General features: G+C 39.4%; 7 protein-coding genes across 14 annotated transcripts; 1 reads left to right on the plus strand and 6 right to left on the minus strand.

Annotated features, from left to right (window-relative positions):
• Positions 1 to 16,256: 16,256 nt before the first annotated feature.
• LOC122834697 (beta-1,4 N-acetylgalactosaminyltransferase 1-like) lies at positions 16,257 to 23,396 on the minus strand. Its single transcript, XM_044123374.1, has 10 exons — positions 23,182 to 23,396; positions 22,916 to 23,092; positions 20,908 to 21,014; positions 19,715 to 19,752; positions 19,450 to 19,630; positions 19,048 to 19,140; positions 18,769 to 18,956; positions 18,551 to 18,691; positions 18,239 to 18,461; positions 16,257 to 17,950 (listed from the first exon to the last, which is right to left on the minus strand). Exons 1-10 carry the CDS (start codon positions 23,394 to 23,396, stop codon positions 17,733 to 17,735), a joined length of 1,581 nt encoding a protein of 526 aa, XP_043979309.1. The 3' UTR covers positions 16,257 to 17,732.
• An 18,886-nt stretch (positions 23,397 to 42,282) lies between these two features.
• Positions 42,283 to 54,094, minus strand: eefsec (eukaryotic elongation factor, selenocysteine-tRNA-specific). Of its 2 annotated transcripts, XM_044123381.1 has the most exons (8): positions 53,772 to 53,902; positions 53,146 to 53,275; positions 52,848 to 53,055; positions 52,627 to 52,723; positions 51,180 to 51,344; positions 49,662 to 50,285; positions 45,040 to 45,196; positions 42,283 to 42,797 (listed from the first exon to the last, which is right to left on the minus strand). In XM_044123381.1, the coding sequence occupies exons 2-8, from the start codon at positions 53,177 to 53,179 to the stop codon at positions 42,619 to 42,621; spliced, it is 1,464 nt and encodes a 487-aa protein (XP_043979316.1). In that variant the 5' UTR covers positions 53,180 to 53,275; positions 53,772 to 53,902; the 3' UTR covers positions 42,283 to 42,618. The 2 variants fall into 2 exon arrangements, with proteins under 2 accessions (XP_043979316.1, XP_043979315.1); XM_044123380.1 differs by lacking the exon at positions 53,146 to 53,275 and having other exon boundaries at positions 53,772 to 54,094.
• A 528-nt stretch (positions 54,095 to 54,622) lies between these two features.
• On the plus strand, positions 54,623 to 61,023 carry ruvbl1 (RuvB-like AAA ATPase 1). The gene is made up of 11 exons (XM_044123383.1): positions 54,623 to 54,922; positions 55,828 to 55,914; positions 56,037 to 56,169; positions 56,921 to 57,072; positions 57,360 to 57,449; positions 58,952 to 59,101; positions 59,176 to 59,239; positions 59,312 to 59,510; positions 59,605 to 59,707; positions 59,782 to 59,873; positions 60,834 to 61,023. The coding sequence occupies exons 1-11, from the start codon at positions 54,782 to 54,784 to the stop codon at positions 60,991 to 60,993; spliced, it is 1,371 nt and encodes a 456-aa protein (XP_043979318.1). The 5' UTR covers positions 54,623 to 54,781; the 3' UTR covers positions 60,994 to 61,023.
• Positions 61,024 to 61,525: 502 nt separating this feature from the next.
• Positions 61,526 to 63,643, minus strand: mustn1a (musculoskeletal, embryonic nuclear protein 1a). 2 transcript variants are annotated; one of them, XM_044123386.1, is made up of 3 exons: positions 62,333 to 63,643; positions 62,124 to 62,250; positions 61,526 to 61,805 (listed from the first exon to the last, which is right to left on the minus strand). In XM_044123386.1, the coding sequence occupies exons 1-3, from the start codon at positions 62,339 to 62,341 to the stop codon at positions 61,708 to 61,710; spliced, it is 234 nt and encodes a 77-aa protein (XP_043979321.1). In that variant the 5' UTR covers positions 62,342 to 63,643; the 3' UTR covers positions 61,526 to 61,707. The 2 variants fall into 2 exon arrangements, with proteins under 2 accessions (XP_043979321.1, XP_043979320.1); XM_044123385.1 differs by lacking the exon at positions 61,526 to 61,805 and adding an exon at positions 61,812 to 62,049.
• A 142-nt stretch (positions 63,644 to 63,785) lies between these two features.
• On the minus strand, positions 63,786 to 68,369 carry rft1 (RFT1 homolog). The gene is made up of 10 exons (XM_044123382.1): positions 68,124 to 68,369; positions 67,964 to 68,049; positions 67,756 to 67,878; positions 66,438 to 66,729; positions 66,088 to 66,222; positions 65,740 to 66,000; positions 65,522 to 65,666; positions 65,333 to 65,438; positions 64,998 to 65,247; positions 63,786 to 64,662 (listed from the first exon to the last, which is right to left on the minus strand). The coding sequence occupies exons 1-10, from the start codon at positions 68,184 to 68,186 to the stop codon at positions 64,498 to 64,500; spliced, it is 1,626 nt and encodes a 541-aa protein (XP_043979317.1). The 5' UTR covers positions 68,187 to 68,369; the 3' UTR covers positions 63,786 to 64,497.
• A 674-nt stretch (positions 68,370 to 69,043) lies between these two features.
• prkcda (protein kinase C, delta a) lies at positions 69,044 to 87,977 on the minus strand. Of its 5 annotated transcripts, none has more exons than XM_044123376.1 (18): positions 87,872 to 87,977; positions 83,812 to 83,941; positions 83,480 to 83,679; positions 83,333 to 83,399; positions 82,124 to 82,280; positions 81,685 to 81,716; positions 81,474 to 81,559; positions 80,026 to 80,155; positions 79,843 to 79,943; positions 78,906 to 78,999; positions 78,633 to 78,763; positions 78,336 to 78,509; positions 78,159 to 78,250; positions 73,602 to 73,664; positions 71,424 to 71,562; positions 71,124 to 71,312; positions 70,272 to 70,400; positions 69,044 to 70,141 (listed from the first exon to the last, which is right to left on the minus strand). In XM_044123376.1, the coding sequence occupies exons 2-18, from the start codon at positions 83,918 to 83,920 to the stop codon at positions 69,983 to 69,985; spliced, it is 2,052 nt and encodes a 683-aa protein (XP_043979311.1). In that variant the 5' UTR covers positions 83,921 to 83,941; positions 87,872 to 87,977; the 3' UTR covers positions 69,044 to 69,982. The 5 variants fall into 5 exon arrangements, with proteins under 5 accessions (XP_043979311.1, XP_043979314.1, XP_043979310.1 ...); XM_044123379.1 differs by lacking the exon at positions 87,872 to 87,977 and adding an exon at positions 87,594 to 87,819; XM_044123375.1 differs by lacking the exon at positions 87,872 to 87,977 and adding an exon at positions 87,455 to 87,493.
• A 7,757-nt stretch (positions 87,978 to 95,734) lies between these two features.
• On the minus strand, positions 95,735 to 120,769 carry LOC122834705 (FYVE, RhoGEF and PH domain-containing protein 5-like). Of its 2 annotated transcripts, none has more exons than XM_044123388.1 (21): positions 120,421 to 120,769; positions 116,497 to 118,885; positions 110,272 to 110,413; positions 109,577 to 109,635; positions 109,442 to 109,472; positions 109,177 to 109,328; positions 108,101 to 108,257; positions 106,766 to 106,856; positions 106,579 to 106,629; positions 106,073 to 106,131; positions 104,929 to 105,000; positions 104,609 to 104,677; positions 102,795 to 102,878; positions 102,559 to 102,638; positions 102,383 to 102,470; positions 101,555 to 101,692; positions 101,260 to 101,362; positions 99,770 to 99,906; positions 99,589 to 99,687; positions 98,771 to 98,925; positions 95,735 to 98,415 (listed from the first exon to the last, which is right to left on the minus strand). In XM_044123388.1, exons 1-21 carry the CDS (start codon positions 120,428 to 120,430, stop codon positions 98,379 to 98,381), a joined length of 4,203 nt encoding a protein of 1,400 aa, XP_043979323.1. In that variant the 5' UTR covers positions 120,431 to 120,769; the 3' UTR covers positions 95,735 to 98,378. The 2 variants fall into 2 exon arrangements, with proteins under 2 accessions (XP_043979323.1, XP_043979322.1); XM_044123387.1 differs by having other exon boundaries at positions 99,562 to 99,687.
• Between the last annotated feature and the right edge of the window lie 12,142 nt (positions 120,770 to 132,911).

Genomic DNA, 132,911 nt, shown 5'->3' on the forward strand with positions numbered 1-132,911 from the left:
GAAGTAATTTCTGTATGCAAATATTTACACATTAAGTTCTGTCCCACTGGAGCTAATATATAGGTTTTTGCACCATTTTTCTGCTTCCCCATCTCATGTATCCTTACAATTAAATTTCCTTTAGTTTAATTTCCTCTTTTTCTTCAGTATGTTTTACTATTTCTTTGCAGGAACCTCCACTTCAGCAAACAATCCAAGGCACCTGAGTCGAAGGTTAACCTTTGGTGTAACAGTAAACACTAAAAGAGAGAGAGAAGAGGGTGTATGAATCACATCTTTATACAGGCTATAGACAGAGGTGTAAACGGAGGAGGGACCTCGGTGGCTTTGTCCGGGCAACCTGATACAATGAGGAGAGCAGGAAGAAAAAGGCTTCACTTAAAAAGACATTCATACCATCTAGTTTGTGCTGAGACTGTTAAATTGTTGTGGTTAGGTGACAGGAGGTGGGACTGAGGACACAGATACAGATACAGGCCTACAGGAGGCGATGGACAGGCTGGGCTCCAGGACGTCCACTGATGTCAGCCTCAACCTAACCATGATGTGGAAACAAGAAATCCAGAAGGGACAGCTTAAGGCAATAACTATCTACTTCTCATTTAGTCTTTTTTTTACATGCACTGCAAACCATACTGTCAAATAAATAAAGTTCTGGTTCCATTGGCATATTTTCTCCCAAATAGCAAGTTTGAATAGAAAAATGTCTTGTTTTAACTTTACTTTACTTTAACTTTACTTTTTTATATTTGCAAGAATTATTTACTTAAAACAAGCTCCTATATGTTGTTGAAAAGTTACTTGTATGTTATTTTTGCACTGCAAGCTAGACAAAAATACTTTGATTTTGTATTTGCAGCGCTATAGGCTCTACGGTACCATCAATAGTTTTATTAAATTCAAACTTTCAGAGGAAAAAAAGTTTCTACAATAGTTATTGTTATACAAGCACTGACACCATTTTGGACTTTGAGGCCAGAGCTGGTGAGGAATCGCCATTGTTTCTTCAAGGTTGATAAAAGGTAAAAAAAAAAAAAAAGAAGAAGAAGTTGACCTAACTAAATTGTATGGTTAGGTCATACAATTTACGACACTCATTCACGGTAAAGCCCAAAATTGTTAGGCAACCTGTGGGAATCCAATGTTGTTCACAGTTGGTTAGAGTCTGACTGAGCTTGAGATGTTGGCAAAGAGCAAAACCTGAGATGCTCCAAAAGACTTGCAGCTGTAATTGCAACAAAAGGTGGTTCTGGAACAAAAGGTGGTTCTGAATGCATAGCCTTACCACAGCTTTTATTTCCTGATACAGAAAAAGATGTTACAAACCAGAAACATGAATCGATTTACTCTTGCTTCACAATCGTTCACTAATTTGTGTCGGTCTATATAAAATCCCAGTTTATGGTTTTAAAATGTCAAAATGTGGTAAAGTTCAAGAGGTTTGAACTCTTTTGCAATTAACAGCATGTCTTTTTTGTCTTCAAAGAGATGTTACTGGAAGGCAGGTTAGCAAGATACATGACACGCATCAAATTGTCACCAAACTTCAACTCTAAATTGAATGTTTTCAAAAGATTTACAGGAGAACATGTAAAATGCAGCCGAGTCCAACCTTCGGGCTTTAATAAATGTGTGCCCCCATTATTCTCACTGACATTAATTACAGATTTAAGGCCCATTTGCAGAGACTCATTGCTCAGTTATTTGTACCCTCCACTTGAGTTTAATAATCTGTGCTTTCAAGTTGGCCCCCTCTTTAACAGAGCACTTCACCTCATCTCAGTTAACCGGCACGCGATCTGGAACAAATCCTCACCACACACACTCAACACTTAACACTTGACCTCTAACTCAGCCACACACCACGAGTCGCAGGAGGTTTGACGAGGATATAAATAGTGCGAGACGAAAAAGAGAGCCAGAGATTTAAGAGCAAGGCACCCAGGTGGCGTATATTTCTCTGCACTTATTTCTTTCAACATTCAATCAGAGCTCTGTCGCTATTATTACACTCTGATAATGACAGCGGAGATTAGATCACACCTTTGTATTCTTCATTTACATCTGCCAACTTTTTTTTCAGACAGAGTGAGTCAGATCAGGCTTTGCATGAGCATATTAGGAAGAGAGACGACGAGATATGATTTCTCTCTCTTGCTCTGTCTTTGTTAAGCTTCATCCCGACTCCGTTCACTGAGCTGCGACCTTTTTGGTCTCTGCTATGTGACAGAGTGGGAACAAGTTGTCAATACAAGTGCACCAAAAGAGATGGAGAAAAGCAATTACAATTTCCCTTTAATCCCAGCTAGCTCCTAAAGTTATAGATTTAGACCCGATCTTTGCTCACCTTCCCTCCACCGTGTGCACTGTGCTAATCAGGATAGAGTGAACAGGGATCAGGTTTCTCTTTCACTGATCAGGATAACAAGTCTAATTAATCCAGCATCTCTATTCAAACCGACGACGAAAGAGATGAATCTGTGAAAGGAGCCAGTTTCTTTAAAAAGGGGGACAAAGTGTGGACACAGAGCTATTCACCCAGCAAGAGACGGAGAAGGCGAGTCGACACGGAGGGTGTGGGTGCATCGGAGGGCAGGTCTGGATTAGTTTCTACCTATTCCCCACCTTGAGCGAAGGAATTAAACTGGTGGGGGAGGATTGGGAAGAGGTGGGGGGCTGATAGTTTTAACAGTCTGAAAGGAGTCCAGATAAGGAGCAGAGAGAGGCTGGGCACTGGGGGAATGGAGATGGGAGGGAGAAGTTAATTACCTGAGCAGAGGGCACAGAGAGAGAGGTGACTGGAATGAGGGAGGAGAGATATCTCACATGGCTACCCTCCAAAGTCTCTGATGCATACTGAAACAGATTTACAGGCAGGGGGGAGTCTGGGTTGTTCAAGGGTCCTCATGGTCCCTCCATGACCACAGACAACACTGGAATATTAAACAGAAATCAAAGCGAGGCACTCATTGCAACATGGAGCTCCAGACCTGCAAGATTAAGCATGAGGACGAGTTTTAAGACAGCGAAAGCATCCTTCATTCACACTATTAGTTTATTTCCTATACACACAGCTCTAGGTAGGCTGAAAAAGCAATGACTTATAGTTAAGTAGAAGGTAGACCTCATGTAGCTCCAATTGCAGATATAAGTCCAGATATTAGGCTACGTGTCTTACAGAATTGAGTACATGCACATTTTGCAAGATAGCCTTTGTTCAGTCAGGTCAGATGACTGAAAATTCCCACTGCATAATGCTGCCACAACCATATTTTACAATGAGGAGGGTGAATGCTTACATTCTTAGCTTTCCACAGAACAGTGAGGTACAAAGTTCAGTTTCACTTCAGTCTCTTCTGACCAGAGTACCAGATACAACATCTTTGCCGTGTTTCCAAGATTTATTGCAGCAAACATTACAGGGGACTTATCGTGTAGAAAACTTCCATTTGGGTTTCTACTGCTTCTAAAAACAAAAACAACACAAAAAAACCCATCAATTTTTTAGCAATTTGTGTTTAGGAAATGAATTGTTTCAAAAACCTTCAGAATGTAACGCCACAACTCAGCAGGCACTGCAACCCCAAGCAAAGCCCAGTCCATCACCTGGCAACCCAAGTCGACCTCCGACGCATTTGCTCAGCAGGTTTTACCACTGTTGGAACTGTACAATGGCTGCTGGAAAAGAATGTTGAGGTGAGAGGGCCAGTGGCAGCTTATTTAAAGTGACAAGACGCCCTAAAAAGCTCATTCTGAAAGGATCTCAAAATAAAATAGGGCTTCACAAAACACATTGTGTTGAAGGAACCAAAACGCTATTTCTTACATCTTTCTTTCATCAACAGTTTTCTTCCAGCCTCTGTCTACAGTTCAGAGTTGTGGAGTTCACAACTAATAGTTCTTGTTACACATTCTCCCACCTGAGCTGTGGCTCTCTGCAGCTCCTCAAGAGTTACCATGAACCCTTTTGCTGCTGCTGCTCTGACTAATGGTCTCTTTTCCAGTTCTTTCAGTTTAGGTGGAAAGCCATGTCTTGGTACTTTAACATTGGTGACATACTTGTTCCTTCCTCAGAAGATGAATTGCACATTCCTTTTTTGGGACTATTTTTTTTTTTATTAATTATATGATTTCTGAGCCAACTGGTTGGATTGGGGAATTGGAATAAAAGGAGCTAAATACACATAAAATACCCCAAAGTTTGTTGTCTTAACATGACAAAAAGTGAAAAACTTTAAGGGGTATACATACTTTTGCAAACCACTGTAAAGCAAATATTCACCAGGAGCATCAGGCTTAATACAAACATCTTAAAGGGTGAAAGATCTCTAGTTTCACAAGCCACAAAGAGGAATGCAGGGAGCCGGAGAGTTAAAGGATATGAGAGGAAGAAGGAAAAGCAAAGTCCCATTAATAGGGTGAACTTCAGAGCCAAATTACAGAGGCGCCGCAGAGATAGCAATCAGAGCATGGCTGTGCACCCTGGGTCTGTTAACGTAGCACTCAGTGCATTTACATCACTATCATTACTGTCCTTATCAACATCATTCAAGGCCACATGAAGCCCAAATAAAAGCAGTAAGTAATGGGTTGCATTAGCTCATGTTCTAAAAGGTGAGAAGTCGAGTCCGAAGTCACATCACTGAAAAAGGCAATCCAAAAAAGTCAGCATTTTTGCAGCAACCAACTTTGAAAGAAGGAAGTGGTAGAGCTGGGGCCGTCTGTGATTGGTCCCCGTAGACCGGCCCCGCGGCTCATTCGCTGGCTGGACGGTAATTTTGTTAAGGGCACGGGTTGCTTCCTGTGCTGGCTAAACATATTTGTGCAAATGAGGTTTGGGATGCCTAAGGGGGAGAGGGGCCGGGAAGGAGCAGTGGGGCCCGAGTAATGGAGCCACTCTAACAGAGGACCGTGGGGGGAGACAGAAATATTGGGGTGGAGTTACAAAGGGAGGACAGGGACGTGGATTGAGAAAACAAGGCCGAGGTAATGGGGGTTAAACGAAGTGGAGATAGAGGGAGGAGCATGGCCGCATACAGCCTCAATTCGCTTTGATTAACGGGCCCTGCTTTGAGTCACTGCTCTAATATTTCCAGACGTCAAACAAAGTTGACCCAATGAGCTGAGAGCTGTGTTCGTTCTGACCTCCCGGGTCACTGCTAGCCTAATGTCTCTCACAAAGCAGAACAAAAACAAACAGCTGGCCTAAATGGCTGAAAATGCTCAGACTCAAAGAGGTGTTATATGTTACTCTAACCCCAAAAGTAACCTTTGTTCCACACTTGATCTCATTCTTAAAAAGGAAAAAGCTGCAGTCCTTTCCACACTTTTTCCAAATGAGACAAAGAAGACTTATAGGTGTTTTCACACCTGATAGTCTGATATAGACTCTGTTTGATTGGGGGCCAGAGTTGCAACATTTTTTACGTTTTCAGCTGCTGCAATTTCCTTTCACCCTGCACTGTGTCAAACAAACCAAAACATTTGAAAAACTTGTTGCCCCCACACGCCCCTACCCCTCGCCAGTGGTGGCGTTACACCAAGAACCACTGAAGGAAAAGACCCAAAAACCTCTGAAAACAACATGAAAGCAACTTCCTCATTCGCAAAATGTAAACAAAAATTGAGAGGCATCAGATTTTAGTGTTTGTAGGATTTCTTTTTTTCTCTTTGGTAAAAACTTAAAACATTTCTCCTGATAGAACTGAACTATCAGACGTTTGTTCAGGTTGTATTTTCCCAGAGTGTCCTGTATTACAGTTCACTTCCTGTTGTTGGAGTGGTCTCCGACCCGCTTGCATCCAGATTTGCATTCTAAAAATTAACTTTTTTGGTCCGCTTCAGAGTTCGTTTCCGCATTCACTCCTTTCCAAACAAACCGGACTTTCTAGGCAAATGAACTAAAGTTCGGTTAAAGCGGACTGTGAATCCACCCTAATTTTGTGAAAAGCTGGGAACAAGAGCCACTGTTTAATGTTTGCTAATAAATCCTGATGAGATCTCCCTCAGTCAGGTCTGGATGGCAGGGGCAACTCTACCCACATGGTCCGGTCCTGATCCAATTACAGCCAAACAGTGACAGTTACCAGCCCAGCAGTCAGGTACCCTCCACTCCGCCGTCCCCTGAGGCCGGCACGCCCCTCTCTCCATTCCATTTGGGCTCCACTGAGCCCTTTGCTGGACCTTAATTGGATTGGTCAACAGTTAAACACATTACAGCAAAGCAGTTAGGCACTTGATATTTCCAAGTTGTTGGCAGTAATTTGCTCCTATTAGCAGCTTTTGCAGAGAACAAGAGTCGGTGGGCAAACAATCGACTGAGTAGGGTTTCAGCCTGCAGACAGTATGTGTTTGTGTGCATGTTTTTGTGTATAAAAGGGTGTTTGTTTCAGAGGGAGATTCAATTTGAGGAGTCAAATCTAATCAGAGGACACAGAAGTCTTACGGGAGCGTATGTGTTGAAGTGGGTGTCGAAGGGGCTCCCGGAGGCTCTGAATGATCACCGTAATGGAAACTGAGGGCTCACAGTATCATAAGTCACTGAGTACCTAAATTAGCAAAATCATAACACAAATGTGGTCAAAGGATGCATTAAGGCATTGATAAGGATTGGTGTCTTTGTCATGTACGGTAAAAACTCAATATTTCACCAAATATTTTGTTGTAGTTCCTAGTGTAAATCTTAGTATACCTGAAATAAGACAAAACTAATTTTCAAGTAACAGTTGAGAAAGATATGGGAGCTTTTTTTTATGTCAATAATTCCTTAATATTGATACAGAAAAGTATTATTTCCATTGGCAGATTATTTCACTTATAACTAGTGGAGCTAGTACTTGTTTTTATCAAAGTGAGGAATTGTTTGTGTGACAGACCGGCGACCTGTCCAGGGTGAACCCCGCCTCTCACCCGAAGCGTTCGCTGGAGATGGGCACCAACACCCCTGCTGACCCCACTAGGGACAACGGTGTTAGAAAATGGATGGGTGGATGGGGGAATTGTTTGCCTCTCATGCATAAAAGCAACACTAATCATGTTCATTACTGTAAATAAAAGATAAAAAGTTTATTTGCTTTAAATGGCACTCAAGGCCTCCCCACACATTGCTGCCCTGGGTAACAGCCCAAGTGGTCTAAGAGGTGCTAATTCAGTGCACGTTTTAACTGAGCCCCAGCTTTTCAGGATTATGAGAGATGAAATTAAAAGATGAAATAAAATGAAAAATTAGTTCTTGCTCTTGTCATATTTTTCATTTTAGCTTAGTTTCTTCTTTTTTTCCTGTTCACATTGAGAGTTGGGGCGCACTGAAGCGTGAAACAAAGGATCCAGGTGGACAGACTTCAGGACAGATACACTGCAGATGAGGAGAGACGACTGAAGTTTGGGGGTTTCAGGGATTGTGTCTGGGTATCTGTCTGTGAGGAGGACCTTGCCACCTGTTGTAGCCGACATTCCTTCACATTCCTGAGTTCCTGCGGACAAAGCGTGGTGAGAGGGCCAGGAACTGACCTTGGCTCTGTCTGTCAACAGTTGATCTCACAGATAGAGACCACAAGGGTCCAGACATAATTCAAGAATACATAAGAAAATCACTCTACATGGGCATATGTTGTTCTTCCAGAAGAAGTTGAAAACTTATTCCCTTACAGACAGCAGGATGGAAAAAAGATGACACATGTATGTCTTGGATAAATAAGAAACATTTCACTCCAAACAGCGAAAATGTGAAAGGTGCATTAAATTCATTAGTTCTGTTTCCACCACAGATGTGCGCAAAACTTTGTCAGTATTCTGCAAATCGCAACTTCGCAATTGCAGTGTTTCTATTAAACAAGAAACAAAATTTAAATCATACATGAATAAGTTTATTCATGCAATAAGTGATTCAAAAACATACATCCAGTTGATGCAGTTGTTGATCATGTGACTTGTATGATGCAAAAAAAGTGTTTCCATTGAGGCTTTGTTAAATACACCAAATTTTATAATGCCAATGAAAAAAACTCACCTTGAAAACAAAACTTTTTAATCAAAAAACAAATGTTTTTTCGAGACTATAATGTTTTATTAAGCAACTTTATTTTCAAAATGTCAAATTGTGTAATTGTATGGTCAATGAAAACGCAGTTATTGACTCTAATGGTATTCTACTTCCTCTGAGTTCAGTCCCAGCAAACTCAAATTGTTTCTGCTGTAGCCTGTATACCCAGGATTGCACAATGAATTAAAGCAGTTTGGCATCTTTACTTACTGACACTAGGGCCATAACTTCATTTAACAGATAGATTTTGCAGCTTTGAATTAATAAAAGAAGATTAGCGAAGTTCACAATTAAAAAGGAGGAGGTCTTGGTGTATCGTCTCAAACTCAGAAGAATCACCCAGGTGACCAGCATTTGCTTACTGCTGGAAAATCCATTCTTGGTCATCTTTACTTTTGTTTTTGTTGATTATTTTGATTTGCGTTGATTTGTTTTATTCAACAAATGAAATATATTTTGTCTGTCTTCTGCACTCTTAAATTCTTAACGTCACTAAGTTAATTAATTGTGACAGAAGAATCTCCTTTCTCCTAGAATGCAACAACGTTGTAAAATTACATTACTGCATACAGATTAGTCGATCAGTGTGTCGCAAGCCTAAACCCAAATACTGCAGCTTGACCCGAAGTGTTTTCTGATTAAAGAAAATCTTTTAGCCTAAGTCATGCTGAAGGTTTTTTAATTATGGTGCTGTGTGTCCACCTCTGTTTCATACGACACTGAGCACTGAGCCACGGAGCATTGCAGCTGTTAAAAGAGTGGAGGGACAGCAGGAAGAGGTGGGGCAGAAAGCCTGGAGGACGCAGCAGCCATGAATGGAGCTTATTCTCCCTGAGAGGACTTCAAACGGCATCACATCACTCAGCCGGGCGGAGCACCCACCGGTGGCTGAGCCACTGTCAGCCCAGAGGTTTCAGATGCTCTGAGCACGCGCTCTCACACAACGCACTGACTGACGAACCGGCCGGTCTGGGCCAACAGAACAGCAGTCACACACAAACGCACATACAGCCAGTTTTGGTCTAAAACGTACTCTGAAGTGAAAGGCCACACAAAATCCTTTGTACACCCCATTTCAAGTGAGTTGCTCTCAACAATAACTTCCACGTCTGAAAAAAATAAAACTACCGTAACAGGAACTTGCTGAAGTTTAGGGCTGGGTGTATTGATCTAAATATCTATTCTTTTGATATTAAGGTGAGAATTGGTATTTAATCTAACAGTGTGATAAAATCCATACTTTTGTTTACAGTTTCCCTTCCATATGTCCTCCAATTACTCCAATGTCCTCACAAAAAGCCAAATATAAAGAGCTTACATTTCAGTTTCAAGAGCAAGATTTTATATCTTTGTTATGTTTGCGCTCAAAACATCTTCAGGTTTTTCAAATATAATTTATTTAATTTCCCCTTAATAGTTCTATGATTATCTAATCAGTCAGCTGAAAAACGTAAGACATAAACCTCAAACTTGACATAATAATGTGACTGATTAACTACCGACAGAAATTATTTATTCTATTTAGGCTAAATGCAGATTACAGTTAGAGAACGAAGCCAGAACAGATGGTTTTTGATGGATCTAGCAAGCAAGCACCCAATGGAGGGATGTAAAAGCTCTTTGCTGGAAACCCAGTCTGCTTGGCTAATGACTGCTTGTGACATAAAGTGTTATTCCAAAACACTTTTCACAATTTTTAGCCTCATATCATATCTTAAAGTTATTGCCTCTTCAAAGATGTACCTGGAGCATTGATTTGACTCTTACTTATGTTTGAGAAACCCTTTCATTTTCTTTCACAGCCATTTGGAGGTGTATAAACACTTGCTCCCACAAAGTGCTCCCTATTTTCACAAAGCACCTCCTATGAGCTGCAGTCTCCAGCTGAGCTTCCGACTCACTCACATTTTCAAGGTTTTAGACCCCACTCAGTTCCTCCAGACTAGTAGCAACAGCAGTTACCAAACACCTGCATTTTCTGAGCTCATCATACAAGCTACTTCTCAGTTCAACGCGCCTAAGAACGGTTGTTAGCTTAATAGAAGAACATAGCTGTAATGATGTGCTGAAGGCAGAGTGTCAGAAATAGTAGGAGCTTCTTAGAGAGACAGAGGCCCAGTTTTAAGGTGTCAAACAAAAGTGCAAAGTCAAATTTCTTTTAAGTCATGTTTGAGATTTTCAGCATTTTTATAATGCTGCAAATAACAAAGTTACTTGATTGTCCTTTAAATGGCACTATGTGCCTGGAAAATACACAATACCAACCCTTTAAGATTCTGGGTGTACTTAGATGTTGTATCTTTTGCTCCAGTTCTGACCTGCATTTTTACCCCAATGTGCACAGGGATGCATCATTATATTCCTCCCAATAACATGCAACTGTTGTGCCAATTTCACTTTTCTCCACATAATCAGTAAATGAGGTTTTCCCTATACTTACACAAATGTACCTATCCAAATATTATGAAGACACCATCTGTCAAGTTCTCAGTTTCTTCAAGTCTGTTACTAGTTACTTTCCCTGCAGTGATATGTTGCTTGGTGCTAAAAGATCACTTTCACAAAAAGCTATAAACTCATGGTGGATGGAAGGAAAAATAAAACACTGATGTAGATCAGACTGACAGGAAGTTTGTGTTGGTGACAAAATGGAAAGGATATCTGGCCTTATTAAAACTTGCAAGGTGTTGTACATTGTACTGCCAGTGCCCTGACTTTCCCTGGAAAGAGTTTTCATCTGCTGATCTCTCTTAAAGTACAACAGGTATCTGTTTCCTTCTTTTCTCTATGGAAAACAATGCTGCAACTTCCCCAGCCTCCAGGTTCTTAACCAACAATGGATAATGCATCAAACAAATTATCCAGCATTATACCAGTAACAGTTATTTGCCTCAGCAGACAGGCACGGCTTTGTGCATTGTGAGAGCATGATGTTGATCCGTCTCATCAGCAGTCAGTCAGGCAGCTGAGGCTGAGATGGCAAAATGGCGCCTCTCCTTGGGCCTGTCCTTATGTTTGTGCTCCAATTATACACGTCTTCTCATCTGCCATGCAAGCCCTCTGACCTCTGACTGAGGGTCAACATTTAGTAGTCCCTCTGAGCCCCCCGCCAAATTACACAATAGGTCTCCATTCACAAGGCAACAGTGGGCAGAAAGAAGAACAACAAGAAAAGAAATGCTCCCCCAGACATCAAACTCCATATCTCCCCATCATTTCCCCTCATCTGCACGCTGTGCAGGCTCTGCCCACATCCTCCTTTGGCGACGAGACCCTCTGTCTGCCGCCCTCTCTCTAAAACAAACCCACTCAGCCCACATCCCCCAGCTATGCAAGACCAGGTTGTTTGCTGTGAGTGAACCTATGCCAGAGAACACAGCTTTCTGCACAAAACCAGTCCATACATCTTTGCAGCAGAGCAAACACCTCTGTCTGAATTCCAGCTGATTCTAAAGCATCCGAGTGTCACCTGCCGCCTGATGCCACCATTACTGTCAGAGGAGGGAAGGGGGCTCCGTGACGAGGGGTGAGGGAGCACAGCCTCCCTCCAGGGTTACGGAGGCAAGACTAAGGTAGTTAAGGATGGCAGCAGAGGGTGGTGGTGGGTGTATATTGGACTGGTGTTAATGTGTGGGCGGGCGGGCAGAAAGGATTTAAATGGATATTGATGCCCCAGGGGTAACCTGGCAACAGGCTGGAGCTGCTGTCAGATTAAGATCTGAAAGAGAGAGATAACCACTTTACTGCCCCCTGGACTGAGCAGAGCTGGAGGGCTGCAGGGTGTGTGCGTGCGTGGGTGCGTGGGTGTGTGTGTGTGTGTGTGTGTGTGTGTGTGTGTGTTTAACCTGCAGAGTTAAACACACAGACAGGAGGCAGCTGCAGAGCTGCTTCTAAAGATGTGCTTAAAATGCCACACAGCAAAGAAAATCCATCCATAATTGACTGCAACGCTTCAATTTTGCACGATGTAATGCAGGAAGGCGATGCATTTACAGAACAGGAACACATGGAAATATTTAATGCATAACAAGCGACAAAAGATAAATGGTGTTTTTATTTTTCTCCAACATGCCTGATTTGATGACAACATAACAATTACACGCCTAAACAAACTCACTGTAGAAATTTGCAGCAGTGAAAACAGAGACAGAAGAAATTATTGAAAACGTCTTTTTTGCCTTCATTTCCAGAATGACGGATTTTAGGTGGAAAGATCAAAAGTCTTTTCAGCGTTTCATTGACAAGGTTTATTCCTCACCTCAGAGACTATCGTCCTCAAAGGAGATTTTGTGACGACAACAAAAGCAAGCAGTAGTGTCTCTATGTAGTGTGACAGCAGAAGTCACACATAAAATAACTCTTAAAGACATTTTTGAATTTTATTAAATACCTCTTTTTCTGATAGTTTTAAGCCTACTTCATGTTTTATTATGCTTTTAACTGGAACCCAAAAAATATGCTTGATGAGAGCTAATTTAGGACATAAGAAGGGAGAGGTATATAATTTTTCACATTGTTTTTGGAGATATTCAGATTATCTTTGATATTAAATCAATTTTGGTGATCTAAATCATTCAAGTGTGGCAATAATGGAAAGACAGAAGAAATACGTAAAGAAGCAAATAATTATCTATCAAAATAATAATCTTTGTATTTTTCAGTTTTTAGGTGTAATGTTTTGCTTATTAATTTATTTGAACATGGTTTACATTAAACTTGTGTGAAGGGGTTTTCTGTCCAATTCTTTTACATTAAGAGTCTCGAGGTGCAGTTCACATGTAGCAATTTACTCTGGAAGGAAGCACTTAATCTTTAGGGAAACCTTTTAAGTGTAAATAAGCAAAATACAAATCGGTAGGATCTAATACTGATAGAGGAGAGTTAAAACCAAAATTGAAGATGACAAAGTAATCAGACAGAAGATTGATGAATGCAAAAACCTTGTTGAAAACTAATTTGTATGGATGTTCTCTCCACTGATAAGCTTCCAAAGTCAATCATTCTTTTCAAAGACGGTAATCAATAAATTATCTTTCTGATCTACAGCACAAATGCCATTCAATTACTGAAAGTCCCACACTATGAAAAGTGTAAGCTAACACAAATCCACACTAATACAGAGCAGAACACACTCCAAGAGCCGAAGATGGGCTGAAAGGGACACGCGAGCCCATTCGGGGCCTCCAGGACTCCGGATTGAGAGGGATTTGTGGGACGGCACGCGACCGCGTCATGGCCAGTGCCTGTGTCTCCCGTCAGCTGTGTTTGTGCAGGGCCCTGATGGAGGAAGGGGAGGCCGGGGAGGAGCCGGGTCTTTACACAAGGACATTTTCTACATAAAAGAGTTCAGGGAAAAAGAAGGGCCATGTAAATCCACTTGACAGGGAAGAGGGATGGGCTGAGGGGAAAGGAGGAGGCCTGGATGAGAGTTGAAACAATGACTTTTTCTTTTGTGCAGGTGTTTTTGTGTGTGCACGTGCGCGAAGAAGAAAGACGGGAGCCGAGGCAGCATAAATAACATGGAATAACTTAATGACATTAACCAAATATGGTGTGTAAAGATCTGCTTTCTCCTTTTGTTTAACTTCTGCACAATTTGCATTTGCCAGCTAGTGACTACAAGGAGTGAGACAGTGGATCTGATTAAATTCATAAGTTTGACTTTTGTTTACCAAGACTGCATGACGCGTGTTCACACTTGCTTTTCATTTGGCTAACAATAAATTTTAAAAATAAATGAGACCACAGATGGAAACAAAATACTTTTATTGCAAAATTGAAGTTATTATCTTTGGACCCAAAGAGGAAATATCTAGAGTCAATGCACAGCTTTAGTTTTTTCCAGCTACAAATTAGCTGTAGAACTTGAAAGAGTTCAGGTTTGAGTCCATCACTACACCAGAGTCACGTAAAGACAGTTACAAAGCCGGCCTTTTATCACCTGGAGAATTTCAGAATTAAAAGACTAATGATCTCAAGAAATGCATCCATGCGTTTATCTTTAAACGCATGGATGCGTCTAATTGATTACTTCAACAGTGTCTTCACAGATCTGCCTAAAAAAGTCAATCAATCAATCAATCAGTCCTCCAGCTGCAGCTGATCCAAATCGCTGCTGCTCACATTCTCACTAAAACTAGGAAGGTAGAGACATCAGACCAGTTCTAGGGTCCTTATACTGGCTCCATGTAGCTCAGAGAATAGATTTTAAAATATTGCTCTAATTGTATTCTTTTTCTCTTTTTTTTTTTGATAAAGTGAAACCTTGATCAACATATTTGATGTGTAGTGATCATTTTGATCATTTGACAAAATGTTTATTCCTTGTTTCATAATTGATCACTGTATGAGATTTTTGTCACTTTGACCTGCCTCGTTGCTCAAATGTCTGACTTGACTGTTTTGGGAAGGAACTGATGATTCTTTGAGACCTTTTAGAGACACCAAGTGTTGATGTAGGGACTGTTGACTCTACAAATACAAAGAAATAAGCATGAGAACCAATAATCAAACCTGTTCATTTTACTGCAAATATCAAAGAAAAATAATTTTAAAAATAAATAGGAGCTAAAATAGATGTAGATTGCATTTCTGACCCCTAAACTCCAATTCTCTGTGTTTGCGATACCCAGATCTCATTTCATTTTCAAGACTTTAGGCCCTAACTCTGCACTCTCATATCTCCCTCTGGCCGATTTAGGGAATTATTCAAATGAAGGAGAAACTTTGCTCGATAAAGACCCTCAGACGTTCTTTTGAGGGCCTTTGAAGGTTGCAGATGGAGGAGGGATTCCTCTAGAGTGGCTCTCTCATTAACAATGATAATTAAGATCTGCGTGTGTTTGATATACTGTACAGCATTAAAGGCTTGTTACTGCGGGAGAGAGTTAGGGGCAGTAAAAAATTTTCCAATGTGGAAAACCCCAGGAGCCTTTTAGATGATTTGCCATTCAGTTCCTTTCAGCCTGGCACGACTGAAAGCTCTTCTGTTCTCCACAAAGACAACGCAGGATTGTAATATTAAAAACTGCTGCCTCAAAAAAAATTAAAAAAATAAATAAATAAAACAAGTTCAGCAGGAACAGAAACGTCATCGAATGTAAATACTTAATATCACTTGTGGGGGTTAGCAGAGCAATACTTTTATTTTTTAAATAGTTTGAGAACACTTGAAAAATTATTATATACATCTCATTAGCTTAAAATTGCCTCAAATAAATCATGACTTTACTTTGGATCCCAATGAGTCAAAACTTCAAGTCTGGATGTGCATCAGGATGTAATGTTGGGTATTACTGGTGTGCTGGTCCTGAACTCTGCTATCAACTTCTTATCAGGTCACATATGCTCCATTGCTGTAAAGTATTATGACCTTGCAATTACAGTCAGGGCTCGGAGATAAAAACCAATCAGAGCTGGGAGAGCTGATTAAGGCCAATCAGAGACGTAAAAAGTGATAAGAAAGCAGAGCTTCTGGTGCAGATGATGACTCCGGGAGTTAGAGCCATGCAAATTATAAAAACACATAAACACTCAGAGATCCAGGCACATAATTACAGCAGAGCAAAACAAGAAACTCTTATATTCAACACCTCAAAGATCTTGAACGTTACCTGAAGTTCCTCATGAACTCCAACTAAAATATTTTACACATCTTTGCCTGTAAATGTAGCATTGTGAAGTTGGAGTATAAAGGCACACTGATGGCGTTTTGTTGAGAGACAAGAAACATCTAAACAAAGTCTAAGCACTGGCTGCCACATTTTCCAGCGCCAAAAGCTTCACATCATGAACAAATTGGAAACCAATCTATTGAGATGATTAAAGAGGTAAATAATTCATACTTTAGTGAGACTTTAAAAACCAGTTCTGCTGCTTCTGCTTACACATTTTTATACTTCACATTAATTTTCACACATGGCTGCTTTTGTCTACAGCTTTTAGGAACAACCAGTGGCTTTTCCCTCAGAAATGACTTCCTTTCTGCTCAGAGAGCCTGTTTGTCGTCTTCGATGTTCGTAGCATCCACTCCCCGAGGCTCTTTGCTCATTTACACTGTTTTAGTGCAAAACATGTCAGACCAGCACTCATTAACTCACACTGCTTCTGTAGGATTCTGAAAGGCTGTAAACCCAAAATGCTTTTTTAAAAATGACTATTTTACCAACATAAAAGAACATTACAGTGACACATTAATTGAATGTCCACTAATTAATTTAGCAAGATTCTTTATTTAGTAACGCTTTGCAGAGGCCAGTAACAGGTTAATCCTGCAGCAGCAAACAGGTGCCAACAGTAAATCAACAAAATATATGGTAAAATCAACTGTAGCACATCTATCCCTACTTCTGAAACTGAGAGCACTAAAAGGAGACTTTGAGAGACGGAGGAAGGAATTGGAACCCCAGTACCGGCCTGATGATGAAGGAAGAGTCGCAGCAGCATGTACCTCACAGAACTGGCTGATGAAGGCAGGCGTCCCTGCAGGTCTGATGAGCCTTTACCTCCCTGTGAATACTGGGATCTCCCAGGGCCTGCATGATGGAAGAGGTCCAATTTAGAACTGCAGATTTTGGAGGTCCTTGAGGTGATTTTCTCACACGCAACTTTTTAAAGGCCTTTTTAGTCTGTTTAGCTGTAAGACAGTTGACTGGTTGGAAGGAAAACCAGAGTCGCTCTGCTTAAATGGACATTAAAGGTTCTTGAACTGGGAACAATTAAAGATCACGCTCCTACCATCATCATCAGTGGTTTCAGTTTCTCCTTTGGTCAGACCTTTTGTTTGTCGATCAGCACACTCCTTTCTTTGGTTTCTCTTTGGCCTGGGTTCGTGCCTCTCGTGCTCTGGTTGATCATTCTTGCTCTCCCTTCAGTTTCTCTTTTTCATAACCTTTCCCCTAAACTCTGCCTGACACTTCACACCATTAAGAGTCAACATCCTTCATTAAACTCTGATCATCTTTAACTGAGTTTACATGCTTTTTCAGATTACAAACACATTAAACATGATTATTGCTGATAATTGTTAACAATAGATCAATTTTACCCCCAACAACAGTTTTTATCAAGAGAATCCATCCATCCATTTTCTGTACACCCTTGTCCCTTAGAGGGCTCAGGCGGGGTGCTGGTGCCTATCTGAATTTTTGAGTATATTAAGGGCCTTCAAAAAGCCACGTAAAGTGGCAGAAAAAAATAAAAAGAAAAAATCCTTCCATCGCAACACTTTAGGTGATCGGGCCTAAAAAGACGACTGTCCAGGGGTGTCAAACTCCAGTCCTCAAGGGCCAGTGTCCTGCAGCTTTTAGATGTGCCTCTGCTGCACCACACCTGAATAGAATAATTAGATCATTAAGACTCTGGAGAACTGATCTACACAAGGAGGAGGTAATGAAGCCATTTCATTCCAGTGTTTTGTACCTGTGGCACGTCTAAAAACTGCAGAACAGTGGTCCATAAGGACTGGAGTTTGACACCTGCGGTCTAGGTGCAACCAGATTTCTGTCGTCATTCCAGAATAAATCTCCCTTCAACCCTCTCTTGAGGTTTTTACAGAACTGCCTCAAAGGCAGATGACAGCAGAACAAACCAAGCTGCCACAAGTTTTATCTGCCAGTGCAGGGTGGAGAAAAACATCTTTGGAGATTCAGGAAGAATCTGCCCTTCAGAGAGACCAGGGCAGATGTGAATGCTAATTACGAGTCTGGCACTGCAAACGGTTTTTGAAGTACATCAGGCCGTATTTTATATTTTGGGAGTCAGAGAAGGTACTAGGGTTGCGAAATTTGTTGTACATATCCTCGTTGTAGGACTGATCAGCCGGTGATCGATGGACTTTGGGTTGGTGATCGATGGTGACGTCATCACAGGAGCCAACATAGAGAGATCCAAGGCCATCGATGAAAAATTCTAAAAAATATATATATACATACACATAAGAAAAGAGAACTCAGAATATCAAAAAAATTATCACTTTGACATGTCTTTTCAAGCCAAAATGATGTGAAATTAAGTCAAATATATGTGATATTATTGAAAAAATAAAGTAGTTCACTTTAATTTCTACAAAAGTAAAGTGAACCCCACATTTAGTCAGCATGTCTTCGGATGTCAATTAAATGATTCAGAAATGCAAAAAAGCCATATGCTTCGCTGTTTCAGTAATAAATTTGATCTCAGTGTTTTTACTGTACTCACCAATGTGAGCTACCCTGTTGAGACGGGGGTCAAAGCCGACCTGTCGGAGTTTATCCGTGTGAGCCAAGAAGAAATTAGTGACTCCATCTGTCACAACACAGTGAGGGAATCCCTCAAGTACATGATGAAATCCTTTTCTGATGTGTAAGCAGTCTCCGTTGTCCTCTCCTGGCTCGATGGAGATGGTTTGTCTGAAGGTACCACCATCTACTGCACCCCCAACCTACAAGAATGGAAAACATGGAGTCAAATCTCTGCGATAAAACTTTGTAGACTCATTTTGAGCAACAATTTATCTTCCAGGCCACCAACCAGATCCAGAGTGGTCCTCTCTAAAACGTCTATGAGCTTCTCCAGCTTGGTATTGGCTGTGAAGAAGAAGTCATCGTCCACCCAAAGCACATATTTGGTTGTGACTTGGGAAACAGCCAGGTTTCGTCCAGCAAACCAACCCTACGACAGAAGAGGTTTGAGCTCTACAGACTCAGAGAGAATGAGCTGCAGCAGCAGAGAAAGACTAGCTTGCTTACCTTCCCAAAAGGCATGATGTACTGCTCGATGTAAGGCCCAGAAATGGTTTTTGGGTTCTCGCTGTCATCAGCAATTACTATCGTGACTGTGGGGTAGTATTTTCTGATGCTGTCAATTAGCTTTTGAAGCTTTTCATAACGCAGGAAGGTCTTTGTCGCTACGGTAACAAGCGCACTGACGTTGTACTCTGCAGAGGGCAGACAGATTTTATGCTAAACACTCTTCCTGCAGAAATCACTGGTTTGGTTGTGACAAATAAAAAGATCCTGCTACTGTACCTTCCTGAGGTCCAGTGTCATAAAGTTTTGGAGTCACTCCATGACGGATCTTGATGCTGAAGGCAGCTTGATGACCTTCTGTCTCAAACTCCACTAAGGGACACAAAAAAAAGTGATTTGTTTCCTCTCTCTTTTGGAAAATAATGACCCCTCTAAATGCAAAGCTAATTAAAAACTTCACATCCACTCACTATGAACAGGTACATATTATTTTGTGCTTTTAGAGATGCATTTGAACAGTATGAAATATTTAAAAAATATCAAGGATCAAACCATCATAAACCATCATAGGATAGTTTCATTGTGCGCAAACTGAAAGAGGATTTGAAAAATGGGGAAAACTGTAATTAATTTGCTAATATTTTTTATCAATAACCCCTTCTAAATCTGAAGAGGTCTTACCTGTGTCAGCAGTGTTGGGATGAAACATTGTGTTTGTGTAGGTGACAAACTGCAGCTGTCGGTTCAAGTTCAGCAGCAAACTGCTGGACAGACTCATATGCATCCCTCCATCACCTTTTATTTTCACTCCCTCCACTTCTGCTGCTACGTTTAGTGTTCCTAGCGTGGCAGTAATGTTTATCTGCAGCAGGATGGAAAAGGAAATGGAAAAAGTTACAGAAATCCACAAATCTGGACAGCAAATATAAAACAGGAGGATACTCACTGTGTAATGGTCTCTGGGAAGGTCGTGTAAGGCCAAGCCTGAAGCAATAAGTTAGTTGTTTTAATTTGACTTGCAGGAGTTTTCAGTTTTTCAAAACAGCGACAGATGCTGCTTTGGGAAATGTCTTAGCCAGTTGTAAAGATTACTTCACTCACAAACAATGCAGAAAAAACGTTTTAATTCAAGAATCCTGTTTGAGAGAAAAGAAGTGCCATGGTCCCTTCAGTTTCTACCTGTAATTGTTTTAGTTCTTCTTTAATGAACAAACATACCGACCATACCAAGTTTGTTTCTGTGATTTGGTTTTGAACTCTACCTCACCAAATGTGACAAAGGGGAGGCAGGATAGAGACCTGACCTTACCTAACACAGATAGTTAGGCAGTCCTGATTGAAGCCTCATGCAGCACCGCTGTTATCAACTGAGACAGTACAGACATGATGGCATCCAGTTTTACACTTTCCTGTCAACTTAGTTTTCTCACAAAACATACCAGGAAAAACAACATAATAGCATGTGACAATATTTAAAGGGCACATGAAATTTATGGTTTTTTAATGCGACACTAATAATAACGTTGTAGCAAATGAGTGAAAAGTAGTGATGGGCCAGACAACACAGAAACCTCGGCACATGCAGCGAGCAAACAAGACGAGACCCCGTGTCGGTACGCATATCACTTTAAGGAAAACCATGTGACCGATAATAGTTCCTGTGTCTTTTGGATGCACCAAATTCTATTTATTTCTATTTATTTTTTTTTAGGTTTTATTGCCTCTAGTGGCCTTTATTTGATGGTGAATTGACAGGAAAGCAGGTAATGAGAGAAGACATGCGGCAAAGGTCGCCAGGCCGGGAATCGAACCTGTGATGGCCGCGTCGAGGACTAAGGCCTCCATAGGTGGGTTGTGCTTAATCGTCTCTATGCACCAAGACCAGATCATTTGCCTCTTTCTCTGCATAATGTATGACTTGTGATATTGGCTCTTATGTGTCGAGAGGCTTCTCTTGTTGCAGATTACCAGTCGCACTGGTTTAGAGTTTGGGAGCTCCCTTCTGAAATCTTTGGAAACTGGACTGAGAATACTTTAAAACACTAAATGAAAGTCAAACTTCTTGAACCCAAATATTTAAAACAAGACAAATGACTCAAGACTTTTACACATGAGTAAAGGTGTCGGGTAAAGTAATACCTGGAATGATGATTGTTTTCAGGGGCCGTACTTCCACCCCCTGTGTTGGATACTGCAGGGGATTGTTGGCCTTGGTGATCATGAGCGTGTCTGCAGCAGTCCTGGATCTGTTGAGGAAGGTTTTTGATCAGAACAATATAAAATCCAATCAGCTAATCTTGAAAAATGCATTCCAAGCAGATTATGCTTTAAATATGGACATGGACAGAGACATGGATGTCTGTTACTCACTGATGTTCAGCCTTGAATTTTGAATATATCAATGCAAATAAAGCAATCTTAACTGCAGCTTGAATAGCTGGTTTCTCAACAATAATTCTCCTATTCTGCTGCTCAGTGACTTTGTTTGGTAGTGGCTAATAGCACCTATAAGCAATGATCAGCTAAAGACACCTATCAATTTAGGATTTAATCTGAGGATGAGAAAACCTTGACAATAAATACACTTTTATAAATGGAGACATGCAGTACCATTATCACTTCGTTGGCACTGCTATTCTCACTTGTGTTTTTATTCCAGGTGAGGTAACAGTTCATGTCAGCAACTCTTTTTGTCCGATTTGAATTCGAGGTGTCTGCATCTACCTGCAGAGTTTGAATGTTGTCCATCATTATGCTTTGTGTTTAATCACAGGCTGTGACAATTATGTAATTAAATTTTGTGTAGATGCTGCCTGTAGATAGGCAGTATTTTATGTCTACAGAGTTTTCTATCAGCTACATTACACATATTTAATTATGTACACAAGTACTCAAGCTGCAACTAACGGTGTTGTAGTCAAGACCACCTGACCCGAGACTAAGACAAGACCAAGACCAGATTTACCGGTCGATCCACGTTCCCACCGTCATCTATGGTCATGAGCTTTGGGTCATGACCGAAAGAACAAGATCGCGGATACAAGCAGCCGAAATGGGTTTTCTCCATAGGGTGGCTGGGCTCTCCCTTAGAGATAGGGTGAGAAGCTCAGTCATCCGAGAGGGACTCAGAATGGAGCCGCTGCTCCTTCATGTCGAGAGGAGCCAGTTGAGATGGCTCGGGCATCTGGTCAGGATGCTTCCTGGACGCCTCCCTGATGAGGTGTTCTGGACAGTATGCTGTAAGTTTAGTGATATTTCCACAGTTGTGGTCTTGACTGGTCTTGAAATAAAATCCTGAGTCCTCAGCGCCCGAGACCGAGACCAAATGTGGTCGAGTCCGAGATGAGACCGAAACCATCAAAAAATGGTCTTGAGACCAAAACCGCTCTCGAATACTACAACACTGCCTACTAATCCCCAAATGGCTGACTCACCAGCAGCCCGTCTCCGTCTTTTAAAGCATTTTTTCTACACAGACAGACCTTTCGGACGATTCTGTCAAAATTGGACAGCGTACTAAGAGAAGATGAGACATCATCTATAAGTGTTTAACAACCAGGGCTTTCCACCTTGACATTCTCACCCATCTTAACGTTAACTCCTTCCTCGTGGCCTTAAGGAGATGTAGTAACCATCAGTCTATGTGCAACTCAGCTAGAAACATTAGATACTAGCCCTAACCCTATGACAGGAAATATCACGCCCCCTCAGTTCTGGAGTGCAATTGTGCCATTTAACTGGATTGATACATGGTTCAGCATGTTTTCAGTCCCCTCCAATACTTTTCTGTTCCAAACGTATTGGAGCAGAAAGTCAAATTCCTTTGTTTTTGTTGTACACTGAAGACATTTGGATTAATATCAAAAGATGAGGATGAGAAAAGTTCAGAACATCAGCTTTTATTTCCTGGTTTTTACATGTAGATGTGTCGAACAACCCCAGACATGCCACCGTTTGAACCCACCCATTTTTACAATGAGCAAAGCTATTGGACCATGTGACTGCAAGTGCTTCTTGTTGACCAGGTATTCCCTTTAATGTTGATTGTTCAAACATTGAATAGCTCTGCTTGACTAGTGAACCTTTTGGCCTGTCTTTAGACCTATACAGTAAATATTTCAGAATTGATTACAACTTTCTTATTTACCTCTGTTGAAAAGCTTTGTACTCCTTAGCTCGTCTCATTTTCATTTTCCCCAGCTCAGAGGTGTTGGAGGCAGTGTGCAGGGACTGAACTGACAACTTTGGGAACAGCAGCTGGTCAAAGTGTAGGTTTTCTACTGGTCTCTCAGCCTCACAAACGCACCCATTACGTTCCAGCAAGCTAAGCGGACAACCAAAGACACAAGTAATTAGACTATAATTCACAGATGAGCTAAAACGGATTCATAATCTGAGGAATACAAGCCTTACTCTGATACACTTTTCCTGACTTGAAAGTGGATGTTGCTCAGCCGCAGTTCCTGTTCTGGGAGCCTCTCCTCCAGGTGCCTTTCCTTTGTCGCCCCGAGCTGTTGGCACAGGTCCACCGTGTTGTAGGCCCGAGTGGAATATGAGTGAAGCAGAACCAGTACCAGTACCACAGACACAAGGATGGCGAGCAGCACTGTCTTTCTCTGGTACCACATACTGAAACCTGTCGTGCCAGGTATAGTAGACAAGAGACCCTTCAGTTTTTTAACTTCTGCAAGGGCGTCAAGTACACATCCAATGAGGCATTGCATGTCACTGCAAAAACCTCGATCGACTTGAAAAACTTGAAAACTTCCTTCTGACTGCAAGGAAGTGCAGTCAGATATTCTGCCACATTTGCTTACAGCAGATGAGGCGTGGCTTCAAAGAGAACGTCCATCTTGGTATCTACCTGTGTTGGGATTACCATCAAAATATTGAATAATATATAATAAATATCAGCTTTTCTTTTGAAATATATTCAAAACCTTAAAAATGATTCACACGTGTAAAGATCATAAAACTAAGAGTTCAAGTTTAAGCTTACACACTTTGAGGTTAAACATCAACAGTATCATATTACAAATAGGCTAAAAGACAACTTAAACTGCTGCTCAGTCAACAGGAAAGCAAACATATTACAGCATTCTGAATGACCACAAGGCCACAGCACTGTAATGATGCTGTGCGTTTTTACAGCAAATTGCTAATGAGTACCTGGATTTTGTTTGACAGTCTGCATATGAAGTGGGAGAGGTTGCATTATGTGCAAACTCTCCCACTTGCACATGTGAATTATGTGCAAGTTTCACGCAATTCACATGAAACTTGCACCATTTTTATATTTTTCATGATCACTGACTCCACTGTAAACTAAGTTGAAATAAACTTAAATAAAAAAGCTTATTAAAGCTTAAAGACTATTAAAGCTGCAATATATAACTTTTATAAAAATATGTTTTTAACATATTTATTGAAACTGCCACCATATTAGAGACAGATAACTTGTAACAAAAAAATCCTAGTCCTGTGCCTTCTCACAGTGTTGACTAGAAACAACCAATAAGAGCCAGAAGACTCTTAACGCTGCCAATCATGTAAATGGTTGTGCCACTCACCCATGACCCTCTCTGCAACGATACAGCTTCTCACCGTCAGTAGAGGATGTCATGAATGCCAAGGCTAGTTAGTATTGTCACCGATTACGACGTTTTTCTGTCATTGTAAGTTATTTCTGTGCAGCTAATTCCTGCCCAATGGAGTTGAGGTTGATTGACAGCACCAAGACATTTCTTCTGATTCTGGTTGGTTTTGACCAGGAGCGGTGCATTTATTCAGACGGCAGTAGTAGTACAGGGAGGTGATAGAAGAGCTCCATCTTTTCACAGATTATCAGTTTCATGCTATACTGTCCCAACATGGAGACAGTTTTAACAGATGTAGAAAAACATTTTTTTATTACAGTTACATACTTCATCTTTAAGGAGAAAAAATTCTCTAACAAGTGAATGATAATGTGTAAATCCACTAAAGTTTGCAAATCATATATCCTGTGATTTTCAGGCCCAGTGGAAATGAATGTGGTTGTAAAACTCAATAACTCTTCCTCACAAAAGCATTGAATCTTGGCAAGAGAAATACAAAAATGCACACCACAGCTCATTTAGCACAATTGTGAAGGAAAATATATTTTTAAAACAACTGACACTTACTCTGTACCCCTTCAATATCTTTTCAGGATCTTGATTAAGATACAAAGCCAGTCCATGGAGGCTGCAAGATATTAAGTTGCGATGGAATCATTCTGCAAAACACAGCAAAAAAAATATGCTGCATAAACAATTCATGGAAAAATTCCAGTAACATTGGTATGCCAGTAGAAACCTGGTGAATGACAACCATAATGTTTTGAATTTTGTGTCCTTCATCTCCTCTCTTACGGAGCATTCTGGCCAACTTGTCAGGTTAATGATTCAACTATACCATAAACTTTGAGGTAAACAGGACTGTGGTAATGCATGCGATCTCAGCATTTACCCTTGGTGCATGTTTCAACAAGACAAAGAGAAAGTACAAAATAAAGTTAAAACAGCTTAAAAGTCTCATATTGCTGTAAATAGAAACATTTAACAGCATTAAATGTAGCACAAATGTGCTACATTTAATGTAGCACAGGTATTAAATTCAGAATACCTGGTAATGCTATGAGCAAACTCAAACTTATTTTAGTATAGAAAATTAAATTGGTGTCATGAGGTGCGGGTGTGAGGTGGTGAGGCAGACGGTTGAGACCCAGTTCCAGAGTGAATGATGATGTTTTTTTTAATGAAAAAGTAATCCAAAATGTCCCAAACCAAGGCAGCACTGCTGAGTGGAATCCAGGGCTCACACAGGTAGCAACAAGGTACACGAATGGACTGAGAAGGAAGACTGTGGAAACATCAGACCAGGACTCAACAAGGACCAAAGGACACAGGTGGAGTTAAATACACAGAGGGTAATCAAGGAAAGGAGACACACCTAAAAATTTTTTTTTTTTTCTTAGATCAATGGCAGATTTATATCATTATTTGTTTATTTTGCCTTTTTATATCCATCCATCCATTTTCTGGTCACCCTTGTCCCGTAGAGGGTGGGTTGCTGGTGCCTATCTCCAGCTGCGTTCCAGGCAAGTCATGTTTTTGGACTGTGGGAGGAAGCCAGAGAACCCAGAGAGAACCCACGCATGCACAGTGAGAACATGCAAAGTCCATGCAGAAAGACCCCCGACCAGGAATCGAACCCAGGATCTTCTTGCTGCAAGGCAACAGCTCTACCAACTGCGCCACTGTGCAGCCCCTTTTTATATGGATCTTGTTTAAATGCAAACGATTTTTTCGATGATTATGTTTGGGGGGACAATTAGATTTTCCAAGATTGTGGGTGAGGAGGTCTGAAACAGAAAACAGGTGAGAGATTCTCTCTTATGCTCCACACCCATTATGAGGTAATTAAATGCCAGGTGTCCTCAATCCTGGTGCAGGCTTCATCCTGCCACATTATTCTTAGTACTTGGCTAGCCTTTTAATCAATTAATTTTTTGTTCTTAATTAATTTAACAGCTACTTTTTATTGTAAGTGAAGTTAGTGCTCTCACTATATAAATCTGAAGATTAAACTGTGTTGCTCTAAACTACTGTGTTCTAACTGCGATTGCTATGTAAAATATTGGAATCATATTTTACTAATCTGCCTTTGGTCGCCCATTTTGTTTATTTTTCAGTTTTCTATTTGGACATTTTTACTGAAAGCTAGAAGCCTTGTACATAAGAAGTCAATACATCTGAAGCATCAAAGGAACACATATTGAAGAATATGATAAGGATCCAGATTTATTTTAAAGTCTCTTGACTTTGGATTAATTATATACCAGAGCCTAATCCTAGAGACTTGTGATATTTGTGACTTGTAATACTTGTTTAAATTGCAAAAATAGGTCCATAGCCAAAATAAAGTTACTGAAATAACTTTTAGAAATTTTTTTGAATAAATGTACGTTTACAGATTTAAATTGAAAACAATCAGTGAGTTGAATACAAACGTAACAACTTTTAAACTAATGCGGTCAAAGATGAAAGATGCTGTTTTAATATAGATCCATAAAAAAAACAATTTTAGAAAAATTCAGATATTAAACGAAGTAACTAAGAACGTTTCCATTTAGTTTTGTTTTTCCATTTAATCCCAATCAAACTCCATACACCGTCAGACTTCAGGACCTGCTGTGTTTCCACAGAAAAATGTCACTGTGGAAACTATTTGATGATTAAATATCCCTGAACCTGCCACCTCCTCCTCATTCCTCTTTATTCTTCCTCATTAAAGCACAAAGCGCTGTCAAACCTCTCCTCTGTTTAGTTGACCTTGTATGTCTGATATTAACAAATAATCACACATGTAACATAAAGACAAACTATACAAAGTTTATTTTGTTTGCATTTTTTCCAACACTGACCTGATTTTCTATTCAAGTCTGTGAACTGAATGTGTGATGAGGTGAAGCTGGGTGAAGGGGAAGAACACTTGAGAGACTTTCAAAACTCCTTTCGACGGAAAATGAAATCCCGGCCAGAAACAGGATCACAGGCTGCAATTACATCAGCCTGCTGCACTGATGGAGGCGATAACGTGCACTTTGGGCTGCGTTTAAAGCTGGCACTCTGAACCTCAGCTCACCCTGTCTTCTTCCACCGGAGCCCGAAGCACTTGAGGAGGAGATCTGGACTCCTTTCAAAGGGGGTGGCCTTCAGGTCAGCTAAGAGTCAAGTGCAGGAAGAAGTTGGGAAGTGCACGACATAATCAAAAGTTCTGATCTAACATTAAATCTGCTTCAGTTTTGTTTTTTTTTCTCCATAAGTATTCATTTGTAACCCAAACATTTATTTATTTTTTTTGCATGCAGAATGTGCAGCCAAAAACGTGACTGTTGTTAAAAGAAAACATTACATTTTGGGTTATGTTGGTGTTTGGTAAAAAGAAAGGTTTTCAATAGTTTAAAAAAAAAAAGTGAGCATTTCTTGGAAAATAAACTCAAGACTGCAGAGTGTTAGTTCTGCGCCAATCAAAACATCTGCAAATCATCTGCTCAGAGCTGCAAGATGGGCTTTAATAACTAGGAATTTGTGCATTTATTTAATAAATAAATATATTTCATTTATCAGAGGTGTTATGGAACAAAGACCAGGGTGTGTATCCTCACAATATTTGTCATTTTTTGAGGCATCTTTGATGAATCTTAATCAGTTTTTTTTTTTTGTTACTACAACAATTTCTCAAGAAACCTTCTTCAGTTAATCAAGTGCTTTAAGTAATTTTAACCCATCTGTGTTATTTATGTCAGTTTCTGTTGCCATAAATATTGTACATGTGAATCGTGTTGGACGAGACTTATTTGTTGATTGAGGGAGTAACATGAAATGTTGGCTGTGAATTTCTGAACAGAACCTCACGAAAGTTCACCATCCCCACAGTCCGAGAGAGATTTAGTTCAAAGATTATTCTTTAGTTCGATGGCCTAGTCAAAGTCCATTGTGATTTGAAGTCTCACAAATACTCTCAGTCCAATGTTACCAAAAGGTAGCATTGGTAAAATGCCATAAATTTTACATTTTTAATCATTAAAATCTGAGAATTTATGTATTATTTTTCTTCTGCTGTGCAATTTTACTCTGCTTTGTGATGGTTTCTCCCATGTAAAGTCAGCAACATATTCATATTTGTGGTTGTAATGTGACAAAATGTACAAAAGGAAGGTATGAATACATTTGAAAAGGTTTAGCAAATGATGTTAAAATATGCCAAATTCCAAATAAAAAATAATAAATTAGAATTTAAAAAAATAAAATACACGTAGAGGGAAAAAAAGTGGGGTTTTGTGTTTGACAGCGTTCATGCTTGAAGACGAGCACCAAACTGCTTAATGGCAAAAGTCTGATTTGCTGGAGGGTTGCTTGGATCAGACATGGAGTAATTATTTCCATGTTAACAGTTCACATGTGTGCTGTACTCCGGTTGAACCCTTTAAAAACAACATTACAGAAACCCCACTTAACAGTGGCTGATCCTGCATGCAGCAAAATCATTGATGCAAATTTTGTTCTGCTTTAGATTGAATTGTTTAAACCTCCTGGTGCAGGATTTCATTATTTTGTTTCCACGGTCACCAGTTTGGGAGTTCACCAACCAGAGTTCATGAAACTGAAACTTCCTGACACTTTTAGGCGTTAGCGATCCCAGCTTTTCAGTTTTTATATCAAAACTATTTCAAATCAACAAGACAACCTGTATGAGCAGCACAGCTTCTCTTGAATAAAAGTAAAAAAAAAAAAACACTTTAAACACTGAAGATCAATGTCACAACAAATTGTGGTCTGAATTCATCTCCTTTCCCTCCATTTCTGTCTCTTAATACGTAAATAAATAAAGGGGCATAGAGAGCCCTGAGAATGTGGAAGGAAAGTGACGGCGTCAAAGTGGGGAAAATAAAAAGAAGACAAGCAAGTAGACTTGGACAGACAGCGGGAGAAATGAAACATCTTTGATTATTTCCCAGCTCAGAGAAGCTGAATCCCTCTGCGACGGACAGAGCCGCCCGGGGAGCCCATCACTCCGTCCTCCCAGACACGAGAGGGAGGCCTCGGTCCAACACATGAGCCACAGAATATGACCTGGCAAGTTCAGCAGGAAAACGGGGGAGGAGGAGAGAGTTAGTGTTAATTGATTGAATTACACTCGGTCAAAAGCACCATGTGTGGGGCAGAAAGTGCAAAAGACTGACGGGCTGTGGTTAGTAACAGTGACATATACAAATCAAGGGTTTTATTTATTGTATTTAACATTAAAGTTCTGTCATTAAAGTGCTCATTTCGGAGTTAACACAAAAATGTATCTGAGCAACAAAGAACTAAAAAGGACACGTAAGGTTAATTGCATTTGTTTTTGTTTGGCGCCAGCCTGACGACTGCAGAGGAAAATAAAGTTACGCCTTTTGGCAACAGGATTGTTAGCAAATACATCTCCATTTGTTTCACTGGGATCATTTCTCCCTCACGTTCTCCTATCTCATGCCTCACTTTTACAGAGAGAATAATAATAGCTCAAAGCAGCAAAAATAATTAGGCTTCCAAATTTATTCATTTAATTTAAAAATTGCCACATAAGCGCACTGTTAGCAAGTTTATTTTCCCCCCGATGCTAATTCTAGCTGTGAGTGTTTACTGTCGTATCTCCTAGAGTCGAATCAGTGCCGGTAACAGTAAATTTGACTGCCAATCATTAATATCCCTGTAGGTGTCATTACTTGCACATCAGCAATGATTGAAGAACAACGATGTGAATCCTATGGATCTGAAAGTAAATTCATCTTCTTTGGTTCTAAGATAATCAAAGTCAATACAATAAACAGTTTCTGAAACAGGATCTTGGAAAGTGTTTTTATGGGTAGTTTGATCAGACTGATCTATAAGTCAGTAATGTTGGTTCATAATGGAAATATGCAGTAAAACCAGATATTCACGGACCGCGTATAAAAAAAAAGACAAACTTTTGTTTTGATTTGTTTGACATTAAATCAGACCACACTTTTCCGGTTTTTGACCAGTTATGGTGACAAAGCAAAACACGGTTTACAAAATACATTTGACATGTACCCATTTTTCACCCGGTGACATTAAAGACACTCCTAGTTTGTCTGAACTAACCTGAAGGTCCATTCGCAGAACAAGAAAGCTGAAATGGGAACACAAAAATATAAAGCAAAATACCTCTGGCAGATACTAAAATAAGTGACACTAAAACGTAAACAAATTTAGGTTATTGCTTGATACAGTTTATTAATGACTTCTCAGTGAGGAATGTAGTTTTTTTTTTTCTTTGTTTGTTTTAATCATTCACCTCTGTGTTGTCCAGAAAACAGGACCAACATATGAAACTCTAATCTGACATTGTTATTAAGAAGATCTTTACAGATCACTTGAGGTCACGCTGCAACGTCACTAGCCCGACGGGTTTTGTGCAGACAAGCGCCAACAGATAACACCCCAACGTACATTTGCTTATATTTGCATCAGTAGAGGCAGAGCCCAGTTTTCATACTGGAACTTCCAGATGACATGAAGCTCCCATTGTTAACGAACACCTGGGGTCATCTGCAAAACCCATGTTCCAGTAAAATGTTAACTTCCCTGCAGCTTTCTCCACTAGATAGGAATCACAATGGAAAGTAAAGGTTTTAAATACTCAAATCTTTCAGGGACCAAGGCAAAGATCTAATTTGAACATCCAGAGTAAAATCGAATGTGGAGCAAAACTCGAACAAAAAATGAGGAGACAGTGCACCAGCATTCTTTAAAACTGGGCCATCCAAACATTTTTTTTTTGTCCTGCAATAATCATCTACAAATCTCAAACATCAGAGGGATATTGGGGTTTGAATGTAATTACTCTATGGCGCCTTGGTTCAGGCTGTCACCGCTAAGGTCATATGAATGAGCCTCCATATTTGTCTCTAATCGAGCCACTAATCTGAAAGATCTAAGAGCCTGAATCAATCCCCTATTCTGCCTCTATTGATCTCATCTCCTCGGCTACCAGTTTCACTCCAGCTTTTTCTTCTCCCTGCCATGCTCTTTGCAGTAATGGATACTGAAGATGTCAGGCAGATTTAACATTTGTTGCTTATTTAAGACGGCTTCTGACCCACATATAATACCCCCTCACCCAATCTCAGAAGGCTCCCCTGAAAAGAGGAAGTTGAGCAGCTCAGAAAGCGCCGTTTTAGGGGCTGTCATTCTTGGTGTTGCAGCAGCAGCCATGAAATCATCAATCCTGGCTAATGGGAGCCTTATCTCTGCAGCAGGCCCTCATAATGCCTGCTCACAGATTCTTTCTCCAGGTGGGAGTTATGTCATTAAAACTCGACATAGCTCATTAGAATAACAACAACTACCACATGGTTGGAGCTAAGAACAAAATATTGAAAGGTTTTCAGTCTGGAGGCGTAGACAGATGCATCAAAGTGATTGAAAACCTGATTGTAAACTTTTACATGTGTATACTTATATAGTGCAAGCAATTATGTGGATGGCTATCTACACACGTACAGACATTTACAACGTAATTTACAAGGAGAGATTTTTTCCAAACAGTCAACTTACCTCACTTTTTAAGCACATACAAAAGACATGACCATCTCACGTTAGAGTTAAGTGAGAATAAAATAAGCCTGCCATAAGACATGTCTAGATAGGCATGTCTAGACATGTCTAATAGCATCTTAAGTTTGCTATAAAATATAAGTTTTCTCTTCCAATCAGGCGTCTTTGTTTCCCTTCTAAGAGGAAACATAATAAGAACAACAAACTCAGGTAAATGTTGTATAAATTGTATAAATTATACTTATTTTTAGCTACCTGCGTACATTTCCTAGAAACGTCTACCAAAACAAACATTCATAACAAAGACGTAGTGTGAATAACCTGCCGTTTTTGCTCTAGGGGTAATAACAAATTCACAAGGGTTGCATTGTTAAAAAAAAAAAAAAAAAAAAAAAAGTCCTTAAAATACTTTTACTAAAATTAATGCTGCCATCAGGGAGAAAAAAATGAAGAGGAAGAGTTATTCAGAAGCTTGCTTTAAAACAAAAAAAGAAAGTAAACAGACCCACTGTGTCCATATTTGTGTGTGGTTTTTAGTTTATTAGAAATGTGAAGAGGGGGAGGGAAAACATAGCTCAACAAAAAAAAAAAAAAAAAATGAATGAGTAACTCGGGATGCTTCTATAAGTCAAAACTACATCCAGATGAGTGAGCCAGTCAGCTAACCCTTTCCATATGATGAGTTCACAAATGGTTAAAATCAACCCTCCAATTTCCTAAAAATGCTCAAAATTGACACAGAAAAAGCCTTTTATTTAGCTGCTGTCATTACAGAACTTAATAGTAAAATTAAAGAATATGATGGTAAAATAGAAAATGAATATATCATTTATTGAGTGCGTAGTAACACTGTATCCATACACTCTGAGGTGAATGTAAATAAAACAGTGTCTTATAGAAAGGAAGCACAATCATATCTCTGTATGTTGTGGACCATTACCAATGATGTATATTTTTGAATAATTACTTTTAACTTTGAATCAGGAAATTGTGCATATCAAAGACATGTCCTGGCTGTTTCTGTATTATTGTGCTGCAGAGGAGAATATAGTTCAAGAAAGTGCAGAACAGGAGAACTTTGAAGCTTGCAACGAAAGTGTTTAATGCACTAACCCAGGGTTTAATCATCATATTCCAGAGCAATCAAACGATCTGCTTAAAACCAGCCTGCACATGCATGCTTTGGGTCCAAACAAAGTTGTGCAAAGTAGAGACAGAAAACCAAAGCGGAATAGACGAGATCAGTGATTTCAGTGCTGCAACTCTGGAGCTCACCCTAACAATGTCACATAGGGATCTGGTTACTCTTTTTAGCTGTCTGGGCAGATCGGAAGCAAATACGACACCCAACCCCCTCCAGATATTGCTGATGAAATAAAACAACCATGCTAACTGGCGCAGCAGTCCCATTTATGAAATTTAGCAAATGGGCTGGGCTTCCTTCAGGGCCGTCTGACCTGTCCCTCAGATCATTCCCTAACGGCCTGTCTGACTTCTGCACACAAGGAAAAGAAGACAAAGAAAAATAAATAAATCCTCATTTATAATGGCTCATTTCCATGGGAAACTACTCTTAAGCCTTAGGCCCTGACATCAGGGTAGGCAGCTTCTCAAACCCCCATCCTCCATTAAATTTCACCATCCACACAGTCTGAGCCAAAGAATGCCAGGTTAGCTGCTTAAAAATGAGACGCTTTCATCTGAAGTAACCAAACTACAATACACTTCATGTTCCATAGTGAGTTACATAAAGTCTAAATACTCTTACTTAATGGTTATTTGCTGTGTTTTACATGAATGTTTGATTAATAATAAGACAAAATAGACAAAAGTGATGTAATTATGAAAATAAGTTCTTGGGTAATTGTCAAAGCCCATTTATCTATATAGGACCCTCCATCAATGTTCTTAGGATTTTAAATTGGAATTGTATGATTTCACCTAACCCTGCTTTAAAGCTGTAACATCTTAAACAGTTGTTTTTTTTATTTTTATTCTAAAATGCACAGCTGTGAAGTCAGATGAAAAAAAGATGTTTTTCATTGTCAGAGCATCTCCTGTTTGCTGTCACCCATGAATGCTCTATGCTCCTCTGTTGTCTCCAAACTGCTGTGGGTAACTATTAAATGCTGTTATGTACACACACCTGATGATTAATATGCAATCCTGAGGCAATAATGTGGCAGACAAGCATATACAATGAAGCAGATGGCGATAGAAAAGTCTGATGTAAGTCTTTTCAGTCCCATAATAATCACAGATTTGGTAAAATGATAAAATGATGGAACAAAAAAAGGTTCAAATAAAAAGGAGGCTCTCAGAAAAGTCTGTGATTTTAGATGTTTAGATACACTTCCATAACGGATGTAAAGAGGCGTCTGCCAGGTAAATAATGCTGATGTACATAAATGCATCCAACCGTGAACGCAATTAAAAACTCAGCAATTCAAGTACCTTAAAAAAGATACATAAAATTTACGTATTTTTGTTTTTTTATTACTTAAATAAGAAGTGAATCATATTGTTTCCCAAAATGCTTAGGCATGCATGTGTGTATGAGTGAGAATGATGCATGCTTTGCGTCAATCAAGTAGGTTTCTAATTAAGAGTTGCTGTGTAAGGTTAGAGATAGTTGCCAGGGAGGGAAATCACTATCAGCTTCCCATTTTCATATGAATGGGCTCATTTAATTAAACTGAACAGCTAATGAGAGCATATATATCAAAATAATGGAATGTTTCACCAGCTATGTAGGAAATGAACAAAAAGCCCCACAAGGAAATAACACATAGGAGAGGGTGGGGGGAGCAGAGGAGAGACACTGACAGAAAGAAAGTGGGGGAGAAAAAACAGTTCTGAGTTAGAAACAGATAGCTCCGACAGAAGTTGAAAGAATCTGTAGATCGAGTCAGCCGTGATTGAGTCAGGCTTTGTTGCACAAAAGGAACGAGGAGGAAGACTTGCATTATGTCTGGTATGTGAACGTGAAAGATGGAAGAAGAATCAGGGTGAACAAAACTCCCTTCCATTGTTCCAGTGTGCATGCCTGCTCACTTCAGCGCTTGTCGAGTGAGGACGCATACTTGTCTGTCTGCTAGGATTTCTTCATTTGGAGGTTAATTAACGCTTGAAGTAAAAGCTGCAGGACTGCAAATCAAACACAGTAAACAATCTTCCAACAACCTCAGGGGATTATTAGAAAAATAAATGAAAGCTGCAGCAAATAATTAAAATATTTGAAATGTGAACTTTGTGGGGAAGCGCTTTTTCTTCTTCTTTTTTTTCCCCCTTCTGCTGGTCTTTGATATGCCAAAACAGATCAAGGACAGCTGAAATAAACTTGGAGCACATGTATGAGGGTGTCATCGCAGGAAAACCTGCAGGATGTAGAAACATTACGGTTTTAGGAAACACAATGTTTTTAGCAAGCTTAGTACTGGATTTTATACCAAATAATCTTAGAAAAGAATAACTTAATTTATAACATCCTGAAGGAAAATATTAGGCTCTTAACTTTGAGCAGAAAAGATCCCTTGATTGTTGCCAAAGAGAAAATCACCCTTACATTTTGCACATGTTGTGGTGTAACAACCACAAACTTCAGAATATTTTGGGGGATTTCATGTATTAGATCAGCACAAAATGCCCCAAAATTGTGAAGTGGAAGGATAAATGTCTTCCCTTTTTAAAAAAAAAAAAAAAAAAAAAAGTAAAAATCTGTGTAGTGTGAAGTTTGCTTTCAGGCCCTTTTACTCTGACATCTCCAGATCAACAGTGTCAAAATTTTCTGCAAACAAAATCAGCAAATTGAAAGCACTTGTTGTGACTAACAAATATTTTATGCACTGCCTAATTCATAAAATCTTAGTAAAATACATTGTAGGCATATCACTGTATTGATACTTTTGACAGGCACAGTATAAAAATAGAGACAATGTGTGTCCATATAATGTTAAGTAGTTTTAGGACATGTCAACAACCCCAAATAAACTACTACACAGACAACAATGGGGAGAAAAACATAGAAGAGGATTCCTCTATGAAGTACGCAACACCAGTAATGACAGAATACGTTTCCTACATTAAGCTGATTTTATTTATTTCAAGGATGTCTCCATCCTTTTTTCTTCATTGTTTTCTGTCTCTCCATCTCTATTTGTTCCCTCAGAGGACTTGTCCTTGTCCCAGCCCCAGAGCTCTTATCTGATTGGCAGCAGGCCACTGTTTTCGTAAACACAGATTGCAGAGGGTGAGCATAGATACATAAACAGCGGCAACACATGTCTGCTGTGTCAGATCCTCTATAAATCTCCATCACTCACTCTGCTCCTTCAAGATACCCGAGCGACACAGCTTGAATGACGGTGCTGGGTTTTCTGAACTGAAGTCATCTTTGGGTAAACCTATCTGCTAATAAATAGACATTCAAAATCATAAAACAATCTGGGGCATCGAGTTGCTATATTTTTACTGCAGGGTTGTGTTTTAATAGCATCACATCGACTAAACAAAAAGCAAATAAGTGAAGAAACGGTATTTGACCTCAACCTACTGGTGGCAGTAGGTCATGAATAACGTCACAGTAAAATGTGACGTTATTCATGACTGGTTACACACTGACTCCTCTGGAAGAAGCTTGAAATGTCGTATTTCTGGTTCTGTTATGGCTAATTTGGTGACTAACGTTCAAAAAACATCTTCCTCTGGAGTTCAGCTGTCCAGATGGGCATCCTGAAGACATTTAAAGAGACCACAAAGCAACCACAAAGATCCAAGTTGACTAGTTAATGTGTTACCAGAGTGTAAGTTGCGTTGCATGTGACTCCACAGAGCTCACATGACTCCCACCAGCAGCAGCTTCACTGTGAGACCCTGCAGTTTTAAATCCTCATTTATGCAGTCCGAAGAGCACTCAAAAGTAACAGAACCCTGGAAAGGGAAGAGCTGCAGGCCTTTCCTTCAAATGCATTGCTGTTTGCTCTTAATGTTGTTATTGGAAGGAGTCTTGTGCCTGCACAGCATCTCAAATGAACATCCTATCCTTTTACAATAGCAAAACTTCATGCTCTGCTGAGGACATCAGTGCTTGGTATTTTTAGGATTAAAGAAAACCGACTTGGAACTCCACGTTTTCTGAATATGTACTTAAATATAGGAATAACTACATGAAATAGTAAAGATTTTGTAAGCAAAAATTTGTGGAAGTAGGGAAAATATTCTGGGATGTTTTTATTCATACCCAAGTTATTCTCCAATAAAGAAGTTTATTGTATTTTGTTTAATTTTGCTTAATTTTATTGTGTTGATTGCATCTCCGTGACTCTAGAATTTTAATGATTTGTCATGCGACTTGTAAAATAAAAAGAATCGTCTTGAGAAACACGAAACAGGCAAATTTCATGTTTAGGAGAAAAATAAACAAAGGTTTTCATTTTCATGCACTCCAAAAATCTGGCCTTTGTGGAAAAGAAAAAAGAAGGAAACCGTAAGTTAAGAGCCACAAGACGTCCTAGTTAAAGTTTGCAACAAGCAGGGGTTACACAAAACATGGGAGAGAAGGTTCCCTGTCAACATGAGATCAAAATGTTGCTTTTTTTTTTTGTCTACATGCAAAATACTACATATCATCCTGAACACAGCATCCCCACCATGAAACATGGTGTACTCTTTTCTTCAGCCAGGACAAATAAGTAATGAGTAATGATCGACTGTTATTCTTCAGCCATCAGCGAAGCCCCCCCACTCTTTACTTACCTATCAGTAAGTAAAGAGGAAGAAGGATGGCAATGCCACTGAAAACAGACTGTTGTTTGTGTTGTGTGTGCACCATGGTATGGAAACAGTACATCAATACATTTCTGTATTGAGGTGCCAGCACTAATTTGCATGTTTTTTTTTTCTCTCTCTCTCTCTGTGTAAATGAGACAGGAAAAGATATGCAAACAACCAGGCGATGATGGGAGAACAATGGACGTCTTAAAAGCTATTTTTTCATTATGGTGTAGAAGAGCTTGCATGTTAAATCTGTTTTGTCGGCAGATCGGCTAATGGGCCTCTTCGATATGCTGAGAAAATAATAGGAAATTTGCGTTTATGGGTGCATGTTTGCAAAAAAAAAAAAAACTTTATCAGTGTAGTAGAAAAATGTGCAGCAAAAATCTGAGAAGCTGCTTTGAAAGCCAAATCAAAAATCTCTAGAAACAGGTCAATTCAACTTATAAACTGCTTCATGTTTTTGGTTTTCCTGTGCTAACATGAATCAAATATTTGAATTCCCTCAGCAGCTTTCATTAAGCTCTGCAGATGCCTGCAATGAGCCAGTCATTTGATTCAGGTGTGTTGAAGAAAAGACTTACCACTACATTTTTAGGATGGGAGCTCTCAATGACTGGACCTGGGCACCCCTGAAATAGGGAATCCTACCTGACACAAAATAAGACAGTTTGATTTAAAGTCAAACACTGTGAGAGAAAAAAGTTATCTCTCGTCTTAAGCAGTGCATGTAAATATCTGGTTTCAGTAGGTCTAAAATTATGAGAAATTAGAAAGGATGATGACCACACTCCACTAAAAATCCCCAAAATGAATTTACAAGCTCCCATCTGAACTAAATTATGACTCTAAATTTTATTATCAAAAGAATTAGAATCACTTCAACACTAATTTTATTAAATCTACACTACTCAGCAGAACCATTTTGTGGGGGATTTTATGAAACATTCACTTTTGTTTGAATCTAAAAAAAAAATGTACGAGCCCAATAAAACGATTCTGTATTATTCAGATGTATTTATGAGCAATAAAGACCTTACTTTGCAGCAGTGGGTGTTGCATGGAGGCTCAGTCATGAGTGTGATTTATGACGCCACACGGACAGAACAAAACACCTTGACAGACATTTGCAGCTGATGGGAGGCTTGGAGATAAGCTGCACCGGAAATGGAAAAAGCCGCCTGAATGGGCTGCAGGGGTATTAATTAAACAATGTCCATTTTAATCATAGCTAATTATATTTGCCTGAAAGTGTTGAGAGCATTCAGGGGGGCTTTGGGTGATTCTATCAGTGTCTTTGCTCATTAGTGCGATCCAGCTTGTCAGATGGGCAAAGCTTGGTTTATGTCATCAAAAATCTGCTGTAAATGTTGGATTTGTCTTTAAAATAAAAAAGAAAGAAAGAAGGAGAAAATGAAAGAAAGAAAGAAGGATTTGAGCTGGATTGTATAGAAAAAAAAAAGGTGCTGCTCAAATAAAATAACTTCAGAGGAAATAATTTTGTCAAAATACGACATATCTAAGCTAATAGAGAGCAATAGCAGTCTAACCGCATCCCAACTGGTTAATTTAGTAATTAATGTTGCCTCCATTTATCACTGAAATAGCTGCTAATTAGTCTTTTCCAGCTCCCCTGCCTCAAACTGTTCTTCCTCTGCAGTCTACCCTGCCAATAACCCAGCCGCCTCTACTCTCTGTTTCTTTATAAATGTCTGTTATCTGTGCTCATCAGAGACCGGTTTCCATTTATAAACATTCAGGAGCTCAGACGGTGACCCTTGACTCCTGGCTGACCTGGACGTCAACAGCAGAAAGGACGGGGTTACTGAGGGGGGAAGCATCTCGGCTGTGTCTTATCTCTGGAAAGAGGAGGACAGAGTCTAATAGGAAACCATGGAGGAGAGTAGGGAGTCTAGAGTCATTCATAAAGGTTAACATGTGATGATTATCATGTAAAATGTGGATGCAGACTCAGTCTCACTTTCAGTCTCCAGTGACCACAGCAAGATAACAAAGGTGGCATCATTTGTTTGTGCAGGAGTAACATACAATCATGTGAAGAAGTTAGGACTCTGTTCAGCTTTCTCATAAATGACCAATCTCAATTTCTTTCTCTGAAAAGACCACTGGACTAAACTCCATTGAAAACCTCCTGGTCATTCCAACAAATAGTGATTTCTGAACTCTTCCTGAGTTCAAGCATTAGTGTTGTTATTTATAAATGAATATGAACTTTTTCTTGTATTATCTGAGGTCTGAAAGCACTACATCTTTTTAATTATTTTGACCATTTCTCATTTTATAAATGAATAAATAAATACATTTTTGCCTGTAATTTCGGAGACATGTTGTCAGTAGTTCATAGAATAAAAGAACAATGTTCATGTTTCGCAAACATTTACCAACAAAAAGTAAAATTAGAGAAACTGATCATTTTAAGTGGTCTATAAAGTTTTTCCAGAGCTGTGTATTCACACATAAGTCACTGATATTAGTCTGAACAAAAACATATTCATATCAATGTCTCCTAACAAACTTCAGAGGAACACCAAACTTTTCCTATATATTCAACTAAAACTGGATATTTCAAATACAAATCAAAAATACATTATTGATTTTGAAGAGAAATTAAATAATTAACAAATAATAAAAATAAGAGCTTATATATATATTTCTTTTTAATAAAGGTTGAGGTCCATGAAAGCCTGCTTTCATCTTTCCAAAACCAGTTTGAAGAAAGTGGAGGTAGTCCTTCTTCAATGCACCAGTATGACTGGCAGTGAAACAGACCCTCAGCATGATGCTCCCTCTACCAAGCTTGAAAAATAGCACTTTATTCACAAGTTTGAAAGCCTCATCTTGATTCCTAACCATAATCTGACATTGACCATCCTGACTGTTTCACCAGAACATATTTGGCCGGTGGTGAATAAATGTTTGTAGACTGAAAGCCGAGCCCACCTGAACAGTTTTAATCGTATTGAAGGTAATTAATACTGTGAACGGCAGAGGGAGAAAAGATGTTTCCTATTAAACCAGAATGAATTGAGAACGAAAGAAGAGCTACAAGAAGAAAGAGAATGTGAAAAGACAAGGAGTAAAGAGCTACTTATTCTTCTTTCCTCCTGCGTCTGGTTTGCTAGAAGAGGAATGAGTGGAGATAAGCCTGAAAGGACTGTCACTCAGAGGAACAATTCTCCCAGTGTCCTCCTCTTCCTCCTGGGACTCCTCCCTCCTCCTTCCCTCAGATTCCTGCCGCGATAGAGCTGCTGCTCACAGGGACAGTTTGCTGACATCATAGCAGAGCCGTCCAACCCGCGAATTCACAAGTGTGAACAAAAATACTCAGAAAATGAGTAAAATCTACCCACACACACACTGAAGCATTTAATACGGAGGGAAACTTGTTTGCTTGGATAGTTCTGCAAATGCATCTCAGCAAACACGGAGAATTTTCGAGATGAAGTCAAATAACATTAACTGACTGATGTGCTGCCAGAAGATTGCTATTATAAAAGCAATAGGTGTTGAGAAAATGTTTAAACAAAGTTGGAAATGCTTCGCTAGAGCTTCAGCGAGATTCACTTCACTTCAGGATCCACATGGAAACCCAGACTTTCTCCCTCTGCGTCTCATTCTGTAGAAAGTCAGAGGGGTCCTATAGGCTAATATCAGAGTTAAGTACCAACCAGTTACATTTGCTCAGTTACAATTACTTCCTTATTACAATAACTATTTTGAAAAAGAAAAGCTTTTGGCAGTATTTTTACTATGCTGTGCTTTGTACTTGAGTAATTTTACTGTGCAGTACTGCTCCTCTTATTTGAATAAAATTTCTGGAAACTTTACTTGCTGTGAGTAACTTCACTGAATAAAAAGAAGCTTATTTGTAGCAGTTTTTTTGTTAAAGTTTAATGTTTTGTATTGAAATAAATTGATTTGGAAAAATGTTTCTTTTGCCTGCTTCTATTATTTATATGAATTATTTTCACTTTGGTTATATTTCACTATGTCAGATTATGTAATGTTCAAATATATATGTATATATATTTTCCATCAATTACTCAGTACTTGAGTAGCTTTTTTGCAAAATATTTTTGTAAAAAAGTATTTTTTATCAGAGTAATTTCTTGAACAGGTACTTTTTAACATTTACATAAATAAAAATATGTTGGAGTAGCACTACTTTTACTTGAGTTCAGGTTCCGGTTACTCTACCAACCTCTGGAGACAAATACAAAGTTTATCTGGATTTAATGTCAGATAGGAAAGTAAAAAAAAAAAAAAAAAGTTTTTTACAAGGTGACTGTAAATTATTTGGAATCATTGAAAAGTCAGAGGTCACACCGTTATTGTTTTAGAAATTTTACTTTTATTTTAATTTTTTTTTTTTACTTCCTTAACAGAAAAAAAACCCTGACTAGTCTTCTGACATTCAAATGAATAAAGAGGAAATTAAAAAAAAAGAAAGAAACTGAGACAAAGACAAGTCAGAGATCAAGCAGGAGTCAGTGAATAACGAAGCTGGAACATTGCATTATCGCTGCTGATGAGACGCACGGTGGCACAGGAAGTAAACACAAAGACCAACCTGAGCTCTGCAGTTCTGCTAGTGATTATTTTAATCGATCAAGACAGAGGAATTGCAAAATTATCATTTTTTTATAAGTAAAATTTAGTAAACATCAGCAGATTTGGATCATTAAATGAAAGTCGTGTATCATGAAAAGAAAGAGCAGCTTTCCCCTCTCGTGGTGGAGCAAACAGGATTAGAGAGAGAGATAAAACAATCACTGTTTCACATGTGCTCAACATTCCTCAATCATCGCATTTCTGCAGACTGTCTCCATCTTCCAGAAAAAAGAAAAAGGCTCCCAAACCTCTGAAGCTGCTCTCATGGCCTGTTTCTAAGAATCAGAGGAGCGTGCAGGGGTCAGGACTGAGCCATCTTCTTATGGGGATCAAACACGTATCTCTTGAAATGCAGGTGAATGCCGACAGGCTGGGACTCTCTTTTGGGCTCCTCTTCGGCTGCCGGCTCGCCTTTGCTGCCGCTTTTCCCCTTCTTCTTGGAGGAGGACAACAGCTGCTTGGTCTCCGGGCGAAGACCCTCTGAGAAATACATCAGCAGGCAGGTCAAGAGGAGACGAGGTTAATATAAATCTAAACAGATAAACCACCTTTATTTTCATGTTTTACTTTCTCCTGTGCAAAAACCTTCCTCAATTTAACCTGATGCATGATGTGGATCTTTTCCTTGTTGCAGTATGCAGCAGGTATTTTGCACAGCCTCCCTTACTGTCAAACTCATGCAAAAGCAAACCTCCTCCTCCCTATATCTGCCCTCATGTTTGCTTTCCTGAATGTTTTAGGCCTGGAACCGACTGCGGCTTTGCTTCCTCTTCTCCACACAGCAGGTAAGACGTTCTGGGTTCACTGCTTTCCATGCAGGCTGTCTGACCGCGTGTACATCGGCGCCAGCATTCTTCTTGTTATCATCATGCCAAGGTGAGGGCTGTTATGGTTGCAGCGCAGCCAGAACGCTCCAGCTGTTATCTATGATCAGCCGAATATCTCGGCTTTGCGCTGGAAAACACGCTCACGCACCTCCAGCGACAAATCCTTTAAGGTAAACGGGCCGAGTTTATGGTAAGCTTTTCAAGTCAGCTGCATGCATTTACGTTTTCACACACAGTAAATGTGGTGAATCGGTAACTGATTTTTGTTTCCCTTTATCGTCTATATCCTCACACACCAGTCACCAGATTGAGAGCAGCGTGATTTAACCATGTGTACCAGACAGAAAATCCTCCCAAATCCAAAACCTGAGATATTCAAAAACTGGTTTATATTTGCATAAAAATCAAAGCGCCACCTTAAGAAGTCACTCAAGTGAAGTTCAGGTAAAATATGGTCCCAATCAAAGGGACTTTTGACCCCTTTGATTGGGGTCAAAGGTCAAAGGAGACATAGCAATCTATGAAAAAAAATGTTCAGTCCAATAATGTGACTGTAATCTCACACTACACTATTCATTATTGTTTTTTACAAGGGTTGAGAATAAGTAAGCATCTCACAATAACTAATCAATTAAAAGGGAGCTTGATGATTTCTTTTCTAATAATGAATATTTTTTAAAGTGCAGTTTAATTTATGGTTTGGGTTGAGCATTTTTATTTCCATTTTATACATTGTTTTTTATTTGACATTTAAAATATCTTTACGAAATTAAAGTTTACTCGTCTTTGAGCGGCAAACTTGCCTTATTAAGCATTATCAATATACCACCTGAAAATGGTCTCAAAACAACAACATTATCGTTTATTGTAATAATTACTGGGGTAATTTATCATTCAGCTAAATTTGTTACTTAGCTGGTTTATTATGAAGTACAAAAAAAGAATTTGGATCCTTTTTTGTTGAAGGCACACCTGGTTCAGTGCTGCTGTATTTAGATGTGACTCCTTACTGGATGGGATAGAGAAGTTTCTACCAGAATCTTTGAGTACTCCTTGTTTTCTCACCACAGAAAATATAGTAATTCAGTAATAAGCTGCATTTCTTTCCTGATCCAAGAAGCCACTGCTTTTATTTGGTCCACAGAAGATACGCCCAGAAATGCTCCCAGTTTTGGAATTGATTTGGTAACGTTCACACTACCAAACTCCAATCCACTTCTAGATTAAGAAAATGAAACCATTACTTTGCAGGTTTTGAAGTAAGGTTGGTGTGAGGAGCTGAAGTCAGCCACAGGAAGCATTTCTGAGCCAGATTCAAGTAGACACATTTAAAATCAGTTCCTTACTCGTCTGAAAAACTACGCGTTACAAATTCAACAGAAAGCGAAGGCGACTGGCAGGAAGCACAGCCCTGCACAGATACGTCTTAACCCAAACTGACAGCCTCATGGAGACGCCGCTGAATGTCCACATTATGCTCCCGCCTGAGCATACTGTGCGCGTCGGTAAATCTGAGACGTTTGAGGATGCAGGAACAAGGCAGCGAGGAGGATGTCGGCCTGGTTCTGTTTCTAAAATGTTTTTGTTTTCTCTTCCCTCCCGGTGCGGAGTCGTTCGTGGGTTTTGAGCAACAGAAGGTAAAATAAACACTGATCAGACTTCCCCCGGAACACAGGCGATCCCCAGAGGAATGCTGGGAATGTGGCTCGGGATGTCGGGCTTGCCGCTCTTACCACATCCTGAAGACCGTCCGCTGAGCCCCAAAACACTGAAAGTGGACTGGATGTGGGCGTCGGCAACAAGGGAGGCTCAGGTGACAACAAACTAAGCGTCACTCTTTGAAACGCCAATCAGTGACACCAAATTTGCAAGCAGATGTCGGACAGGATCCTCACCTTGAATACGGATCTTGAACTTCCCGCTCTGTCCAAACCCGCCCTCGATAACGCCACTCTCCCCTGTCGACAGAGTAACCTTTAACCCCACAAAGAGCTGGAGGTTGGTCTCCTTTTTGAACAGACTGCGGCCGATCACAGAGTAATCATCAGTCACCTGAGACAGGAAAACAAATGAGCTCATATCAGGAAAAACATCTCAACGAAAGTAAGGAGATTAATAAAGTGTAGGACCAAAATGTTTTTAAAAACAAATAATAAATGTAGATTACAGCCGTTTTTCATTACATTTGAAATTGAGTGCTTTTTTTTGTGTGTGTTTATATAATTTTTCAAAAATATAAACATCCCATAGATGAAAATTTATCAATTCTCTTTTTGTGAATGCTTCATGTTTTTCTTTGTTTTAAAACCTAAAAATAGAAAGAAATTGTTTTTTTTGTTTTGTTTTTTTAAACTGACCACAGATTTCCTGTACAAGACATTTTCTACATTTACAAATTATTTTCACAAAAGGTTATGCAACATCTTTGGTTCTAAAGTTCAGTTGAACTGAGGGCAAAAGTGGCTTTTTGGTTCGTAACGGCGTTCGGATCCCTGTGTTAGACCAACACAAAGCAGTGGATCAATGTGAAGTGAAACTGAGTTCATCAATTTTCTTTTACACATTTTCAATTGCATTTCCATCTGTACTTTGACTATGCCATTTGACTGCATGCATGTGCTTGGATCTAATCTGTTCCACAGTAGCAGCGGCTAGGTGCCTCTTTCTTCATTCTTGCTTCAAAAACATAAAAAAAAAAACATTCCCATAACTTAATGTTCCCTTAACATCATCTCCTTGTCGGGATGATGTGTTCAAGGCAGTGTTCACTTTTTGTCACAAATATTGTTTTGTTTTTAGACCACAAGCTTTAACTTTGGTTTCCTCTGACCATGTCTGCTGTGTCTCCCAAGTGGCTTGTAGAAAACTTCAAACAGAACCTCTCATGGTCTTCTTCTAGCCACGTCCATAAACGCCACATTTGTTGAGAGCGCACCCAGTAATGAGTGGCTCATTCATTCGTACCTGAGCAGTGGATATTTACAGCTTCTTCAGAGTTAACATGAACCTCTTGGCTTTTTCTCCTTAACTGGACAGTCATGACTTTGTTGGTTTCCTGCAAATGATGAATTGAGCAGAGCTCTACGAGATGTTCAAAGTGGGATATTGTTTTATAACTTAACCCTACTTTAGACTTCTCCAGAACTTTATCCCTGACCCGCCTGCCGTGCTCCTTAGTCCTTATGATGCCTTTTGTTAATTAAAGTTCACCAACAAACCTCTGAGGCCTTCAGATGACAGCTGGATGCATGCCTAGATTAAATTACACACAGACGTCTGAAGGCAAACTGGACGCACTGGATATTATTTGGGGTATCCAAATATAGGGGGTTTAATACAAAAATATGCTTCATATTTCAGATTTTTCATTTGTTAAAACCTTCATTTTTTTAATTTTGCACAACTCTGTGTTGATCAGCTAAAATCTCAATAAAATACGCTGATGTTTTCGGTTATTAAGTGACGAAATGCGGCAAAAGTCCAGAATTGCAGCTGCTTTTAGAAAGTACTGTTCAACATGTAACAAATGTTGCGTAAATTTTGCTTCAAATAAGTAAAAACATGTTCCTATAACATGGATGCTTGAGGAAGAAGAGCCATCAGGCCATACTCTTCGAGGCTCACCTGCCGGGCTATCTTTGACTTTCTTCAACACGGTTAAGCATATTTTATGGCATATTTGTATTTCTTCTTATCGCCCATCCCTAAGTGGATCTAACCCCGCCACTAATCTGATAACTGCGGGGCACCGCTCTGTCTCTGCACCACCAACGCTTCCTCGCTCTTCTGCCTGACCATGATTCATTCCTGAACATTTGACCCTCAAGCATGACGGATCTGCAGATACAAAGAAAAACGGCGTACAGTTGCCGCACATGTCTGATGGACCATCTGATTCGTGACATCTCAACAATGACAGTAATGTGCTCTTTTTAAGAAAGGGAATTCTTTGGTCCTGAGGCACAGCTGGGTCATTCTGCGAGACGGCGCGAGCGACGAACGCGACATCACATGACCGCCGTCTGACCCCTCGCGCTGTTCTGCTCCTGAGTGTACGAGCGGAGCTGTCAACAGCCCGAGGTGCTCAACACAGGAAACAAGTTCACACACTTGAACCTTGCACTCCTGGTGACCCTGCTCGAGGGCCCGCCAGGAGAAACTGAACTGTAACACAGAGCGTGACGAAAGTCATCACCAGCGGCATGAGCTGCAGGAACACCGTTCAGGTTTAGGGACATAATCTAACAGCAAACACGCAGGAATGATAACAACGGCATGCAGACGGGGGGAGAAAGATGCTCAGACAAATGCGGAACGTGTGGATGTTCCTGCGCCGCTCAGGTGAGACCAAACAGCGCCAGCCTCCGATAGCTAGACAGCACCAGAGCGACTGGCGTCAGCCGGCCACCCACGCATGCTTCTGTCGCAGCACACGCTAAGGCATGCGTACCACCCATGCCTCAAACGCGGCTCACCGCGGCCACGTATGTATGATTGTTTGAGTGTACGTGTCCGTTTGTGAATATACAATAGGGGCCTGTGTCTGGGAGGCACGCTGCAGCGGCACCAGCAACAAGAAACATCAGAAGAACTAGAGCAAGAAGAAGGAGTTCAAGGTGATGGCGAGGGAGGGCGGCAACGAGCGCTGAAACGATTAATCGTGATTAATCGATTATTAAAAGAGTCATCAGCCAATTTGGTAATTGATTAAATGTTAATTTTAGTATAGAAACTCAAATTAAAAGGCCATTTGTTGAAAGAACAACATAATCAGAGCAGCAATTAGGCTGAAACTAGACAGAAATGTCAAAAAAAAAAACATAAAACAAAAAAAAACACTTTTTGTCTGTAAATATGTTTTACCAAGAACTCCAAGTGTCATAGTTTATCTTCAACAGGATCAAATTCTGTAAAAAATAAAATAAAATCCGCTATTTAGCATCTTTTGCTATACAATTATTACTGAGTTAATTAAAAAAAATAATCAACAGATTAACGCAACACATCTTTTGCTACAAATGATCAAGTGTACGCTGAAGGAAATTTGAATTATCTCATGTTAGGCAACAAAATGTTTTTTTCCTTTTTATAAAATGAATAATTTGTTCATTTGCATCTTTCAATGTATTTTCTATTTTAAAAAAAAGCTTAAGTGGTTAAATGAAAATACTTCAAAAATATGGCAATTTTTTTTACTGATTAATCATCAGAATATTGGTAGAATAGTAAATTACTAAAATAATTGGTAGTTGTAGCCCTACAAGCGATCGCTGACTTCCAGGAGGTCGTGACCTGAGCACACATCAGAGTGGATAGCATGAAGTTCCTTTGAGCAAAGATCTCTGAAGAACTCAGCTGGGAGTCAAAAACAGGCCCAGCACAGGATAGTGAGGGGACCTGGAGGGCAACTACAATCCTTTGGAAAAAAAATTTAAAAAAAATCAACACTCTATAAACTTTTCCACATTTTGTTTAGTCACAACAACAAAGCGCGTTAACATTGTGAAATCTTTTTCAGAATTTTATATTGCAAATAAAAATCTGGACAGTGTGGTGTGCATTTGTATTAATCGTCATTGAGGCGATACTTTGAAGAAACAGCTTTCAATACGATTACAGTAGCAAGTATCTTGGCGTTGCACATCTGGATACTGACATGTTTGTCCATTCTTTATTGAAAATTAGCCGAAGCTCATCCAGACTGGATGGAGAGTCTCTGAACTATATTCCAGTCATGTTAAAGATTCTCATTTAGTTTCAGGTGCAGGTCTTCCTAACACAGCAAAATGTGGTAGGGAGACACATTTTGCTTGAATTGTGTTTTTGCTCTGTATGTATATTTAGGGACGCCGTCCTGCTGAACTTCTACCTTCTCCATCATCACAAATATTTTCTACATTGTGTTTTTGCAAGTGCAGCTAACCAGCCAGATATATTTTCATTCAGAGCTCTCATGCAAGCTCTGTGAAATATAATCACCGACCAAACACTCAATGCAAGGAATCAGATGTTGCACACATGACAACTGCACTTCAGTATAATGGGTTGCTCCAATTTATTTCGTAGTTAAATTACACATAGATGGAAACAAATTCTTAATTGTAGACTTGATAGACAATTTGCTGCACCTGATTTTATTTAGGGGTATCAGAGTAAAAGCAGGGTTAATACAAATGAAAGCCACACTTTCAAGGTTTTGTTTGAACAAACCTTTTGAAATACTGCCTTGTCTTTCTTCCACTTCACAAAAATACACTGTAATTTGTGCTAGCCTCTTAAACCAACGATTCAATAAAACACGCAAATTGGTTGCAATTTGAAAATATGTTAAAGTGTTCTTGGGTTATTAATGCTTTTAGAAGGGACTGCTTTGAATTTGATCTTTTTTCTGTTTCATCTACAAATTCAATTTTGAAACAATTCCCTTGGTGAACCAATAGAAACACTGTCTGCTAAATGGAATCAATAGAACTGATTTGATTTCAAATAAATAGCTAACTGCTGGACAACCACTCACCCTCTCCACTTGTCCCTCCTTATGTTTGGTCTTGAAGATGCGTAGCTGAGGCAGAGAAGTCTCGGCGTAACTTTTGTCTTCAAACCCGTGCAGCAAGCGGCCTTGGAAGGCCAGCCGACACGCGTTGGCGTGGATATCCGTGTCCAGCTTGGAGCCGATCACCAGACAGAGCGCGGGACATGTGACAGGACGCTCAAACTCCAATAAAGCCCACTGTTCTGGGTCGGGCCCCGAAGCCGCTTCTTTTTGTCTGCTAACGTACTCGTCCTGGTAGGAATACTCCCTCTCAAAGGTGAAGGGCGTTTCCAGTGAGGACGGCTCTGACGGAGTCGGTTTGGTGTCAGCAGGGGGTAAGCCAAAGAAGGTCACCTTCGCCATGACCGTCTCGTGACCCACCGTGATGTGGAACTTGGCCCGGGTGGCGAGGGAACCCTTAAAGTATCCGATCTTCCTGGTGGAGATGATGGCTGCGTAGAGGGTGCGCAGGGAACCCGGAGTGCACACCAAGCCGCGCTCCAGCAGTTTAGGGTCGAACTGTGTCACGCACACACCCACACGGTCCCCCTGCATGGCCCCCGACACCGGCTTCCGAAACATCTGCACCGACTTTATTTTCTTGGTCACCTGATGTCAGAGAGCACACAGACACAATAAATAACACACCTAAAAACACATCTCCACAGATAAATACACAATACTTAGCATGAACCCGATCGCGGATTAAACAGCAGCAGATGAGGAAACGCTTTAAACTTCAGAAGCAAATTTGTAAAAACGTTCTTACTCTCCAATATCTCAATAAGATGTTTGGAAACTGGCAAATTAACAAGCAAAAACTCAAGGGATGTTTTTTTCCCCCTTAAAAGTGACACTGTTGTCAAAATATTCAGCTTTGAAAAATAAATATGTTCAATAAATGTAATGATTAAAAAGTCTGATAAACAAAATCAAGAGTGAAATGTAAATCTCCTTTTTGTTCAGTTGTGGTATTTAAGAATCCAAGAATGCGCTAATCAAATGAGCTCCTTTGATGTAACGATTATTAAGCTCAATTTGAAAACTGGGTTTGACAAATAAAAACCAGGTTTTGTTGCGTTTCCTCAAAGGTGCACAAATAAGAATTTAGAAGATCTCTGTTTGGATGTTGACTCAATAAAATATAAGACCAAAATTTGAACAGCTTGGCAGATATTATTATTGTTTAAGTAAAGAAACAAAAATGTTCATCAGCCAGACTGACGGGAGCAGATGAAATGTCAATTAAGTCATCTGCTGCCACCAAGAGGTGAACATAATAACTGCAGGCAGCAGTTTTGCATGTGGTCTTGCTTAAACACAGGATCTGCAGTCAGAAAAGCACCGATTCCCCTCATATTTCCCTCACATTAAACAGCCACATCCTCTGAACAGACAGCTATGCTCCACTTCTGAGTCTCTACCGTTTCCACACATTCTTTTCCACTGTTAGGGAATGCCACCTGTGCGTAAATCTCAGAGCCCTCGGTGTTAAAAGCAAACCTTTAGCACTGGGATTTCCACTGTGTCGTTAATGGCCAGTGATCCCTGCAGGACGGTCCCAGTCATGACCGTTCCCTGACCGCGGATGGAGAAGCAGTGATCCACAGCCATAAGAAGGTCACCTTTAGCATCCCTCTTGGGGAGGTACGTCTGTTGCTTCAAAAGCTGAGAGAGAAAAGTTGAATGTTTAAGTAATGTTGGGGCTTTGATCATTTTTCTGTCCACCAACAAACAAGGTGGTCATTTGCACCAATGCACAGACGTGTTAGTGTCACATTTTGGAGCTGTTTAAAAATGTGTTAGCCAGCTTCAGTGTGAATCAAAGAGGCCTTTGTAAATCAGAGTTTTTTGTGACTTATAATTAGCGTATTTTTCAGTGGAATAAAACATGCAAATGTCACAATTAAGGTAAAAAAAATCTCTGGAATTATTATTATATTTTTTTTTTTGGTCTCTTTTTATTACATCATTATACATGGCACTTTACAGCCTTCTTAAGGACACAATCAAATAAATTAGTCCTAACTCTCCCAAATATGATCAACCAGGCTGAAACCTGGTGACTGCCTGACTACTTATATCCTTGTACAACACATTAAACATTTTCCAATTTGTCTCTATAAACTTTAGGAAAACAGTCAGTAAGTTTTATTTGAACAGCCAGCTGACTGACAGCTCGTAGCAACAGGCGGAGGCAGCTGGGACTTACTACTCTTTGCCATAACTTTATAACAGATAGATACTTCCTAACACCAGCTCATATTAACTCAGAGCAACTTTAAGGTGTCTGGTGCTGCTTAGTGAGGTCTTGATAACAAGTGAGCCGCAGCTTTTAGAGTCGATTTGATTCAGGTGTGTCAACATCTTTTAGGCCAGGATAGCGGCTCTCAAGGACCAAAGAACTTCTGACATCAGATCCTATTAATTTTGTGCTCCAGGACAAGAGATGCAGGGTGGAAATCAAAAAGCTTTCGTTACATAGTTTGTCCTTCAATGAGAAATTTATAGAGCTACATTTAAATAAATACAAATATCAGGATTTGAAAACATTGGAAGATTTTGATCTCTTTTGAACACTTTGATTCTGACAGGGAATGTTATTTCCTTAACTTTGTCAAAGAACCGATCCATCACAGGGTGTCCCCCAGTATATTGTAAGTCTGACAGACCACCAGGCTTTACTTGACCTCCCACCAGGCTGTTTGATGTTTTATTTGTAATATTTCCTGTTAATTTTTAACATAAAAAGGCTGTGGGGCAACTGGTGGACTTCCCTAGCACCCGTACCACCAGCCTTAGCTAGTTTTCTGGTGGGAAACCTGCATCTGCTTTAATAAAACAAAACAAACCAAAAAAAAGCTCCAAATTAGAAGCTGCACCTTTGACTTAATGAGAACCCATATATAGCCTTTAGCAACAACAGCATTAATTAGCTTCCAAACTTTACCTCAATTAGCTCTGGCACTCCCTGTGGCTCCTCTGTTTCAGGGGCCTCTGGGCCTCCAGGCTTCGCTGCCACAGCAATCACCGGACATTCCTTGAATCTGTCCACCGGAAAACAGCAACCCTCAAATTATTTCATGATGTGGTGTTGAGGCACTCAGCCTATACTAGTAAACTTCAATTTTACATTTACACAGATGTGTAATTTTATGAACCAATACTGACCGTGTGCTCTCCAGTGTTTTGTGTAGCCTTTTGGTCATTTTCTCAATGGCACTTTGTCTCTTGTTAGGCGGCAGCAGGTCGATCTTGTTCAGGACGACGACCATGCGGGGGCAGGTCAGTTCTCCTATCAGCAGACACTCTGCAGTCTGAGTCTGCACGCCTTTCACAACGTCCACCACCAACATCATCAGGTCGATGATTTGCGCACCTAGAAAAAGAAGACATCGGGGAAACATGGAGCTGAAGCAGAACGACTTCATTCTTCCCTTTCCCACAAACGAGAAACTGAGAACATTACAAGCATGAAGTTGAATATCCACCCATCCATCCATCAATTTTCTTCCACTTCATCCGGGGTCGGGTCGCGGGGTTTTTTGTAGCAGTAGTTGCATACTGCTACAAAAATGGAGCAAGACATGCAAAACATACTAGGAAACAGGACATGAAATGAAAGGAGGGGTACATTAAGGTAAAGAAAGAGCTATAAGATTGAAACTAAAACCACAGTTGTCTTGTTCTGACTTTCATGGATTTATACAGTCCCTAATGTGAACTCCCTGATGCATTTCAGCTGCCACTTCGACTGTCGCCACTCATTCAACAATTCCAGTCAGAGTGAGTCTTTCAATTTGGTTTATTTGCAGAGAGACAGTGCCTCCTGCTGGATGAATTAAACTAAATTCAGCTGTGGTCACTAATACTGCAGAAATAGAATACAGTTTTGGAAATGCTCTGATCTCAGTCAAGCCATCACAGTTTGGCACTTGTAAAACTCGCTCAAATCACACCAATTTTCTAATCCAGAGATTAAAACATAGAAATACAATACCTTTAATAAGACATCTTAAATTTATATGGGCTAAAACACCAATAAGTTCCTATGGTCTAATATAAGTTTATTTTGCCTCCAACGTTAGAGCTCACCTCCAATGATGGTCCGAATGAGAGAGGCGTGTCCCGGACAGTCCACCAGGGTGAACTGGAGGCTGTCATAGGGTTGCTGTCCCCCGCCGTCACGCAGGTGATCAGGACAATCCACGGTGAAGGAAGAGAAGCCCAGGTCCAGCGTGATGCCCCTTTCACGGGACTGCGGGTTCTTGTCGAAGGCGGCCGTGGAGGCTGTGCTGCTCAGCGCTCGGGCCAGCGAGGTCTTCCCACTGTCCACATGGCCGAGCACCCCGATATTAAAGTTCAGAGTTTTAGCCCGACTGTCTGGTGACTCTGTCATTTTCTCCACGGTCTGGAGATAGTATTATCTAACATGCGCGTTTTCCTTCACTCTGAATCGGACCCTGAACTCACCACGGCGCGTTACTTTCAGCACCAATCCTTCCGTCGGCAGTGTTTGTTGTTAATATGTTTAAAATAAAAACATATTAATGCAGCTGGCTACAAACAACTTTTCTACCGAAAGAAACGTCTTCCCAGATATCAGCGAACTTCACCCTGGGAAAACAAGCTAAACCGGAACCTCTTTTGCAAGTAAACAAAATAAAATAAAAGTATAAAATCAATCATTCTCAAATAGTGACACTTGAATTTTATCAAAATATGAATGTCAATTGAAATATTTCCATGATTGTACCCACGCACAGTGAAACATGTAATTAATTTGTAGCATGTTTCTCGTTGTTTCACTACGACAAACCAAATGAAACACACAGAAAAAGACTAGTTAATCTCAGCCAATTACATTTTTACATGTTTTCACAGGATCCAATCATATTTCAGATTTTTCACAGTAGGCGGGAACTTAGGGGGACGCGCTTCCGCTCACTTTCCCTAGTAACCCACATGGAAACCGAGTTCCCTGTGTTTTGAGTTTCGGCGCCGGCTGTGGCGGTTTAAAATAATCAAACGGGAAATCAGGTTTTTATTGGTGTGAAGGAAAACTAGCGACTTCTACATTGCACATAAACCCAAATAACACAGCTATGAAGATAGAGGAGGTAAAAAGTACCACGAAAACCCAAAGGATCGCCTCACACAGTCACGTTAAAGGACTGGGGCTAGACGAGGCCGGAAATGCTAAACAGACAGCATGTGGACTGGTCGGGCAGGAGACTGCAAGAGAGGTAATATTTATGTTTCACTACATTGTTCTTATTCATCTGTGTCTAAAAGCTATTAAATAATATTCGTTTTGCCAGTAATATTTAGCTAAACGCAGGTCTTTCAGTAAACAACATGCTAACGCTGTTAGCACCGCTGGTCGCTACAGTTTTATGGTATATATATATATATATATATATAATTATGACAAATCATTGTTGTATAATATTTATATTAGGACATAGTATTAATATTATACTTAATAAAAAAATGTTTATGTCAAATGGAGAGGTTAATAACAACCAGAATATGTAATATTGTACATTGTACGCTCTTTATGATAAACTCCTTATGGTTACATAAAGAGTCCCAGGGTTAACATTGCATTAAGCCAAACATTCACTCTGTTTTGGTTTCAAGACGTCTCAGCGTGGTTTTTAATGTTTGTGTTTCAGGTTTTGTATTAAGAATATCTAAAACTGGTTAGGGGCATGCATGAAATTATTGTAATTTCTTCACATTTTGTTGGATTCAGAGGTGTTGTCTGTGTCTAAGACCCTTCAGCACAATGTTTAGCCAATTTTTACCCAAGATCGTTTTTATGTCTTTTTGTCCTTAGAAAGAAAAATCAGAACTGACAAATAAGACCCAACAAATGGGAATGAGTATTGGCCCATTAAAGTCTGATTAGTTCTTGACTAAAGACAACAAATCATATATTTTTGCTTTATTTTCTTTTTTTTCTTGCCTTATTTTCATTTGATGTCAGCAACACATTATGAATTTGTGGCTTGTGTCTCCAGTGTTTGTGTTGCACCTTATATCAAGCCCCTTCTCCAATGTGGACGTATTTGTATTTATAAACATTTAGTTATTTTGTGTATGCATACACTTAATTTTTATACACATCCTTTTTCAATTTCCTCAGGCCTGTGGAATCATTGTTGAGATGATCCGCTCAAAAAAGATGGCAGGAAGAGCAATTTTGTTGGCAGGACCCCCAGGAACAGGAAAGGTTTGTGCACTGTTTTTCCAAAGTCCTGAGATACGAGTATGAGTACAAGCTCATTAACTGGGACTTTTTACTTGAATAACAATTATTATTCTGGCCTCTCATTTCTGCATTTCAACCTTCAGACTGCCCTCGCTTTAGCTATGGCACAGGAGTTGGGAAACAAGGTTCCTTTCTGTCCCATGGTTGGCAGTGAAGTGTACTCATCTGAAATTAAAAAAACAGAAGTACTTATGGAGAATTTCAGGAGAGCAATTGGTAAGTATGATATATTATACTATACCATTCCATGTCACCTTCATGTTTAAAAGCACTTTCCTAGACACATGCAGGAATATATATATATCATAGCACATGTTATAAGTTCAATATGTGCTACTTTTACACCAGTAGTGTGAAACAGGGATGTTTTCATTCAACAAACATAGAGCCAGAGTTTGTGTGTAAAGAGTTTCTCTTAAAACATCACTTTCGTTGAAACTGGATGTCCTGATTAAATCTGCCGCCTTTAGCTTCAAGCTAACACTTGATGGTGAATTTTTACAGAGAGGATTTTTTTAAAATAAAGAAAAACAGAAAGGGTTTGGCTGACTGATGATGTTACCTCTTCATTGAGAAGGAAATAGAGACAGAGTTGGTCAACATCACATTGGCTTCACCTCTAGAAGGGATTTTGCAGGAATCTGGGGGCTGGGGTTTATCTCGTTTGTCGTCACCCCATCAGTAGCAACTCTGCAACACAGTCCCTGCCTTAAGCACAGCTCTCTGACCCCTAACATGGAGGACCAGGCACCTGTGTGCTGCTTATGCTCAGATTCACAGCCTCTGTGAAAGAGGTGTGATCATGTTACACTGATGTTCTGGCATTTGCCCGGCGCGTACACGTTCTTTCCTGTAATAAAAGGCATTATTCAGCAGTCTGAAAGATGTGGCGGCTTAGCTGAGACGGGAATATAAAGACCTTATTGAATCCTCATTATGAAGTGCATGTGTGTGTGTGTGTGTTCAGGTCTGCGCATCAAAGAAACAAAGGAGGTGTATGAAGGGGAGGTGACAGAGCTGACCCCGTGTGAGACAGAGAATCCTATGGGTGGGTACGGAAAAACCATCAGCCACGTCATCATCGGTCTGAAGACGGCCAAAGGCACCAAGCAGCTCAAGGTCAATTTTTTTTTTTACTTTATTTGTTCTTCCTCGACTGTCGCCAGCAAATAAACCCTGGAAGCAAAGTGTCTAATAAACACCATTATGAACAGATAAATGAAATTAGTAGTTTTTGGATTTGTCTAAAGTATTTGTCTTCTCTTGAGTTTTATTCGTATGGATCAGATTAATATTTTAGGAGCAATTTTAATCCTAGAATTAAAATTTTAGGATTAAAATTTTGTAGTTTGTGCAATATGAATGGCCTAGAGTTGACCTAAAAAGTGCTTTTGCGCTTTCTCTAGTTGGATCCCAGCATTTATGAAAGTCTTCAGAAAGAGCGTGTGGAAGTGGGAGACGTCATCTACATCGAAGCTAACAGTGGTGCTGTCAAGGTAAACTTTCATTCATTTTGTGAAACGGGAATCATTTTTTTTGCTTCTTCAAAAGTGAAATAGTATGAATTTGAGTCCTGACTGCATGGACTGTGGTTAAAAAGCACACTCTGTCTTTCTCTTTGGAACAGGTTTTTATGAATAAACAATGTCTTCTTCTGTTCCTACTTGTTAAAGAAAAAAAAAAAACCAAGAGCTAATTTTGGTTAAAAAAAAATAAAATAAAGTAAGAAAGAAAAGAAAAAACACTCGGTTTCAGTCAGTGCAGTCTTGGCGGATTATTGTTTTTCCAGTTTCCAATCGTGTCTTTGACAATTAAACTTTTTATCATCCTCTAAGCCATTAAGCCGGGAGCCATATTCAGTCCGCAGGGGCCGGGGCCCCACAACTTATAGGTGTTTCCCTTGTCTAACAAACCTGAATCAAATGGCTGAATCACCTCCTCAGTACGTAGTCCAGTTCTCCAGAGTCCTGCTAATGACCTCAGGCGTGTTGAAGCAGCAACTCATCTAAAAGTTGCAGATCACCGACCCTGGAGTTCTGAAAAAAAAGAAAGAAAAACAGCACTGAAAACTCCTGATCTAAGCAATGAATATACAATATAATTAGGGAGCATTTAAATACAGAAGTTATTTAAGTGTTATAAAAGTGGATTTAGTCTGACATGCCCCACTGTAAGAAAAGAAAGGAAGTAAAAAATTATTAAAATGGGATTTGGAATGAAAAATCAGAGGTTTTATTTTTAAGTTCTGAAAGGTTTCATACTGAAGTATTTCTTTAATGCAGATTCAGGTGTTTTTACTGTTTGCCAATAGATGTTCACTTTGTGGTTATTAAAAGTATTTTCAGGAATTTTGGGGGTAAAAATAAATGGTAGAATCCAATATCGGGCTCTGTCTCACTTTGTGCACCGTCACTCCAGATGTCTTCCTCATTTCCAGCCATATGAAGCACATTGGTCAACAAGAAAATAATAATAAAAAAATAAAAAACGCTTCAAATTAAACATGAATTGTGTTCATGTCACAAAAAGAATAAATTCTTCCTGAGATCAAAGTTGAGTCTTTTTTTATTTCCCTGCCTCCTGTCCTCTTCGCTCCTTCATGGTGGCATTCTGCTTCCATCTCTCTCCGCCCTGCATGCAGCTCTCATTCCTGCAGCCTTTCATTCTTCGTCTATCTTTACATCTCTCAGCGCAGCGGGGATCGTGGCCTGCGCTGACAGGCTGTGATGACGGTTCTTTTAATCGCTGCAGGTGGGCGGGGGGCCGAGCGGGTCGGGCCGGCTGTAGTCGAGCGGCAAAGGAAGAGGACTGGGTGGCACATTTGTTACTGTTGACAGCAGCCTCATGCTCTGTTTGATCCCTCAGCCAAAAGCCTTCTCTCTCTCTGCAAAGAGCTGGCAGCCGCATCACACACCTGCCCTCGTTCCCCCGGCTCCGCTCCTGCATTTAGACGAGACTTTCTTGGTTAATGGAGTTGTGTGTCGTGATGTGTCTGCAGAGGCAAGGCCGCTGTGACACCTTTGCGACGGAGTTCGACCTTGAGGCTGAGGAGTACGTCCCACTTCCCAAAGGCGACGTCCACAAGAAGAAGGAGATAGTCCAAGATGTCACACTGCACGACCTAGATATTGCAAATGCCCGGCCACAGGTGCATAAACCTTCAACTATGATGCATACATTTGTTTTGAGAACAATAGCTAAGTTCAAATTGTCTAATCCCAGGGCGGTCAGGACATTCTCTCTATGATGGGACAGCTGATGAAGCCCAAAAAGACAGAAATCACAGGTATGACATGAAACCCTCCGACTCCCAGTATCTAATCGTCCCAAGCTGACTGCTGCTCTTTTCCTGCCTCAGATAAACTTCGAGCCGAGATCAACAAGGTGGTGAACCGCTACATAGACCAAGGCGTGGCCGAGCTCGTCCCCGGCGTCCTGTTTGTGGACGAGGTGCACATGCTGGACATCGAGTGCTTCACTTACCTCCATCGAGCTCTGGAGAGCAGCATCGCCCCGATCGTTGTGTTCGCCTCCAACAGAGGAAAATGTCTGATCAGGTGAGAACCGGGTGTGTTTTTAACCGGAAAGGAAAAAAAGGGGGGGGGGAAGTTTCCGTTAAAACAATCAAAACAATGTGACGTTGTTTATCAGGGGGACAGAGGACATCAGCTCTCCACATGGCATCCCTCTGGATCTACTGGACAGGGTGATGATAATCCGCACCATGCTGTACACGCCGCAGGAGATGAAGCAGGTGAGTCTGCTGGGATCAGCATCAATGCTAGCTGCTTAGCATTGTTGTGTGGCTAACAAGGCTGCGTTTTGAAGATCATCAAGATCCGCGCTCAGACCGAGGGGATCAGCATCAGCGAGGAGGCCCTCACACACCTGGCAGAGATCGGCACCAAAACAACCCTCAGGTAGAAACATTCTGGATGTTTTTACGTTTTCATCTGAAGGTTTGATTCACTTGATGATTTTTTTTGTTTGTTTGTTTTATTTAAAGACATAATTATCGGGTTCCAGGACAAGCTGGGAAAGTTTGCAGTTTAAGGATTTTCTATTAAAAAGAAATCATGACGTATAATGCAGTATGAGAGATACTGATTCCGGACTTCATCCTTGTAGGCCTGTCTCAGTAACTGGGCTATACATTTTTACAAATAATCATCGCAATAAAAAATACAGATTTCTGAAGCCGATTTCAAGATATATATTCATAATGGCATAATATTGCAAGTTCACCCTTTCAAAGACCAAGAATCCTACATTTTTGTGAACATTTAACACGACAACTAAAAACGATTAAAAAAATGGAAATAAAACCACAAACAATAGAAACCATTAATAAAAAGGAATATGATGTATCTTCATTTAAAAAAAAATTATCATCACAATGTAAATTCTTGACCTCATTTAAATTGATCGTGATTAATTGCTTACTGCAATAAGCAATCCATCCTGGTGAACTTTTTTTTATTAATACTTAACTTTAGTTATGAATTAGAACTGTGGAAATTTGAGTTTGGAAGTTTTCACATAAAAAAAATAGGTGCATGAATCCTGTGATTTGTGCAGAATAATAATTTATCTCCAAGTCAAAAGCTTCAGTAGAAGTGGAAGAGTTGTGTGGAGGTAAAGTTAGTTGCTCAGTGGTTTGGAGCTTTTCACCTGAATCATGTTAGCTTCCCCACTATCAACTGCTCCTTTTGTACAAATACATTTGTTTTATCAGGTTCCTACGATGAAAATGATCATTACGTGATAGATAAAGTATTAGTTCAAGTCTCTTAAATGGCAAAAATAAATGGAAAAATAAATAATTCTAACGATAACCACAGATGTCTGCATCGCCGCTTATATTTCCTGCTTCCTCTCAGGTATGCTGTGCAGCTGCTGACCCCAGCCAGCCTGCTGGGCCGCGTTCAGGGAAAAGAGACCGTGGAGAGGGAGCAGGTCGAGGAGATTAACGAATTGTTCTACGACGCCAAGTCGTCAGCCAAAATCCTCCAAGACCAGCAGCACAAGTTTATGAAATAAAAACCCCACAGGAAGATGCTCCACTTCCTCCACCCTCGTTCTGTCTTTCGTCTTTTGCATTTCCAGCTGCAATTTATAGCTGGAAAATTGCAGCTGGAATTATACAACTATAATTCCAGCTGGATTTATAGTTGTAATATTTTTGTTGGAATTTTTGAAATAAAAGAAAAAAAACTCACAATTACTGACTACCTCCATTTCTATCTGGTGTAATAGATGTTTACTACATAATCAGTCTTAAGTCATAAGTTGCATTGATACTTATGTCTTTTACATCAGTGTAAAATTGTTAGAAAATAAACGAGGAAACATAATTACAATTTTTTTAAAACATTGGTTTGAATTAGCAGTTGACAGAAAATTTGTCTATCAAATATTAAAATCCTGCTCTGTTCATAAAGTGCCTTTACTCAGTAAAATGTGTTTGAGCTAATGTATAATCAGTCCCACTCAGTGTGGTACAGTGCTTCCTTTTACTGGACTATAAGAACTTACCAGAAACATAAAAAGTGAAATAAAGCTGTATCAAAACTATATCAAACAATTTATTGCTTTAGGCCGACTAAGAGGTCTATTAAACATCTCTCAGCTGGTGGTAGTTGCATGATATGAAGCAACAAAAGAAAAATGCTTTTGACAACAATAACAAACAGGTTAAATTACATCAGCAACATGGAAGAGGCGCCGTTCATCCATGGAGGGGAAGTTTTCCTTTTACTTCCTGGCCTGCCGAGGGGAGCGAGTGTTTAAAGCCGTCTCTCCTCCAGATCTCACTCCACTGAACACAGAGGGAGCCGCTTTACCCATTTTCTCTGCAAAGAACCAGGATAAATGAGAAGATTCACCGAATAGCAGATAAGCTGTTGTAAAACTGTTGAGGTCTAGTTTATTTACGCTCATATTTAACTCCACTGGGTAGGTCAGGAATGTCCCATCATTAAAGCGCCATGTTTCCTCTCTCTGTATATGGACTGGAAACTTCGGGATCAGATTTAACTCCCCTTACAGTCATTATGTGATCCCAGTTTGACCAAACAGAGAACAGATTCACACAGTCTGCTGTCAAAAGCGAAAATTTGTGTAAAGGAACACTACCATAAATTTCTCTAGGTACATATTAACATCCTCACCGCACTCCTCCATCACTTCGAAGGTCTTGCTCTTCACCGCCCCACCACCACCAAGTTTGGTCTTTGCTTCGGTCAGGTCCTCTTCTCTCACTACGGGACGCTGGGCCTGTTCATCTTCCTGTGCAGGCTGGAGGGCAGAAACACTCACGTTACCTTATCTCCATATCTGCAGCAGCTGACAACTGGGCAAACTAAAAATCGGGTCTTACTTGAGACATGGTGGCTGTGCAGCAGTAGATACCCGGCTGTAAATGTTCTTCTCTTGCTGTCAGCTGGCCCCAGACCGCCTCCAGCACAAGCTTACATACACAGACAATCTGGCAATGATTTCCCAGTGAACATTGAATCTGATTTCAGTGCATAAGTGAGCAGGCTCCTCCTGTTGTCTGTCTCATTATAAATGATGAGATCACAGCTGAAACTTGCGCCAGTAAACTTCACCTAACAGATCCCAGAGATGCAGGGAGATGAGGTTTAGTCTCTTCTTTTGTACTTTACTGCAGCAAAAATGCTTTGTGATAATGTTAAACAGCGATTTAGAAGGATAACAGCATGTCTTAATACACCAACCCCCTCAGCAGACTCTTTACTAGTGTTTACTGGTACAGATATCATAAGAAATCAGGCTGACAGCAGGATAAACTCACACTTCTCTTGTTGTAAAAATGCCACGCCAGCTCATTTTCCACAATGACATCACTGTTTAGATTCTGACTGATCTAAACACAGCACATCAGAAAGACCAACAAATCACTGGGAAGTTTTTCCCAGCAACAATGCAAATGTGTTGAGTTGATCCTGTAACATTTATTTGCTGCAATCCTCTTGAACTGAAGCCCACACTGTAAAAACAAACAAACAAACAAACAAAACACAAAACTCAAGAAAGTGATCACGGTTAGCTATTTCATCCACTTGTAACATGATGAAATGATTTCAGTGGTGCTCCAGTTTTCTAATAAGTAAAATTTGGATCTAATAAATGTAAAAGGGCAGCCGGAAAACACAGACCAGATTCACTCAGTGGAGACTTTTTTTCCTATGTGTGTGATTAGGAAACAATCTATTATGTGTAGTCAATATCCATAAACGGATTCAGAAAACATAGAGTAATTTCATTAACTGGTTAATAGTGAAGGTTAGTAAAAGAAATATGGGTGCATATAGAGCTATTTAATCCATGTGGATATTTTTATTTTTTGGGATGCTGATGGTTTTTTTCCTCTATTTTCCAAATTCTCTCCAGCTTTTTTGCATGTTTTACTTTCTGTCTCTGTAAAAAGAAATCTCAATAATGATCATTGTGGTCATTCATCCACTTGTAATACGATGAAATGATTTCAGTGGTGCTCCAGTTTTCCACTCCTCTTGTTGTTGGCATTAATTATGTTAGATACAGTCCAGTGATTGCTGCCATTGACTTAGTTTTTGTGGCTCAGTGCTTGTTTTCAGTTGCCTCATGATTGTTGCCAAAATCTTTGATTTCCACTCTTGCACAAAAGTCAGAGTCCTGGTCCATCACGTATGTTTGTTCTCTCTAATGAAATTATTCATTAACAAAGATATTGCTTCCAATGGCTTTGTGTGGCATGTGCTTCATTCCCATAACTATAACTGGTGGCTCTGGTTTTGTGTGATGATGGGTCTCTTTCCCACAAAGTCCCAGATAAAGCAAATGCTGCCAATAACTTTACTTTCTCTTCCTAACCAAAGAAAACTTTCTCTGTGGCTCGTCCTCTTCTAGTGACGCTTCTGTCACGGACACCGGATAAAATTGAGCCATTGCAGCACATTTCCATTTCTTTTCACACTAGCTGACTCAGTTCAATTTTAAAAAATGAACTGAATTTGACTCTATGGTTTATAGCTAAAATTAAAATGTTACTGGTTCCGATTTTGACTGGACTAAACAGGGTTGGTTAGAATTTAAATGGATTCTGTGTACAACAGTTTGGATTAGAGCTTGTAAATCTTGACATGAAATTATAGATTATGCTACTGGCTCTAAAGAAATAAACCAAACTAAATTCAATAAGCACTGAAATTGTTAGATTTTTGGTTTGTTCGTTTAACTTAACACTTCATACATTTATAACCATGTAGTGCAAAAAAAAAAAGGTTGGTAACAAAAAAAAACCTGCATTCTTCAAGTACATTCATGTTTTCCATTCAGACTTAGATCCTGAAACAGAAATAACATTTGGCAAATATTCAACACAGGAATGTTAGAGTAAAAACATGCGAGGTCCAATTTAAAAATATATCCCCCCTCTGTTTGACAGGCAGCAACTGTTATTTAGTTGATAATCTGCTTGTCGATGTAAAAATATTTTCATTCCTCAGCAGCAGCAGCAGCAGTCTTTGGTGTGGTTGGCTAGGTGTGTTTCTTTCTGTAGTGAGGCAACAGCTGAGTCCTCACAAACTGCATCAGCTGAGTCTCAGTGAGAAGAAGAGCCAGCAGGACGAAGAGCAGACAAACTCCTCCAACGCCGATATGGACCATCCTGAACAGCCAGCCGCCGTCGCAGCAGAAAATGGCCTGATTATGGAGAATCAAGAAGCCGAATTTACAGAAATTAAAGCCTTTCATTGTCTTGGAAAAATATTTATTCACCTTGAGTTTTATCACACTGTCACATTTCAACCACGAACTTCAACAGAGTGAAATAGTTTCATCTTTATGTGGAATACCTATTTCAAATCCTTTTCAGTTATCACGTGAAATATGTTTGTGTGTTTCCACTGCATAGAACCCCAGTGAAATGCATTAAAGTTTGTGGTTGTAATGTGAAAAAAGATATTGAACACACTCTAAAAGTATAGAAATATCTCTGAATATAAACACATTATGAGATAAAGCCTTTTCTTTAGTACCTCAGAACCTGCAGTTACGCCTGCGCTGATAATGAGAACCACCAGCAGGAGCGGGGAAGGCAAAAGGCCTCGCAGCGGTTTCCACCGACTGGACTGGAAGTAGCGGTGAATGTAGAGCAGGCTGTGGGAAATGCGCAGGGCCATGTTCAGGCAGTTAGCCAGGATGAAGCCGATGCTACCGGCCCACCATGTCAGCATGTAGGACAGCAGGAGGAAGGAGATGGACAGAGCCAGCATGACCAGGTTATACCTGAGGATCAAACTCAAGCCGCGTTAGATTAAGAGACTTGAGGTCATGTGAGAACTATCAGCGTCTGTTTTGTCTCTATTCTTACTTGTCGACTTCCTGTTGGCTCATGGCAGCAAACACAAAGCACTCCGTCACTCCGTTCACAGCCAGGAGGAGAACATAGCAGCTGTAGCACCGCAGCAAACCGGGACCTTTAAGGAAATCAATGGCTCGTCACTAAGATCAGAAGATAATCACGTATTCAGTTTTTAAGCTTTGTTTGTAGCACACGTACCTGATCCACTGCTTAACAGGGCACCGCCGTACAGATCCAGAGCCAGGTGAGAGTATGCATATCCAAACACGGAGATGATTAGTCCAATTACCAGCACCAGCTTCAGCAAACACTCCAGGACCTCTGCTGCAATCGCCACATCTTCCTGTGTGGAAAACCACAACATTAAGAGCGAAAAGCAAAGATGACCGCCTCGTGGGGCTTTTGTTCGTTCACACCTTTTTCTGACTTTCCACATCGCGTCCCCTCTCTAACACTTTGGCAAAGAAGATGTAGAAGCTCTCCTCGATGGGCAGGAAGATGAAGCGTGCCACCATGGAGCCCAGGTTGTTGACGATGTCGTAGATGCCCTGGTCTCCGAAGCTGAGGACGTTCAGGAAGGTCATGACGTAGCGCTCTCCCTCTGTCAGGATCTGCTTCAGGAACGACTGCTTAAAGAAGCTCCAAGTGAGCCGGGCCACAGTCCAATCTACCAGCGGCTGCAAATACAGCAGATGGTCGGGATGGTACGGTAGGATTTTATTTAAACACTATATAATCATGAAGCCGATGGAGAGGTGAACAACCTCTCCGTCAGCTCTGCTTGGCAGTAGATCTCTGATATGCTGCAGAGGGAAGGTCTTCTTTGCTGCTTCTTTGGAGCCCAAGAAACGAATGAAGTAGACGACGTAGCACAACACCAGAAATCCAGTGTACACCAACTAAAAAAAAAAAAAAGTACAAATAATTACAACCACAAACTTCAATGTGTTTAAGTGAAACTTTAAGCTAAAGAAATTTTATTTTACAAATAAAAATCGAAAAAGTGTGGAGAACATTTGGATCCCCAACATGGACTACGATCCATCAAGTCTACACTGAAGATTGTGATTTGTAGGTATTGTATTTATGGGGAGAATTTCCACTTGTGTCTTACCTGGCCAGCAGAGAAGATGTAAAGACCCCAATCGGGGGCAAACACCACCAGCACCACAGTGACGCTGCACTTGGCGATCATAGCCAAGCTCTCAGCGATCACTTTGAGTTGGACGAGCATGTGCGCTTGAGCCAAGACCCAGAGGGGCTCAGCCAGGAGCTCCTGCACTCCCGAGAGGGCAAAGAGCACCACAGCAGGGCCGTAGTCAGGCACCGTCTGGGGATCTGGGACCTCCAGGAGCCACAGCCACACACATCCGAGAAGGGTGGCCCATAACACACCAAGAGGCACTCTGAAAAATGACAAACACAAATCTGCTTGGGAATGGATGGATGGATGATTGGATATCTGACAAATGAGGAATTGAAAATGTACAGGTCGATTTCTTCTATTTAGCACAAAATTATGTGGAAACTTCACACTGGAGTCCAAGCAATGTGGATTCTGTTCCTTTTCTCTCTTCCTCCTTAATTTTCAAATTAAATAACTAATGTACTTTCAAATGAAAAGAACACTTTAGACCAGGGGTATGTAACCTCTACGGTTCAAAGAGCCACTTTTACCCTTAGTGCAGCTAAGAAAGAAAAAACTTTAGAGCCACACATGTTAAATGACAAAGTCCCGTTTTTGATGAATATCTTCTATAGAAGGTTTGTAATTGTTTTTAAAGAGAGAACATTTTATTTTTATTCTTAGGATTTAAAATAAAATCCAAACTGTTTTCTATAAGACATTATTTGTGAACAATTCTAGATTTAAATAAACATAGTTTCAAAACGGATGATAACAAAAGTATACTATAGAAAATGCAAAACTGTGTGTTATTATTTGGAATTTGATGCTTAGAAACATTAGTTGTTTTTTTCCAGATCTTATCCAGAGTTATAAAGAGCTATTGTGTGAAATCCAAAGAACCATTTACGGCTCTGGAGCCACAGGTTGTAGACGCCTGCTTTATCCCTTTTCATTCTTAGTCCAGGCAAAAGAATCTCAATATTATCTCTGGTTTACACAAGGAAAGTAACTCATGTTGATGAGCTTGATCTATAATTTAGACTTTTCAGTAATCTTCACAGTAGTCTCATTAATGCAATTATTGCTGCTCTTACCAACACACTTTTTCCCTCTACTCAACTTTCCATTGCTATGGCTGGATCCAGCACAAAGTGAATACTGTCTAGTGTAAAAATGAATAAATTAGCATAAATCAGGTGTAATTGATCCATATAATGCATCACATTCACCTTTTGAGTTAAATTATGGAAATAATTTTACTTCACAACGACACTCGAACCTACTGAGATTAATTGTGACTCACGTCAGCCATAACAGGTTGATGACTTGTCTCCAGCTGCGGCTTGTCCCTGATTCTGCACTCAGACAGGCTCTCCTGAAAGCCTCTCTGGATAAAAACACTAACGTAGAATATAGCAACGTGAGCCTGAATGTTGGAGACACGAAGGAGAAGCACAGGTCACAACGGCAGGTGAACAGAGAAACTCGCCTCCTCCAGCTGTTCTCCTTACCTGACGTTCACCACGCCGATCAGCTCCTTGGAGACGAACCGCAGCGTGAAGGCGTTCAGGAGGAAGGTGAGGACACGGAACATCACCTAGGAAACAGGAAGGTTTAAAACAAAACCTACATGTTTTGTGCCACACAGAACAATGGGAAGTGTTTATTCACCTGCAGCAACACGTTATACGACGCCAAAGTGGACGCATTTTCCAAGACGTCCTGCGTGCTCATTTTGGACCCTCTATAAAGTTCGGTTCGGGCGTCAAAGAGGAACCCGCTGCTTTTTAAATCGGGCAAACATCGTAGAGTCGCTACTTAGAACAGGTCCTGCAAGTCGAACAGTGGAACACGCACTTCCGTACACATTGTACGTGATTACGTGGCGCGGTGACGTCAAAAAATGTTCGATTTCCATTGGTAGCGCTAGAGGGCGTAGCTCTCCCTTTTATAATGAAAACAGTGCCTCTCTGTTAGAGAAAATGTGGCATTTGTGCAGAGGTGGATAGAGTTGCCAAACGTTGCTCTATTTCTACCGTTCTCTTTCCATTTCCAGATGGCAGATTGAGCAGAGCTCTGTGATATTGGGTTATTACTAAATCATGTTTTAAACTTCTCCACTACTTTCTCCCTCTTCCTTGGTCTGATGTTGCTTTTTTCACTAATGTTCTCTTAACAAATCCGAGTCCTTCACAGAACAGCTAGATTTAGACTGGGAATAAATTACACACATGTGGACTGTATTTAAGAACTATTGAATTAATTAATTTTATTTTGATATGTTAAATCAGAATGGAACACAATCGCATGGCACTACTTTCAAGGTTGTATTTGTACAAATGAAATTATCATTAATTACTGCTGTGGTCTACTTTGTGTCTATCACATAAAAACCTAATAAAATACACTGAGGTCTGTGATTATAATATGATCAAATGTGGAAAAGCTGAAGGAGCGCTGCATTTAGGGATCCATTTAATAGGCTCATCTTGAAATGAATGTTAAAAATACAAAATGAAGATTAAAAAAACAAAATTAAATAAAATGAATGTGATCAGACTATAAAGTAGAAGCATGTATAACAAACATAATCCAACCCATGTAATCTTTTAATAAGAATGCTTTGTACCATAGATTAGATGTACATAAACCTAAGAGCTTCATTATTACAAACAAAAAAAGAAGCAGTCTTGGGAGCTGATGTTTTGCTTTTTAAATCAGATGTAAATATGGAGATAGTAAAAAAAATAAAATAAAATTACATCATTACCGAACCAATATACATGATACAGCAATATACATCTAAAATATCTATATACAGCAATTCAGTGATGTTCTGCTCCCTAACTACATTCAGATAACAATTATTAAACTCTCTTTAGTCATAACTTTACCAAATTCACCACCGTCTATAGACAGTAGCGTTCTGTACAGCAACGGGTGGCTGATTGCGTTTAAATTCGATCTCTTCATCTTCAACAATCAACACAACCACGGCTGAATCTTAAGTCAAAAGCAAGAGTCCAGAGGTTTCTGAAAGATAACGTTCCTTATTGATCTACAGTTTGAAAACAGACATGTTATTGTTCTGAGTCATACACATGCACTCACCTGATTTACACAATTAATCTACAACAGTACAGTTTACACGCGACGCCTTTTCCTCCCTTCACTATTTACCATCTCCAGTTACAGTCAGCTGCGTGTGATGAAGGAAACAAAAAGGCTGCAGATGGTAGCATTGACGTTGCATGGAGTCAAAGTATTTTCAGCCTCCCACCATGTTCTTATTACTCATACAGGCTTTCACAGCCACAACCAATAATAAGCATGCACACAAATGCAATAACATCAATATATACAGTACAGGCATTATTTTCTATATGTACCAACAGAGAATAGTTTGCACCCGAAATGAAAGTTACATAAATACTGATTTGTTTGAGGAACACCTCATTTGTCTGAAAGTAGGAGAAATGTCCCTTGAACAACAGGAGAAACTCCTCAGTCAGGCTAGAACTAAAAACCAATCACTTCTCTAGAAGGTGCTCCATTTTGGGGTTTATGAACGAAAAGCCAGCAAACGCAGTCTGGTCCATGGAGTCTATGAAGTTCTTGTCGCTATAAGAAAGCCGCGCTTTCTCATTGAGGAACTCCCGATCGAAGTTACTGCAGTCATTTGGAGCTTTCTGGAAATGAGAAGAAAACAAATCTCAGAGAAACTAAAAGAGAGTGATCATCATTAGACGACAGCACAGGGTCTGTGGTTTATAATGTCTTTCCTCTGGGGAAAAAAAAAAGAAGAAGCATGAAACACACCACTTTGGGTTTGAAGGGAGGTTCAACTTCTCTCCTCACCAGGGCCTGCCAGTTAATGCTCTTGAAGAAGGAGTGCGACTGAGGCGATCCCACAATTCCTAGCCTGCAGGAGGGGTCTCTTTCAAACAACTGCATGGAGGGGGGGAAAAAAGTTTGAAAGATTAAATGAGGACATGACACGTCTGCCCTCCAGTTTTAATAAAATTAGCATAATTATCGACAAAGACACAAAGTCTTAGCGAGTATTTTGGTCTAGCATCTAGTGCAAATATCTTAGAACACCTGAAATAAGAAAAAACATCTCAAAAGTAACTCTTCAGTATGATGTAGGAGCTTGTTGTAAGCCAATAATTCCTTAATACTGATGAAAAAGTACTAGTTCGACCAGCACAGTACTTCACTTATAAAATGGGAAAATTGTCTTGTGAAAAGTGAAATAATCTGAGGTAATAATATGAGACTCTAATGTTTTGGGGGTTTCATTATCTGCAAGGCATAATAATAATAAAAATGACAAGAAACTAAGGGTTGAAATATTTCACTCCACTTGTAAAGAATCTAAAAAAATATTAAACCTTTTACTATTTTTCTTTCTTTTTTCCCTCATGAGGACCTAGTCGTGTCTTTAACCAAGCGGATGATGATGATATATTGACATTTTTTCGCTGTACCTTTATAGTACAAGACATCTGAATACAAGAGTATTAAAAAGGATATGTTCTATGAGTCAAAACCTGCAACACTGATGCACTAAACGCAATTTGACATGGCTAGCTAATCTTTCAAAGCTTATTCACAGTTGCTAGTAATCTGCATCTCTTGTTGACTTAAAATGAGTATTGCGATACGAACCCGTTCAAGCAAGTCTTTGGCGTCCTTGCTGATCCAGCGAGGATAGTGAGGCGTGTCCACGCGGATTGACTCAAACAGCTCATCCTCGTCATCGCCGTGAAAAGGCGACTGGCCGATCAGCATCTCGTACAGCAGCACCCCAAACGACCACCAGTCCACTGAGAACGAGTACTTCTGCCCCAGCAGGATCTGGGTTGAAACAGAAAGCGTTCAGTCTGAAACATTTTGAACAAACCGAGTCCGTTTCCAACGAAAATCTTTCAGAACAAGGGGACAGCTTGTAAGAGCGATCTGATTTACCTCTGGAGCAATGTAGTCGGGGGTACCACAAAACGTTGTGGCCCGATTCTCCCCGAACACGTTCTCTTTGCACATACCAAAGTCAGCGATCTTTATGTGGCCCTCGTGATCCAGCATGACATTGTCTAATTTAAGATCTCTGAAAAATTTAAAACAAAGAAGATTAGGATTAAATGAGATAAACCACTGTCTGTTTCCAGTTACTATGTGCAATTATTTTGAATGGAGTTAAGGTTTATCACGTAATGAACCTTGAAAAATGATTTGACATTAATGCTAATTTAATAATCTGAGCTGATTTATTACTACGTAATTGAGTCCGCTCCTGCTTTCAAATAATGTTTGTACAGTCTAATGTTACATTTAATGCTAAATATTACATAGTTTTTTCCTATTCGATCATTATTTCAACTCACAGAACTTTATGGTGGGTTGTTGTTTTTTTGGCAAGTGGAACATTTGATAAACAGTTAAAACAAGCATTTATTATGCTTTTCATGTGTGGTTACTCAGATTAATTTGAGTAATTCAGTTCATTTTCTTCCTTTGATCTTATTTCATTTCAAACATGTAAAATGTCGGAAAAAAAATCAAGATAAATGAGAAAATACAACAATAAAAACACAATTACCATCAAACATAAAAAAACCTTTCATATCTAGAACAAAAGGGAGTAGGAAGAAGCAGAAGCTTATTAAATCCCAATTGTCTCAGACAAATATGTTCCACATCACACATCTAATTTTTACTAACTGTCCCATTAAAAAGTGAAATTCATACATATTATAGTTTCTCCCCACACAGACTAATATATTTCAACTATTCATATTGATGATTGTGACTGATATAAGCAATAAAAACCAGAGTTAAACTTCTCAGAAAATCTGATTACATAAGATCAATTAAAAAAAAAAAAATGTGTTAAATACAGAAAGAACAGAAAAGTGCGTCCATGTCTTGTACTGTAAATGCACTCAATATTTGTCTGGGCTCTCTGGGTTTTCATGCAACGTGGCATGAAGGCAATGAAATGCAGCTTTTGTTTTTCATCTGAAAGCAGCACTTTGCATAGTGAGCAGAAGCCCAGTCCCTTTTATCTCGGTCCAGCTAAGATGTTTCAGTTTCAGAAAAGGCTTAAAACAAGGAATTTGATACTTGAAGCCCCGGTCTTAGATTATACTGTGTGGCTGCTCTTGAAGCACCAACTCCAGCTGCAGTTCATGCCTTCTGTACTCCAATCATTTCAAGGTTATACCTGCTGCTTGTGCACCTCTTTCTAACACTCTTTTTCCTTCCACTCAATTTTCCTTTAATGTGCCTGGATACAGCACAGAGTGAAAAAAAAAAAACAGCTTCTTTAGCAATAACCCTTTTTGGATTGCCCTTTTTGTGGAAAGAGTCAGAGATGGTCAACTGTGAAATCATGTGGGTCAAAACATTTCTGAATTAAAATCTCCCTTTTTATTAATGTCATCATAATATCACAGAAGCTGCTGAGTTTGAGGTTCTAACACTTCGTAGAAGTGTTTTTATGGGGTTTTTTTTCTGTGATTGTATTTCATACAGTTATGATGTACTGATGAAGTTTTGTATTCTTGGATTATATTCAATGTTTTTTCTATATTATTTGGGTGGAACCCTTCTGAAGCCAATTAGGCTTTTATCGCTTCCTGAACTGTCATTTTCTTAATATCTTTGTTCTGTAGCTCTAGTACAGCAAAATATGCTAAAACAAAGCAATAATCATGAACAACAACATAAAAAAACGTAACATAATCACTCTGGTATTGAATTATATGTATATATTAAAATGCATCTTTATGTATTCTGTAGTTTCTCAAATCCGTTTATGATACCACAGTTGCATGCTGGTTCACTAATTCTCCTCAACATGCTTTCTGAGCGTGCAGTTTTGCAGTCACAGTTTTCCTAACAGTCTTTACTCGTGACTGCTTTACCACACAATGGTATTTAAACTTTCTCGACAAAGAAATGTGTGGGATTACCTAACCGAGCAGATTTTTTGAACTTTCAGTTCATTTCCACTCACAAACAACCAGCAGCTTGGCAGTAATGGTGTTAATAGACAAAAGAAATGTGTGTAAAGGGAAGGAAAATAATGTCTGTAAGTGTGTGTTGTTAAATGAGACTAAGTGTGACACATGTTTTTGTTCTGACCTGTAGATGATTCCTTTGGAGTGCAGGAACTGAAGACCACAAACGATCTCAGCAGAGTAGAACCTGAGGGAGACGGCCAGAAATCAGTGACTCGTTTCAGATGGAAAATTGCAGCCCGGCGCCGTGGTTGCCTCAGCGCGGAGCTGACAGCTGAACACCGCACTTGTTTCAGCGCGGACCTGAATTATTCAGGAGGACATTTGTTTGGTGTAGAAGACAAGTGACTAACACTCTCATAATGTGAAACCCAAGAGCTTGTGTGAGCTGAAAGATTAGCCTATCGCTGACTTGCTTCTCCTACCGAGTGACAGGTGGAACAATTCATCAGCGAGAGCAATCGATAGACTGCTCCACCTCCTGCTCGCCCGCCGCAAAGGATCCACTGACAGGAGCCAAGCAAGATGTGTGCTTATATAGCTGCTTAATGTCTCTCTTAACAGTGGTGATGAAAATGATCTCGTAGCTCCAGTACAACAATAATCTCATCAGGTAAATAAAAAAGACCTCACCATGAACAGAAACCTAAACTAGGATCTGGAGAGCAGTCCAGATTGTGTGCTTAAGCTTCTGCGTTGCGAACGTCGTGAAAATGCTGGAGCAGACTCTCGTTTGCAGTTTAACAGGCCAAGAGTTTGTACAGAGAGAACCGGTTTTATGTTGGTAAAAGAGGTCGTTTGAAACTCTAAAGAAAAAAGTGTTGCATAAGCAAATGCAACAGATAACTGCACAACTCTCCATTTGACTGTGACTGCATGTACACAAAATAAAAATAAACAAACTAAGAGAGTCTTTGTGCCAAATTTATGTGAAATATCTGCATACTCCGCCGCACGTGTCATGCAAATACTCCGTGGTACGGGAAGCTGTGTGGAAACAGGAAAACGTATACAGAAGTTGAGTGTAGAAATGGTTCTCGTTTAGGCTGTGCGTCTCGGACAACTTGCAGACCACTAAAAACAGGATGTGTATATTGTGTCACAGTGACAAGAAAGAGCCTTTTTTAGGACTAAAGGAGTTTCAAATTCAACTCAAACAAGATTACAGCTCCACACTAGAAAAAAAGTTGCAAAGTACATAGAAAAACTTTAAAAAGGCACCAGTTTTTTTTATTTTTATTTACTGCCACATTTGTGTTTTTGGCAACACAGTCCCAAATACAGACATTTTGTGCAATTTCATTCTCCACAACTTTAGGAGGTAAACCTGTGCAAGTCTTTGTTTGCACATATAGAGGCTCATCCAACCAAATGCAGAAACACAATAAATTTAGGCATTTAGACATGAAGAAGACAACGTGACAGAGTTCAAACCGAGTATCAGAATGAAGAACAAAGACGATTCAGGTGACTTTTAATGTGGTATGATGGTTGTTGCCAGTGGGGCTGGTTGAGGAGTTCAGAAACTGAGGATCTGCTGGGATTTTCATTCGCAGTAATTGTTCTGTTCTACTGTAAAAGGTCTGAATAAATTTAGATGTGGTTGTCTGTGAAAAAGCATGATTTGTTTATCTCAAAGTGTGATAAGGAGATTGTTAAAGGTGATACAATGGTAACCGTGGCTCAAAAACCATTCTGGCACCAAGTTATCCTGAACACCAGCTCTAAGCAAAGAGCAGCTGTCAGTCCTGTCAGTTCAGACCAGAAAAACAGAGGAAACAATCCACACAGCCTCACTGAAATTCAACATCAGATTGAAAAGCATTGTCTGGGCCGATGAAACTCGACTTCAGTGGCAACAAAAAAAAGTGGTCGATGTATGTATTTGTACCATCTAGATGATTAAGCTATACCAAAAATAATGTTTTCAGAACATTGAGAGAAATGCTGAAGATTGTGGTCATCACAAAACATCTGAAACAAACCGATAAGACAGAGGACCTCCAACTTGTCAGCAAAGTTGACAAAACTATTCTAAATATGATGAGTCAAAAAGATTTAAATTAGGGTTAGCAACTCTTCCTCTACAGGTTGATATAAACGAACTATTCAAAGAAAACCTTCCAAATTCCTTGAATAAACTAGGGTGCTAAACTAGAGGGACAGAGACATGGGCTGGTTCCAGGAACCAGACGGTTGGTGACACCGTTACTCACCGACACTAGTTTTAAGACTAGCTGACAAATGTCTGCAGAGGAGCTCGTGTGAGGAAAAAGCACGATGTGTTGATCTCAAAGTGTGATAAGCAGACTGTTAAAGGTGATACGATGGCAACAGTAGCTGTGCGAGTGAGCAAGAGTTTCAGCAGAGAGCGTGAAAGTTGAGCTTCTCTGTTACGGAACAGGGTGGGTTTGAAAATGATTACAGCCTTTTGGGAAATTCAAACTTAAGCTAAGTGAGAAAACACAAACACAGTTGTTTTATAAAGATACTGCGAACTTACTAATTATTTCATCTTAGTTGAACAGATCTTAGTATTTTAACCCTGCCAGACTGAACGTAGCAGCGGCGACGATCCAGCCAAAGTTGCAGTACCGTAATTCCGCCACACTTTGCGCTATCTGAAAAATTCCAACGATTTCTGAAAGGGGAGACGTTGCGCTTTCCAGCCAATCTTGGATTATTACGGTAATTTCACCACCGCCGTAGCAGCGAGTGAAGTTAATCTGAGGAGCAAAATTTTAATAGACAGTAAATTGGGAAAATAACTTGCTTGATATTAAAAGTTCCAGTTGTTATGGATAAATGGGCAAATCTATTTACTCACAGGACATTTAAAGAACTGCGTACAATTAAAATAAGCAAAAACATCCAGGCGGACATTTGAAACATAGGGCTAAATGTAGCTCATATCTTTTTTTATAAATCATTGTTCTTGGAGAGAAATTCAATTATTTGTGGGATCACACGCCAAATACTACCCATAGTTCTTATATAATTATTAGAATAAAGGTTTTTAATCTTTTTAGGAAAAACAGACAACATACAAACAAACCTGATTGGCAAAATAAAGTAAAACTGAAGAATCACAGCATTTTTAAACAAAATAATGCAAAACACAACACGGCGATGAAGCCGACTCTGCCCATCTCTTGAGGGATCAAATATCCAACATTTGGCAGGAGGATTAAACAGCTGACGACACAAGATTAGAGTTTCATGTTTACAAAGTACAGTCTTGCTCATGTCCAAGACACAACTACTGGTTTAACTACAGCTGATGTAACTGGGACACCAGTCACTCTATGCAGTAACCTCAGCAGAGACTTGGGCTCCTCTTGGGGAATCCCAAAGCGTTCTCAGGCCAACCGAGAGGAGGCATCCAAACTGGAAGGCCGAGCAACTCAACTGGCTCCCCTCGGTGAGGAGGAGCAGCAGCTCTACTCTGACTCCCTCCTGGATGACAGAGATTCTTACCTCATTTGTAAGCAGGAAACTTGTGCAACAACAATCTCATTCTTTTGGTCACCAAGGCAGTACATTGCAAAACCACCTTGTGTGAAAATTACAGCTGAAAGTCTTAAGTCATCTCCCTAGCAGCTTTGAACATCGAGAGGCTGGCATATTTTCTACTTTCCGTCTTTGCAAAATTGCTAAAGCTCAGCCATATTTCATATAGAGCAACTTTTCAATTTCTTCCACAGAGTCCCAGATGGATCCAGGTGTGGATTCTGACTGAACACATCAAAATGCTTTCACTTAAACTGCACTGTGTAGTTGGAACAGAAGCGCCCAAAGTTGGTCCTCGAGGGCCGGCATCCTGCATGCTTTAGTTCTCTCCCTGGTTTAGCACACCTGCATCAAATGATGGCTCATTAGAAGGCCTAAGAAGAACATTAATTTACTGAGGAGGTTGTTACTACCACCAGGGAAAGAACTAAAACATCCAGGATACCAGCCCTCAAGGACCGACTTTGGACACCCCTGAATTAGAGCCATTGTCCTGCTGGAAGGTGAACAGAGAGTGCTGCAGTCTCCAGCAGTTTTTCTTCCAATGTTGCCCTTCATTTACCTCTGATCAGCTTCTCTGGCCTTTCTGAAGAAAACCATGCCTTAAGCATTCAGACAAATTATTTGGTGTGTTCCTTGCATGCATAAAAATAGACGCCAAACTGTAAAATTTTTAATTAGTAAAATATAAACCAATATAAATCATGTACTGTTTTCCTTCCACTTAGTCCTTTGTGCTTTGTGTGTGGTACCTTTGAAAGCGACTGAAAATTTGCTTGGGAGAAATTCTTTCAAAAGTGAGACTTTTTGAAACTTAGTTAGTTGAAGTGCAGCCAAATGTTGAGCTTTTTCACACTTTCTATCACCAGCTTGCCTTTTTTTTTTTTTTCTGGAGGGATTCCCATAGTGTGATGAGAGGTGGGTGGCAGTAACTGATACCTCCCCACAAACACAACACTGCACAGTTTTTTCACTCTTTACTCCTTAGCTTTAGTTTCCTAATGAAAAGAAGCAGATGGATATGGACCAGCCTCCAGAGCACTATGTGCAAGAAAAGACCAACATGCAGCGAAGAAATGAGCATGTTCTCCTCTATTTAACCCACACTCTGATAATAAATGTGAGAACTTTTAAGGGTCAACATTAAGAAACGATGGCAGAAGTCACTTACGTTGCTCTGTTAAGATCGAAGCGTCCTTTTTCCTGGATGTGAAACATCAGATCACCTCCGTTCAGATACTCCATCACAAAGAACAGATGCTCCTGTGGAGAAGATCCAAATGGAGAATTGAGTGCAGCAAAGAAAAGAAAAATGGCTAAACGGCTCACAGTTGAGGAGAAGGATTACCTTGGTCTGGAAGGTGCAGTAGAGGTGGGTGAGGAAGGGGTTTTCCCAGGCTAAAGCCAAGACTCTCTTCTCTACCATCGTGCACTCCACATCATCATCCATTAGCACCACATCCTTCTTCAGAGCCTTTATGGCAAAATACTCTCCACGGCCCTTCAGCTCTGCAAGGAGGACCTAACAAAGGAGAAAACAGTAAATGCCAACATTTAGATAGGCGCCTGATGATTAATCAGTTTTATTATCAACTGTCTACAATCTACATTTTCCACTGCAAATAAAGCTGATAAGTGAGGGTACCTTGCCAAAGCTGCCTTTTCCTAACACCTTGTGGAAGACGAAGTTGTCGACATTGACGCGGGTCAGGTGGGTAAGACGAGACTGGGGTCTTTGGGCGGATCCTTCCCACAGTTTACCGTACGGAGACCCATCTAATATACAGAGAGCAACAAAAATAAATAAAAATAAAATAAAAAAAATCACAGACCTGCTTCAAAGTTGTTTCTTTCCATGTTTGGGGTCCATACAGAAATACGTTAAGTAGATGCAGATTACAGAAATGTGATTACTGACCGTTGATCTCAAGTCCAGCAAGTTTGTTTACTTCATCATATATTCCAATGTCACCAATATCAGGCAGGTTGGGATCCGAGCGACGAGTTGATTTCTGGTGGAAGACGGGGTAAAATAAATAAATAAATGTATAAGAACGGTTCATCATGCAGCTGTGATACGTCCACACACCGTTTGAGAGAGTCATTTCTTCACTTGTTAATGTTGCTGTTATGTTTCTCAAAAATAACGAGGATTTGTAAACTGTTCAGGTTAACAAGGTCTAGTGTCACATTTAAGGACTTTTTTTTGACAGCCTTGTTATCAGACAATCAATATCTTGACATTTTAAGGTCAAACTCTCCCCGTTCTTGGAGAAATGTGCAACCTTAAGACATGCTGGGCTGCTCGTAAAGATGTCTAAAAACCTTAGGTGGATCTTTTACTGGAGTAATATGTTGAGAAAACTAGGATTTTAAGTTTTATATTAGGGTAAAATAATTCCACATTTACATTTGTTTTTGATAAAGCCACTGCTGCCACAAATAATGGGGCCTCAAACATTTCCAATGTGTGTACCTAAGGCAAGCATGCATGTATTTTCGCATGCTTTCCTTTTTCTAAGTTGGAAGTTGAAAAGTATTTATTTATTCTTTGACAAAGGGAAACTGTTCAAAATGGGGGAAAACAAAAAACACGCCATTCAAAAAAAATCTAAAATAATTAGAAAATTTACAACTGTAAACATGGCTGGACAAAGACCAAAGTTTATGGTGCCATAATGCAGAATGATGTTATGCAAATGAGATTAAAAATGTATGTATTTTATGAAGTAAAACATCACAAAACAAATGGATAAGTAACCAAATATCTGCCTGTCCAAAATAAATCTAATTAGACACCATCCTTTGTTCTGATGGTGAGGACACCCGACTGGACCATTTATGACAAAACTCACCTGGCTAACTTGTGTCAATGCTTCAGCTAGAAGCTTCTGGTTGATCCCGCAAAGGTTGGCCACTTTGTCCTGACACTTGTGGTGAACATTCATGGCACAGTCTGTATGCACAGTCAAACAAGCCGGTCAAGCACAACAGCACACCACAAAGCTGCTTCCTGTTTAACCACCTCTGTGCTTTACCTTCACACTTCAGGCCCTGCTTGACCAGACCCCACAGCAAGCTCCCGCAGTGATCACAGAAAGTGGGGCTCATGTAGTTGTTGATCTTGAAACGGTGGGGCATGTCGATCTTAAAACGCTCCTTTTGGAACTGTGGGAATAAGGAGGATTTCTCTAAAGACTCGTAGTAATCTAATCCTGTGCAAACTGGAAACCTGCAATGTCATTTCTGGTTTGTGTGTTTCAATTTTATCAGATTTATCAGTCAAAAGTCTCGCCAGCCCCTGATGGAAAGTCCAACAGGCCTGTTCCTACTGCTGATTAAAGTAGTGTTGGATAATGTCCATTTGTCTCTCACTTGCACTTTAGTAATATTTATTAAACAGTTGTAGACAAACTAAGGCAATCATTATTACTGCAAAAAATAAACTTCACTAAACAAGAACAATCAAAAGCAATTTGTCTTGCACCATAAGGGCCAAGAAAACATTTGTGACCTTTTAACTTGTACATCTTACTTAAAACAGACTAACATTATTTTTCCAGGTGCATTTAGTTGAGTAACTCCATTTAAAAAGTAAAACTCACATTTAGAGTTAAGCAATGTATCAAATTGCTTCTGACCTGCAATATTGAGAAAGTGAGCAATAACACAAAGGAGTCCTTGTGATATTGCATGAATTATAATCATAATTATTTTTGTCTAGTTCAATGCACCATGATGCTTGAATTGCTAACAGATTGTCTGATCTAAAGCCCAGGAGAATCTGTGGAATGAGACTCAACGCAGAAGAGGCGAATGCCGCTTTTGATGCAACCTGGCCTTATTGTGTGCATTTACTGTACATGAACACACCTGTTGACAAGCAGTCATTACTCTATAAAATATGTATTTTATACAGTCTGAGAACCGGAATGTTATATTCCCATTAACTGAAAGCCAGTCCCATTATAATTCCCAGAAATGCATTACTTTCTGTCATGAATCTGTGAGCTTCAATTTTAAACTGAATTACTAAAATGAAGCAATAAGTAAAGTTTGCACTCTAATTTGACATACCCAGACATCTGTTCTTTTTTTTTTTTTTTTAAACAAAACATATTTACAAAGGCACCAAAAAAGAACCGTATCAAAATGATACGTTTGTCATACTTTAAATTTAAATGATCTCTTTTCAACATATAGACATTTTACACATCATGTGTCTGGAGACGCACGAAATGGTCTCACGCATTTGAAATGCAGCTCGCAAATCTTTGAACATTAGTGCTCATTGAAAGATCTTAACTGCATATAGATGGTAATAGCACTTACACTACATTAAGATCAATCTGAGGATTAAGATTAAAAGAAGATGTACAGAGAATAAAAGACAAAAAGTGAGAAAAGTGGGAAGTGGAAAACAAACTGGAGGCATATGGAGAACGCTCACATACAGGATGTGTTGCAAAAACAGTGGGTCACATACCACAGTATCCCGACTGTTGGCTGCAGTACCGGTGCATCTGCCTATGATTTTGTCTATGCATTTCTTATGGATGGCTGCATTGCATTCTGTAAGAAAAGCAACATTAAAGAATTTTACCCTTATGTGTCATATTGTAGTCACATTTCAATTATAGCACAAGACACAGATATTTTTGCTCTCTTCCTAAAATTAATTATTAATGTAAACTTACGTCTGCATTTATAGCCTTGCTTGTTGAGTCCCCTGTGGCAGAAAGTAAAAGTGAAATGAATGAACTCGTTTTCATATTTCTTTTTTGTTTCCTTTTCTATATAATGCCCAGTGTGGATTGAAACATCCTGATTTATTGGTAATATTCACTCTATAATCACTGAGAAATAAATGGAGACCGGACGTTGAAGAATTTATGAGAAGCCATTTGTCAGATTAAAAGATTTGGACTTGCATTCTAAGAAAAACAAGTGTTAAATAATTCAACAAGTGAGCAGAATGGAACCACTTATCAAGATGTAAATCTGGAGCATGTTCTCTTTAATGCTCTCTGCAATCTAGCACACAATCCATTTTTACTCTTACATTTTGTGTGTGGTCGCTGTTTGTTTGGTGACTCTAAGCAGTTTTCTAAAGACTGAAGTGTAAACTGGACTGACCAGACAAATTCTCTGCACACAGAGCAGAAAGTTGGCTGTCTGAAGAACGTGGCGATGAACTCGTGGTTCTTTATGAAGTGGATCTTCGCTTGCTTAATGGCTCCTCGTCTACGGTTCAGTGTAGGAGCTTCTTCCTCCTTCGCGGCGTGCTTACTCTCTTTAAAACAGAGAAACACCGTTCAGTCATTGCACAGCATGTGTAACCTCTGGCTCATTCTCAGGAGTACTATTGAACCCAACCCATGATCCAATCTACCCTGAGCAGCTTTCCTGTCCCTCCTGAGAAAAAGCATGACTCTTCCCCCACCATGCTTCTCCATAAGCAAGGTTTCCCCCAGAAAACTTGCTAAGCTCAGTGGCTGGGCGCTAGGGCAGTCACTCATCCAGCGGCATCCATCGTGGTTTTGAGTTCAAAAATGTTTAAAGTTGACAGACAATTTGAAAATATCACTTGACAATTATGTGTTATTAAAAGATTGGAAGATTAATACCTGAACACCAACTACAAAGTCTTAAAAAATGCAAACTTTGGAAATTAAAAAAAAATAAAATAAACAAACTTAAAAACAAGCAACTCTTAGTCTGGTGGCCTGCCAGGCTTATAAAACACCGGGGGGAAACCTTGATTACGAGGTTGTGTTCAGGGCGATGTGGAATGTCTGTAAAAAACAGATTTATGGAGTGATCAACTGGTCTATTAGTTTCCTCTTAACAGATTCACAAAACCTGAGCGCCTTTTGCCTGCTTCTTTGATTAATGCCATCACTACCTGACATGTCAGTTCAGACACTCAAGTCTTCTTTGGTTTTAGTTATGCAATATTCTTTCCAGCACTCTGTGATATGTTCAGAGTTGGGTGTTCAGCTTTTTCATAACCCAACCCTGCTTTACACTTCTACACAACTTTATTCCCAACCTGTCAGCTGTGTTCCTTAACTTTCATTTCCTCTAACTAACCTCAGAAACATTCACACAAAAAATCTAGATTAATGTTAAAATTACACTACACAGAGATGGACTGTTTTCCAAATAAGTGACTTCTGAATGACTGCAATTTGTTGCAGTGGGTTTTATTGGTTGGTCTCAGGCTGCATGACATCAAATCTCACTGGAACATATTGAGATTTGTGGTTTTGAAGAGACAAAATATGGAAAAGTTCAAGGGGTGTGAATGCTTTCTAGGGCTCTGTAATGTTTAAAGCTTTTTACCTGTATCCACATCCTCCAGAAAATACTGCACTGCCATCATCACTTTCCCTGATGGATGGAGATCCACCTGAACAAGGAACAAGGAACAGGTAAACAAAACCCCCTCATGTTTGTCCAAATTCGAGACGGGGACGTTTCATGTCCTACCCAGAACTCAGCTCGTCCGTTGGCTTTCTTGCAGCGCTCGGCGAGAACAGAGACGCCGACGGTAACCTCGGCTAGCGCCTCCTCCGCCGTCTTCATCAGCAGTATCTCAAGCACACGTCCCTCGTAGATGTGTGCGTCAAAGCTGGCTTTCCAAGCCGGGTACATGGTGGGCTTTCTCTGAACGAGCGTCTTACCTCGTTCTAAGAGGCGGACAGGAGCAGAGGCAGAGGAAATAATTCACGAGTTGGTCTTTTTGAACGTAAGAAATGAGAAAACCCGCAAGAAATGTTAAAAAGAAGTAGCCCAGTGAATGTAATCAAAGGTTGTCTCACCTGTAGTCAGAGCTTCCTTCAACTTGATTGCACAGAAAGGTTGACCAGGCAAAGGAGGCAGGACGCCCATATCGAACGAGTTGAAGGCAATCCTCAAGAAAGGAGCCATGGTGCCGAGTAGCAGGAGAACCTTCCACACACAGACACACAGTGGATTACAGTGGTGGCATTTCTCATTCAAACAACCATTTTAATCAAGACTTTGAATTTTTAAAGCATAAACATCACAATATTTTAGAACCACACGCAGCAGAGCAGATTTCTGGATAGTTCGTAAGAACAACATCACAGAAAAAGTAAGATAATCCTGCTTTCACAGCAGTTGGGAGTCTCTTCCTTTTCTGCTCCACTTGTATTCAAGCGACAATATTTAAAATGTTCTTTGTTTATGTTTTAAGAAACGAAACAAATATTGATTGAATTTTTTATGCGGAGTTCGATCGTGAGCTATTATCCAAGTTTGGTGTTGGTGAATTTCAAACCAAAACTACTTCTGGCTAGCGGTCACTTCCCTTTTTATACACAGAGCCATTAATAAAAAGTTCAGACAGAGTTTATTTTTTTAAATGGGAAATAATAGAGTTACAGTGTGCAAAAATTATCTTTACTTGATGAAAACAGTAAACCAGAAATTTGAAAAACCTTTTGGAAATAAATAAAAGCAATGAATTATATTGGTGGTGTATTAGATAAGGCTGCTCTCCTTGTTGTAAAAGGACAAAAAGGACATATGCTATTGGGGTTTTTTTTGTTTTTTTTTAATCCCCCTCAAAATACACATCCTGACAAACAATTATGTCATTTTCTGCATTAAGAGCACAACTTCCACAACAGCCAAACCAAAACCCATCTCGGTGTACGCAATGCAAAAACTAAATATCTGCTGATGCTATACGATCCTTTAGCATGGCCAGGCAGGTTTGCATAACTATTTGGGTAGTTCCACACCTCCACGTACAAACTGCACGAAGCATCAGCCAGCTCCTCTGCTGCGTTCTTATTTTGCTGTCAGAGAACAGTTTCAGCATTAAAGGCGTGTGCCTCCACTACAAAGACAAGAACAAGCCTCAACACGTTGCTAATCCAAAGCCAGGCATGCTGTGCTCCACATTCAGCCTAGACGTTATTCACAACCCTGAAAGCGCGCCGCCCACAGTGAGACTGCAAGAGACTGGAAAAGTAAGACCCTCCTCCGCCCCCACCCCGAATAAGACATAGAAAAACACACCAAGTCAAGAAAACAGTGTGCACTAAAGAGAAAGGTCCTGAACAGCAGAGTCGCTCACTGTTGTTGTTGTTGTCGGCTGTGATGTCAAGGGGTTTTTTGGAGTTAATCAATACGAAGCCCAACGTGTGATTGAGGGCAGGAGGGATTGACTGGTTTGTGTGCAGCTTCGATTTGTCCCATCTGTTAAGTTCACCACTCGCGTTACATGCAGCAGCATACAGTAAGCTTTGAACGTCCTGGTCAGAATCATAAAATACCTTTCTTTATGCAAAAATGTATGCGCAGCATGAAAAATGGCAGGTTTGGTGGAGCAGCAAATGCCTTTACGGTCACCACAGAAGAAGATATTCAGTTAGTCTCACACTTACAGATGGGGCCTAAAGGCTGCGTAATTCCAGATCAAAGAATGTACATCTGTGTATCTTGAAAGATTGCTCTTGCTTAAAATTGACAAAGTACAAAACTGGGTCTGGTTGAGACTTAAAAAGGAAAGAATTTGAAGTTGTACACAGTAAAGCAGTGAATATCCTTCCTTCTGCAGCTCTTCCTCATTTAGTATAAATACAGATTAATGGGTCCTGGAGGTTAAAGCTTGATAATTTTTAAAAAAACAACTAAGAAACTTTATGCAATCTTAAAATAACTACAATACTTAAAGATGTTGCAATGACTTAACATTATTAAACTCTAAACTGTTAAATTTGCACTGGATGCTTATTCACATGGGAAAAGGAGGCAGGAGTCAGTGCACCGCCAATAATCTTCCTGTGGGAAACGCAGACAGAGGGGGAACTTGTCTGATATAAAAATAAGTCAGAATGAAAACACACAAAATAACTGGCATATTTTTACTTTCTCTGCTTTGGTTTTCTGCTAGGAATGACCAGGAACACTTTAAAATCATAATTTTTACTACACTTATACATTTTAGCATCATTGGTGGAGAACCAACACCTACCTCCATTCATTCATCAGATTCTCAGTAAGCAATCTACCATCAATCAATCACTGCAAATATGATTATGGATTATAGGTTCATAAAAATCTAATTCACATTAATCAATGTGTTGTTGGGTTTTTTTCCTTCTTTTAAACTGGTGTTGCTTTAAGACAGTAGAAGTGCACTTTGATCTTGGCTTCAGCCTTCAAGAACAACTATTGCTAATCTAACTTCAGACTAAATAAAGACACTAACAGCAGCTATTCACCGCTGGTCAGATATTACAGTTTACAACTAAGCATGCACCAGCTGCTGCTCTCCACTTTTGATAAGGTTTTAAAGCCAATAAAAGTTGTACGTCATCCATACCCACATTTTGATTTCCTTTAAATGAGATGACCGACAAGCAGTGCAGTGCTGCCCCTCCCCAACCGTTGCTGTGCAGTGCTAGTCAAATGGTTGAAAGAAAACCTCTACAATTTACTTTTACCTACAGTAAACACTAACTTGATTGTTTGTAAATATTACCTTGTGAACAAAATACAGTTGGCAAAGAGCCGACTGCAGGTGAGCTATTTAACCCGCTAATGTTAACATGCTAACTGGCAAATAACAGAAGGGTGAAAAGGGCGTCTAAGAAATGTACCAATTTAAATATTTTTGCTCAAATCGATGTATGAAAAGACGTATGACAAAAATTATAGATACATTTTTTTAAAATCAAGAATAGCAGTAGGAGTAATCGTTTTCAATTTCAAATAAGCAAATATATTATGTGTCACATAATTTTTTTTAAAAAAGTTGTATATCTCTAAGTTGTGGTTAATTTTTTTTAACTCAAAGTTTTTCTACTCTGCAAACCGACAAGCTTACAGCGGAGCCTCACCACTTCAGAAATCCTGAACTAGTCTGACTTGTAACAGCGGCATCAGTAGCTTGGCTCTGACCAAGATAAATGGAGAGGAAAAAATCAACAAAACCTGAACAATGCTCCATTGTTCGGATGAAACTAGAACTTCTAGGTACTTTTCTTTCTTCTAATGACTCGAACATCAAAGTCCAGCAGCACTATTCTTAGAGGTGTGACAGGTACTTCTGAGAGCTTAATCGCAATTAACTAAATTTCAATCACGGGCTCTGAAGTGAGCAGCCAATCATTTCAGCCGGTGCATCTGAAGCTCGTGTTTATGCAACAACGGATGTGGTCGCTTGTCAGTTGGATGACAGATGTCATCTGCTGTCTGACTCAAACAGAACCCTACAGCCAGATTGTCCCCAGCGCAATCTTACAACCTCGTCCATGTTGTTCAGATCTGCTCCCGTCCCCTCTCCACGTTTGGATAATTAAATAACAAAATGAACTGCCACATATATGTCACGCTTTTTAAAGTATAATATATCCAACGAAAGGCTCCGATGGAACTGTTATTAGAGCTGATTTGAAAACTAGAGAGCGGTCTAGATGAGCACCTCACCTGTCGATACTGCTAGTTTTCCTTAGCTGACCCCGCAGCGCCATCGTTCAGCCTGATAGATCATTAAATCCGTCGCGACAATTCAGTTCATAAAAAGCAAGCGACAAGAACTACTTCACTTGTTTTAAAAAGTACCTACCGGCTAATTGCTTTGTTACAGATCTAAAATTGCTTTTACACACTGTTACTGTCATGTGGCGACGCCTTTTCATTTTAGGTAGACCGCACAGAAAAATGTCAACTTCAGCTCCCGCTACAAGTCAACGGTTACAGATTGTTCCTCAACAGATGAAAGGCGAAGAAGGAGAAAAGCCACCTATAAGAAGAAGTCTTTAAACCAGCTTTCATCAAACTGGAGGCTTAAGAGGCTCAAACTTTGAAAAAGTGATAATAAAAACAGAATAACAGTAGTCTCACCTCGTCCTACAAACTCAGCTGCGGCTCTTCTTCTCCACAGCCCGATGAAAGTTACTCTTTTCTTCCTCTCCTTTTTTCGCTCTGTGATTCTGTCTGTTGAGGAAGTGTGGCACAAGTATGGCAGGCCGATGTAGAATATAATTTGACCCCACAGCTCTGGAAAAAATTGAGACCACTTAAAATGATCGGTTTCTCTGACTTTACATTTTGTAGGTATATGTTTGAGTAAAGTGAACATTGTTATTTTATTCTATGAACTAGTGACAACATGCCTACGAAATTTATTATTTATTTGCAGAAAATTAGAAATTGCTAAAATAACAACAACAACAACAAAAAAGATGCAATGCTTTCAGACCTCAAATAATGCAAAGAAAACAAGTTCATAATAATTTAGAAAAAAAACAATACTGGTGTTTTAACTCAGGAAGAGTTCAGAAATCAATATTTGGTGGAATAACCAGGATGTTTTCAATGGGGTTCAGTGCAGAGATATATGTATGTATATGCCTACGAAATTGTAAGCATAAATTTATTATTAATGCTTACTATATATATATGTATTTCCACTGTCCTCAAAATTTTGGTATCACTTGCCACTTGCCAGAAAAATCTAAAAGAAATCCCCTGATTAAATGAGATTTTATATTACTGTGTGTATAAGACTCAATACAGTGCAAATCTTCATGAGAGCATGACAGGTTTCTTTTTTATTATTATTATTGTGGCTATTGCTGAGTCCCATATTCAAGGCGGCCATATTGCTTTGAGGCTTGAGTTGGTAGAAAAGCTGAACCAGAATGATAAATTCTAAATTTAAAATAGATTTAATCAACCTTTCAGTAAAACTAACACATTCTACCTCCATAGGGGGAACAAAAATAACAAAAAGGACCAGGCTTGGCATCAACCACCACCGAGTGATTACAGCAACTGGGAATGAGTATTTTAGATCACTGAGGAGGAATTTGACAGAATTGTTTTAATTAATTGTTTTCATTGCTTCCTTTGTGACCTCCTGGATGTGCTTTGAGTTTGGAAGGCCAGTCACTCAGGTTCTGTGTTTTTTCCATGGTGTGCTGGAAAAGCCTTAGAAACAGCTTTCTAACTCTTTAAAGAAGGATAGATGTCAACGCATTTCACTCCAGAGTTACACAATAAACACACAGCCAAGAATGCCCCATTATGGATCAGCTTGCGGGTTACCACCTTTAGGGGGATTTCCCTAAAGGGCTGCGATCTGTGTCTCAGTCCTCATGCATTCTCTTATTCTAGGACAGGCAGTGCTGTTTCACGCTCTCCTCAGAATGATAAAAGCTTTATCAGATTCTGCAGAATCTGATAAAGCTTCTGCCAGATCAAACAGATACAAAGACTTTGTATTTCTCTCTTCTGTGTTCACCCACAGATGAAACAGCTGTTTGCTTTGCTTTACACGGCGTTGCGCTTATTCTGGTTACAGGTTTATCCCTGTTGCCCAGTTGGATTGGAGGTGGGTCAATTTCAATGAACCATCCTGTGTTGGGATCTTTCAGTTGATCACAAGGTGAAATAAATCAGAAAAGATGAAGGAAATTCAAGTTGATTGGGGATGACCTGTTGCTTTTTGAGATCCTTCAGCTTACTTTGTGTTAAATTGCTTTAACACAATCAATTTAACAAGTTTTTCTTAAATTGATGTAACTCAAAGTAAAATTGATTTCTTGAATATAAGGAAAGGACAGCAAAGATTTGGTAAAATTGAGTGAAACTGGATTCTTCTCAACTTTGAAGCTTTCCAAAAACGTGTCTATCAAAAGTCAATTTATGATTTTACAAGAGGGACAATCATTTTGTCAAATACAGCAGATTGACTTGGATAACTTTGTTCCTTCATGAAATGAAGTCATTTTTTGGAAGCTGCATTTTTATTTCTTTTAGGTCAACTATTATAAAAAATAAATACTATATTATAGAGTATACTGTATTGCCCTTAACTGAACTGAATTTGGAGTTAATTGGATTTTGGATAACGATATAGAAATGTACCAAAGAACACAGAGAGGACATATGTTGTACTTTGAAATGAATTCAGTTGACTTAACAATATGGATAGGTAGGATGTCGTTTGAGAGTTTTGAATTCTTGATTTCAGGTAGGATAAACGACAACCAGAACAGGTTTACAATCCACTTTGTCGACTTGGAACAATTAATTTAAGAAAGTTTCTCCCCTACAATTATATGATAAAATGACTTGCCGTAAGGCGCTCCTCTTTGCAAGTTGTGACGTTTACCTGGTATTCAGACACGCGGGGCGTCTGTGTGCCCCAACACCGAGAGTAGGGCACACAGTTGTCCTAACTCAAGTAATTCAAGGTTGTTTCAAGTATTATAAGTTTATTTTTGTTTGTTTATTTTATTACGACTTATTTCTATTTGTTTATTGTTATTGTACAGCCTTGCATGCAAAAAAACGTCTCGTATGTAATTTTCCGTTTCACCCCCTGGGTGGTGGTGTAGGTTCATCTCTGCAGACCTGTTGCTCACCTGGGCTGCAGGCGAATGAAACGCCTCGCCTGCTTGAACTTCATATCTGCATTGCTGGTGAATTTGCCCTAGATTACATTCTGGTATGAGGGGGAAGTGTTTGTGTGGCAGGAGGTGGAGTCACATGGCTGGGACTGTAGTCTGCAGGGGTAGTTTTCAGCAACAAGGTTGTGCAGAGGGGGGCTGTGAGGAGGTGGCAGATTTGCCTCCTGCAGTCTAAGAATATTGTATGTGTGTGTGTGTGGTTTTTTTTTATGCACCTCAAACTGTCCATATTCCTTTCTATGCCTTTTTGCCTGTATCCACCCCCTCACACGCACACACATCTACATGCATGTGTACAAATGAGCACAAGAAAGAAAGGGGGTTTATGCCAAGTGAGCTATTCTGATCTGATTATACTAAAGAAATATTGGCTGGAGCCAAAAGAGACCTAAATGAGGAACGACAAATTCCCTGTGGATGAGTCACAATTAAAGGTACACTCCACACAGGCTTGCATTTGCTGCTGGGAGTAAATATAAAACCGAGTCTGGCGTGGAGAGACTTGCAGGACACAGGTGTGTCAGTGTTCACCTCTCCCAACTAACCTTACATAACAGGCCCTCTCTGACTCATGGCAGACACAGGAAGTCTAGTGGATACAATGTGTGTGTGTGTGTGTGTGTGAATGCATGGCTTTGACAGACCCGCCTTAAAAACTCAAGAAACCACGTTTGTTCATTTCTTGCTTTTGCAAACACCCACACACTCATCCTCACATAACCACAGCTATCACACACACCATGGGATGCATAGGCTGCAGAACAGGCAGTTGTTAAATCTAGCATACAGAAACTGGAAAGTGCCAAGATACACATAGAAATTCCCTGAGCACAGCGACGATACGTTTAGGTCTGTGGGGAGTGGATGAATTTGCAGTTTGAATCACTTAAGATTACCTTTTCAGATTATATTCATATTATTCAGCAGGGAAGATATAGTTTTAAAAAGAAATTTATGTTTTAATGAAATGTGATGGTTTTTGAGGGGCTTTCCCCAGTTTGATCGTTTGAAGGATTTTATCTGATCTGGGAATTGGGTTTTTTTTTTTTTTTTTTATTGGAACATGTTCTATTTCAGGAATGGTTGCTGTGGTCAGAGACGCAATCAGATCATCATGCAAGGCAGAGGAATACAGAAGATGAAAAGAAACCAAGTAAAAATAAAATAAATCAGAAAAAGGATATTGGAAACATAATTTGTGCTTGGGTACGCAAGTTAATTTGGAGGTAAAACTAGAGTCAGCTGCTTCCAGTCAATAAGACGACTGATGAAGTGTGTGTGGGCGCTGTTTTATTTTAAGCTCCACATGCCACATTTGTAGGAGTGAATCACAGTTTGAATGAAAGAGATTTTTTAGGCCTTTACTTTAATTATTTCTCCTTGGTGTAAAAGACCAAATTATGTCTTAATAATTTGAACTCTACAAATCAACATGCAGCCTGCGTTGGAAATCAGCAGAACTTCATAAATATTTCCTGCAAGTCCAAACTAGTCTGCAGGCTCAGAAAGTAAATCACAGGAAGTTTCAAAAACATATGTGCTTGTCTGGGTTTAGCTGATGTTAATGTTTATAAATCCAGAAACAGAGGAAGACTGAACGGCAACTGTGAGTGTTACAGGGTTGCATTGCTGGCACCAAAAGATCACATTAACAACCAAAGAGGTGTGTGGGCATAGTTTTCATGGACAAAAAGCAAACTTACAAAAAAAAGTAGCATATTTCATTTAAAAAAAATAAAATAAAATAAAATCTTTAATAACGTTTAGCCTCTTAGTGCTGTGCACAGCATTTGGTTAGGTGCTTTCTTAAATATATCTAACAGTCATCAAGTCAGAGTTTACTGTATGTGTTGGTGAATATTTTGCTAAGCTGTAGTCTATCACAGTTAATTAACTCACTTTATCTTTCTCTAATAACAACAATAATAGTGAGTCAAAAAAGCAATAACAGAAGGCTTTTTCACCGCAATTGAAAGTTTGCTAGTTGTGAGTATGCCATTCTGCTTCAATAAATAAAAGAGTACGTCCCATGTAAACAAACGAGCAGAAAACATTTTAAAAACTTATGTAACCTATAGTAACATGCAGAATAAAAGGTTAAAATGAATCTTAGTAAAGGACGCTTGGCGCTGCTTTATTTTCCTGCTGAAGTAATGACTTTGCAAAGTCTTTTAGGGTTGCCTGGAAACTGCTCCTAGCCTAGAAAGAGCTTTTAATCTCCCTGCACCTCCCTCCACTCTTCACTAAACCACAAGCTGATCCTTTAACCATTCAGCTTTTGAGCAAATCTAATGAGGTGGCCCTTACGAGGTTGTAGAGGTTTGGGATGGTAATATTTTGTGGTGGAGAAAAGAGCAGACTGAGAGTTTTCTCAGTTCTAACGTTGAGATTGGACAACTTGCAACAACTCAAAGGGTGCGTTAATCTTCAATCTCTTCATGAAGTCTTTAAATTCACCAAGATTTATTTTTATCATCTTAAACCAAATATCGGAGTCCATGTTTGGGCAGCAGGGATGATAAATGATCAGGTTGCGGTGGAGACAGTGCTGAAGGCTCTGCGTCGGTTCTGTGGAGGGAGAGACGGCTATTTAAAGCTTCAGGGGAGGTGGAAAAGGTGCAACACCGACTTGGCAGTGTGGGCTGCGAAGAGTTTGCAAACTGGGACGGAAGAACGCGTCCCTCTGCGTCTCAGAAGGATGCAGAGGAACACAAGACAAAGTGCAAACCCAGAAATGTCAAGTGGACAAAGCAATTTCTCATAAACACCCAACTGTTGTGAAAAAAGCACTTTTGATCCCCCTGAGGATACGCTGCCCACACAGCAGAGGGAAAGATGCGAAACCATGTTGTTGTTGTTGCTGAAGACATCTACCCTCACACACCACAGTGCCAACTCAGGCTGTCAGAGACGGTCAAAGCTGCACTGTGACAAAAATTTTTTTACACAAGTGAAAAACAAGCCATGGAGGAGTAAGCTCAGCTCAAAACATTATTTCAGCCAGTTTGGCTGCAGCTGTTAATGACTCCTGAGGCTGTGCACATGTAACAGCGCTGAATGCATTTGACCTAATTGAGTGGGCTGCATGAACAATTGATTATTTGCTTCTCTCTGCGTTTGCTGCCGCCTGCAGACGTGCACAAGAAATACCAGTTTATGACTGTCAAAGACATCCCACCACACAGTGGGAACAGCAAACTCCAGTAGTTTGCTTTCAGTGTTAATTGGAGCACAAGAAGTATGAAAAGGGCAGCCAGCATCCACTACATTTTGTTGTTCAATGAGCAATGAAAGCTTCCTGTCTCCAAAAGATTAACAAGCAGGAGTTAAAAAATAAGCACCGACTATCCGTTTTGCATATGCTGATGAAATCTGATGAAATCCAAAAATAATCTCTAATTTATTTGAATTTTAAAAACTATGTCTGATTAAGACGAGGTATTTATGCTTGTATTTGCAAAAGGCACTGAACTCTGAAGAGCTACTTCCACATTCTGTCCTGTTGGATTAGGATTATTATTTTTTTTTTTCTGTGGTAGACCAACACAAAGTTGCAAAGAATTCTGAAAAAGGAAGTAAAGCATACATGGTTTCAAAATTAGTCACAAATTAAATTTAGAAATGACTTTAGTGAATATTTTGTAACACCGCTTCAATGGTAAGTATTTTAGGTTCTTTCTCCGGAAGCTCTGCATATTTAGAAACCGAAATCTTTGACCCACCTTCATTGCAAAATGGCTGAAGCTCCATCAGGTTGGATGGAGAGCAACAGTTTGTCAATGGATTTAGGTTTGGACTTTGACTAAACCATTCCAACAATATCCTCTTATCAAAACCGTTGAATCTCTAGCTGAACATTTAAGGTTACTAATCTCCTGGAAAGTGAACCTCCACCCCATTCTTAAATGCTTTACAGCCTCCAGCCGGTTATTTCCAACATTGCTCCACAGGCCCGTCCACTTTCCGGTCAGCTCTGAGTAAGTTCCTCGTTCCTGCGGGGGAAAAACATCCCCACAGCATGAGGCTCCCACCACCACGTGATGTGGTCAGGGTGATGTACATTTTCAGTTTTCCACATCGCATAGCATTTTGCATGCAGGCAAAAGTTTGACTTTGGTCTCATCTGAGTCATCAAACCTTTTCATGCATAGTGGTCACTGCAGTGGACAGCTGTCTAACAGCCATTTAGTGTTTCTAGTGGAGTTTATTGTTATAAAGGCACACAGATCACTGAAATGGACACTAGTGCATCATACAATACAATACACTATCAACTACTGGCCATCCACTGCAAGTGCAAGAAAACTTTTGTTAAATCCAACATGGCCGACAAACATAAAGCATGCCGACCAACGACTCTTGCAGGTAAAAAATATATTGTGACATCAAGTAACCCCTAAAGAGCAATAATACTGATGTATTTTCCAAATAACAACTTTATATTTGGAGAAAATTACAATTGATTACCTAAAAAAAATCCATAATCTTTTGTTTTGAATTGGGGGGATTTTCCCCCCCACCATTATGGTTTAAGAACAACAAAAACAATTTGGAAAAAAATTCTGACATAAGGATCATAATTCATGATTGAAAGGGCTAAGTTACACACAGAAAGGTTTTTTTTTTTTTACTTAAGGCAATCGATTGCACTGAGTTTCATTTTGGGGCATCAGAAAAGGAGGTTGAAAACAAATGTGTTTGAAAACCACGTATTCAATTAACACTTAATTTATCACATGGAATCTCTATAAAATGCATTTCTAATGTAAAATAAAATGTAAAGCTCCAGTCTTTTGGATTATTAGCAGCAGAGGCCAAAAAATTACACAATATAAGAAACAAAAAGAAGAAAGCAGAAGTGGGGCTGGAAAGGCAGAGCAGAGTGATAAATGGTCTGTCCTTAATGTAGGACGAGGTGTCTGCAACTTTTCAGGAGCCCCAGAAAGCAAACTTTGTGCCTGATATTATTCTGGGTCAGGCAGCCTCAGGGGGGAGACGAAAAGCAGAGCAGGCCTGGCCTTTCATTGGCCGCACGGCTCACGGGTCTGCATGTCCTTCAATCCCTTCTGCGTCTCCTCTCGCAGCTCAGAGACATCTGCCGGGTCGACGTCTCATGGCAGACCCGTAGTAGCTGGAGTCCTACAAATGCAGCAGGAGTTTTGGTGTGTGAGAGCTACATGTTCACTGAACAAGGGCACAGAGACAGGAAGTAGGTAACTCTCTGCTTCCACTTCAAAATTAATCTCACCTGCCATCTAGAGGACACAAGGAGAATGTAAAAGAACAAAGGCAGTTTTCCAACATTTGTCTCTTTTACTTTGCCTAAAAATGCAAATTAATGTTACAAATCATTAGGTACAGTACAAAATCCGAGACACTGATTATGCAGCTCAGTGCAGTGAATTTGAGTTTCACGTTTCAATCGAAGCCAGCGCTTCTGAGTACAGATAGATGGCGACTCTTTACATAAAAATGAATTTACATTGCACTTGCTATAAGATATTTAAAAATTACATGCTTTTTCAGAAGGTAGACAAAGATTGTGGTCCCTGTGCTGTAATCCCTTTTGTTTGTTCATATTTTTTTAAAGGCATAGTTCAGAATTGTTGATGTAGCACAGATTTAATATCTCACCTGCAGTAGCTAATTTCAAAAGCATCTTTATTTAGTTTAAATCCAAATTAGTTATTCCCACAGGCTGAAGCTGGCGTCTAGTCCAAGAGCAAAGACACCAAACAACGCTTAAAGATATTGTAGCAGTTCATGCAAATGCTATTTTATAACCTTTATATTGCTGTCTATTTCCATTGAGTGTTTATCGTGTTTTATTGCAAATAATTCAATGAATATTCAAGTAGAAAATGGAGATTGAAGGCAGTGTGCAACCAATGATGTTCCTGTGTGAAATATAACAACTCGCAAAACTTGAAAAGTGTTTCCAAATAGATTCATTACAGTTGAGGTAAAAATGTATTCAGAACCCTGGCAGATTAAGAATTAAGATTAGTTTCACTTAACTAATATGTTTTCTTCTGGTAGAATATGAGAAAATCATCTCTCAAAGACAAAAAAAAAGAAAAAAAAGAAAAACATGTAAAGGGAGTTTTAGTTTTGAAATAAAAAATTTATTGGTTTTTATTTGCATTTTAATTTAAAAAATGCATTGCAGAAAATATTTGTATGCTTCTGAGCAGCCATTTCTAATACTACAACAACCAAGTAGTTTGTATTTTGCTGAGAAGTGTTTTCACGGTTATTAGGTCTAAGCAATGAGGTTGGAACACCTCTTTGTCATCACCCTAATCTTTAGCTCCCTCAACAGTTTCTCTGTTGAATTCAAGTTTGGACTCTAAAACGCTGATATTACTTGCATTTAGGAAAAACATGTTAGTAAAATTTAAAGATTACCATCAGTGGTATCGATAATTTTGGACTTAACTGTTGCAAGCAGAAAACCAAATCAGCCTAAGTAATTAATAAATTAATGTTATATTAGTTTCGCTTTGATTGGAAGTGGAAACACTTTCTATGATCAGTTTTCAGTGCGTGTTTCACACAGGAAAGATATTAGTGGCGCACAGCATCCAGTTTCTCTGTAAGTAGGCCTGCAACGTAAATGAATCAGCAATTTCATGGTTTAGGAGAAAGTACCGTATTTTCCGGACTATAGAGCGCATCATAATATAAGCCGCTGGTATCTCCGCCAGCGTATCCAAAGCCGTGGATTCGTTCACGCCGAGCTTACGTCACTGGCTCTATTTCCCTCCTGTACTGCCAGATCGATAGCCCTCAACTTAAAAGCTGCATCATATGAGTTTGAAGAAATTTCTCCGTGGTGCTTGCTGCTAACATACACTTGTTCTAAATGACAATTAGCACTTTCTTCTTTGATTTCCAATTTTGACTTCCAATGATTCATTTCATGCTAAAGAGCCACCTGGTGGCTGAAGAAAGAATCCACAGAAAAGCAGCTTGGTTCAAAGTGTGGGGGGAAACGTAGCGACTTATAGTCCAAAAAATAAGGTAACTGGACTTATTTTGAGACATTAGAAGTCTGCTGTGGTTTTGGCGTTTCTTTTTTTCTTTTTCTCGGGTTTCTGGGACCAGCTTATCTGGGTTTTTAATAAATCAAAATGCAAATAGTTGTATTCACTGCAGGTAAATGATCAACTATTTCTAACTTTTTGAAGGTGAACTGCCTAAAAAAATCTGAATGAATGCCTTTAATATCAGTGCAAACTGAGAAAAAAAAAGATTTACAGGAAGGACTCTCTTCAACAATATGGTACACAGATAAATAACAGTCTTTTTAAAATATTTTTCTCTCGTCTGATTAATCTGTTCTTCCCACCAATTAGTATTTTTATGCTTTAAAGTACAAAAAGCACATGTTGAAATTAAGGCATAACTACTTCAAAGTAAATATGAGGCCATTTGAGATTGGTGACTGAGGCTTCAACGTGTTTTTTCATGTAAACAAGAGCAAAATCCATCTTTCCTTTTCTTTGTTCAGTGTTTTCAAACAGATTAATAAATTAACCATGTCCAAACATGCCATGAATAGACTGTATTGTGTATCTTGTGTAAGATGTGATAATAACTCCGATGGATTCTGGGAAATGGGGCGGTGAGTAACAGCTGACAGGCGGTTCTCCACGCTGACAAGTATCTGGGCCAACATCTCCTGCAGCCCTTGGTGTCACACCTGCTGCGACAGCAGGGAGGGAAGAACACTGCAGAAGGACAAAGTAGGTAGATTGTGTCCTCTTTTTAAAGAACACCATGTATTCTTCTCCTCAGCTTAGCTGGGAGGGTTGCGACATGCCGACAAACAGAAAAGTGCCTTTCTCCGGTCTTTCCAGTTTGGTTTTGCGTCCAGTCACTTTTTAGAGAAGGGGGTTTGTAGGAGGATGAAGGCAGCAGAAGGGTCGAGTCTATAAATTTGTGGCTTCCTCCATTGCATTAACCCACCTGTGAAGGTAAAAGATTTTATATAAGATATATATAGATATATATATGTTTTTGTTTTTTTTGTTTGTTTTTTCCCCAGAGCTGTATACTGTTGCCTAATTATCTGAACTAGTAATTTTCACTATGGAGAAAAATATTTGGCTCTGTTAGAGCTCAATGTTTTCTTTATATGGACCCAGATAAGTCAGCAGATAAATGAAATGAACTTCAGCTGAAGAATAACATGGCCAAAAATCACCAGATGGGAATATTTTAAACTGATCTGGCATTTTGTCCAGGAGGTAACATCATAAAAACACACCATTTCCACAGACATAACATTTTAAGGTCATATCATGAGCTGTAAGCTTCTCACCTCTGAGCTGTGAAGTTATCTTCAGCTTTAAAGGTGTAATACAAAGTGTTTTGGTGGTAAAGCTGGAAGATGTTGGCCTCTGTGTCTCCGCCCTGGTTGTCAGGTAGCTTCACTGTGAAACCTAGAAGTGGTAAACTTTCTGACGCTACCTTCTCCTGAAGATGAAAAAAAGAAGAAAAACGACAAGGATAACAAACCGTTGTGATATGCAGTTATTTTGCTTTGATTTATCTCATAAATATTGAGTAATGTTGTTTCAAGTGTTTCTTTAAGTGTGAAAGCAGTGTCTTAAAAAAAGTAATCATACCACTTGAATTTTTTAAAACGTTGTCAAGTTAAAAGTTGCAAACTTTAATTTAAGGGGATTCTAAGTGCCCAACATAAAAGGAGCGTCCAGTTGCAACAGTATTTCCTCTATGTATAATTAAGTCTAAGCACAAATACAGCTGCAATTTGCAAAAAATTATTCACAAGTTAAGACGCCTAGTTAAAGTCCAGACCTCGAAGAATGAGCTTGAGCAAATCTACAAAAAATCTCTGTCTATACATTTGCAAACATATTCCAAAACACTCACAGATGCACTTGTAAAGTATTGACTAAAGACATACAATACGGCATACAGTGCTTCAAACTTTCCCTTCACTTCACATTTTAACAGTTGCACAAGGATACTTACAAGTACATTAATATTTGTGTTTGTAATTTCACTAAATGTACACAATATGCATGAATACTTCTGCATGCCACTGTGTGCTGTGCAGGTCAAAGGGGATTGCATGTTTCCCCTCACCTCTCGGGCTCGGTAGGTGTAAAGCACCTTGTCTTTCAGCAGGAACCACAGTCTTTTCCAGTTCCTTTTGCTTGTCTTGCTCCGCTGCAGAGTCCCACTGATGGAGCCTTCCTCTAACACGGTTGCCTGCAAAACAACGCCATCTTTTCTTACTAATCACAACAAGGGAAAGCTGATGGATTCTGAGTGGGGCATTTTGTCCTTTTACCTGGGTGAAAGAAGCTGTGCCTTTTCGATGTCTCCATATGTTGGGGGGGTGAATATTTTGGAACACGGTGGAGAGGGGACGACTGGAGCGGGTCAGCCGGGGGCTACATTTGGCTGAGAGCTCGGACATTTCTCCTCCTGCGAAGACAAACGGTTTCCTTTAACCCAAAAGAGGAAGCAAGATATGTGAGTGATTCATTCCCAAGGAGCCAGTTGCTTACAGGAATCTTACATTTCCTCAGCTTGATAACCACAAGAGCAAACATGTTTTTCTGACCACAGATTAGGAATAAACTATTCACAGATGAAGTCATCAAGAAGTCAGTTTGGGTTTTGTGGGAAAACAGTTTCCAAATGCTGCAAGACGAAGGCAAGTGGACGGTGGATGATGAAGAATATTTCATTACAAAACTCAGGAACTTACAGGCACAAACAGCAACTGAACACAAGAACTAGGGCAACAAAACAGACAACTAGAACCACATCTAACCCTCAGAAATAAAGAAAACAAAGGTAAATATTAAAATCAGACACAAAGATCTTAACGTAGAAAAATACACAGAAACTAAATGAACTTCTCTTGTCATTTTTCACCAGCCGAAAAAGTCTCTACATTGAAATCACTTTTTGATTCTGGAAAATTGAACAGGTGGAATCTGAAGATGTTCCTCTCAATATAATCAGATGAAGCACCAAATAATTTTTATGTCTGAGTCAAACGAATGACAGATTGTATATTTTTACTTTCCCTTTCAAGCACCACATGTGTAATATTTGCTTGAAGTGAATTTTTAGAGACAAACGAGGGGGGATAAAAAGACTACAGTTGAGTGGCGTGATAAATGGTATCCTCAGCTATATGCAGTAATATCCTAATGAATAAGGCGTGGGCTGATGAGGTGTAGAACATTGAGTTTTCCACTGGTTTCAGTCAGAAGCCCTACCATTTTGGTAGGGCTGGTAAATGGCTGTATAACAACAGTGATCAGAAAATCAGCAGAAACTGTAATTTCAACTTGACTGCTGCCAGAATTAGTTTTTTAAATAGTAGTTTATGTCACCAGCAACCATTTATCACTTTGGTAAATTACAAAATAACTAGGATTACAACAGATTACTTTAAAGTCTCTAGGCAGGGTGCCAGTTGGTTAGGTCTCCAACTGCTTCACAACACAGTACTCCTGGTGACGTCCTTCTTCTCACTAAATCACCTTATAAATCTTGATCTTATGAGCTCACATTCAGTATGGAGAGTTTTCTACAAGCACATTTTTCCTAGAAGGCCTCTGAGTTGTGTATATATATCAGGGTTAAGTTCCAGATATAACATCTTCACTCTTTGGCAAAGTTCAGCTACTTTCTCAACTGTCTTGTCACTTCTTTTGTTTGTTTATATATATAGATATATATAAACTTCAGACATGGGACCAAATGTATCTATTATGTGAAATAAGCCTTAAAACAAGTAAAAAGAAGAGATTTTTTTATTACCTCTCTTTTTTAGCTCGTTGTAACAGTGGTCACACACTTTGGCCATGCGGTCTTTCATGTATTTCAGTGGATATCTGTTCCTGGAGCAGCTTCGACAAACAATCTGTTGTGACAATGACGAAAAACTATTAAACAATCTCTAAAAACACTAGCAGCATTCCACACAGACAGCCAAGTCTTAATGTGTCTGGCTGACTATCGTCTTCAAATATCTCTATCGGTTTCTTCCCTGATCTACTAATGTAGGTCAAAACAGAGGTCAGTATCCTACAGTATCTTAGATTAAATGACTTACTCTTCCACAGCTGTGGCAGTGGTGTCTGCGAACAGTGAGGCTGAAGTCTGCAGTGCAGTTCATGCACATCATCACTTGTGAGACAGGAACGAGAGTGGGAGCTTTTTCTCCCAGAGAAAGCCAAAGACGATCTCTGGTCTGCAAAACATGCAGAAACCATCAGTGCTTCATCGAAACAGACGGGAGGAAGTTACACATCTTACTGATCGTCGCTGTGATGCAGCTCCAGCAAGATGTTTACATACACCAATCATGGCTTTAAATGTCATGAATTAGGGGCTTTTAATGTCTTAATTGAACAATTCCTTTTCTAAAACATTTCTGAAGCACCCTAACACAGAAAGAATTGAAATTATAGATATAAATACTCAACAAAATGTGTGAATGAATGTCACTTTATTAATTACACTTTGAACTCTATGGTTTCTATAAACATGTCATAATTCTAGTTGGATATTTGACCATTTTTTTTCTTTGAAATGGGAAATGCTCGCATATTTTTAAGTGCAATATTAGTGATAAATTAGCTAAAGTTTTCATGGTGGAGAAGAACTGCTTTTGCAAATATTTTCAAATCCAGACAAAATTGAAATCACTGATATAAGGACTGATATCTAAATACATTAATTAAAAGTTTGAACGGATGTCCCTTTGTTGTTTGAATGAGCTTTTGTCATAATTGTGCTTGGATATTTGACCACTTTTTGGTTATAAATGCATATTTTTAAGCCAGTATCTACAGATACATCCAAATGTACACCAAAAAAACAAAAACATAAAATAAAATTGTGCATCTAATTATTGGTTTAATTTAATAAGTTTTCTCACCTCTCCAGAGCTGGCTGCAGAGCCTCTTGCTTGTTCAGTCACAGTGCGATTGAGAGTATAATACCAGTCCTCTCTTTCAAGAAAAGAGCTGCAAAAGATACACACACAACTCATCTGATCTGAATGATTTTATTTATTCAATTTTATATTTGTTAAGTTATTTTAGAGTGGCCCACCTGGCAGACAGGACAATGGAGATCTCTAATCCCTCTATTTTCAAGGCATTTTCAACATTTGGGATGTTGGGTTTACTGACCTATTTATTTTGTCAAAAATATCATTAATCAAATATTAGATTGAGAGAGACGGAGAGGGAAACATGCAAATAATTGAATATTTAGCAGGAGGAGACCTTGAAAGAATATGTGTGGCTGAAAATCACAGTGAGAGAAACTCAAGACGAGAAGCTGACCTTCAACCCATTGAGTGGGAACGTGTTCTTCAGTCTGTATTTCCCATCCTGCTGGGGGAAGGTGTAGAGCAGCACATCGTTCATCTGAAAAAAGACAAAGCACTCACTGTAAACCCTGCAGAAGAAACAAGATGAATGAATAAAAAAATAAAAAAATAAAATGGGGAAACAATCACCAAGCCGGGTTTAATTACTTGTGTATTTGCTGCAACTCTCCAGTAGGTGTCACTTCAGACTAATGAAGAACTCCTCTACTGCCAGATTTTCCACATGAAAGCAGTTTTGAGTTTTGAATATTGTCATTAGTGAATAATCACAACAATAATCTGATCCAATTAGAACATGCATTTAATCTCTATTTAAATCTCATAAAAGTAACTTTGTAATTTTCCAGTAAAGGAAAGAATTAGAACGATCATAGAGAAAATCCTGGGCATACACAGCAAAACCTTTTTGAGAGATCAAATCAAACACCTTACCTTGGATCTGTTTGAAGTTACGTCACTGTACCCTTTACTACATTAACAAAACATCACTTGATTTTTGTTTTAGTCTAGAAACCTAATTTTACACAAACTACCTTCTCCTGCTGATTAATTTTGCAGTAACTGTTAGATGAGACACTTCTGAGCCTCTTTAGGATCTGGGACAATAATACAAACCTTGATTACTGGATAATTAACAACTTTAGAGAAGCCCTTGACTTTTTCATTCTCCTTATATTTTACTGGGATCTTATGTGACACACAAGGAGTCTGCAACCTTTACAAAATAAAAGGCATTTTCACCCTCAATCTAGCAGAATGATCTCATTTAGAGCTGCAAATGTTACACAACCTTTTGAGAAAATATACAACTTCAGTTGTTTTGATGAATATCTGCTACATGAAATTTGTGGTCATTTTTAAAGAATTGACATTTTATTTCCATTTTTAGGTTTCAAAATAAAGAAAACATAAATAATTAGCAAATATATGATAAATAATTTTTTTCTGTTGGATGTTGATGGTCACTGGTACTGTTATTATTTTATTGTGAAAATTCGATGCAAAAATTATTCTATTAAAAAGAACATAAAAAACTGCTAAACTACGTATGCATTTAGCACTGGGTCTATTTATTTATTTTTTTTGCATTTTTGATCTTGTATATTTCAAGCCAACGTGACCTGTTTCAAAAAGAGTATAAGCTTTATTGTGGGAGTAATATTATTGGGCTTCTGACTTTATATAGTTATATAAGGTGAAAGTCTAACAATGTATTGCCAAAAAATAATGAAATTACTTCTTGAACACTTTCTATCATTGTTTTTACTTTAGGATTATCTCGATAAAATGGATAAAATACGCATACTGTGAGTAATACTTTAACAGGTGATGTTGCAACATAGTATTTAACCACTAACCAGCTAAATACTTCTTTCCTTAGTCCTTATCTGTTCACTCTTACATCATTTTAGTGAGTTTACAGTTAAGTGGCTAATACAATGCACACATGAAGCATGGTAAGATGTCTGTGTGGACCTTTCAGGTCTTAAAGAGCTAAAAGATCCACACAGCCTTCCTTCTGCCGGCAGTAAAGCTCCGATTCAGGAACTCAACATTCAGAAACATCCTGCCAGGAAACTCCTGCTCCTAATAGCTCAGTCTGGACATGAAAATAGATCAGGCTGAAAACTCCCCACTCTATGTTTAAAACGTATGTTTTAAGTGAAAACAACAATTCTGCAAACTGTACAGGTTTCAGTATGTCCACAAAAACACAGATATAAACTGTGTGTCGCAGTGTAATCGCAAGCAGGAAGTAGCCTTTACCAAAAACAAATGTCGGGGCTGTCGACTCTTCCTGCTGACCTTCATCAGGGTTCCCTCCTTCACAAAAACCTGACAGTTCAGAAAAGAAAAAAAAAAAACATGGTTAAATCAAACCAGGCACCCCTGGCAGCTCCTCTGATCCTGACAAACGCAGTGCATCTGCAGCCGTCCGGCCATGTTATTTTAGGCCAGGCTGCCAGGGTATTCCCAGCTCGCTGATTGTGTAAAAGGCCAACAACAAGGGGTGGTGGAGGGCAGACAGGGTGGGTTGGCCAAAAAAGAAAGACTCAGACAGAAAACAATGCTCTTATCAGTCATACCCTGCCAGGATGAATTAGGTCCCGTGGGCTGTGGACACTGTACGCTATGTTGATCAGATGCAACAGGTTCTTCTGAAAAACAGACAAAACAGCAGAGAGAGAGAGAGATGACAAGTCAAAATACGAGACGAGATGAAAGAGTCAGAAGATACGGTTGACGTCACCTGAATCACAAGACAGGACACGTTTTGTTGACTTTGGATCAAAGAGTGGTGTTTTTACTTGGAACGTTTGAGTAGAGAGTGAAAAATGTCACCTTAGGAACTATAAAACTGTGAATCACAGAAAACGTTTAATCCAGATGCATTTTTAGATGCAGGATTTTGCGTTGGGTTGTTTCATAAATGTATGTCTTGTTACAGACAGAGAAGCATAAATTACAGGTAAGTTCAAGGGAATACATTCGGTTTTCTTTCTTTGACTTTTACATAGTAACTAATTCTTATGTTCTATACTTTATGCACAGTAAATGCACTTTTTTCTAGACTCTAGTGTCTTTTCATTGGTATGGAGCTTATGGACATGAGACAAAATGGACATTTAGGGAACACAAACAGGAATACTGTCTGGAAAAACATATTTTCCCAAATGTTTTATTTTTTCCATATTAATTTACATCTGGTAAATACATAAATTAAATAATATACTTTTAGACTCAGTAAAAATCCTGCATGATTATGGAGAAATTTTTCATCATGGTAATATATTTCTCATATAAATGACACTGAGTGGCATATGAGTGAATCATCCAAACTTAGGTGTTTAACCTTTGTGTCATTTGTATTACATCAAAGCATGTAATCACTTATTGTTTCTCTCAAATGTCAATAACATTATTCTGCTGCCTTAACGTGATTGCGCAGGTTGACCGCAATATGAAGCAGGACACAGAAGAACCTCAGGTTAAACACATTACATGGACTTGATTCTGATTCTTCTGGTTATTTTACCCATTTCAAAATGTTTCATTGTCTTTCCTCCAGGACTTTCTTCTGCTTGTTTAGTTTTATTTAATTTGGAGGCTCGGCTATTTCTGTGCTCCTAAGTGACATATTTTCTTCTTCATTAAGAAATGAGGTAAAACACATAATTTCATTACAGCAAATCCTTTTTGTTGTCTCTCAGAGATTTAGTTGATACTCACCCCATGTTTTAAGCTGTCATTGACTTGATCTGCAATGTCAGACATGATCGCTACTGCAGCTGTAAACGATAAATAAAACGGAGAATGATCAGTCTCAACACATTCTCATAGCTGCTAGGAAGTTTCGAAACTCTTTGTCTGCATGTAAACGGCACAGTAAGTGAGGAGTCTGGAAGTGTCTGCATGTTTCGACTGAGACGACCCCCTTATCGGTTCTGCAGCATCAGATAGGGTTGCAGTGGCTTGCCTCCTGGTGTATCACACAAATCAGTCTGCAGGCAGAAATGAGCTGCAGTGGCTGTCTAGTGGGTTTCCACTCCAAACAAAGAAATCTTAATTGGCTCTCTCTTGGCCGTTCCTCCATGCCAAATGAGCACAAATAGGTTTGCAGTGAACACAAAGCCACACACAGAGTCATGTAAGGCTCCCTTGGCACTAAGAGAGAGCGCGAACGGAGCAGCAGCTGGGTAGTTTTTGTTTGTGGTCTCGCCGCATGTTTACTGTACCTTGGGTGTCCTCGTATTCCTTGGAATCAGGGGAAAGGTTGTTCAGATAATCTGAGTGGAGAGGGAGAAATGATTACTTTCAGAGTAAAAAACTAATTCACCAAACCATCATCTTTTATTGTTATGATAACATCTGTATCAACGCGAATCAATTACTTTTTAATTTTTTTTTCTGTAATTGACTCACCTGTGAGGAGCAGACGATACTGAGCAACGCGCACAATAACCTGCAGGAGCTGACGTTGAAGAGGAACTCTCCCCCCGGCTGGGTTCTGCTCCTAAAACAATCAATTACAGTTTAAAAAGACACATTCAAAGAATTTAATTTCAGTTTAATCAGAGCCTGTAAAGTTTAAATGTTGGATTGTTCAATCACTAAATTTATCTTTTACATCGCTTTTGAAGTAAATACTTCTTCTTCCCTGAGTGGCCTTTCAGACCAATTTAATGAAGGAGTTGTTTTTACTGAAAATAATGAATTAAACAATAAAAAAACAAATGAAATCTTTATATTCACATGCATTAATGGAGTTATTATATGTTAAACATATATTATATATTAAAAAAACATTATTTCAGGATTTATTTTACGTAGCCATTTTATATGGTAGAACTATTTGTATCTGCAAATCAAACCCATCAGAGGTTAGTATACAGGCCTAGGACTGCTACACATTTTAATATAATTATAGATATAGTTTATTTACTATATGTATAACAATTCATCTAATTGAGTGTAAGGGAATGGCTGAGAATACAGTTTCATTTAAGGTTTAGTCCACACCTGAGCAGTATGGATACATTTGTTTGTGTACTATTTGCCTCAGCATTCAGCAGCCTTCTGTTCCTAAACAGCAGCTTGAAAAAAAACAACCCAATCAGATTTAGACCAGCCCAGGTGTGGGGCAAAAACATTTCATCACCAGTTTCACATTTAAAGGAGAAACAAAATAGCCGCTGGCATTAATAAACAAAGCGTTCAAGGGAATCAAAGGACGTTTTCAACGTCCAGGCACTTAAATCTGACGGAAAACTGCAGAGCTCTGCAAAGACTTGATGCCAGCTCTCTCCTCAGTGGTCGATAAAACGTAGAGAGAACCTTTAAAACTCCTGTGTTCATAAACGAAACACACTCAGGCCCACTGGACATCCATCCACAATTCAGCTACGTTATTGCAATGGACAGGGATAGTTTGTATTATGAGCCCCTGAGGGGGACAAACAACCGCAGCATTGATCTGTGACAGAGGCTGAAGTTACATCGAAAATACTTTATTGTTTTAAGTAGTGAACAGATGCTGCAGTTCTATTCCATGAACTAAACAGAGGTTAAGCAAAGAAAAAAAGAAAGGAAGACACCCTGTAATGAGAAAATGCATTCAGAATTGTGATTTTTGAGCATACCAGAAGGTAATACTGTATGAAAAAGACTAAGTTCAGATTTTAAAAACCCCCGACATTTGAAATGCAAAATTACAAGCAAAGATTGCACATTTTGAATGAGAGAAATAGCAGGTCTGACCTCATATTTCTGAACTACAGCTGCAAACGCAGGTGAAGCTCTGCAGCCGTCCTCCAGTAAACTAATGCTTCGATCATAGTGGCCGATGTAAGTGGTGAAGACCAAAAACTCTGCTTTCCTGGACAGGAAAATATCAGCAATCCTTTGGCTGTCCTCCCTGAATGGAAAGAAACCAAAGGTAGAACTAAACAGAGGAAGCAGCGTCCACCAGTCTGCTGAGGTGAGATCATGGAAGAGGATATTTTCTCACTGATAGTGTGATGTATTTGGTTATTGAAAAGTAACACGATTTTACTGCCAGGTTGTAAACTGAAAATAAATTGGTAAATGTAGCACACCTACGTGCTAATGAATAAGAAGACTCCAATTTGAAAGCTTTTACTGAACAAGGAGGAGTCTGAGTAGAGTGAAAATAGATTTCTTTAAGCTCAGAGGTGTATGAAGTTAATCAAAATAGGTTTTCTGTGACATGTAAGCTATGAGAGAGAGGAAGACTATAGATAACAGGAAGGCGAACTGCAGTACAATAAAGATGTCTAGTTTTATCTATTTGTGCTTTAAGTTTTGAAACATAGAGCTGAAAATGTCAGCAGCTTTTTTAAGATCTCAGTTAACGTAAGGCTCTACGTTATCTACAATATTCAAAACAGAGGTTTCAGTAATTGTAATAATTGCTCATATAATTTAAAATGTTATGTTTGGTTCAAACAATAGTTCAATCCTACTAAAATATATTAAAACGAACAGACACAGCAGGAAATGTAAGTAAATATTTTAAATGCTGTTCAAATTTAGACTAAAATAGCTCCTGACAATTCAAGACTTTACCAAAACTGGAAATCAGAAATTGGTCCCATAATTTTGATTGGTGACAATATTTCACATATTGTCACATATTGTCACATATTGTCACATATTGCTTTGACGTTTTGCATATATGTCAATGCAAAACGTCAGCTTTTGCTTTGAAATATAAGCAAAAGCTGACGTATTTGTTTATATTTCAGCCAGTTTTTTGTTAGTTTTTTTTTTTTTTTTTTTTGCAGGAAAGTGTCGTTTGTTGCCTAACGACTCACCAATGTCCGATTCGACTCTCCAGCTCGGTGAGGATTTTGCTATGCAGTATGTAGACATCAGGCAGCTCATTGAGAATCTCTCTGAGTCTCTCATCGTCCATCGCAGGCTGCCCGTCATCCCCGACTGCAGACCCCACAGCTTTCCGAAAGTCCTAACACAGTAGCAAAAGTGGAGGGCTTCATTTAATAATTTAAAAAATCTGCCATGGTGCGAATACCTTTCCTCTGCACGGTTTTATAAAAACAATAAAGACGCTTCACTCACTTTCTGAAGCAATCTGAGGGCCTTCACATGTCTAAACACCAAAAATAAAAACATTGATTTAGTCAGGATTCATATGGGAGCATGATTTTTTTTTTAACAGACAAACATGAAATAAAACTAGATATTTACACTTACAGTCGCTCTGTATCCACCAGCTCTTTAATGATGTAAAAGGCTCTGGATCGACCATCGGACTGTAAATAGTCATACAATTAACTTTTAATTGGCCCAGCATTACAATTCACTCATTTTGGCTGAGGTTCAACAAATGTACAGTAACTGTCTAACCTCTTCACAGCATCTCAAAGCGGTGCTTAAATTCCTAATAACTCTGACAGTCTTCAAGAAGCTCATTACCCTCCATTAATCTGCCTCTAAATCTTGATTTGTGAGACCCTTTGTGCAATAAAAGGAGGCGAAACACAAGCAATCCACTTTTTGTTGTTCTGTTCTTCTAATTTCCTTTCCAATATCAGACACCAGGCTACTCAAAAATAACTACATAAATAAATTACATTCTAAATTAAAAGATCCTTAAGCAGTAATTGGGAAATAAATTTAAGGTTTTAATTAAAATAATTTGGTTTTTTTGGGCGTGCCGTGGTGGCTTAGCGCGACCCATGTTTGGGGCCCTTGAGTCCTTGACGCGGCTGTCGCGGGTTCAACTCCCGGACTTGAAGACATTTATCGCGCGTGTTCCCCTCTTCTTCCCCCTTTCCTGTCAGCCTACTTTCATATAAGGGACACTAGAGCCCTAAAAGATCCCCTAGAGGGGTAAAAAACTTAAAAATAGTTTGGTTTTCCCAGACTCTGTGCTGGTGGGAGCCAACCTGTATGTCATAGTTGACGTCTGTCCCCACGTCTTCCTCTTCAGAGACGCGTCCTTGGTCTTCGTCCCCCACCGTCTCTCCCCGACCGTCACTCCTGGCACCGGCAGCCACCGAACAGACGTTGTAGGCTTCTGTGTAGGCACTGAGGAAAAAGACAAGGGGACATTATAAATGAAGATGTAGGAAGAAATGGACTTCCCAGACTGGGCATTAATGTGTCCTGGCTTGTTTAGATGCAGATGGACAGTTTTCTGCAGTTGTTCAGGCTTTTAATGTACACCTCTCTCTGTTCTCAGACATTTAGTCATCTGGGAATAAATCACATGAATTTAATTTAAACATCAAATTTTCATTTACAGTCCTTCAAAATCTTCTACATTGAATTATCACTGTAATAAGTAAATTTGGTGTAGACAATGTGAATAAATAAAAGATTGAAGAATTGCAAAAAGCAATAAACTGGTTCAGAAAACCCTCCAGTGACAATCGCTGCCAACCAGAGACACATGTTGGTACTTTATGCTGCTTGCTTTTCTTCTGCAGTGAAACCAAAATGAATATGCTAATGGCTGTAGCACAGTGGGGAATGTAAGCAATGCAAATAAAACCGGGCTTTTAACTTACAGTGGTGTAACATTGAGTTCCTCCAAACGGATATCCGCCTTGCCAACCCTCCTGCCATGTTTTATCCCCAGTGCTGTTGGATTTAACCCCACTGAGATGCAAATTAGCTCCATACGATTCACATAAGTGAGCTGTTTGGCTCTCTGCGTCACACACATTACAGCCTGCATGGCCCATTACTGCTTACTGGAACAAACTTTGAATGAGACACCAGGGGGATGGAGTTAGGGAACTACAACACATGAACACTTTCTATATTAAGGTTTTATATCACTCCCAAAGAAACCGCTACCACTCCTCACTCTATTGCTACCACGTGAAAAGCTCCAGGAGGAAGCTGTACAGATACAAATCACACAAGGAGATGAAAAAATAATGCTGCCACTTCTCCTTAGGCTATAGTTTCCGGTGAATCAGACATGGCTGCCAGTGATTTTTTAAACTAAGTAATAACTAACTAATATGGTTTCTGCAGGCGAAACCACACTTCAGTCCAACGGGTTTTTACAGTGCTGTGGTAAAACCCGCCAGTGGGTTCAGCAGAGACTCAAACAGACAAAATATCATTTTAGTGTGAGATGTTTAAAGTCAACGCTGGCTCAGTTCACCATCCGAATAAAAAGAGACCATTCTTTAAATGAATTAAGTATTCATCACTGCCTATGAAATCATATTGAACTTTATCTCCCTTAGGTGAGCTGGAGTCACCCAGATTATTTGTATTTGCTAAATACCAGGAGTGGGGGATAAACTCTATTTTCAATTTTATTTTAATACACAAATAAACAACCACAATTAACCAACAAATGTTATAACTCAGTTATCAAAAGACTGAATCTGAATCCACACCTACAGGCAAAAGTAAGCAGCAGATTGTACTTGGGGCCAACCAGAGGACAATGGATCAAGTGATGTCAAACCTCCCCCTAACTCAGGAAAAAAGCAAAGCTGATTAAAAAGTAATTTCACTTTTTACTGCAAGAGTCTCCAGGGGTTTGGACACAGCATCCTATCTGAAAGGTTTGTCACTAAAACGTTGATCCCCACACACTACAATATCCCACCAAAAGTGGCAGGATCGCAAAAAGTAGGTAAGGCAAATCGAGCTGGTCATGAACATCTATTGCCAAAAACCCTTTTGATAGGGTTTACAGTGCAGTAAAGACATAAACAAACTTATGTTGGTTTCAGAAATAATTATTTTATCAATTTTATTGTGACTTTCATGATTATAACCATCATTCAGCCTCATGTTATAACTGCACGGAGGCTCTGTTTGTTGCCACTTAATGTAGTTTTCTTCATAAACTTAACCTGGTTTTAATTAAGCTCAGCATGCCAAAGACACTTTGGTATTGTGAGGCTGCTGTTATAACGTTCATCATTGGTTTTTTCTTCAACATATTTTTGCAGTCTAAGCAAATGAAGATGAATGAGGGAGCCAGAGATCAGGAATTTGAAAACCTAAAGACTTTCCTGTCTCAGAAGAGGCTGTGGCTCCACCGGATCACCAACCAGTTCTGAGGATGAACCTCCACATCGTCTTCATGGTGGAACGCTTTTTTTTTTTTTTGCTTTTTTTTTTTACACTGAGCAGCAGGCTACCGTTTTAACAACAACGAAAACTGGTGTACTATCAGTGCTTAATAAACATGATTTGATTTAAAAAAATAATTGGACAAAATTTATTCCCCTTGTTAATCCTCCATTTCTCTTTCATACATTTTATTCGTTGTCAGCTTTCCGGGTCTTGTGATGGACTGGTGACCTGTCCAGGGTGAACCCCGCCTCTCATCTGATGGAGATGGGCACCACCAGCTCTCCTCACCCCCCCTGCAAGGATCAGCCTGTTCCGATCATGGATGGAAAGCTTTTAAGGTAGATTGTCTCCCTTAAATCCACACTTAAAACAGCTTCACAGTTAATGCCAACATCAACTGATCCTATGATATTGCTAACTATTTTCTTCTACTTCTGACACAAACGGACAAAGAAGTCACCCAGAAATGTTTTTTCACCCCAGGCATTCGGTCCCAATCATCATCAGTTCTGATGATGTCACGTACACATAGCGAGTCCACAATGTCTTAAAATTGTAAGTCTTACTTTTATCTTTGCCGTTTTTCTGTACTCTTTAAAGCACGAGTGCTTTCTCTGTTTAATTGTGCTGTTGTCCTTTTTTGTAGGTTTCTGTAAAGTGCAGTGGTGCAGTGAATGTGAATGTTCTGTTTGTTGATCCTCACTGTTCTTAGGAAGGAGAAATGTCAGTTTGTCTGCAGTGAAACTGGAATACTGTGATATTGTATTAAAACACTGCGACAGACTGGCGACCTGTCCAGGGTGAACCCCGCCTCTCGCCCGGGACGCAGCTGGAGATAGGCACCAGCAACCCTCACGACCCCATTTAGGGAAGAAGGGTGTAAAGAAAACGGATGGATGGATGTATTAAAACAATACTCTGTCCATTATTTTTCACATGCCCTCTAAAGTGTACCTATTGTTTTATTGTGCTAATTTTCGTAAGCATGTCATCTGTAAACTTTGAATATTTTGACAATTTGTACAATTCTGTTATAGTATATTGGCAGAATACTGTTGAAAAATGTGGGTAAGACTTTATTTGACGGGGTGTTCAGAAGACTGACATGATACTGTTTTAAAAATGACAAAACACCTGTTAGGAACAGACCAACAGGTGTTATGAAATGTCATAACTTTATGGCATAAAGTGTCATAAATAATGACACTTTTAATGAGAAGTTGCTTTAAAAGTTGGATGACAGGTGTTATGTTATATTTATGACAGTGTCATGTCAGTCTTATGCACACTCATCAAATAAAGTGTTACCAAAATATATTGAAAGCACAATGTAATTAGTTTCATGTGTAAAGTGTGTTGTAATTCATTCTTCTGTGTTCTGGTAGCCTGATGTGTTTGCAGAACTGTGGTGTGTATGAAGCATTTAATGTACAAAGTGATAAAGCAGAATAATAAAAGACATGAAGTAACTAAAAAGTGTACTTCATTAGCAATTATAATAAACCAAAAGTAGAATTGTAGCATACTGTAATCACACTACTAACATATAAAATACGTAATTTTAAATGTAATTCAATCACAAAAATAGTACACTCAAAATATACTAATCAGACACGTTTATATTACATACAAAGCAATATACTTAAAATATACTAAGTTTTACTTAAGTTGTCCAAAAAAAAGTACATTGAAGTACACATAGTACACTTTAAATTGTACTTTAATACAATTTAAATACTATTAAAATACACTGAGCACAAAATTAGTTGTTCCAAAATGTCACATTTTAAGTTAACTAATCCTAAGTGAACTTGAAGTATACTCATGACTAGTCTGACTTAAAGTATACTCAAGAATGTTAAAATTTAACATACTTAGTATATAAATTTTTCACCAGGGTGTGATTTGTTGCCAACATATTTGTCTACTACGGTTCTTTATAAGACAACGAGACTGGTGTTTTAAGTTTGGACTCATCATTCTGTGTTTAAATTGCAATAAGTCCGGACATACACACCTGAGCAGATGAAAGAATGAGTCTGTGGCTCGTTTAGGGCTTTTAAATATGCAGGTTGTTATTATGTCAGTGTAGTGACATTATATAAAACACAATAACTGATTTCAAATTACATATCGGCGTATTATTAAATAAAATGAATTGCAATTTCTATCCCAATATTGTACTGTTTTGTTGCACATACACAATAAGAGACTGTGAACACGAAGAGGGAAGCTCTGCAGACACCATCTGCTGACTACAGCGCACCTTGAGATTGTATCTCTGCCTGATGTAGCTGCCTGGCTGGAGAAGAGCAATGAGTCCAAACTGCTCTCACTATTATTCATCCTGAGAGGGCTGTATGATATGGGCAAAACAGGCAGGAATGCAGAGGGGGATGGGCACACATCAACACAGCATACTCGATTATAAAAACAAACAATACCAAATTAAAGAGACAAGAAGCTTTAAAAATCAGTGAGGCAACATTTCTTACTGAAACCGAGACATAGACATGAAAAGACCATCCCTACAACAGCATTGTTCAGTCTCCCTCCAAACATGTCCTAACAACACATCAGCACACACAGCCAGAGCCGGAGTTCATTAAGGCCCTCACCACGATAGTCTGGGTATACTGCTTTCCTCTGTTTTTGACTAAAACGTCCATATGAAAACTCTGGAATTCCAATCAAAAATGATGCAATATCTTTGCAGTGCCAGCAGGTGGCAACTATGTTGACAATAAAGATGTCACAAATCAAAAGAAGAAGATCCTAAACGTGGCTACACCAAAGCTAGACTTAAGATTCTTTCATGCTATAGCACTTTTTCAAAACAAAATTAGATAAAAGTAGAAAAAGCAACCCAAACACACATTACTGTTGTGGAATTTTGCGCTGCTTGTAGAATTGGGAAATGTAATTAAACTTTACTCTGCAAAACATTTTCGCAGACTTTATACTTCACCAGAAATTGAAGAAACCTTAACTTTGTAAGTCATGTATGAACCATGGAGACTACTCTGGTCAGCAGAGGTCTGCTTAGGCGAGCCTGCATTAGTTTTTTTATCCTCCTCAGCTCTAAAACAAACTCATTGGAAACCTGAGATGTGTACAACCAGCTAGCTCCTTTTAATTGGGAGTGAAAATAAAATTGTTTACTGTTTGATCTACAAATCACACAAATGAACTATTTCCCCAGACGCTGGTGAGTGATTGAAGCATAGAATTAAAAGCTGTCTGGGCGTGCTGTGGTGACGTAGGGGATAGCGCGACCCATATATGGAGGCCTTCAGTCCTCGACGTCGCGGGTTCGATTCCCGGACCCGGCGACGTTTGCCACATGTCTTCCCCCCTCTTCTTCCCCCTTTCCTGTCAGCCTACTGTCATATAAGGGACACTAGAGCCCACAAAAGACCCCCTGGTGGGGAAAAAAAAAAAGCTGTCTGCACCACCGTAATGGACAAAAAAAAATCTATTGACAGTAACTTTTTATTTTTTTTAATCTGTTTTAAAATTGTATATAAACATTTCTTACTTTTTATCCAATGCTTTTAAGTGTTTTACATATTAAGCTTTCTTATATTTTAATGTATTTTTTTTTTCATTTTCAGAAAATGAATGGAGTTACCTTGAATTACCTTGTGTACGAACGGTATTATGAAAAGACATTAGCTTATCAAAATGAAACATATCATTAAAATAAAGCTCTCTAAATTTAACTGTACTCTCTAAATGCTTATTTCTTTGGAAGAGACTAAATGTATAAGAAACTGATATTAGCTGGTTAATAAATAAGGCTTCATTTGGCTGCTTAACAGACAGGCCACACAAAGTTTGCCCATTTTAAAATACCAGTACGTTAGTATAAATAATGAGTGGTGCAGGTGAGTGTGATAAGAATCGCTAAATGCTAAAGGAAATAACTCTGTCATAGTCCCTTCACCTTGATGAAACAGATTAGCTTTTCAGCTAATGGGTGAGCAAAAAACAAAGCAGATTTCTGCCACATTAAAGCAAATCTAATTTCAGTTCTAATTCAGTCAACCTTGTTAACATACCTTTCAGTTTCCTCTTCAGGTAAATGTGTTTTTGTCTCAAATCCTGGAAGACTCTTCATGTCGACATAACCATCTGTTTCATTTGCAGAAGACAAAACTCGACTAGGACGGTCAAAGAAGTGTGTGAGTGGCATCTGTCGAATTGGCCTCCACTGTGGCACCTGAACATTCTCATAATCTGAGCTGAGTGGAGGGACGTTCGCATAATCTGAGGTATCAGTGTTGGGGAAGGAGATAGAGCGGGGTTTGGTGAAAGGAAGGGGTGCAAAAGGCACTCGGGAGCGGTCCTCGAAGGACTCCACTCGGACAACACTCCTGTTGAGGAAGGCCACAGAGTTCCCTTTCCTTTTACTCTCTTTGTGGAACAGAAAGTGGGATGAAGACTCAGGTGAACCCTGAGGCTTGTTTGCCTGACGTAAATTTAGTTGTGGAGAACCACTCATGCTCTGCCGATCAAACTCCAAAAGTCTGTTGTGTGAACAATGGCTGGAGTCAGCCGAGGATTTCAAAGAGGATGACTTGGCATCTGTTCCAGACTTATGTTCCGTTTTCCACCCAAATTTAAGTAGAAAGCGCTTAATGGAGGATTTCTTTTTCCTGTCCTTCTCTGAAAACTCTTCTCTAGTAAGAAGAGAGGGGGAACTCTTTGTGATAGGCTTTTTGGTGATATAGGCCAGCTCAAAGGGAGGGGGGATATCCATCAAAGAAGTAGGTGTGGACAGGGCACTAGATGAGAGAGGTGAGCACCTGGAGAAGCTCTCAGATGAGGAAACCCCATCTTTATGTCTGTAGGAGTCATCCTTGTAGATACAGAGAGGTGTATTGTGTCCCTCCATGGACAGGGAGCGTGGGTACAGAGACAAATATTTGGGTTTGGAATAGCTTTTGTGCCGTGTTGAATTTAACACTGGGCTGCTGCTCAATGCAGGTTGTCCTAATCCACTAATGTAGGTCTTATGGAGAAATTGTACTCCCCGATCCCCCACAGTAGTGGAAATATAATTTGACAAAGAGTGTGTTCTAATACCAGCAGTCTTGCTATCCAAAAGAAAACCACTTTCAGTGCATGAACTTTGCCCCGGTTCCTCATAAACATGCTCATCTGTAATGTTGAGCTCCATGTCACTGGTCTCATCCAGAAAGGGCACAATGTGACCCTCCAGATCCTCATCATCTTTGAAGACGTCAGAGTCATTTGGGGATAGTAGCTGGCTCTCAGAGAAAGAAGACGTCAATGAGGTGTCTGTGTCTGTTGGCACTGAGATGGCAACCTGTCTAAACCTTGGCTGGCAGTCCAAATGGTTCAACCTGTCCTCCATTTCTTTAGCCTTATCATTGCCGCCATACTCAATACCTTTATCAGTGTTCATGCAGTCCACTAAATGTCCATTCTCAGGTGCTTCATTGTATTGTCCAGCTGGTACTCCAGTTCTTTTTACAGAGGTACAGCCACTTTCTGAGAGCGTCGCTGTCATGTTAATAATATCTTCTGAACAGATGTAAAAAGGCTCAATTCCTTCAGAACAAACTTGTTGGTGGATTTTAGGAATGTAGTCATACAAACTAATTTCCTGCTGATTTTCACTCTTTCCATTAATTTGATGGCCACACATCAACTTCAGGCTATTACAACACCAATTTGGACCTGGCTCTTTCTCTCTTCCATGAGTGTCCATCATTCTCTCCGTAAGACATAGTCCATTTTCATCAGAAGAAGACTTTGAGAAATCATCTGCAGTACTTCTGTCTCCATTTGTTTGAATCTGTTCCTGCATTACGATGGAGTGGCAAAACAATCTGTCTTCAGCACTCGCAGAAATGTTTCCCACGGAGAGGCCGTCCACGTCAGCCAGTGCCTCACCTCCATCACAACCTTCAGCATCCATGTCGTCTGTGTCAGTAATCTCCTCTGCCTCCTCTGAGTCAGCTGTGATTCTGTCGTGACTGACCCATAGTGTTTTCAGGGAGTCCCCTTCCTCTGTAAGGGAACTGTCAGTAAATCTGCAATCATCCATGATCTTACTTTTATCTTCCTCCTTTTCCGCTTCTGTGCCTCCACTGTCCATCATCCCCTTTGATATAGTTTCTAGATTTCTTTTGTCGAATTTGAGACCACTGAGATTTAAGTGTTTCTTCCCAGATGATGTGTTCATGATAAGTTTGTTCAGGCCATTCTGCTTCACAGTTGCTTCGTCACCCCTTGCATCAGAAGATTGTGCACTCCCGTTACTGAACCCGCCTTGGTTGCCATTTATCAGCACTTTGACTTTAGGTTTTGGGGCTACAGAAGGTTTAGGACCCCTGGATGCAGAAGTAAGAGGGGAAAGCAGCTTCAGGTTTGCGTGACAAACAAATCTTGGCGTTGGAAGCGCTGAAGGTTGGGTGCAGTCTAAAAGAACAACAGGAAAAGGAAACTGTAAGATTATTGACTTTAAAATAGCTTACAGGGTCATTTGTGTGGTGTTCCTGTGATCTAAAATGTCCTGCTGGCAATCTGCTATGTTAACCACCCAGGGTAGTAAAAGAGTTTTGCCATACCAGGAATCCAACAATGTTTTGCAAAAGTATCGCATGTGTAATGATCCAAACACAACCCACATTTTCAGTCTCAAATAGGTGCTAGCTAAATTTAGGCTGCCAAAGATTGTCAACAGAGCAATCTTAATATGGTTAAGATCTCTGTTATAAGACAAGGAAGGTTTCTTGTACACACAGAGCAAAACAAATGTACTTTCCACAAACTGCTTCACTATTTGCTTAACCTGAATCCTTTGTTAATGCCTTTAGGACAGATACCAATTAGTTTTTACTAAACATTGTACCCATGTTTGTTGGGCTGGAGTAGAAGAACCTCCTTCAACTTTCACATAACACCATTTTAATTTAAACATCTGTATCATAGTACTCAGAGTAAAATAATGCTGTAAAGTAATGTTTAGGCTCCTTCAACTATATGAATGAATGGACAGATAGAGGTTATTCACTGGGTTGTATAGACAAATTTAATATATGAGATGTTTCATAGAGTTGGCTCTCTGACCATAAAAAAACAAACTCTACAAAAGCAGACACAGGTCTGATTATCACTAGAAGTGTTTTGAGGAATAAAATACCATATTTGACCAAGGACTAATTTTGCAGAGTAACCCAAACTATATTGTTTTTCTTCCAACAGTCTTGGAAGAGAATGTCCATCTTAATCTTAATGAGCCACTAAAAAAGAGAAACAAAATTGTGCCAACACCTGGTTTCCTTGGTCAGTCTTTGTCAATATGGCTAATTCCCCAAACTACAGTGGGCTTGTTGAAATCTGGTGCTATAGAAAGGCGATAACGCACTGGTAATGAGTAATGCATGCTTTGACACAGTTCCAAAAGAATACAAAGAGGTCTGAGGGATTTCCCTGACTCACTTCCTGTGATTCAAGCCAAAGAGACCCCTGTCAGGAGGCCGTTAGCTTTAAGAACAATATATGAAACAATAGATAAAACCATTATGAACCAAAATATGTCTTTTATGGCTCTTGTAAGCCAATTAACCTTCAAAATAACAAGACAGTTATTTTACTGGAACTATAAACTTTATCAAATATTGTGAGCCTTTACCTTTTACACACAATTTTACATAACTTATATTCAGGGTTTTATAAATGTGCTGCTTTTTATATTGTAGGAGCAGGGTATTTGAGTTTTAATCCTAACAGTTGTTATAATCAGACGCAAAGCAGCACACTATTATGTTTTATTGAAGAAAAAAAAATTATTTTCCTGGTGTTTGATTCCGAGTTGAATAACAAATGTAAAAACTGAAAACCTTTCAACAAATAACAACTAGTATTTGTCTCTGCTCTTCAGAAAATGTGGTCAAACATTTTAATGGGTACTGTTAACAGAAAATAAAAACCCCAAATCAAAATCCTCTCACCTGTGTTCATTTTTGCGCGGCGACCACCTCCAACATCCCGTCCGCAAACGCAGACACGGTGCAGGTCAACAATTGGCAGCGGATCCCGGCAGTAAACTCCGCTGAAATGTCCGCACAGACGCTGAGTGACTGCGCCTGTTTCTCACCGCTGGCTCCGTCTCCTTTCCTGCTCAGCTGATCGCCCGCGCGTCCTATAGCGCGCAGGACGCGACAGGAAACCAAATGTGGGGACTCAATCTGATAACACACACCACCGCTGACATCCCTCTGCAGACACACAGACGCTGCAGGTCCGGACAAGTACCGAGTCAACCGAGAACCGTAACATCCGCGCAAACTCTAGGCTGATTAGTTGTTTGTCTTATGAGCGCTCTTTGGTACATGGTGCAGAGGTAAAAGGCCAACCGTCTACGCTGCAGCTGATGGGACGCTTTAATGACGTTAAAGCTGTGTAATAATCCTATTAGAAAAATGGCCCCAATTCATAACAACATCTGACAGTATTAACCTTTCACAAAAATCCACTGAGCAGCATGGAGAAATGAAACAACTGTAATCCAGAGTTTATCGTCAATCTAACAACATGTTGATTATTAATGGTACAACAATGAAACAAACTGTTATAATCGAATCTATTAAACTCAGATTTTCATAAATTTGTCTGGATTTCATGCATAATTTATTTCTGCAAAGAATTTGAAACACAATTAACAAATTTCTAATTTCAAAATATACCTTTCTTCATAAAACTATTTAAATTCTATTTCCTAAAATTATTTTACTCAAAATTTCTTTAATCTGTGAAATTAGTTTATATCTAATTTATGCTGATTTAAATATTACAAGTAAAATACAAAATGTGTCCAGTTCTGTTTTAGAAATTACCTTAAGTGAAGAACATCTGCAGTATCATCACTATCCAGAGATGGCCCCAGGTTTGAGGGGCATTTAATCTTACCAACATTTATACATGGGCCCCTTATTAGTGGAAAATAGGCCCCATTGGGACTGCTAGCACTCATTTGGCTATGTAGGGTTGGTGTGAGTGTCTGGATAAAAACTAGTCCATATGGGTCCAAAAAAGGTTCCACAAAATTAAATTAATTTCTTGATATCCCTCTACATAGACTGTTCAGCTAGTTTTGCTGAAATTGATTGTATTTAGACGACCAAAAAGGCTCCAGAAAGCATTTACATTTTTCTCCGCATTTTGTTATATTACAGTTTTATTTCATTGTATTAAATGATTCCTTTATGACAAATAACCCATTATTACAATGTGGAAAATGTTTGAGATTTTTTGCATATTTCCTAAAAATAGAAAAGCAAAAAAAAAAAACAACAAAAAAAAAAACACACACACACACACATTTACATAAGTATTTACAACCTTTGTCATGAAGCCCAAAATTTTGTTATTTCCCTGATCATTCTTCAGAAATTTCTACAACTTAAATGAAGTGCTGAGAAGCTCAGCTAGCCAAGTTTGGCGTTAGCATTAGCGTCTTTGCTAAACTAGTTACAGCTGGATTCAAACTTAAATCTGCTCTAATAAGTTGGGATTGTACACTTTATTCCTGAAAGCCAATATGATACTTGATGAAAAATATTAAATACATGCTATAACCCGGGTAATTTTGAACTGGTCAAGTGATGAGAGACAAACTACTAATCACTTGGCCACCAACAGCAATTAAATTCTCTTACAAATAAAAGTTATTTATTAACAATGGATCTACCTTTGTATTATCTTTTTACATCTTCTAAAATAGTCAATTCAGAGCTAATGCTAAAGTCAAACTTGCTAGCAAAACTGAGCTTTTAAACCTTGAGAGTGTTTGTTGTTAGTAAATGCATGTCTAGTGGTGCTTTTCAGGAAGAGGTTTAACGTCGCAAAACCTTGTTATTATAATGGTAATAGTCCCTCCAGCGTGTCCTGGGTCTTCCACGGGGCCTCCTCCTGGTGGGACGTGCCTGGAACACCTCACCAGGGAGGCGTCCAGGAGGCATCCTGACCAGATGCCCAAGCCACCTCAACTGGCCCCTCTCGACGTGAAGGAGCAGCAGCTCTACTCTGAGTCCCTCCTGGATGACTGAGCTTCTCACCCTATCTCTAAGGGAGAGCCCAGACACCCTACGGAGAAAACCCATTTCGGCCGCTTGTATCTGCGACACCCCCCTGCTGCCCCTCCCGACCCAGAGAAGGCACTCTACCCTTTTCCGGCTCAAGACCATGGCCTTGGATTTGGAGGCCTCATCCCGGCCGCTTCACACTTGGCTGCAAACCGATCACGTCCCGATGAAGCCAAAAGGACCACATCATCCACAAAAAGCAGAGATGCAATCCTAAGGCCACCAAAACGGATCCCCTCAACACCCTGGCTGTGCCTAGAAATTCTGTCCATAAAAGTGATGAACAGAATCGGTGACAAAGGGCAGCCCTGGCGGAGTCCAACCCTCACCGGAAATGAGCCCAACTTACTGCCGGCAATGTAAACCAGACTCTGACACCGGTCATATAGGGACCTGACAGCCCGTATCAAAGAGCCCGGTACCCCATACTCCCGGAGAACCCCTCACAGGGCTCCCCGAGGGACACGGTCGAACGCCTTCTCCAAGTCCACAAAACACATGTAGACTGGTTGGGCGAACTCCCATGCACCCTCCAGGACCCTGCTGAGGGTGTAGAGCTGGTCCAGTGTTCCACGACCAGGACAAAAACCACACTGCTCTTCCTGAATCCGAGGTTCAGGAACAAACTAAATAAAGAAAGTTATTTTAAGAGTTTTACTGTGTCACTAAAAATGTGATTGATCTATTTGTTGCATGTTAATTTAACATTTTAGTTGTTTAATGTACATAATTTCTACTCTGAAGTGTTGGATAAGATCTACCCAGTGAATTCTAGCTACATGTTTTAACAGAGTGTCTCTGGTAAATAATAGTTCTCATGAAAGTACCCTGAAGCTGGAATAAAGCCCCCCACATTGATAAACCAGCCTTGTTCCCACTGCACACCCATCTGTCTGTTTGATTGCTGCACAACAGGCTCTTTTTTTATTACAAAACAGGAAACTGCTCTCCCTGTTTCCTGCTCAGCCCAGCTCCACATCCTTAGCAGCCCATGGACACTATTTAACCATACATTCACTGTGACTCAGCAGCGCTGAAGTAAAGACAAAAAATAGAAAAACTGAATTGTGGTCAGATGGTGAAGATTTATTACACTCAAAACATGTGTGCGGTGGACCACCACAAACAAACAACTGCATTAATAAGGGAGTTGACTCCAAGGCTGATCGGTGCAGCTGCAGAGGGGAAAAACAGCCGGAGCGTACTACAGGTTGTTTTGAGCCATGCATCGCATGAAACTATTTCATATTTGGCTCCATTTGTTTTCAGGGAAGGCTTGACCTCATTTGTAAAAGTGCTCCATTTTTACATTAAAATGGATGAGGATGGTTGCATTTTTCAGATACAAATTTCTCAAAGGGAGGCTCAGAAAACCCACAAGTCTGTGATCAGAATGACACCACAGTTCATTTATTTAATCCCTATTTGATAATGCAATTTCACAGTTTCTGAACAGCATCCTTACGCCTCTTCGCTCCCAGCTACGGAGTTATGCAGAAATCATTTTCACATAATCTGAAGTGCTGTAGATCTTAAGGAAAGTGGTGTAGATACCACTGTAGCTGCTCCAGTTTTTGAATAGGAGTCTATCGCTCAACAGACACATTTATATTAAACATCAGACACTTGGACGACTGGGACGGTTAGTGCAATCCATCTGAAGCTTTGCTGCACACTGAGGCTTTCCCCTTCAATAGCAGAAAATGATTAATGCATCGCACTTATAGGGCAAAAGTCAATCCCTCCCTACATCAGGCAATCGGGCTGTGGCTGCTGGCATCTGATTGTCATTCTTTGATAGACTCTCTGGTACAATAGTTCAGTATGATTTGTTTTTGAAAGTCCTTATAGACTTGAGCAAGAAACTTAAACTTTATGGCTAATTTTAGCCAAATGCACCACAAATGTGCTGTGACTAAGTGGGTGTTCAGCTCATTAACAAACATTGTGTGGTTGCACCTCTGGCCTCGTTTTTGTTGGTGCAATTATTGAGTTTTCATCTTGAGTCAATAAAGGGGAGGAAGATAAATTGTGCTCTGTGGCCCCAACCAGCTCCGACAGATCCTCCGAGAACATCGAGAAGCTCAAATTTATTTTGTTTTGGATGAGCAGCAGCTCTCACACGCAGACGTACAATCACAACGCTAAGATAAGATAAAGTTTGTATTATATTGTTGCCATGAAATATCATGTAATTGTCAGGATTAGAACAAACCAGAGCAGTTCAGCATCATGTGCTTCTATATGATGCAGGAGGGGGATACCATTTTTTTCTTCATTCATAAAAAAGTGAAGACCAAACATTGCGTGTAAGCAGATTAATAAAACGGATTATGGTGGGTTTGCATGTTAAAGTTCAGGTACCCAAAGCAGAAAAGGTCAGTACCACACATGAATCTAGTTTATTGTTGAATGTATGTACAACAAAGTTTTATGCTGAGCTTAATCTGCATTTGCACAAATCCATGTGGAACTCGTCTCGGGCATAAACAGAATCATATTCTCTACATACAAGGTAACTAAGGACTTTCTCCATGTTAACTCTTTAAAAGCTTTACCACAAAAATAACTTAGATTTGGGTTTTGTAAATGTGTTCATGGGTTGTTTTTGACTTTTGATTTGAAAACAGTGGCTAAAAAATGCCCAAAAAGGCATCACTCTCTCTTTTGTGAGCACCAGTTTTATTTTTTATGCTCTGCCACAGCTTGTGAATTAGATTTATACATAGCTCTGAACTTTGACTGGACCAGTCTGAAGTGTGAATCCATGGCATTCCAGGTTGTGTGTTGACGGTAGTTTTTCTGCAGCAGCTTCTAATGGGTTTTCTTCCACTTTTGTCCTTTCTTTAGCTCAATTCAACTTCTTAACTTGGTTCGCTTTCCTGTTCAGACTGAAGACAAGCATCTTCACAGCATGCTGCTGCCACCACCATGTTTTACAGTGAGGAAGGTGTGTTCATGGTGATGTGAAATTTTAGTTTTCCATCAAACGGCATTTCAAGCATCTTTGAATGTCCCAAAAAGCGCTAAATAATTCTCATGTATTAATATCTTGCATCTGGCCCAGATCTTTCCATTCTGGTCTCAAAACACAGATCAAGTAGCCAAAATGAAGAGTGTGTCAGTGGATACTGCAAATGCATTGTGTTTACCCTGTAACAGGTAGAGGACAAGGCAAACATTTTGAAAAGTCCGACCCTGAGGTCGCTCGTTGTTTGTGGGTCTCCTGTTTACGTCAGGCGAGGAAGGAGTGTGTCTGCTCCTCTCTCCCGCTCCGAGGTGGAACAATAAGACTGGGACTTAAAAAAGGGAACTCCATCTTGATATAGTCCTTCCTGTGACTGTTTTCTAGTCTTTCAGCAAAGAGCGCACAGGGTGTGGTCCCTGGATTTAAAAAGATAATCCCAGATAGTTTCAACTTCGACCTCATTGGCCTGCTGTTTTACATCATTGAAGGCTTATGAGGGGAAGTTTATACTTTTACTCTTTGCAACTTTATTTGCTTTTAATTTTTATTTTGTATTAAGCAGTCAGCACTCTGATAAAGAACTAAGTTTGTGTTTGATGTTAATTTTATATCGGGAAGAACTCATTTTACAGGAATGACATTTCATTTTACACCCATCAGACACGTAGTCAACGTACCACGTATCAAGTTTTGTTTTTTTTTTTTTCACTGTTTAGTCTTTCGGACATGTAAACTGTCCAGTTGTTGAACCAAGTGGATGCAGGAACAAACCCTTGTGTCTTGGTGGTGTAAATTTAGCTTCCCTTCACATCGAGCTGAGGAAGAAAACACAGCTGGAAGGTTGTTTTTGTTCTTCTGCGAGAATCTTTGTTCTAAGGTGTGTGAGACGTGTGTAATTAAAATAGCAGTTTCCTGGTGAAGCTGCTTTTGCTTTCCAAAAAGTTGAGAACACCAAGCATTTTTAGCAAGAAGCTTATCCAGAGGAAGCAAGTGAGGGCCAAGAATGAGCTTGGAGTACAGTAAATTAAGAAGCACTGTAAGAGCCACATATAACATTTTTGTAACTTAATACAAAATGCCATTTTGTGTTTACGTGAGCTTAATTTCTTACTCTGCTATTTGAAAAAAAAGCATCTGTAATTGTACTGTGCTTAAGCTTATTACATGGTGCCTTTTGATTGGTTATTGACTAATTAGTTTATGAAAGATGAAAGTAATTGCTCATTGTAGAAATCTGGCACCTTGAGAGTAACACAGTGTTTTGACCGTCACTTTCTATTTGTTTGAATCTGTTTGTTATCTCTAATTTATTTTAAGTTCTGTAAAGACTTAAAGATGACCGTCGGACTCAAGACTTCGTTTATTTAGAAGAAATGTGTCGCATACGAAAGAGCTTTAAGGGGCTTTAGACTAGTGAGAGCGTGCAGCACTTACAAGCAAAGGGGAAAACGGCAAACTATTTACAGCCTTATGTCAACATTTTGTCACATTACAACCAAACGACTGCGAGCTGAAAGAAAGATCAGACTTGGTTTAGTTTTGTTTTGCAAACACAAATCTGAACCGTGGCTCTGATACCCTAAAATAAAATACCCTAAAATCAAAAGCCTCCAGTAAAAACTACACCGTCGGTATAAATGCAGCAGATTCATTTTTGAGGTTGAGAGCATTTTGCATTTTCAAATAAATTAAAGTTGGCGGTTATAACATAACAAAATCGCTAAAAAGTAAAGGTTTGAGTAGTTTAGCATAGCACTGTGTGCAAAGTTGTCTGGTCCGCTGGATTAGGCACAAGAATCCTTGAACGCCCCACAACCTGGTGACAGTTGAATGCGTGACAGATGAAAGTGTTTGTGTAATTAGTCCTAAATCTCCTAACTTTGCTCAGTCAAGCCTGAATATATCCGAAATAATCTCCACACCTCCTTGTTATTAAATGAATTGGCTCTCAGTGCCACCAGCTGGCTCTGAATCTATTTGAATATTGGTTGAAACCATAGAAATAAATACATCTATCTTGTTCTTGTCATGTGAAAGCATGAGCAGCCGCCTCCTTCATCTGAGCCAGGATCTCACATCTGACTAAAACCACAGAGGATTAACCTGGATTGACCTCGTGTGATGAATGTTGCGTGTTGCCTTCAAATGCATCTCATAATATGTGTTTATTTGCATGCAGCAGGGAAACACAATCTTCACCCAAAGACAACATTTTCCGCTTTAAAGAGTAGAAATGTAAGTGAAATGACCAAAAGTACTCCACCTTTCACAGCTTTTAGTAAAAAAGGAGCAGAAAAAGAATTGTGACGGTTCTGCCGCTCTGTAGTTGAGGTAAAAATGTTCCTCATATTTGTATTTGTTGTGTTAGCAGAAAAATGTAGCACAGCACATTATGTTTCTGTAAGGGGCCATGACAGCATATCTTATTCTAATTACAAAAGGAGGTACAGGTTAGAATGACCTATTCAAAGTTTGTTAAATCCCTTTTGGTCGTCACTCTCATGTTCGGCTTGAACTTCAGCAAGTCATCTTTGTTACATCTATATGCTGAAGCTCTTCCTAACTGGTTGATTTGCTATTTATGTTGACAGGACCTAGAGTATCTAAAGAGGTGGTCAGTGAAAATTGCCCAGTGCTTTGTGTGTTACAGATTTGACCAGACATAAGCTATTAGATGTACAAAGTAACAATTATTTGATATGGGTGATATGGGCATGTGCCCAGGGCAGCATTAGAAAAGAGGACACCGAGAACCACATAATAAGTAAAACAGATAGTTAAGCAGCCTGGAGAACTTTACTGTCATTTCTTTTGGACTCTGCTTGCTACTGGAAATGCTTTGTGTGGAACTGCACCGTTTTTAATCTCAGATAATTTCCTGTATTTTGATTGGTTGTTGGGGTGGCAGAAGGAGGAGCTTATCCGGGACACCAATCATGGAAGAACCACCACTGACAACGGCTTTGTTTTTGTTTTATATGTGCGGCAGCCATATTGAATTTTGACGCTGCGGTTGTAGAGGAATGTTTTCCATTCCCAAGTAAGAGTTTTAACCTAATTATTTCAGTTGATTTGCCCAAAGTATATCTGCAACCATTTGATCGGTACTCATGATTTATTTTAGGACCGAATGGAAATGATGAGATCATTTGAAATTTAAATTAGTCACAAAAGCATTTCCCTGCCACTTCTTCACAGAATGCTGAACCTAAGAGTCATTCTTTAAGTTTGAAATCCAAAGTTTACCTTAATTCAGCAAACTGCCATTTAGGTTTCATTAATAATGGAGAGAAAAAACAGGGACAGATTGAGTCTGTTTTTCAGCAGCAGCATTACTCTTTTACTGAAGGACACATTTGGATGCAGGCCGTCCCTTAACAGGCGCTGGATCTTACAATCAATACTGGCCACAGGGTTCTGCAGAGAGCGAGGGTGACATCTTTGCTGCCAAGAAAGCTTGCTTCCTCCCTTTACAGCCTCTAATTAAGACAAAAGTCACTAGCTGTCGCATATCACCGTCAATGACCACACAACACAGAGCTCACCGTAAAGTTTTACTGATTCATCTTATCCATCCTGCTGACTCAAGTCACTAAACTCAATAGCTAACTAACTAATAAACTAACTAATAACTAAAAAAACACAGAAAGTGTTAGCTAAACCTGGTGGATTGTAACAACTTCTTGAGTTTTTCCTTCAAAAGAGAATAAGGAAATTGATTAAAATTTTAAAAAACAAGTATGTGTGAAAAGTTGACAGAATTGCTCTGGTATTCTTTCTATTGAGTTCAGCTGATAATGGAGATCAACTTCTACTAAGTATGTCCACTTACTTATATTATTCGGTATGTTTTTTCTCTCTCTCTCTCTCTCTTTTAAATAATTTCAAAAGAGGAAAAAAATAATTTTGGGTTTAAATAATTTTGTCCTGTTAAATAATTTTTGTTTGTTTGTATTCTCTGCAGCTGCATGCTGCAGAGCTGAACGTCGATTCCCTGGATAATTTGGCGACAAACACAGAAACGTGTTTTGTAAAGAGAGCCAGGCGGACAGAAAGGAGTCAAGATAACTGAAGGTCATTTTGAGCCATGTTGCTATAAAAACACGCCGTCTGTCCTAATGCCAGTTCAATCCTTGTTTTACGCTGTCATATTTAATAAATGAATGTTAATTTATGTCAGTAACTCAATTCACTAAGTGAAGCACATAATATTGATTAACTACATGTAGGCTGATGTTTTCCAGCCTTTATTTCTGCTGAGACGTGTCGATTTACCACTTACAGCTAATGAAAACTGGACAATTTAAGTCAGAAAAAAGATCATAACAAAGCAAAAAAACATTTGTTTTAAAAGAAGGTACATTTAATCTGCTAAAATCTCCCTCCAAAATTTAGGACCCTGATTTTCAAATGAAAAGCAAAACTGATTCCTATCTGAAAAGAGGAACGGTCCAGAACTTTGTTCAGGTGAGAAGAATAAAGTCTTATTTCAAACATTGAGACAGTTGCAGATGATGTAGCATACGTCTCTTTGTGACGGCTCTTGAAGCAGTTAATTAGGGGTTTTTTCCATGGGTGCAATCATTACAAGTTTTGAGAAGAAAGACATGAAGTTCTGCTCTCAAAATAAAAATGTAAGCAAACGTATTAAAAGTTTTGAGGACAAAAGACGTGAAATCCTGTTTTCAGACTGAACATGTGTGCTCTTGGATTATGGCAGAAAAATTCCCCCATATTTTTCCATCACGGCTTTTCCTTCCACTGAATTTTCCACTACTATGCATTCTGTGAAGAGCCTGCTTCTTTAGCAGTGACTCTTTGTGGCTTCCCCTCTGTTGTGTTATTGACTGTTTTCTGAATGGCTGTTTTGTCAGCAGTCTTCTCAAGCCTTTTTATCGGCCACTGGTCAATTCTCTGACAAACTGAATTTCAGATGTTCATTAATTTAAATGAAACCCGTTTAAACAGTTACAGGTGAAACATAAGCAAGAAACTAGTCGACATTGTCCCTTCAATGTGGAGGTTCGGGAAAGACGAGAACTGAGCCGACTGCCAATGAGCCCGGAGCCCCTCTGCGGGTTTTTGTTTTGTTTTTTTGGGGGGGGGGTTCCCTCCTTCACACCGGCAAAATTTATGAGGCCATTACGAGTGTGGATGCAGTGTCAACATTACCCCGCTAATATCTTTATCCAGCTTGGTGAGGACGAGGAGGAGGGGTAGGGGGCGGTGGTTGGGAGATGACACACATGCTGCCTGGAAGACAAACTGTCCCGTAGTACCACACACACACACACACACACACACCCGCACACGCCTTCACACACACAATTAAATCAGCCTCAGCATCCCTAACGCATTATCTCTTCACGTTGAGGCTGCAAGCTTGGTAATTAATGCGGTCAAACTATTATTTTTCACTTAAAAACATGTTTAATGCAGAGGGGAGCTGGTGAGATTCCAAGAGAATGAAAATCAATACAGAGCCGCTTGTGGCAACACAATCCTGAAATAAATTCAGCCATCGGAGGCAGAGCGCTTATTACGCTGCTAGCGCAACGGCGGCATTCAGAAAAATAAGTCTGGTATTACTGAACTTAATCTCTTATTGTCGGCAAATCCCACAAAATATGAGTGAGAGCGCAGGTTTTAATCCTCGCTCTCTCTTCTAATGATTTCTCCATAAATGTCACAGAATATGATCAGAGACAGATGCACTCTATTACTGTAAATGAAAGATCAATTCTCAGATTTGATTCAGTATTTTTATGCGTAGATTAAAATTGTAATGCTCAGGAGAGCAGATCTTTTAAATCTTTATGTAATTAGTATTGTTGCTGCCAGTTCCTGCCATTGAATCCAGTCTCTTCTTTTATCATCATTTTGTATCATTTTTAAAACAACTTTGCTGATTATTTGCTCCTTTTCTTTATCTCTCCTCCTCTGCATATTTTTTGTGTCGATCTGATCCGATACCAACTAAATACAGAATCGGAAGTGCCAATACCAATGCCGATACTATTTTATTATTATTATCAAATATCTGAATTTATGTGTTTTTGTGGTTTGTCTTTTGAATTATTTTTGCTAAAATGTAAGACAGAATTTAAATAGAGTTTATAGATGTCTACGAAATACTTTAATAATACAATTACATGATAAACATACAATTTGAAAACAAAAGAAATATGTGTGCATTACTTTCTAAATAAACAAATTGCAAAAGATTATTGTTTAAGAACAAATCAAAGCAAAATAGTTTCTATGGTGTGTCGAGAAACTACAATGCCAAAATAAAATAGCATTTTCTGAGGGAATCTGTGACTAAAATATCAATCTTAGTATTAAAATTATCGGTATTTTTGATGGGTCTGTCCACCTCTACCTTCAATCCAAAAAACCAAAATCTTACCAAGTATTTTTGTCTATTTTCTAGTGAAAATATCTTAGTACACTTGAAATAGGACAAAATTAACTTACAACATAGTTTTTATTGTCACTTATTATAATTAGGTTGTTGCATGTGTACATGTTTTTAAATTATCCAGTTAAGTTGCACATTTGCTTTGATCAAAATATGCTACTTTTAATAACTGAATACTATTTTTTATTTGCAATTCTGCTCTTATGATATATTTTATTTATTTATTGTATCTTTGAATCTACTCGCTTCAGTTGCCTCTCACTTTGCTACTGTTGCACCTGAATTTCCCCTCTGCGGGACAATAAAAGATATTTCAATTTCTATTTCTAATTTTACTTTTAGAGCTTCTAAAGAAGTTTTTGAACATCTCTGATGCCACAGGGGCCAGAAATGGAGCTCCGTGTAATAATTTTGAACGTAGTTCATTCTACGTACATAAATAAATCAGGATTTTTACCAGGAGAACTTCTGCAATCACTTCATTTATGTGCAAACCTGAAATCCCATCTTGCGGTTTAAGCATCGGGCTGAAAAGTTTGTGTATGAATCAAAGATGTTAACTTTCACCACCGCTAGTAGTTCGTGGTCAAAATAAAGACAAAGAATTATCCCCAACATTAACTCAGCTGCCCTGACTTGTGATTGGATCCATTACGAACTCCATAGGCTCTTGTCCTCCTCCATGAGATCCATCTGCTTCAGAGCCCAAACTGCAGCAGGCCTGCTATCGAGCTCACTGCCACCAGCCTGGTTTCCACGTTGCTGTTTAACGGGAACGCAGCAGGGTGCAACAGCATGGCCTCGTGGCAAGAGGGGCTCAATGGCCGTGATGACATTAGCTCTCATTAAGCTCAGCAGCTCATTACCGCGCACCGTGGGGTGATGCTGACCGAAGGACCTGTGGCTCCTGCTGAAGCGTGTCCTCTCGCAGAGTGGAGGTGGTGATGCATGCCACTGCATGTCTATCCA

This window comes from Gambusia affinis, linkage group LG07 (assembly GCF_019740435.1).
Source record: "Gambusia affinis linkage group LG07, SWU_Gaff_1.0, whole genome shotgun sequence".
Classification (NCBI taxonomy): domain Eukaryota; kingdom Metazoa; phylum Chordata; class Actinopteri; order Cyprinodontiformes; family Poeciliidae; genus Gambusia; species Gambusia affinis.

Coding starts and splice junctions, on each gene's coding strand:
- prkcda (XM_044123376.1), bottom strand. CDS start 83,920: ATGGCTCCTTTCTTGAGGATTGCCTTCAACTCGTTCGATATGGGCGTC. Junction 82,281..83,332: donor TCTGGAGGATGTGGATACAG/GTAAAAAGCTTT, acceptor TCTGTTTTAAAG/AGAGTAAGCACGCCGCGAAG. Junction 70,142..70,271: donor CTCCCTTCAAACCCAAAGTG/GTGTGTTTCATG, acceptor TCTCATTTCCAG/AAAGCTCCAAATGACTGCAG.
- rft1 (XM_044123382.1), bottom strand. CDS start 68,186: ATGAGCACGCAGGACGTCTTGGAAAATGCGTCCACTTTGGCGTCGTAT. Junction 66,223..66,437: donor ACATCTTCTCTGCTGGCCAG/GTAAGACACAAG, acceptor TTTTTTTTTTAG/TTGGTGTACACTGGATTTCT. Junction 66,001..66,087: donor CAAGCAGAGCTGACGGAGAG/GTTGTTCACCTC, acceptor CTGTATTTGCAG/CCGCTGGTAGATTGGACTGT.
- LOC122834705 (XM_044123387.1), bottom strand. Junction 106,857..108,100: donor CTGTAGTTCAGAAATATGAG/GTCAGACCTGCT, acceptor TGATTGTTTTAG/GAGCAGAACCCAGCCGGGGG. Junction 102,639..102,794: donor TCCCACTCAATGGGTTGAAG/GTCAGCTTCTCG, acceptor CAAAATAAATAG/GTCAGTAAACCCAACATCCC.
- LOC122834697 (XM_044123374.1), bottom strand. CDS start 23,396: ATGTGGTACCAGAGAAAGACAGTGCTGCTCGCCATCCTTGTGTCTGTG. Junction 19,753..20,907: donor GAAAACAATCATCATTCCAG/GTATTACTTTAC, acceptor TTATTGCTTCAG/GCTTGGCCTTACACGACCTT. Junction 18,462..18,550: donor AGAGGACCACTCTGGATCTG/GTTGGTGGCCTG, acceptor CCATTCTTGTAG/GTTGGGGGTGCAGTAGATGG.
- ruvbl1 (XM_044123383.1), top strand. CDS start 54,782: ATGAAGATAGAGGAGGTAAAAAGTACCACGAAAACCCAAAGGATCGCC. Junction 55,915..56,036: donor GACCCCCAGGAACAGGAAAG/GTTTGTGCACTG, acceptor TTCAACCTTCAG/ACTGCCCTCGCTTTAGCTAT. Junction 57,450..58,951: donor CTAACAGTGGTGCTGTCAAG/GTAAACTTTCAT, acceptor ATGTGTCTGCAG/AGGCAAGGCCGCTGTGACAC.
- mustn1a (XM_044123385.1), bottom strand. Junction 62,050..62,123: donor CGAAGTGATGGAGGAGTGCG/GTGAGGATGTTA, acceptor TTTTGACAGCAG/ACTGTGTGAATCTGTTCTCT.
- eefsec (XM_044123380.1), bottom strand. CDS start 54,075: ATGACAGAGTCACCAGACAGTCGGGCTAAAACTCTGAACTTTAATATC. Junction 51,345..52,626: donor GAGTGCCAGAGCTAATTGAG/GTAAAGTTTGGA, acceptor TTTCTCTCTCAG/CTTTTGAAGCAACAGACGTA. Junction 50,286..51,179: donor TGGAAATCCCAGTGCTAAAG/GTTTGCTTTTAA, acceptor CTCTGACATCAG/GTGACCAAGAAAATAAAGTC.